Source organism: Cheilinus undulatus, linkage group 17 (assembly GCF_018320785.1).
Source record: "Cheilinus undulatus linkage group 17, ASM1832078v1, whole genome shotgun sequence".
Classification (NCBI taxonomy): Eukaryota; Metazoa; Chordata; class Actinopteri; order Labriformes; family Labridae; genus Cheilinus; species Cheilinus undulatus.
Genome location: NC_054881.1, coordinates 3,753,750 through 3,859,718, shown reverse-complemented (window position 1 = coordinate 3,859,718; position 105,969 = coordinate 3,753,750). Strand labels below are relative to the sequence as shown.

Genomic DNA, 105,969 nt, shown 5'->3' with positions numbered 1-105,969 from the left:
CTGCCCATTGCCTGAAGGATACAGAACATTAGTAGTCGGAAGATGTGGTGATAGACGGGGAGAAAGGAGCAGAAAGAGAGAGGTGAGGAGAAATGCTACTTAAACGAGAGCATCCATGCCCACTACTTGCAACTGCAGCCTGTATGATCACTGTGCACCGGCCCTCCAGGTCCAAAATCTGCCCCAGCCCACTGGGAATTCTCTCAGTTCTCAGATCAGCCACTCCAGGCCTGATTCATGCTAATCTCTTTACCAACTCTTACAGGCTTACCATCACTTTGACTAAACCACACCTGTAGTTCCTGCCTCTTTCTCCTCTAATGAAGCTTAGGCTGGTCATTCTTTGGCCAGGAACAAACATTTCAGTGTAAAAATGTTCAAGAAGAAGCATTCAGCTTGGTTTCCTCTTCACTAGATGTTCTACATGGATGCCTGCAGTATGGTGTTGCTGCACTGATCCACCTGTCAGTCTCTGTTTTTCCCTCACTCACAAACAAGACCCCAAGACACTTGAACTCCTTCACTGTAGGCTGAGACTCACCACAGCTGGAGAGAGAAATCCACCATTTTCCAGGAGAGAACCACAACCTCTGACTCAAAGGTGCTGACCTCTCATTCTGACTGCATCTCAGCCTGGAGAAACCAACAAACCCACATCTGCAAAAAGCAGAGACTGAATTCTAAGTTCTCTAAGCTGGACACCCTCTTCTACCCAGCAGCAGTTTTAGTGCATTTATTTAAAAAAAATTAAGTCAGGTGAAAAGTATTCTTGCATCTGAAACATTACATAGCTGACCTTTGACCGTTATTTCTATCTAGTAAATCACCAGAGAAGCATTGTTTCTGCTAGCTTAGTTGCAGAAAAAAAATCATTACTACAAGACAGAAACTCCTATAAATCAATAAATATCTTCCTTCATAATGCTCTGGTCTTAGCATTATTGATTGCTTCTGTAATCGTTGTTAAAGGCAGGAGAACCATTAGAGGCCACAATGACAGCTGCTGACCTGTGGTTATAGGTTTCATAAATGTAATATCAATGTATTTATAGATATGTCGAAGGCCAAGGATAGCCTCGCACGCTCAGCTTTGTGTCTGATAGTGATGCTTGCTGTTACAGGACTGTCTCTGACTGAAATCAGATCAAATTTGTAGTTAATATTTTCTGTTTGGTATGTTTTTGTGCAACCAGTTCCCTATAAATGAACCTGGCAGACAAGAGGACGGATCAATCTGGTCACGCTCTGGTCTTAATCCTTTTTCAATTTTATTTTTTTTATTTTCTTCCTTCTTCTATCCCGCTAATCCAAATCCTGCTCGCATGAGTGTGCACAAGTCGCATTTTTATTACAAAATTCTGACCAATTAGAGAGCATTTTTGGATGTATCACAAATTACAATCTGCTCATAAATCTCTCCTTGCGAACACCATGTGGACCAGAGTAAATTAACTAGGGATGTGTACAGTTAAATGTATATATCAAACTAGCCGGTATAAGATTTACAAGTCAGTTAGAGTAATTACCCACAATTTTTTATAAACATGGGCTTGTAATCCCAGTCCATAGTGCTCTTTTAAACTGCGATGAACCTCCCACCACCAGAGGCCGCTGTAGCTTCAGTGAATGGCTGCTGCCTTCCTGTCTAAGCATATGAGAAGCTTAGCAGTTAGCGTGTAGCAGGAACAGCGCGTTATGACAGTTTTTTAAAGTAGTAAATGGAAATAAAGTGGTATGTAGGCTGTCAAGGGTTGAACTCGTGTATAACTACTCAACTAAAGTGAAAAGGCAACAAATCAAAGCATGAAATTAATCTGCAGAGAGGAACGAGGGCTTGTGGAGCTAGCTGCTAATGCTAGCGGGTGTGATGTGAGCCTGATATACTCTACAGTTTAGCTAACACAGTGATTTCTACATATTTCCCTCTCTTTGACTAGTCAGTTAAACACAATTTAAATGAGCGTTTAGCCCGGTGTTACTCAACCCTGCTCAACCAAAGAGCCAAATTGTTGAAAAATACCTTTGCAAGAGCCACAATCTAAGAGGTGAAAAGTGGCAAAACGGCTTGAAGTAGCAATAAAAATAAGTTAAAGGTGGCAAAAATGGGTGAAAAAGGGTGAAAATGGGCAGGAAAAGGTGGAAAATGGTCAGAAAGTGAGAAAAAAATGAGTTACAGGTGGCAAAAACAGGTCCAAAAGTGTCAAAAATGTGGCAAAAAATGAGTGAAAAGTGACAAAATGGGCAAATAGCAGTCAAGATTGGCAAAAATGGGCAAAAAATAGGGAAAAAGTGTTATGTAGAAAGGTAGTTTAAATGGGCAAAATGTAGCAAAAAAGTGGTGAAAAAGGGCAAAAACAATATAAAAGTGGAAAGAATAGAGAAAAGGTGGAAAGTAGAAGCTGCAAAATTTCCCCCACAAATGGGTGTTTAATGGCAAAAGATAGCTTAAATGGGTTAAAAGTGACTAAAATCGTGAAAATGACAACAAAAGAGTTACAGGTGGCAAAAACAGGTCCAAAAGTGGCAAAAACATGGCAAAAAATGAGTAAAAAGTGACTAAAATGGGCAAATAGCAGTCAAGATTGGCAAAAGTGGGCAAAAAATAGGAAAAAAGTGGTATGTAATGGCAAAAGGTAGCTTAAATGGGCAAAAAATGGCAAAAAAAACTAATGATAAAGGGCAAAAGTGGGATAAAAGTGAAAAGACTAGGGAAAAGGTGGCAAAAAGAAGTTGCAAAATGGCCAGAAAATAGGAAAAAATGGGTGTTTAATGGCAAAAGATAGCTTAAATGGGTGAAAGGTGACTAAAATAGTGACAATGACAACAACAACCAAAAAAAGCATTACAGGTGGCAAAGACAGGTCCAAAAGTGGCAAAAAAAAAAATGAGTGAAAAGTGACTAAAATGGGCAAATAGCAGTCAAGATTGGCAAAAATGGGCAAAAAATAGGGGAAAAAATGGTACATAATGGCAAAAGGTAGCTTACGTGGGCAAGAAGTGGCAAAAAATGGTGAAAAAGGGCAAAAATGGGATAAAAGTGGAAAAAAATGGGGAAAAGGTGGCAAAACGAAGTTGCAAAATGGCCAAAAAACAGGAAAAAAATTAGTGTTTAATGGCAAAAGATAGCTTAAATGGTTTGAAAAGTGGCAAAAAATGTGAAAATGGCAAAAAGTTTCCCCCTTTTAAGGTTTTCTGGGGGAATAATATTTAAAATTAAGATATAAAAGAGCCAGAAATAATCACAAAAGAGCCACACGCTTAGTATCACTGCCAAACGGGGAAACAGATGCTTAGGAACGTCCCTAAAATTAACTAAAGAGGCTACAATGTTCTTACACTTAAAAAAATGCTGCAGATGAGCAATGTCAACAAGTTTATTTGGTGATACGTTACCAAAAAAGATGATCAAATCTACAAGAATGAGACTCAACCAATGAATATCCTCATTGTAACAGCACTACATCATCTGCATACAGTGTTATTCCAGTGTTTTTGTAGCACTCAGAGGAATGACTTGGCTACTCCAATCTCTTTCTCTATATCTAGATGCTTATACATCCAACCCTCATAATCAGGATGACAGTCATCAGGCAGAAATGTCTTCAAAATTATATCATTGGTTTGCAGTTTCGACAAATCTTAGCAGGTTTTAAGTTATATTTTATCATCACTATAAAAATGAGCAGCAGTTGTATGGAGCTCTCTGTTTTAATCAGTGGTGACAAAGTATTCAACTCCAGTAAATGAGTCAAAGTGTTGATACTTGTGGTCAAGTCTTACTCAAGTACAAGTAGAAGTTGTTCAGTGAAATTTTACTCAACGTACTATTTTATTTTAATTTTATGCCATTTTCAGGGATTTTTTACGTTATTTTCAGCTAGATTTTTTCTTTTTCAGCAATTTTCAGCAGTTCTTCCACAGTTCAGCTTTCAGCATCCCCACACAATTTCAGTTGAAATTGCATTTTTATCTAGCTGAGACACAGAATCTTCAAAACTTGAGAAAGTGTAGCAGGTTTGCTTTGTTGACAAATCTTAGGGTGTTCTTTTTACACTGGTTGCATAAAAGATCTTAAAACTATGAAAATGAGCACCAGATCTATGCTTATTTCCATTATAAAAGCACTAAATCACCTGCATACAGTGTTATCCCCTTGGTAATGTCGAGTTATGTTTTCTTAATCAGAAAAACTCTGAAAGGAATTCACTTGTGCTTATTTGAGTCACTTATTTCCATATCTAATCCTCGTTAATCTACCCATTATGCCAGGAAAATCAGTCATCATTTGTAGTGTTACCAAACCTAAGCGGTATATTTAGAGAATATTCAATTATAACAGTGGTACGTCATCTGCATACAGTGCTATTCTCCTGCTCTGGTGCTGTCATGTGTATTATGCAGAGACTCTGAACAGGATCATTGTCCACATGAATAAACTCTCTGATTGGTGCTCTTCTGTGCCCAAACAGTCGTCTCTGTGTTCGCCGTGGGGCCGTGTGCCAACAGGCAGAACACTGTCTCCTCCATCTCTGATAACCAAAGAATAAAATGATTAGACAACGGCTTCTGAAGGAGAGGAGATATCATTATTTCTGTAAGAGATCAGACCCCTCCCTCTCTCCCAGCTCGCTCACCCGCTCGCCGTGTCATCCGTCCTCATCCCCGCTCATTCCCCCTCTGTCTAATCCCTCCCCCATCTTCCATCTCACCCCCAATCTCATCTCTTTTATCTCTCTTCCTTTCCTCCCCTCTCTCCTGGTTCTCACGCTGCTGTTGTGTGTTTCCTTCACAGATACATGTGAGAGGAGGATAAGCCTCCGCAGTGAGCCGGGCTCAGCGACAGCCTGCTCCATGCTTCTGTCTTTAGCACCGACAGGCAGAGGAGCAGAGGTCACATTGAGCTGCAGGGAAAATAAGTGTGCCTTTTAAGAACACTAAAATATTACTGCAGTTATTTTGGTGAATAAAAGAGAAAATAACAACAGAGATGGAAACAAGCATGACCTTAAAAGAGGACAAAAAGGGTCATGGGACATTTCAGCTTTATAAACTAAAGGAACAGATGATGTAGGCCCTGAACAGATGACTGGACTCATCCAAACACTGACAACTGGACTCATCCAAACACAGACAATTAGACTCACCCAAACACAGACAACTGGACTCACCCAAAGACTGACAACTGGACTCACCCAAACACTGACAACTGGATTCACCCAAACACAGACAATTGGACTCACCCAAACACTGTCAACTGGACTCACCAAAACACAGACAACTGGACTCACCAAAACATAGACAACTGGACTCACCCAAACACAGACAACTGGACTCACCAAAACACTGACAACTGGACTCACCCAAACACTGACAACTGGACTCACCCAAACACAGACAATTGGACTCACCAAAACACAGACAACTGGACTCACCCAAACACTGACAACTGGACTCACCCAGACACTGACAACTGGACTCACCCAAACACAGACAACTGGACTCACCCAAACACAGACAATTGGACTCACCAAAACACAGACAACTAGACTCACCAAAACACAGACAACTGGACTCACTCAAACACAGACAACTGGACTCGTCCAAACACTGACAACTGGACTAACCCAAACACTGACAACTGGACTCACCCAGACACTGACAACTGGACTCACCCAAACACTGACAACTGGACTCATCCAAACACAGACAATTAGACTCACCCAAACACAGACAACTGGACTCACCCAAACACAGACAATTGGACTCACCAAAACACAGACAATTGGACTCACCCAAACACTGACAACTGGACTCACCCAAACACAGACAATTGGACTCACCCAAACACAGACAATTGGACTCACCAAAACACAGACAACTAGACTCACCAAAACACAAACAACTGGACTCACCCAAACACTGACAACTGGACTCACCCAGACACTGACAACTGGACTCACCCAAACACAGACAACTGGACTCACCCAAACACAGACAACTGGACTCACCAAAACACAGACAACTAGACTCACCAAAACACAGACAACTGGACTCACCCAAACACAGACAACTGGACTCACCCAAACACAGACAACTGGACTCACCCAAACACAGACAATTGGACTCACCAAAACACAGACAACTAGACTCACCAAAACACAGACAACTGGACTCGTCCAAACACTGACAACTGGACTCACCCAAACACTGACAACTGGACTCACCCAAACACAGACAACTGGACTCACCCAAACACAGACAACTGGACTCACCCAAACACAGACAACTGGACTCACCCAAACACAGACAACTGGACTCACTCAAACACAGACAACTGGACTCGTCCAAACACTGACAACTGGACTAACCCAAACACAGACAACTGGACTCACCCAAACACAGACAATTAGACTCACCCAAACACAGACAATTGGACTCACCAAAACACAGACAACTGGACTCACCCAAACACTGACAACTGGACTCACCCAAACACAGACAACTGGACTCACCCAAACACAGACAATTAGACTCACCCAAACACAGACAATTGGACTCACCCAAACACAGACAACTGGACTCACCCAAACACAGACAACTGGACTCACCCAAACACAGACAACTGGACTCACCCAAACACAGACAACTGGACTCACCCAAACACAGACAACTGGACTCACTCAAACACAGACAACTGGACTCGTCCAAACACTGACAACTGGACTAACCCAAACACAGACAACTGGACTCACCCAAACACAGACAATTAGACTCACCCAAACACAGACAATTGGACTCACCAAAACACAGACAACTGGACTCACCCAAACACTGACAACTGGACTCACCCAAACACAGACAACTGGACTCACCCAAACACAGACAATTAGACTCACCCAAACACAGACAATTAGACTCACCCAAACACAGACAACTGGACTCACCCAAACACAGACAATTAGACTCACCCAAACACAGACAATTAGACTCACCCAAACACAGACAACTGGACTCACCCAAACACAGACAATTAGACTCACCCAAACACAGACAATTGGACTCACCAAAACACAGACAACTGGACTCACCCAAACACTGACAACTGGACTCACCCAGACACTGACAACTGGACTCACCCAAACACAGACAACTGGACTCACCCAAACACAGACAACTGGACTCACCCAAACACAGACAATTGGACTCACCAAAACACAGACAACTAGACTCACCAAAACACAGACAACTGGACTCACTCAAACACAGACAACTGGACTCGTCCAAACACTGACAACTGGACTAACCCAAACACTGACAACTGGACTCACCCAGACACTGACAACTGGACTCACCCAGACACTGACAACTGGACTAACCCAAACACTGACAACTGGACTCACCCAAACACAGACAATTGGACTCGTCCAAACACTGACAACTGGACTCGTCCAAACACTGACAACTGGACTCACCCAAACACTGACAACTAGACTCACCAAAACACAGACAACTGGACTCACCCAAACACAGACAACTGGACTCACCCAAACACAGACAACTGGACTCACCCAAACACAGACAACTGGACTCACCCAAACACAGACAATTGGACTCACCAAAACACAGACAACTGGACTCACTCAAACACAGACAACTGGACTCGTCCAAACACTGACAACTGGACTCACCCAAACACTGACAACTGGACTCACCAAAACACAGACAACTGGACTCACCCAAACACAGACAACTGGACTCACCCAAACACAGACAACTGGACTCACCCAAACACAGACAACTGGACTCACCCAAACACAGACAATTGGACTCACCAAAACACAGACAACTGGACTCACTCAAACACAGACAACTGGACTCGTCCAAACACTGACAACTGGACTAACCCAAACACTGACAACTGGACTCACCCAGACACTGACAACTGGACTAACCCAAACACTGACAACTGGACTCACCCAAACACAGACAACTGGACTCACCCAGACACTGACAACTGGACTCACCCAAACACAGACAACTGGACTCACCCAAACACAGACAACTGGACTCACCCAAACACAGACAACTGGACTCACCCAAACATAGATGACTGGACTAATCCAAACACTGACGACCAGACTCACCCAGACACTGACAACTGGCCTTTTAAATACACGTGTTAATAATTGCTGTAGTATGCATTGTAAGAAAGGAAAATCATTTTAAGCAGGATAACCAGGGCAGATAATGATCTACCTTCTCTTATTGTAATGCATGTACTACCTGTCCTATCTCAGATGTCTGGAAGATATTTTCACCACGTTTCAGTAACATATCCCTTAACAGATGAGGTTCAGGCACGGCAAAGACTGCATATCTGGCAAAATGCATCAGTGCATTGTCAAACTCCTGCATATAGATATGTGATTATATCATTGTCACTTATCTGCCATGCTGACTCTGCAGGCCAGGCTGGAAGAGATTCAGGGATGACAGGAGTATTTATCAGGAGGTAAATATTCAGATGCAAATCCAAGAATCCAAAGTGACAAATGAGCTGTGTTTAGATGTGACAGACATGGGAGCGAAGATGCACTCCATGGATGCCCTGTGAATATAAAAAACATCGTATTAAAAGGGACCATTAGTAGATTTGATATCTTATGTATTTCATATTTGGTATAAGGGTTTGTATTTTTTATGGTTAAATCTGAAGCATTTATGGAAATCCTTCAAAACAGAATCTGGTTGGTAATCTTGCAGATTGATTAAGCTGCAGTCTTACCCTCTATAGTTTAAAGTGTTGATGTATTATTCCAGATTAAAGATAAAACATCATCTTACTCTTCTATAGAGGCAGCTCTTTGACATCACGGCTGTCATTGCACCATCATTGACATTCTCTACACTGCACTGTTATTTCATAGCAGCCTTTGAATATAATGGTTTGATGTCAGATGATTAATGTTGTGCTGAAGGAATGAAACTAATCAGGGAGCTGGCTTGGCAACGCTGCCTGGTCTGAGGTGAGGCGCCCTGGCACTGGTGACATTAGTGTGGGTGGACACATCTACTGGCTACTACTGGCTCTGCTGATGATTGCCACACTCTGGGGTCTGCACTAGCTATTGCAAGCTGAGTGGCTCCTTTGATATTAGAGGTAAAGCCTGTCAATGAGTGTTTACTGCACGAGAGAGCGAGCCGTCTGTTGGGCTACACCAGACTACACCAGACTCAGGTCATGGGGGGCTCAGCATTTATTTGATACAGATATGGGGGCTCCAAGGACCAGGTCTAACCATAGAATTGGTGGGGCATCTGAAAAACCCAGAGAACGGGCCAACCCTGGTAATGATTTATTGATGTTATCAGTGTATGTGTGCAGGAACAGTAGCTTTGTTAGCATCCTGGCTAACAGTTAGATCAGTTTGGGGCTGAAAAGTTTGTCAAGCTTTTATTGGGTTCTGATGTTGGAAAAATTTATTTGTGGTACTTTTTATTACTTCCACCGCTTTTTCATCCATTATTTTTTACATGTTTTTGCCACTTTTCACCTATTTCCGCCACTTTTTCTCTTTTTTTTTGGCTGTTTCTTTTCATGACATTTTTTGCCCATTTCTGCAACATATTTTTGGAACCTTTTGCTAACTTTTGCTTTTGTTTCGCCCATTAGACACATCTTATTTATTTTTGAAACTTTTTGCTGCTTTTCGCCCATTTTTGCCATTTTTTGCCCATTTTTTGCCACTTTCATTCTCTCTGCCATTTTTCGATCATTTCTGATCAGGTCGTTTTCCACCCTTCCCACTGTTTTGCCCATTTCTGAATTTGCAACATTTCGCCTATACTCTTTTTGCTTTTGCCCTTTATTGGCCACTTTTTGCCACTGTTATCAAATTTTTGCCCTTTTTCATTCATTCCTGTTACTTTATTTCTGTCACTTTTGCTCCTTTTTTGCTCATTTCTGCAACAATTTTTTGCAACTGCTCCACTTCTTTTGCCATTTTTTTGCCCAATTTTACCGTATGTTGTCTAATTTCACCACTTTTACCTCCTTGTGGCCAACTTGTGCCACTTTTATTGCATTTTTGCTCTTTTCCACTCATTTCTGTCCCTTTCTTTTGACCACTTTTTGCCCTTTTTTTGCAACATCTATTTGCATCACTATTTTGCCTACTTAGCCACATTTTGCCTTTTTTTCCCGTTTAACACTTTATGTCTAGTTTTGTCACTTTTTGCTGCTTTTTACCTATTTTTGCCATTTATACATATTTTTGTTACTCTTTTACATTTCCCCCTTTTAATGCCCATTTCTGCAACATCTTTTTTCCTACTCTAGATTTTTTCTGACACTTTTTGTCCATTTTTGCTGTATTTAACCCATTTATGCTACTTTCTACCCATCTCTTGCTATTTTGTCTTTTTTTGCCACTTTCAGCACATTTTTTAATGCTGCTTTTTGACCATTTTCGCATTTTTTTGCTCCTTTTTACCACTTCTTTTTGCCACCTTACCTCATTTTGCCAGTTTTCACCCATTTTCGGCACATCATGGTCTACATGAAGTCTGACATTATTTTCTTACAGGCCAGTGTGCCCTTCCACATCACTAATAAAAAGGTAATTCTGTTTGATTTAAAGAGGTTTAAATTATTTAAAAAGGCTGTATTATTCTACATAAATAAATAAATTCTTGTTTTGTTGCTTTGATGAGTGGTTGTTATTCAGGTTAAAAACAGAATATTGTTATCACAGCTTGATTAACCATGGTTTTCCTGACCTCCATGACCCCCCATTTTGACAGGGACCCAGAAAACTTGCCAAGGACAAAGCATTTCCTGTTTTCTAAAAATGTACCGTAAATAACTGTTCATTAGAGATATCGGCTCTCTGGATCAGGAGGTTATAACTCAGATGGAGGTTTACATTAGTAGCATGGACTAGGAGATAAAAGCATAACGCAGTGAAGCCAGCATGGCGGGAAAACAGTGCAAATGTTCCTGATGAATTATGGAAGGACGAGTGTGTTCATGGGTCTGAGCAGACTTTGACTGATTGTGTTCATAAGCAACCACTGCTCCTAGACATCGCATTTCTCTGCCTCTGATTTGCAGCTATTAAACTGTTTTGTTAGGGGTGTAATGCTTCATGGATTACACTTTTATCAACATAATGAGAACGAGAAGAAGCACAAAGTGTTTTGTTCCACTCGCTGACTTCAAGCTTTTGACATAATCAGCTGAAAATTGTCCCCAGCAGATGCACACTTTCCCCCTGTTTGTAATAAAAACTACAGTAAAGAGCTGTTTAGTAAATTATCAGGCCTTTTTAGAAATTAAACTCTGTATTTATGGGCTCTTTACAACAATTTATGTGTGCAGTATATGAACTAATGGGCTTGCATTTGAGAGCCACAGACGAGGAGTAACAAAGCACCAGAGACTGACTGGCACATTGTTGGCTCTTGGTCCTACAGCGTGTATTTCTAAAACTCTTTCACTCTGAATTATAAAGAATGCATGGCCATGGTCGGTGTTTGATTTTGCAGTACAATAATACCTTTAACAGACTGCAGCGGTGAGAAGGGAAGTGAAAATGGAATAAATTTGATCTCAAACTCAGAAGATTAGAGGTCACAGTCACCTTGACCTTGTTGCACCAAAATGAGTTCTCTTTATCCTTGAGTTACATGCAATTTCCCCCCTAATCAGAGGCTGCAGCGTTCCATCTGTGCTGTGGTTTTTCTGTGCCTTCGCCTACTATCTGTCTCTGTAGTGGAGTGTTGCCCTGAGCAGCTGGAAGTGCAAGATCACAACATCACAGAGAACAAGAAGTTCATGTGGAAAGTGTGAGTATGCATGAGAGCAATGAATAGTTTTGCCTTTTTGATGTTGATTTTCTGGGATTTTGCATCTTTCTTGCAGACATTGGGTTAATCAAAGGTTATTCTTCTTAGAAAGGATGCTTCAGTCTTATAAATCCTGTAGTTTTTCACCTCTGAGATTAACTTCTCTCCAAGCATGACATCGTTTTCCCTCTGTGCCCCTCTGACCGACTGATGACCTTGTGCCACCAGCTGTGATATGATGTTGATATAGAGATCAGATTTACAGTCAGGAGTCCGTGCATTGTGGTTCATTTTGAAATTGACTGGACGCTCGGTGCATTCCTGTTTCTCTCTGGGTTGATCTGCTTTACGTGGAATGACGGCTGCTGGAAGTGGGCTCAGCTGAAAATAGACTCTGTGTCTATCTGGAGTAGAGCCGGATGGAGTGGCTGGAGATCGATCATGACGTGTGCTGTGTAAGACCGACTAGAAAGGGATGATTCACTCTGGAGTCTACCGTGCAAATAACCTGGCATGCCTTTGTGACATATCCACAGCATTGGTGGTATTTCCATCCATCTTGGGCAACAGCCCATAAACGGTGTGTTGTGAAGGGCAGTGTCACTGAAAAAACCTCCAACAGTGACAGGATGAACATTACGCCTGCAACATTCATTACAAGCCAATCAGAGCAGCAAAACATGACATGTTAAGCCATCCAAACCTGACTGGCTCTATGTGACCAAGTCATTTCTCCCTTGTTATATCATGAATTAACTCTGATTAACCATATTTTTTGGGAAGCAGAGGTTAGCCACACCCAGGCCTGAAAAAAAAGTCACTGACATCTATCAGTCTGGAAAGACTTACAAAGCCATTAAGGGGCTTTGGGACTCTGAGAGCCATTATCCACAAAAAGGGAAAACTGTGAACAGTGGTGAACCTTCCCAGGAGTGGCAAGCCTACCAAAATGACTCCAAGAGCGCATGGATGACTCATCCAGGAGGTCCAAAAGAATCCAGAACAACATCTAAAGACTTGCAGACCTTACTGACTAAAAAAACTAAATGCAGTGTTGTGAAAAAACCTTTGCCCACTTCCTGATTTCTTTCTCTCTTTTTTTTAGTTTTTGCATTTTTAATAGAACTTGCCTGACAAAGTGAAGTAGGCCAAAAGATCTCAAAAAGCAACACATCATGGCACCATCTACAGAAATCAATGAAATGATGGAGGATTTCTGAAGTCTATCAGTCTGGAAAGGGTTACAGAGACATTTCTAAGGCTTTGGGACTCTGAGAACCATTATCCACAAATGTGGAAAACTGTGAACGGTGTTGAACCTTCCCAGGAGTGGTCAGGCTACCAAAATGACTCCAAGAGCACATCAATGTTATTTAAAATGGCTGTAAAGAGGAACACTAACAGCGATCATACAGCTGCTTTTAGCCCAGTTAACATCAAAGATTAGTGATGCAACAACGCTGTTTAATAACTTCACTGACAACAACTGCAGCTGTTTGAATTGAGCCGTCACAGCTTGAATCAAGACATCTGATGATGATGCCAGTGATTCATGTTGTCAAGTCGCAGACAGCTGGTTGTAGGAAGTTAAACAGAGCCTGTCTGACAAAGTGAAGTAGGCTAAAAGATCTCCAACACATCATGGCACCATCTAAAGGAATCCAAGAACAGATGAGAAACAAAGTCACTGACATCCATCAGTCAGGAGAAGGTAACAGAGACAATTCTAAGGCTTTGGGACTGCAGTTGAACCTAGTGGGATCCATTACCACAAATGAGGAAAACTGCGAAAGGTGGTGAACCTTCCCAGGGTGGCCGGCCTACCAAAATAACTCAAAGAGTGCATAGATGACTAATCCAGGAGGTCCCAAAAGAACCCAGATCATCTCAAGACCTGCAGGGATTACTGACTCAGTTGAGGTCAGAGTTCATGACTCAACAATGAGAAAGAGACTTGGCAAAAATAGGAAAGTTCTAAGCTGCTGACCAAAGAGAACACAAAGGTTTGTCTTTCCCGAGACTTTTGGGAAAATACTCTGAGAACTGCCCAGACAAAAGCTGAACTTTCTGGAGTCAAACTGACAGCCTTTTATTAAAAGAACGTCAGACCAACAGTCAGACATGGTGGTGGTAGTGTGATGGTCCAGGCTGCTGGATTGGATTACTTGGATTACTTGCTGCAATTTATGGCAGAGGTTCTCAACCTTTTCAGCCCGGGACCCCAAAAATATAGGTGCCAAAGACCGGGGACCCCCACTGTACCTGAAGGTGGTTAAATAGTCATGTGGAGACAAGGCCGCCCATAAGGGGGGATAAAGAGGAAGGTTTTTGGGATCCAGCCAAACTGGGGACCAGCAACATCATGGTCCATTGGGAATTTAAGCTTAAAATGAAATAACTTTTGTTAAAAACATATTTAAAATGGGTTAAAAAAAAAGTTGCTTGAGTTTGTGAATAATGGCAAAAAATGGTGGAAAAGGCGTTGAAATTGGATTTTTAAAGAACATAAATGGGTTAAAAGTGGCAAAAATTAGATACAAGTGGCCAAAAATGGATTAAATTGGCAAGAATGGGTACATAAGTGGTAAAAGTGGATTAGAAAGTGGCTGAAATGGCTTTAAAGTGCAAAAAATTGAGGGAAAGTAGGTGGACTGGGATGAAAAATTGATAAAAACTGGCAAAAATAGGTTAACTGTGGTTAAAATGGGCAAAAAGGGGTGTAAAAAGTGGTTTAAGTGGCAATAATGAGGCAACAATAGGCAGAAAGTGTCAAGAATTGGTTTAGAAGTGACAAAAACAGGCAGAAAAAAGTGGTGGAAAAGGTATAAAATTTACACAAATGGGTTTTAAGTGGCAAAAATGTGCTAAAGTTGACAACATTGATGTTTAATAGGGTTGAAAAAGGGTTAAAAATTGGTCAAATTGGTGTAAATAACAGTGTCATTTAAAACATATTGTTAGTTTTTTAAGGCATCTGGAGACCCCCTCTTAGTGTCTCGCGACCCCCTATGGGGTCCCGACCCCAAGGCTGAGAACCACTGATTTATGGAACCATGAATTCTGCTTTCTATCAGAAAATCCTGAAGGAAGATGTCTGTCCATCAGTTCATGACCTCAAGCTAAAGCACCCTTGGGTTATGGAGCAGGAGAATGATCCCAAACACACCAGCAAGTCCATCTCTGAATGGAAAACCCTAAAACAACTCTGCAAAGAAGAGTGGGTCAAATTTCCTCCACAGTGATGCTAGTTATTGCAAACATTTGTCTGCAGTTGTTGCCACCAAGGATGGAAAACCAGTGATCGGGTTTAGGGGGGAATGACTTTTTCACATAGGGTCAGGAAGGTCTGGATGGCGTTTCCCTTAATAAATGAAATAATCATTTAAAAACTGACTCTTTAAAACAGGGGTTCTCAACCTTTTCAGCCCATGACCCCCAAAGTAAAGGTGCCAGAAACCGGGGACCCCCACTGTACCTGCAGGTGGCTGAACACAGCCATGCACATCAAGAATCAGTGCAGACAAGACCGTTATGGTGGGGATGAAGAGGAGAGCTTTCTGGGGCCCAGCCATGAAGTCAGCAAAATTACGGTCTATTGATATCAAATATGTGATTACCACATTTAATTTGTTTACGTGAATAATAACCACTGTTATCAAAGCAAAAACTGTGTTTTTTATTCATTTGTGCCATAGTATATAGTCATCTTAAAAATGTGAATCCCTTTTTTTAAAATCAGAAATAAAATGGCAAAAAAAAAACAAAGAAAAATGGTGGCAAAGGTGGTGAAATGGGATTTCAAAAGTAGCAGAAATGGGTTAAAAGTTGCAAAAATTAAATAGAAATGTAGGTTGAAAGTGGCAAAAAAGGGTTAGAGTGTCAAAAACTGGCATAAAAAGTAGTAAAAACGATTACCGGTGTCAGTATTTGGGAAAACTGATTAAAAGGTTGCAAAAATGGGCATGAGAAATAGTGAAATACAGTTAAATTGGTAAATAGGCATAAAATTGGGTAAAAAGGGGTTAAAAGTGCCAATAATAGGTAAACAAAAGCAAAATTAGGTGGGAAAAGTGATGGAAAGGGTTAACAAGTGACGAAAATGTCTTAAGGTGGGAAAAATGTGCAGAAAAGGAGTTAAAATTTGATTAAGAAGTAGCAGAAACAGGACAATGTGGCAAAAATGTATTCAAAGGGGCAAAAATTGGCTAGAAAAAGTGATGAAAACAGGTTAAAATTGGGCAAATTTGGTGTAAAGCGGCAAAAAAGGAGTAAAAAGAAGCAAAAATGAGCTCAAGTTGTGCAAAATTATTCTTAGTTTCTCAAAGGCATCTGGCGACCCCTTCCCAGTGTCTCCACAACGTTGAGAACCACTGCTTTAAAACTTGTCGCAGCACTGTGAAGCTGCATTTACAATGCATTTTAAATTAGAGGCTGCATACAAACTAATTATGCATGCAATGATTTGAAAAAGGAACACAGGCTGCAGTCTTGCAGCTTTTATCATGGGATGCAGGAGTAAAGTTGCATGATATATACTAATGCAATCAAACATGCAGGTAATTCTGCCATCCTGCTGGTTTAGCTTTTGTTTCTGCACTAATCTGAACTTGTGCAGAAAGCAAAACCAAAAGCAGCCCGAGCTTTTTATGAGATTTAGCCACAATAAGACGAATATAGAATCTGACAGGCCTTCTCCTTTAACCAGAGCTTTCATTGCCTAACGACTCAGACAGCAGCAGGAGAGGAACAAAATGTTATTGTCAAAACAAACTAGTGGTATAAAAAATTGATTTCTCAGAGATGTGATGCTGTAGAAGTCGACTTTAACATCATTTCTGCTGACAAGCAGAAAAACAGAACAAAAATAGACAAGAGCAAGAGCAGACAGACACCAGCGTGCAGACACTCTCTCTGTTGACTTACACACTGCTCTTACTTCCACTACAGGGTCGTCTGCACAATCCTGCTACACAAAAAAAGCTGCTGGGACAATATTTTAGGTCAGTGAGCAGCACTATTTACGCACCGCGCTCTTCCTCCATCCTCGGCATGTCTGGGACAGAAAATTAACCAACAAGCCGTCCTTTATTATCTGCAGGACAAAGGCACAATGCAGCCCTCAGATACGCGAGCTGCTTCCTGCACATGCTGTTGGAGGAAGACGCCCTGAGGCGATGAAGATTTACTCAAGTGGAGATCCTCCACAGCTCCTCTATTGTTAAGATTCCCTAACAAGCGGCGTTTGGCTGCGGCGGCCTGCAGCAGTCAGATAACACACAATGGGAGAGCTACAGCCAACATTATTCCGCCTCACACAAACACAAGCTGCCTGATCTATGCTCTGTATTACTTAGGATACAGCACACAATCAATTATTGAATGCCTGGCTTTAATTTTATTTGCCTTCCCTCATCAATTTCATTAACAGGACTGTAGGAGCATGAAGAGGATTTATTTGAAGTCGTTAACGGCGGCCTGACAGCACGTTTGCTCGCTGGAGTCGATCTTTGAGGCATCAGGAAGTGGGAGAACAGCCGCTGTGTGACGCAGCAGCCATTACTGTAAATCATACAGCAATTACAAGTGAGGACAATCAGGCTCCATATCCATAATTCGTGCCGGGTGAGGATGCAGGAGTGAGATTGTGTGGCAGCAGAGATGTAATCACAGACGAAGGTCTCCTACCGAGGTGGCATACCTAATGTGCAGCTGTTGTGCTGCTCCTAATGAGAGCTGGCTGCTCATTGGCTTCATATCTGCACCAGCATCATGCAGAGAATACAGATTACACAGGCGTAGATGCTGTCAGCTTTAAGTGAAGACAACACATGACCTGTGTGTCAGTGCTCTCTGTAACATGATCATCCATCACTGTCACATTTAAGCTGCAGCCTCTACCTGGACACGACGACTAAACATGTAGATACCAGTCCACGTGCATTTTAACCGAGCACATCCTGTTTTTAAAGGGGCTCTATGTAAGATTTTTCCTTTAAAACTTCCCACTTTACTCCGCGAGTAAACGACTGGCTAGCTGAGCCCAAACACCCACACAAAGTCTGCAAAAACATAAAAAAAACTAAGATAGTTTTATCTGCTGAAGCCCGTCAAGCTTAAAGAGAGTGTGACCGATGCAGGGGGAAATCGAGGATAAATATCGGTGGAGCATTTGAGAAATGGAGGGAGCTTTCCTCGGGACTCAGGATAAATACCAAGATGACCGTCTTTCTGTTGAAAAGGTAAGGCATCACTCTGGACCATGAAAGACAATGTAGTGTTTAATGTTGTATAAACCATATGCTACATCAGTGGTTTTCAAAGTGTGAGGCGGGCATCCCCTGGGGGGCGCCACAGACCTTCAGGGGAGGCGCGGAACCATAAACCAGAAACAAGGTGATTTGCTTTGCGAACCTCTGCTGTGCATGGAGCAAAATGGATAAACTTATAGTTACTATAGGGACTATGCTATAGAGCAGTGTTACTCAACCAAAGAGCCAAACTGTTGAAAAATACCTTTGCAAAAGCCACAATCTGAGAGGTAAAATGAGGCAAAAACAGCTTGAAGTAGCAATAAAAATAGGTTAAAGGTGGCAAAAATGGTCAAAAAGCAGCAAAAAAAAAGGGTGAAAATGGGGAGAAAAATTGGAAAAATGGTCAAAAAGCAGCAAAAAAAAAGGGTGAAAATGGGAAGAAAAATTGGAAAAATGGTCAGAAAGTAGCAAAAACTTGTGAGAAGTTACAAAAAAAAAAGTGGAAAGTGACGTAAATGGGCAAAAAGCAGTCAAGAGTGGCAAAAATGGGCAAAAAAAGAAGAAACAAAAGGTATGTAATGGCAAAGGGTAGTTTAAATGGGCAAAATGTGGCAAAAAAAATTGTGAAAAAGGGCAAAAATGGCAAAAAGAAGAGGCAAAAATTGGGAAAAAGGAAACAAGTGGTATTTAGTGGCAAAAGGCAGCTTAAATGGACAAAAGATGGCATCAAAAAATGATGCCAGTAAATCACCTTGGTCTGTGTGTGTATCAGCTGATAAAGAGGAGGCTCGTTCACGAGCAAGGAGCGTGTCGTTGTGAACGAGGTGGTAGTTCACCTAATGGTGTTGCTACACTGATATTTTTCTAAATCTTGCATAGAGCCCCTTTAACTCTCCTTTTTCCTCTTGTTTCCTGGAGCTGCAGTCTTAAGTCCCTTGCACACTGGGTCCAATTATTTTGTCCAAATTTTTCACATGTTAAAAAATAAAATCGAGCTCATGTTGTTCTGATGACGTTTGCAAAGAGAAATTTTCGTCCGTCATATATATATTTTTTTTTTAAACTTATCTTCGCCATTACTTTTGGGATGATTTTCAAAAAGCATGGAATATCCTGGCATCTTTACACAGACAACACTCAGATGTACCTGCCAATAAAAAGAAATGATGTCGGCTCAACAGGTAATTTCTGTTGTTAAATCCAGTTTTCATCGTCTGATGCTTTTATCCAAGACTAAATCAGTTTTATCTTTTAACCACTTTGAGCGAGCTGCATGCTTTTGCAATAAAACTAAACAAACAGAGAGAACCCAAAGGAAACTGTGCATTGCAGCTCCATCCAGAGTAAATACTGGCCCGTCTGTTCCCTCTCTACCTCTCTGCAGCCTGTCCCTGCTCTGCTGGGGACGGGAGGTTGATCACGTCTGTTTGCAGGAGAATAAATCATTTGATTTCACAGTCTGAAGGTTAATCTACATCACCTGTTTCTCTGTTTTAATGCTGCAGAGAGGAGCTTACTGATGCAGATCCTCTTCCAGTATAAAGATCAGAGCTGGTTCATGAACTCTGACTGCCCCGGAGAGTTCACAGAGAAAACAACAAGAAAACGGAGAAAATAGAAACTCCCACAGCTTCTCTGGGGTCGACATGGTCATGAGCAGAAAAGTCTCGCTGCTCTCTTGGCTCTGAAAACTCGACTATAAAACCCTCCAAATATCTCTGATGAACACGGTGCATTTATTTGTTTGACTTGCTCGTAGTTTAAGCAGTAAAATGCAGAACTTCTTTGCTCTGAGCAGCTGTTCAGCAGCCAAGAGAGACTCCAGGAAGGTGCTGAGCCTGGCCAAGAATACGGCGTTTCTCAAAGTCGGGGATGCTTTCTTGGTCGGCGTCCAAGTAGGCGAGAGTTTTTCTCAGCAGAGAGTGGACACGATGGCACAGTCTAGTCTGTACGAAGAGTTTTAGAAACTCAGCTTAAATCTTTAAGAATGCAGTGACTGGTGATTGGTTAGCCTCACTCCCACAGTAAATCACTGTCAGGCCCTTCATCACCTCCAGTCACAAACATCCGTGTCTTTGGAGGCAGCTACTCTGTTCTGATGAACCTCAGTCTACCAGTGAAGTCTGACAGCTATCAGCAGGCCGGCCCACAGATAATCACTGACCACGGCCTCAGCTGTGATTTATTGATATCAGTGCATTGGATCAGTAGCATTGATGCTAGCATCCCAGCTAACAGTAATTTTAGAGCTGAAATGAATGTGAAGCTATTATTGGGTTCTGATTTTTGCCACTTCTCTTTGCCACTTTTAACCCTTTTTTGCTACTTTTCACCTATTTTCCTGCCTCTTTTTTGTAATTTTAACTGATTGTTGCTGCTTTTTTGGCTAGTTTTGCATTTTTTCACTAATTTTAAGCCATTTCAGCCCTTATTTGGCACCTTTTCTTTTTCAACAATTTTTCATGCTGTTCACTCATTTTCCCACTTCTTCTTGGCCACTTCTAACCCATTCTTGCTCCTTTTCACCCTTTTTTTCCACTTCGAATGCAACTTTTAGCCCATTATGCTCTTATTTGCTATTTTTTTTTCCACTTCACCCTGTTTTGCAACTATTAACACATTCTTGCTGCTTTTAACACATTTTCGCCCATGTCTTTATGCTTTTTTAAACTGATTCTTGCTGTCTTTTGGATATTTTGCCACTTCTTTGCCAATTTAACCCATTTTTGCCCTTGTTTGCCATTTCTTTTTCCACTTAACCCAGTTTTGCAACTTTTAACACATTTTTTTGCTGCTTTTTACCAGTTTGCCCTCATCTTTATGCCACTTTTAACAGATTCTTGCAGCTTTTTGGCATTTTTTTTGCCATTCCTTTTAGCAAGTTTTAACCTTATTTTTTTTTTTTTTTGCTTTTATTTGCCACCTTTGCAGATTGTTGCTGCTTTTAGGCCAATTATGCCAGTTTTATCCCATTTAAACCCATTTCTTCTGCTTTTCATCCAATTTTTTTCATCCATTTTTTTGATGCTTTTCATTCATTGAGCCACTTCTTCACCCATTTTAACCCATTTTTAACCTTGTTTGCCATTTCTTTTTTCCACTTAACCCAGTTTTGCTACTTTTAACACATTTTTTGCTGCTTTTTACCAGTTTGCCCACATCTTTATGCCACTTTTAACAGATTCCTGCAGCTTTTTGGCATTTTTTTGCCATTCCTTTTAGCAAGTTTTAACCTTTTTGGGTTTTTTTTTTGTTTTGTTTTATTTTTGCTTTTATTTTCCACCTTTGCAGATTGTTGCTGCTTTTAGGCCAATTATGCCAGTTTTATCCCATTTAAACCCATTTCTTCTGCTTTTCACCTGCTGTTTTACTGCCTTTCATTCATTCATTTACCCACTTCTTCACCAGTTTTAACCCATTATTACCTTTGTGTGCCATTAATTTTTCCACTTAACCCAGTTTTGCTGCTTTATACTAATTTGCCCATGTCTTAATTCCATTTTTAACCCATTTTTTACTGTTTTTTTTTTTTTTTTTGGCTATTTTTGCCACTTCTTCACCAATTTTAACCCATTTTTTACCCTTGTTTGCATTTCTTTTTCCACTTAACCCATTTTTGCTTCTTCAGACACACTTTTGCTGCTTTTTACCAATTCGCCCTCGTCTTTATGCCACTTGATAGAAAAAAACAGAGGAGTCTGACACACGTGAGAAGAAACCACAGAGTGTAATTATGTTTTCTACTTCAGCTGAGCTGAAGCAGGAGAGGCTGAGAGCATGGACAGAAATATCCGCCCCTGCTGGAGAGCTTCATTACATGGTCAGTGTTCTCTTAAAGACGAGTGAGTCATCGAGCCTCGTGTGGAGAAATGACAGTTGACTGTAACTTTATGTGAGCGTCATGTTTGCTTTGGATCAATAAAGCCCTCGGAGACGCCGCGGCCTGTAAAAGTCACGAAGCACTCACATGAAACCGTCGAGGGACGTGCAGTTTAGCAGAGCCACTTAGGATAATTAGGCCGAGACCGGAGCATCAAGCCAATCAGCAAACACTTCAGTCTGACATCCTCCATCTCCGAGAGGAGCTGAAGAGGGACGCAGGTTTGTGAGGATGCTTAAAAACAGCCAGAGGAGACGAGAGATCAAAATAAAGTGGGAATAATCCAAAACTCCTCGGGCCTTTGGAGAGGATTTCATTTTAATAGCTGTTTAAGAAGTCATTATCTGAGTCTAAAAACAGGTCTGATAAATTTCCCCACACTCTCCTGCTGATATGAAGCAAAGAAAAAAGAATCAGTAGAACCATCTATCAGATCAGATCCTCGATATCACCTCTTAAATTTCAGAGAGACAGCGTGCATCTGCTCCTCCGACCGCTGCAGACGCTCAAACTTAAGCTAAGTGAAGTAAATTTTACCTCTGATGAACTTTTCTGCGGCCCACACTGAGCAACAGATGGTGGCGAAGAGTCTAGAGAACATCACAGAACGCCTTCTCTACGGAGGTCAACCAGAGAAAACAAACCAAAGATTTCAATTTGAAATCAATTTGAAAACAAAGACTTCAAAAATCCAAAAGCTGTGCAGCAATAGACGTGCTGGGAATGGGAAAAGATGCTCTGCAGACAGAAAAATGAATGCATCAACAGCAAATTTCCAAGCAGGGACAGAAAAAGCAAGAGAACACTTAAAACATGCATACTGAGTCATTATGATGGAGTCCTCCAGGCCTCTAGGGGGAGCTCTTCATAGAACTGGACACATTTTTATGGATAAAATCATTTACAAAGCAGAGAAGACAGAGGCCTTTTCTATGAGGTGAGTAGAACATACTCAGAGGTACCAGGAGATTTCCTACGGTACATTTTTAACCAGCCAATGACGTGGAGCTGCTGATGGTGCAACACAATATTAGTCACACTGAAGCTGCACTCTTCTTATAAAATATTATCATACATTAACATTTTTTCTCCTTTCATGGAGATTTTTTCCCAACATATGAGTTAGTTATTTATAGCAAATATTCCTGATTTTTTTGAAGATTTTAAACCTTTTTATATCAGTTTATGTCATGATGCCACATGTTTTTCAGTTTAAAAAACATAAATATTACTTATTTTCAATATGCTACATGCAAAGCAAGTTTTTGTGTCACAAATTGCTTTTTACCTATAACTAACCTAACTATTGATATTAAATATTCATGAATTTTTAGATATTTTAACCCTTTAAATGCCATTTTTTAGTCTTGACTTCATCATGTTTTTTGGAGAAAAAGATTAAACAAAAAAAGAATTATTTTTAATATGCTAAATGCAAACTAAAAAGTTTGTATTGAATTATCACAGCCTGGAATATGTAAAAGATTAGCAGCAACATCCATTTTCAAGCATTATTATTTTTTTGTGAAGTGTCAGAAACTTTCTCTCAAACTGCTAAGCACTAAAAATGCGCTTTTCATACGTTAGCTACAAAAAAATACATTCATATTTTTATTCTACTTTCGCTGAGCTCATTTTTTTCACCTATAACTAACCTAACTATTGATATCAAATATTCATTCATTTTTGAAGATTTTAACCCTTTCAATGCCAGCTTTTTGTCATGATCCCACCATGTATTTCAGTGAGAAAAACAGAAATATGTATGTTTTATATATCAGCTATAAAAAAGTCATACATCAAAATTTTATTCAACTTTCATTAAGCTAATTTGTTGCTAATTATTTAGGCAATGATTACCAACAACATAGATTTTTATGCATTAATTTTTCCACAGAACAAATATGGTCAAAATGACCATATTTGATGGAGAGTAGTAAAACTGATCAATTCCACAGCTAAAGTCCAGATTGACTCTCAGATATAATAAAAAGCATGTATTCTGCTTTAATGGCAGTGAGATGAAAAATGTCAGTTTGAATGGGTTTCAATGGGGCATTTTCGGCTCTTAAAAGCTTGAGTGTAACTTTTGCTTGTAAACAGTGTATTTTAGACTGACTGTAGGAGCTGAGCTGGAAATAACAAGATCAGATAAAAATACACAATGTTGCCAAAATTCACGGCACATACATGAACACAGACAAAATTATCAAAAGACAAGAATTAAAAGCGTGTAAAATGTGCACAACCTCCTCTAAGGGTTAAAGGAAATTATGAAAAAAGTCAAACTACAAGTTGGAAAGTAAAGAAGAGGACAGTAAGAAGGGAGCTGTGCTCACGTGGTTGGGTCTGGACCTCCATGACAGCGTCCTCCCCCTGTAATCTAATGATCGCAGTCTTCTTGGTCTGGTCTGGTTTATAAGAGTGATAGCACTGATTTGTGCTCAACGTCTGCAGCTAAGACTACTTCACTGCAGCAGCGCCACCATCAGGATGTCAGAGCAAATCACCGTCCTTCCACCACACGTGTTGGTAGAGTCCCTACTGCAGCTGCTCCTGCTCTGGCCAGGTGTGTTTCCATTACCGATCAACAGGTCCTCACAAACAAATGAACAGGAAGTGACATCACTCCTGGAAGGCTGCAGTACTGGGAGTTGTAGTTTTCTCCCAGGCCTCACCTAGAGCAGTGTTACTCAACCAAAAGGCCAAACTGTTGAAAACTACATTTGCAAGAGCCACAATATAAGTGGTGAAAAGCGGCAATTACAATAAGTTAAATGTGGCAACAGTGGAAAAAAGCGGCAAAAACTGGGAAAGAAGTGGCAAAAATGGGTGGGAAATTACCAAATAATGAGTTATAAGTGGCAAAAACATTGCAAAAATCAGTGCAAAGTGACTAAAATGGGCAAAAATCAGAAAGAAAGGTGGAAAAAATGGGCAAAAAGTGACATTTAATTGCAAAAGGAAGCTTAAATGGGTGACAAGTGGCAAAAAAGAGGTAAAGAATTGCAAAAAGCAGGATAAAAGTCTCAAAAGGGGAGAAAAGTGACAAAACAGTAGCAAGAAAGGGCAAAAAGTAGCAAAAATGGCTCGAAAGTAGCAAAAACGTAGAGAAAAATGAGTGAAGAGTGACTAAAGGGCAAAAATCAGAAAAAAAGGTGGAAAAAATGGGCAAAAAGCATGAAAGAGGGGCAAAATGGGAAATTAGCGCCATTTAATTGCAAAAAGCAGCTTAAATGGGTGAAGAGTGGCAAAAAAAGAGGCAAAAAATTCCAAAAAGCTGGATAAAAGAGTGAAAAATGGGCAAAAAGCATGACAGAGGGGCAAAATGGGAAATTAGTGACATTTAATTGCAAAAGGCAGCTTAAATGGGCGAAGAGTGGCAAACAAACGGCGACAAAAGGGGCAAAAAGTTCCAAAAAGCTGGATAAAAGTGTCAAAAGTGGGCTAAAAGCAGTACAATGAAATTAAAGTTGCAAAAAAATGCAAATGAAAATATGCAGACAAAAAACAGAGGTTGAAAATTAAAGTGTACTCTGTCAGTGTGGGACACAAACTGATTCATGTGACTTGCAATGGATAATTTCTGAGGTAAAATGTTCTTTTTTCGGGTTTTCTGGGAGAATAACGTTTCAAATTAAGACATAAAGAGCCACAGATAATCACAAAAGAGCCACACCTTGATTATCACTGACCTAGAGTGGCCATGTTTTAGGAGGTTTTAGGCTGTTATTAGTCTGGATGAATGTGCTGCTCTGTGGTGCTGATCAAGGACTCGTTTGGATGATAATTTAAGGGGGGCAGTAGTCTGCCCTCACCACCAGTATCTGGACTCCACAGGGGGGTAGATCTTGCAGCTGCTTGGGGCAGATGCTCTACATGTTCCTGCAGAGTTTGAGCTCCAAAAACTAGCAGAAGTTTGATAACACGTTTCTGCAAATAGCTTATTTTGCATTCATTCACTTGTCTTTGCTGACTGAATGAAATTCTTTGCTGATGAATAAAAAAGACGCCCTTGTTTTTTATTCCTATGCTTGTTTTCAGTCCAATTGTAAAACTGACCGAGCTGTCCAAAGTAATGTCATGAAATAAAGCACAAACTAAAAGTTCTTTCACATTTTTATTCATATACAAACAGTGTAGATCTGAAAATACAGCAGAGTGCCTGTGTTGTGAACCTTTGTATTTTCAGTAGCCTTTAATAAAGAAACATCTTTATTGACTCTGAAGTGTTTGGTGCAGCCTTGACTGCAGCTCCGGCTCTCCTCAGCGTGTGTGTGAAGCTCACTGCTGGGCGTGGATGCTCAGAGAAGCTGAAAAACAAAGAAGACAGGATGGTCAGAGCGGCGAGAACGGTGTGAAACAGACACATGTACGAGTCTGGACCTGTTTTTATCAAACACCTCAGAGAAACGGTAATGAAAGTGGGACTAAAAATAAACCCTTCCTTCAGAGATGTTCATGAATCACGCTACACCTGCTGTCTGCAGGGAGAAAACCTCCTCATGTGGGACAAACTCTTCGTTTTACAACCCTCGCAGCCACAGGAGGAATTTAATGAAAGGTTCTTGTAGGTTTTAGTGGAGCACTTTAAAAATACAGACACATCGCAGGCAATTTGGTACCCTGATAGTGATCGATTTTAGAAATTAGGTTTCCTAAAGCAGCAATTAAGAGCAAACATTTGTTAATTAGAATCAGGCTGAAGGGAAAACATTCACTTCTGAGGAAACTGATCACAAACTGAAGTATGCATCTGACTACTTCGTATAAACTTTCTAAAATCACCACACCGCCAAATGTTAGCCTGAGGAAAATCGAAGAAGCTGCAGGAAACAAATGTATTATAAGAGTGAACTGCATCCAAACTGCTTGGCATTAGCACTTAGCTTCCTGGATGCCATGCAGGCCTGAAAACAGCCTGCCATGAACACAGATTAGCACTGGACTGGTGAAGCAGGATCAGGCTAGTACCAGGATCAGATCTGTGCATCCCTGTGTCCTAAACTTGGGATAACATGGTGAAATTTTCTAGATGGGAACAGGCAGAAGATTTCACACCTACAGCTCATTTGCTTTGTTCCAGTTCAGATGAGAAAATGTTTAATTGTTGTAATTTCTCCATGGGCTATCCTTAGGCCTGTGGAAATAAAATGCAGCCCTCTACAGCCTGCTTTCCCACTGCATAGGTAAATAATGCCCTGCGTAGCTGAGAGTCACACTTTGCATCCAAGACGCCAGTTGGCATGATAGCCAACCTGCAAAATGATTGACTTGGAGCAGCAAGAAGGTCAAACGCCTCAATGACGTTCAGTTAGACCAGTGGTTCTCAAGATTGGGGTTGGGACCCCCTTTGGGGTCGCAAGACACTGAGAGGGGGTCACCAGATGCCTTAACAAAACTAAGAATATATTTAAATTACACTGTTGCCACTTTTAACCAATTTGAACAAATTTGAATCTTTTTTTATGACCTTGTGACACTAATTTAGTCAATTTTAGTACATTTTTGCAACTTAAAACCCATTTTTATCCATTTTAAACCCTTTCCACCACTTTTTTCTGCCTGTTTTTACCACTTCTAAACCAATTCTTGCCATTTTCTGCCTATTGTTGCCTCCATCATCCACTTTTACACTCATTTTTCACCCATTGTTGCCAGTTTATATACATTTTTCATCCCAGTCCACCTAATTTCCACTGATTTTTTGCACCTAAAAGCCATTTCAGCCACTTTTTAAGCCATTTTACCACTTTTTGTACCCATTTTTGCTACTTTTATCCAATTTTTGCCACTTCTAACACATTTATGTTCTATAAAAATCAAATTTCATCAACTTTTCCACCATTCTTTTGCCATTATTAACCAATTTTAGCCATTTTAACCCATTTTAACCCATTTTAATTCTGTTTTTAACATTTACTACACAGCGCAGACCTCCGCCATTAGCCCTACCTCCCAATAGTGAAGAACCCTTCAAAAAACCCTGGATCCATCCCCATGTGCCAAAAAAATAAATGCTGGGAATATTTCTTTAGTATTTTTGTAAAAGTTGCAATTTTTACTATTTTCCAACAGATGGCACTATTTTCCCTTTCCTGGTCTATGGGAAAAACATTGACCTTTGTTGAAACAGCATCTTTATTATGCTGTTAATCAATATTTGCAATTACAATTCTGGCAGCCTCAGAGCAGACAAAGCTTCACACCCCCCATAAGATCTTTGACGCTCTGTTGCTGACATGATTTCTGAAAAGCTTTCCCATATAAAACACTTATTTGTGATATTAAAAACATTACACATTTGAAAATGTTGACTATAAAAACATGGCCAAATGTTCAGGTAGGAAGCTTAGAGTTGCAGCTCTCTATATTTTCATATCTGAAGTAAGAAATGTGAAGTTTTGCAGCATTTTCCTGAGACATGATCAGAACAAGCAGGCCGGCAGTCAGAGCATCTCTCCATGGAAGCTTCCCTCTGCCTGAATCTGCTCTGAACTGATTCTCAGTTGTTTATGAAGTGATGCATCTTAAACCTTCCACCTGCTCACTTGGCCTCGCTCCTCACAGACACTGTGTTTAGCTGTCTGCAGGATGAAGAGCTGAAGATTGTAAATCACTCCTGTCTGACTGACTTTTCTCCCAGGCACTGAAAACAGTTATTGTGAAACCATTACTATAGAAGCAACCAAGATCCTTTATTGCTCAACAATTACGAGCAATTTTCAAACCCTTTCTTTACTCGTTTCTCTGATACTCAAACTCAAAGCGGTTTATTTCAGAAGTTTCAATTTGTCCCCGCTGCTACTGCAGCACTTAAAGGGGAAAGATTAGACTGAAAATCAGCTGAAAAGATGACAGGAAACTTTCATTAGAAGCACTAAAATGTCTAACTAATGCATGCTTTCATCACTCTGAGGCTTGATAAATTTGTAGGTTTCTCTTAGGTTTGCCTTACCTCGTCTCCTCAGCTGCTTCAGTCCACTTCCTTTTTCAAGTATCTCTTCATAACAGAAGCCACGTCTCCTCCCTCGCTCCCCTCCGCCTCCAGTCTCTCTCCCTGCGGCCTTTCGTATCTTCGTCTCACCCCGCCGCCCTGAGAGCTTCCTCCTGACCCTCCTGAGCTGGACGACTCGGTCTCAGAGCTCTTCCTGCCACGGGTCGATGGAGGCAGGTCTCCGAAGTGGACGCTCAGCGCCCTCCTGCCTCCTCTGACTGAGCTGGCCAGGCTGCTGGCGGACTGAGCTCTCCGGATGGCGGGCAGGATGTCAGAGGCGGCGTCGTTGTCCTCAGCTAGGCGGCGGTTCTGGAAGACTAGAGGTTCTGATCCCAGAGGCGCTTCACCTCCGTCCTCTGTGATGAGATTTCCCAGCATGCACCGCCTCAAAGGCTGAGGCGAGCGCTGGAGAGGAGACATGATGGAGCGATGGGTTTCCTCTGATTCTTCCTCTGGGATGGAGAGCGAGGGCGGGTGATGGCGGGAGGCGAGAGAGGACGCCAAAGAGGAGAGGCGAGGCAGCGAGGGGAGCGAGGACACAGAGTCACTGGAGCTGAAGCGAGTCAGTTTGGCTCCAGATGTGGACGTGGACACCGATGGTGGAGTGTCACTGATGGAGCGAGCGCTGTTGGCGCGGGGGAGGAGCGGGGACGATGGTTTGAGGATGCTGGGGCCAGGTTTGGGTTCCTGGAGGTCCTCATGTCCCAGAGAGAGGGTGGATGCTCTCCGTCTGAGGCTGGAGGCTGCGGTTGTTTGATAAATGGGTAAGGAGACGGCGCTTCCAGCTCCATCACCTGCGTCTCCACCTGCTCTGCGTTTACGGAGGCCTTCCAGCAGCTCGGACAGAGCGGACGAAGATGGGGCCCGACTGAGACTCCTGGACCCTCCGACCTCAGAGCCCTCATCATCGGGGTCTACACAGGAACTGTAGGCAGAGAAAACAGAAGAGACCATAGGCGGACTTTGGATGTTTGAGGGGCAGCCGCAAAAATGATAAAAAGGGCATCTACTAGAGCGCACTCTTTCAAATTCTGTCCAATCAAAGGACACCCTAGTGGGGACTAATTAAATATTGTCTACTTAAAGGGCACTCTAGGAGCCAGGTTGTCAAATATGTCCACTTTAAAGGCACCCTAGAAGGCACTTTGTCAGCTTCAGCCAACTCAAGGGGCATCCAAGAGGGAACTTTGTTAGATTGATCCCACTTGAACAGAATTCTAGAGGTCAGATTTTTTTGTCCATCCAAAGTGGACCCCAGTGGGTACATTGTCAAAATAAAGTCACTTGGAGAGAAATCTAGAGGACACTGTTAGGTATCGTCCACTTAAAGGGAACTCTAGAGACTCTGTTAGGTATTGTCCACATAAAGGGGACCCTTGAGGACACTTTGTTAGGTATCATCCACATAAAGGGAACCCTAAGGGACACTTTGTTTGGTATTGTCCACTTAAAGGGGACTCTAGAGGACACTGTTAGGTATAATCCACTTAAAGGGAACCCTAGAGGACACTGTTAGGTATCGTTCACTTAAAGGGGACCCTAGAGGACTCTGTTAGGTATTGTCCACTTAAAGGGAACCCTAGAGGACACTGTTAGGTATTGTCCACTTAAAGGGGACCCTAGAGGACTCTGTTAGGTATTGTCCACTTAAAGGGGACCCTAGAGGACACTTTGTTAGGTATCGTCCATGTAAAGTGGACCCTAGAGGACACTTTGTTAGGTATAGTCCACTTAAAGGGGACCTTCGAGGACACTTTGTTAGGTATCGTCCACTTAAAGGGGACCCTAGAGGACACTGTTAGGTATCATCAACATAAAGGGGACCCTTGGGGGCACTTTGTCAAATTAAGTCAACTTAAAGGGGACCCTAGAGGTCACTGTTAGGTATCGTCCACTTAAAGGGGACCCTAGAGGTCACTGTTAGGTATCGTCCACTTAAAGGGGACCCTAGGAGACTCTGTTAGGTATCATCCACTTACGTAAAGGGGACCCTAGAGGACACTGTTAGGTATCATCCACTTACGTAAAGGGGACCCTAGAGGACACTGTTAGGTATCGTCCACTTCAAGGGGGCCATTCAGGTGATAAATGGCGTCCATATAATTCTTTTACTCTGTCTCACTATGAAAACATTTTAATTCTGGTCGCTATTTCATGATCTTGACTTAATTATCTCCTTTCTCAGGATAACAATGTTGGTTTTAAGTTAAAATCCCAAGATCCCTTAAAAACAACCAAGATAACCCTCCAATTTGATAACCTGTCAAGCTCAGTCCAACACTAAGCTTCTTGAGCAGTGAAATACTCATACTGAGGATTATTTTGACAAATAATAAGTTGCCCAAAATCAGACCTAAATCAGCGTAGTGTGTCGTAAGCCTTTGCAGCTTTCAGTTCCTCGACGCTAATAAGCTCCATGGTCATCAGACTAAACTTGAAGGGTTCCCAGCATTTTAACAATTTATTAGAACTGTTTTTCATCATTTCCTGCAGAAAACTGAAGTCTGATCAAACTGGATTGCAAAGGTAACATCAGATACCTGAAGCCTATGTCGCTGCATACAAATGTAAATACGAGTTTAGATGTTTGTAGAGACTCAAGTGGAGGCTGTTTTGCCTTGGCCTTTTGGTACATAATGGTCACAATAAACACAGAAGAGCGAAGATAAGAGGCATTGAAAAGTTCAAGAGACATACAAGAGCCCCAATGACTTAAACACTGTGTAAATATGTTTGAAAAGAGCTGTGCACTATTTACAGTAAATAAGATAAAGAATGTGCAAATGCTCTCACAGTTCAGCCAACCTTAAAGCCTTCAAGTTTGGTCCAAAAGCTCTAAACCTTTCGAAATCTCGTTTATAGTCAGTGCAAAAGTTCAGATAATAAAGAAAAACTTTGAAAAGACAAGTTTTGGCTTTGTTTCTATAAAAAGATGCACTGAACGTTAAGTAAACTTTGTTTACCGGAAGCTGTAATTGCTCATGGTGTCGGTGACAGACTGGCGCCCCCCTTGGCTGCTGATGGTACTGCTGCCATAAGGAGAGCCTCCACCTCTGGACCCTCCTCTGGGAACTCCCAACCAATGACGGATCCCCTCCCCGACATCCTCCGTCCCAATAGAGCCGACGCTGGACACGGAGTCACTGGGGAACGAAATCACACTTTAACACATTTACACACAGCAGGTGTTCCTCTCTGTTACTCAGATCAGAATCACTGAGGAGAAAACTACTTCAAAAACATGCAGGCACAATATGATAGAGAGCTGCAGGCAGGAGTCCTAAACCTGGAAGTTTGGCAGCATTTTAGCATCGACTCAGAGTCTGTGGGATTTTTGAAAGAGCGTTTGGTTAAATGTCTGAATAACTGGGGTGAACACAAGCTTTAGATATTTTAATGTTTATTTCTCCAGTATAAAATACATCTGAAGTTGCTTTATAGTCTAACATTAGCTTTATACTTTCACTGATATCGGTTCCACTTAAAAACTTATGAAAGTAGTGCTCAGAGGATTATTTGAATGAGCAGAATGTGCAAGTGTCATAAACCTTTTTGGCCATAGAGCTTTTATTCCAAAATAATCCAAAACCCCATGGAAAAAAACAGACATCAGTGGAACCCTGACTTCCAGGTTGGCCTCAAAAATACAGTACAACATCGCTGCAGCACTCTATATAATTGCAGCTCAGCAAACAGCTGATGGTTTCACTGCAAGACAGGGAGGAGATTCAACAACACCTGCAGCCTGATGACATGATCCACTTCATTAAATCATCTGTGAATCAGTCAAAGCTGAAGTGTCATATGCATGAAAACAAACAAACCCCTGAAACTTTTACAAAGATTGGTAAGACTTCATGACTACACACTTTTAGCATTAATAAAACTTTCATGGTTTTGCAAACTTCACCTATCATTTATGAAGCTTTCTAAACTGAACTAACAAAATGTCATTTATACACTAAGCTAATGCTTTATTGATGCACTGTTGAAGCTGAAGTCTACAAAGCATTGTTGATAACAGGTTTGCAGACGGTGTTATGCCACTGCAAAGGATTTCAGACGGGGGGCAGGAAGTGATTTCAGCATCGAGAAGTGCAATAAAAAATGCTAAAGTTCTGTCTATAGCTGCGCTGGCTGGTCAGATTAGACACAAATCTTCAGCTATTTTCTAGTTGCAAATAAAGTGAAACACGAGAAAAAATTTTAAGAATCATATCTAAATATGAAGTACTTTTCAGTAATTCCTGCTTGCATTAATGCCGATGCACCACACTGCTGCTGCTGCTAAAGCTCCACCTCCTCCACCCCAGCCTCCTCCTTTATAGCTTAAAGCTCCACCTCCTCCACCTCAGCCTCCTCCTTTACAGCTTAAAGCTCCACCTCCTCCACCCCAGCCTGCTTTTTTACAGCTTAAAGCTCCACCTCCTCCACCCCAGCCTCCTCCTTTATAGCTTAAAGCAGGGCTAGTCAATTATGTTTGCACAAGGGCCAGAGTTAATCTTGGCAGAGACTCTGGTTGCCCAGCTTAAAAAAAAATCAATTGTACCAGTATTAATATTTTCTTTCACAATCCAGAGAATGGGTCCTCTTCAGTTGTGATTTAGCACCTTTATTAACTCATTTTGACTCTTTTTAACCGCTTTTTACTACGTCATTTGGACACTTCCGCAACATTTTTTGACACTCTTAGCCCAATTTTGACCATTTTTGCCACCTTAAAATACATTTTTACCACTTTTTACCTATTTTGCCACTTTCCTCCCAATTATTAACCTGTTTTTGAAACTTGTTGCCCCTTTTTTTCACTTTTGCAAATTTTTGCCACTTTCTTACAAATAATTGCCCCTGTGTGCCACACTTTAACATCCTTTTACTAATTTGCCATTTTTAAACCCCTTTTTACCACTTTTCCTGCATGTTTTATCCCCTTTGTGCCACTCTTTTATCCATTTTGATATTTTTTAACCCGTTTTTGAAACTTTTGGCCCCTTTTTTCCTCGTTTGCCAATTTTTTGATATTTTAACTTCTTTTCACCACTTTTTATCCCAATTGTTGTCTCTTTGTGCCACTCCACAACCCATCACCCATTTTTGCCACTCTAACCCCTTTTCACTACTTTATTTAGCCATTCATGCAACTTTTCCACCAGTCTAACCCCATTTTTTTTAAATATAGATGTTTAAATATTTACTGATATTGGCTGACAAGGGATATTTTGTAAAAACAGATCAAATGTTAAGTCATTCTAAAACTATTTCAGTATTATTGTTTTTGTTGTGGATTTAACAGCTGCAGACATTTAAAGCTAAAAGATACCTCTAAAATCACAACATCTTTTCCTTCTTTTCTGAGTGTAATGACCTTCTGGGGGCCGGACAGGAAGCTTTGGGAGGCCTTTTATGGCCATCAGGCTGCCAGTTGATGATCAGTGGCATAAAGCTTGTTGCATCCTCATTTTCAGATTCATGCTACTATGGATGAATTGCTTTTGAAGTAATTTTATTGTATTCAATAGGCACTGTCATTTATGATCTCATCCCTATGGGGGTTTCCATCCCTGGAAAGTCAAAGCATGCTGCTTGACTAACACAGGGAGCATTTTTAGAGCAGAGCCTTCTCCGCCAAGTATAGCTGTTTTTCAATTTGTCAATGAAATGGTAAAATGTACAAGGAGGGTGTTCCTGACTGAATTATCTAAGCTGATGACGCTTTATTGATGCATTTATGAAGCCTACCCCTCACAGTATCTTTACTGATGCATGGATAAAGCATTGTTAGACCAAACATCTAAGCTAGGCTACATTTGAGTGTATGCACAGCTGATGCAACTCAGCATTTTGGTTCAGCCTTTAAAGCCTGATGCAAAGTTCAGGTCACACCCACACAGTACCAACTTGCACACAGACATTCCTCTTACAGGTCTTTCTTTCGAGTCAAGGACTCCACAGCAGTTTGAACGCTGGAGTGAAGGGCAGAGTGGTGAAAAGGTTGAATTTTAGCAAACAGACATGATTTGTGAACAGGAGTTTGGCCATCGTTCGGTGAACTCTGTTACCTTTCTGTGTCGCTCTCGTCGCTCGACTCCACCTCCTCCAGCGCGGCCTGCAGGTCCACGATGCGGCGGATGGACGTCTCCAGGTCGGCCTGCAGCGCCTGTCTGACGGCGCTTAGCTCCTCCACTTGCATCTCCTGTCCAAACAGACATCTCAGGATTAGTGGGAGTTTGTTTGAATAACACGTTCACCTTCAACGCCACCTCCTCCTCTCTGCAACCTGTAACCCCCCTGAGTCCCGATACGCCACAGCAATTACCTTCACTCTGGCCTATATTACCTCATCAGTCATACAATGAACATCCGATGGCGTGTCCTCTCTCACACATGGTCATGTAACCTCCAAGCCACCACCACCGCTCATATTAGTGCTGCTTATTTAGAGGAAGAATTGTTCCATATGCATGCTGACATTGAGAGAATACACTGATTTATTAATTCATCACGTCTGTTTCCATGATTTTTTTTGTCTTTGTCGAGTATCCTGTCACACAGACGCTGAAAAGCTTCAAGGCTTTCAAAGTTATTGGCTTTGTTAGATTTGAGGAGACGGGTGTGGGTGCAGCGGTTGTCATGGAGACGCATAACCATGTATGAATGTGTGTATTTCTGTGTGTACATGAGTGTGTGTCTATAACCTTGAAGAGACAATGAGGATTAATCACAGTCAGAGAGAGCGCAGGATGAGGGAGAGATGACGGGAAGAAGGTTGGTGGAGGAGGAGTGTGTGTCTTTGTGCGTAGTAAGGGTGTGTGTCTTTGTGCGTAGTGGGTTGGTAGGTTGTTAAAGGGCATCCTTGTGTGTGTGTTGCCTGCTTTGTGCTAATAAGTGAATAATTATTGAAGCGCTGTGTTTCTTTCTCTCGGCTCAGAGGTCACAAAGAAAATCTGCTGCGAGCGAGAGCGAGAACACGTCTGAGACTGCCAGTCTGAAGGAGAGCACACGTCTTCTTTAACCACAGAAATACACAACAAAATGTTCAATTAAAGAATATCCGATCAAATATTCAGCATTTACTCAAAGTTCAAAGCAACTCAGGCAATGTTGGATTTTTATCACGTAACAGAGACAGAGTTGGAATTTAACAGAAGATGGATTTTACTATTAAGCATTTGGAAGGGGGTATATTCAGATAAACCCAGAGCAGAGTATTTACATCCCAACAGAACGGGAAAGAGCTACACATCTACATATAGCTACATATCCAGGTCTGCCCACAGGATAGACTGGGCCCCTGATAAACCCAGAGAATGGACCCTGATAAACCCAGAGAATGGACCCCTGATAAACCCAGAGAATGGACCCCTGATAAACCCAGAGAATGGACCCCTGATAAACCCAGAGAATGGACCCCTGATAAACCCAGAGAATGGACCCCTGATAAACCCAGAGAATGGACCCTGATAAACCCAGAGAATGGACCCCTGATAAACCCAGAGAATGGACCCTGATAAACCCAGAGAATGGCCCCTGATAAACCCAGAGAATGGACCCCTGATAAACCCAGAGAATGGACCCTGATAAACCCAGAGAATGGACCCTGAAAAACCCAGAGAATGGACCCTGATACACCCAGAGAATGGACCCTGATAAACCCAGAGAATGGACCCTGATAAACCCAGAGAATGGACCCTGATAAACCCAGAGAATGGACCCCTGATAAACCCAGAGAATGGACCCCTGATAAACCCAGAGAATGGACCCTGATAAACCCAGAGAATGGACCCTGATAAACCCAGAGAATGGACCCTGATAAACCCAGAGAATGGACCCTGATAAACCCAGAGAATTGACCCTGATAAACCCAGAGAATGGACCCTGATAAACCCAGAGAATGGACCCTGATAAACCCAGAGAATGGACCCTGATAAACCCAGAGAATGGACCCTGATAAACCCAGAGAATGGACCCCTGATAAACCCAGAGAATGGACCCTGATAAACCCAGAGAATGGACCCCTGATAAACCCAGAGAATGGACCCTGATAAACCCAGAGAATGGACCCCTGATAAACCCAGAGAATGGACCCCTGATAAACCCAAAGAATGGACCCCTGATAAACCCAGAGAATGGACCCTGATAAACCCAGAGAATGGACCCTGATGAACCCAGAGAATGGACCCTGATGAACCCAGAGAATGGACCCTGATAAACCATGAGAATGGCCCCTGATAAACCCAGAGAATTGACCCTGATAAACCCAGAGAATGGACCCTGATAAACCCAGAGAATGGACCCTGATAAACCCAGAGAATGGACCCTGATAAACCCAGAGAATGGCCCCTGATAAACCCAGAGAATGGACCCCTGATAAACCCAGAGAATGGACCCTGATGAACCCAGAGAATGGACCCTGATGAACCCAGAGAATGGACCCTGATAAACCATGAGAATGGCCCCTGATAAACCCAGAGAATTGACCCTGATAAACCCAGAGAATGGACCCTGATAAACCCAGAGAATGGACCCTGATAAACCCAGAGAATGGCCCCTGATAAACCCAGAGAATGGACCCCTGATAAACCCAGAGAATGGACCCCTGATAAACCAAGAGAATGGACCCTGATAAACCATGAGAATGGCCCCTGATAAACCCAGAGAATTGACCCTGATAAACCCAGAGAATGGCCCCCTGATAAACCCAGAGAATGGACCCCTGATAAACCAGAGAATGGACCTTGATAGACCTAGAGAATGGACCCTGATAAACCCAGAGAATGGCCCCTGATAAACCCAGAGAATGGACCTTGATAGACCTAGAGATTGGACCCTGATAAACCCAGAGAATGGCCCCTGATAAACCCAGAGAATGGACCTTGATAGACCTAGAGAATGGACCCTGATAAACCCAGAGAATGGCCCCTGATAAACCCAGAGAATGGACCCTGATAAACCCAGAGAATGGACCCTGATAGACCCAGAGAATGGACCCCTGATAAACCCAGAGAATGGACCCTGATAAACCCAGAGATTTTCAGAGAATGGCCCAGAGGTCCCCAAAACATGACTGTGAAGTTTGTTGCTGAAAAAAACACTCCAGTATTGGATTTCTGCATGTCTAATACCCCCTCTGTTTCAGCCCTTCTCAGAACAAGCTGTTTCTGTGTCTGTGTCTTTAAATGTTAATGAGCTGTCTGACTCCGCCCCTGACTTTTCTTCTGAGTGGGGAGGGCCAACCAAACCTCGGGGCAGGGCTAACTCCCTACATGACATCATGAGGGGAAAACAGCTTGGGGGTATGGGGCATAATATGTGACCTTTAACAACTCTGGCTGCTTTTCACCCATTTCTGCCAATCTTGTCCACGTTTGTCACTTCATTTTTGTCTGTTAAAACCCATTCTTGCTGATTTAAGCCCATTTTAACCTCTTTTTTGTCTTTTTTAGCCCATTTTTGCCAGTCGAGCCCATGTTGGTCACTTTTAAACTATTTTTCAGGCTTTTCACCCATTTTTTGCCACTTTGCACCCATTTTTGCAGCCTCCCCTGTTAGTACTTTGTTTTGAACAGTTTTGTAACTTTCTGCCCATCTTGTCCATTTTTGCCACTTTTAACCAGTCGTTGCTGCTTCCTGTCCATTTTTGCTGCTTTTTTTTAGCCACTTTTCACCCATGTGTCCCACTTTTTCGCCAGTTTTAGTACATGTTATCTGCTTCTTTGTTATTTATTTTTGCCTCTTGGCAAAATTCTTTGATTCTCTTCCATTTAAGCTGTCTCAGTTTCTTCTATTTTATTTTCCAGCATCCTGCCATTGTGCACATTTGCCTTACTTTGAAGTCCGATATTACTTTCCTGATGGTCTAGTTGAGTGTGCCCAGCCACATTTGTTAACAGCACCAATAAAAGATAATTCTATTTAAGACAAGGGCTTTAATTTTGAAAACAGCTTGATTGTATTACAGCATAAATAAATCAAATTCCTGCTCTGTTGTTTTGATAAGAGTGGTTATTATTCAGGTGAAAGTTTTACATGGTTATCACAGCTTAACTTTACAGCAAATGGACCATGATTTTGCAGACCCCCATGAACCCTCCATCTGGCTGGTCCCTAGAAAGCTCTCTCCTTCCAAGCTGACCATGTCAGCGATGTTAGCAGCCGGCCTGCATGCAAACAGGTATCTGACATTAGCTTCTTCTTCCAGTCAGAGCCACAGTTCTGTTGCAGTTCTCTTTCCCCCGTGGAAAGTCAACCTGCTCAGCGATCATCCCCGAGCTGAGCGATCTCCTTTGGCTCAAATCTGATTAGAAAAATCAGCTCTGAAAAGACATCGCTCACAGAACGCAGTAATGATGACAGATGAGTGTTTAGGTGTGTGTGGAGACCCTCCCTCCTGCTGTCAGCGCTGCTATGATCAAACCTGTGCCGGAATGTTCCAGATAAATCACCAGCTGTTGCTTCTGTTAATGAGAACCAAGGAGAGTGCGGCTGGGTTTGGGAGATGAGGGGTGTACTTTCAATCGTAGCCTGGAGGAAGTTGTTTCCTGCAGGTCTTTTTTCCAAGAACCAGCCTGGCTTAAAATGTTGTCTCCCTGCTCGGATATGAGTAATACTTATTGGGGGTTTATATTTAGAAACCTGAGCCAGGCGAGGAAGAGCGATGGCGATCTGTGTTCAGGAAGAAACGGAGCTGCAGCGATCTCCATTTATAGGCTGGGGGGCTGTTATGTGTTTTCCTCTGCTATGGCTGTTTGTACGTCAGCGTGGTTGTGCAAGACAGCAGGAATAAAACTAGAGGTTATATAACAATAGGAAGTGAGAGCATAGATGGACAAAAACAACAACAAAAACACATGCATGGAATTTTAGACTGAATGCAATGTGGTCTTGTGTGGACTTTAACAGGATTTTGGGTCGACTTTTGATTAACTGGACAGATTTTGTTGGCCAACTCTGCAGAAAGTTTTGTAAATGTGTTCTTCTTCTGATGCAACTACTAATGCTCGTGTGCTGTTTCATGTTTTTGATGCACTTTCAAAGCAGTTTAAGATTTGATGACATTTCTATCACACTCAAAAGAGCAAAATGGTGCAAACTAAAGCCCGACTGATATGGAATTTTTGGGCCCGATGCCGATGCGGATACTGGGGGCTAAAAAAAGCCGATATTAGATATATTGGTAACCTGACACACATCCATCTGGGAAAGCTTCAATAGGAAACATTTGAGAAAAGGCAGAGGCTTTGAAAAACTCTCGGAGCATGATTGGGTAAATGTTCTCGTCTGTCACATCTCTACGGGCCAACCAGAGCAACAAAACACATCACGTAGCCACTATCAAGCTGCTTGTGCAGCTACTGAGGAATAACGCGAAACATGGCGACTACACACATGTCAGTATCCGACTTTTGTCGTTTTTGAAAAGAAAACAACTCACTGCTGTTCTTTTGTTCTTCCTTTAATAAAGAAATGTTGTCAAGTTCTGATAAAACTGGCGCTTTAGCAGCATCCACGCTAATCTCTTCCTCCATAACTGCACCAGCTCTTGCTGCTGTTTGTTAACGTCACAACTCTGCTGCAACTGAAAGTACTGCCCCTCGTCACTGATTGGTCCTGTCACTTTCTAACTGGGCCCAAACGGTTCAGATGGGAGCTTTGCAAGATGGATTCGCCAGTGAAAAACAAGGAAACGGACGTATCTATCTGCTTTGCAAGGTTAATATACTGGCCGATAACCGATGTATCAGCAAATATATGAAATAAGAACATTGATATAAACAGGACATATACTGTACATGAACACAAATGTGGACATGGAATTAACAGTTGCATTTATCTTTGTTTATTTCACAAAGATGCAACTAAGACAACGTTAAAATGCTGTGATACGCTCTCTAAAACTTGCGTGAAAAAACTAGCATGCTCTCCTTGACGTGCCCTAACAGCGTGTTTCTGCGAGGACGTTATTGTCATGGGGCACTAAAGTGTAGCGTTATATTGTTTTATAAAGTCACAGCTTACCATGGAGTAAATAAAATGCAGTTTCTCTCACTGTTTCTCTGGTCTTACTCCTCTGCTGCAGCCGAGTGAGTCCGACTGCAGCAGGGACTACTGCGCGAAGACTGGGCTGCCTGTGAGTGCTCAGGGACGTGGAGGGGCCCACGGCAGCACCCGCTGCTCACTGAGAAGATGAGCACATTAACTTCTGTTTTTATTTACATCTAACTCAGCGCCCCAGCTTTTTTGGAATTAGGATTGTAGATAATGAATGGACGGATATAGGAATAATAGTTTAAATACAAACAGTGCTTCATGAAAGACTGTAACCTTAAAGATGAATTCCTCAGTGAAAGAACCTTCTGGAGAAAAGCCTTGATGCCAAACTTTCAGACAAGTACGAGCTAATCCCGGCACAGGAGGGCGGGATTAGTCTGAACTCTGCTGGGGAAAAATGATGCCTCACAGACGGGATTAGCGCTCTCCAAGGTGCTGATGCTGCTGCTGGGTTTTCTCTCATCAACAGTAGTGTTAAGACTTAAAGCCAGTGAGCCTCATTGTCTAAATCTCCACTATTCACCTGATTCACTTCTTTAAATCAAGTATTTTTATCCTCTCTGTCAGGGCCTTGTGGCTGCTGAGTCTTCACAGTTTCTTATTGACGGGTGCGAAGTTAAGAATAGTTTCACAGGCCTGTTCTCTGCTGTGTTTTTGTTTCTCCAGGACAATACTCTCTAAAATTAAACGTTCTGCCTCTCGCTGCAGTCTCTTCAACACACTTTGTTTTTCCTCAGTGAGCTTTTTCATTTGTTTCTTTATCCTTTCTTTATTGGTTTGAGAAGACAGTGCAAAAACCAAATCCCGATCCCCACATTCCCCAGATTCAACCACAAAGACCACACACCTCCTCAAAAAAGTTTGAAATTTTAACATGAGGAAGGTAAAGGAAAGAAAGTTGACAATAGATTAGAATTTTACCGATGAATGATGACCAGAAAATCTTAGTTTGGGTGTTTTGAACTCTTACAGGAAACTACAAGATGATTCTACAGCATGGAGCGGTTCTCTGCTGCCTTTACATTCAAAATGAGCTAATATTTCTAATGAAATGGTACAGTGTCTCAGTTCCAACCTTACATATGTTGTTTATGTTTTAATGTGAATTAAATGTGGGTTTATGAGGTTCGAAAATCATTGCATTATGTTTAATTTACATGTTACACGGTGTCCCAACTTTTTTAGAATTGGGGTTGTACAGGCAGATTTAGGGGCGCTGGTTTAGCTCAGCTAGAACAGGCGCTTACACCCTGTTCTCTCTTCTCATATTTCCTGTCTCTCTCCAGCTATCCGATCTGAATAAGGGAGAAAAAGCCCAAAGGTGACTGGGTGTTAAAGGATCATTTTAGAGAGGCAGAGTCTCTCAGAAGTAGAGATGGGCAGAGGTTTACCAATCTGTCTAAAACTTGTGGAACAATTTCAGAAAATTTTTCCTCAATTTTGAATTGCAAAGACATTGAATATCCCACCATCTACAGTCGATGATGTCATCAAAAGATTCAGAGAAACTGGAGGAATCTCTGTGAGCAAGGGACAAGGCTGAAGGTCAATATTGGATGCTGGTGATTTGGGGGCCCTCAGGGGCCACTGCATTAAAAACAGGCATGATTCTGTACTGAAATCACTGCACTGGCTCAGGAACATTCCAGAAATGACTGTCTGTAAACACAGTTGGCCATGCCATCCACAAATGACAGTTGAAGCTGGATCATGGAGAGAAGAAGCCATATGTGAACAGGATCCAGAAACACAGCCGTCTTCTCTGGACCAATGCTCATTTAACATGGACTGAGGAAACATGGAAAACTGTTCTGTGGTCAGAGGAATCCAAATTGGAAATTCACATTGGACACCACAAGAGGGAGCATCCGGCTTGTTCTCCTGGCTTGGTTCTAAAGCCTGCATCTCTAATGGTATGGGGTAGAGCCCTGCACGGGGCTGTTTTCTTCATCCCGCTCCTGCCGAATTTCTGACCATTACCGCCCGCACCCGCAACGTGTGTGTTACACTCCTGCCTGCACCCGCAATGTGTATGTCCACACCCGCCCGCACCCGCAAAACCCTGGGAATTCATGCCCACACAACAATAGAGATGCATTGATTTTGTGTCTTCTCACATCCCGCAGGAGAAAACACGTCATTTTATAGGCCATTAATAGAGATTCAGACCGGGTGTTGTTCCGGTGGTAAAGGGAAGTGTTCAAGTCCAAGTCAAGTCCGAGTCACCAAAGAAAAATCCCAGTCGAGTCCCAGTCGAGTCCTCTTTACCTGAGTCCGAGTCCGAGTCGAGTCCCCATTACCCGTGTTCGAGTCCTAGACAGTCCTTGACCTAAAACGTCAAGCCAAATTAAACTAAATGATTAATTATTTTGAAGCCATACCAGCTTTCCAGGAGGGCTTTATTGATGTGTTTCATTAATGTATGAATTTCTTCAACTTTTTATTCTAAAGGGCTAGAGGAGCTGGTACACTCTTCATCTATAATATTAGCTATATTAACAGGATTATTTGTGTGTTTAGGGTGGAAAAATAATAAAACATGTTTTTAACTGCACTCATGCTTTGCCTCTATTTTATAGTAAATATTCCTCCTTTAAAATGACTGGATTTATTCAGATTTCTCACTAATAACTGAAATTCCAGTTTTCTCCATGGGACATTTGAACACGTCATTAAAAGGTCTTAACTTTGTCCTCCCTTCGATACTCCAAAGTCTGAGTTGTCATTAAACACATCATAATTTTACTGTATGGTCCTTGTTTAGCTCACTAATCAGTGTTTTCTCGCTGGTGTTAACGCAGATTTCATCGATGGACTGACAGTTTTCTTAACCAGTGAGATTCACTACAAAGTGTAAGAGTTTTTATCACTCTGTCCAAGACTGAGGAAGATTACTGTTCAGCAGCAACAGCAGCTAATATGACCAGTCTGAGCAGCTGATGGAAATTTTTCGCGATTCAGGCTGGCTGCATTTTAGTTTAATTTCTTGCAGATTACCACGGGAATATGGAGAAAAGCCACAGGTTTAAGATACCTATCAACCTATCAGCTCCGCTCTCTGTCACCCAGGCTTGCCCGCTCCTCCTCTCTCTCTCCTCTGGTAGTTTCACAGACAGCAGGTTAGACTCACGTGAACACGCATGCATGTGAACACGCATGCATGTGAACACGCATGCACGTGAACGCACACCGTACGCTGCGTGAACACTGATCAGTGGGGGGGGGTTTCTCACACTAACAGCAAATACTACAGCATAAATAATCTTCTGCCAAAAAGGCCTGAATCCTCCTCTTCATCCTCGAGTCATGGCGTGGTTAAAGCTCGAGTCTGAGTCAAAGTCTGAGTCCTCCAAATCAGGACTCGAGACAGACTCGAGTCCTACCCCAAACGGGATAAGCAGTATAGAAAATGGATGGCTTCATTTTAGTTTTGTTTTTATTAGTTTTAGTGTTAATTTTAGTTTTTTTGTGTAAATGTCAGGGCTGAGTAAATATTATACATTTTTAAAAACATATCCAAACAGGCTACTCTTCACTTATCATATTGTTTATTTAATGATGATGTTTGAACACAACTCCAGACATAAAACTACCACTATGAGAAGTCTTAACCACTCAATTCAGGCAAGTTTACACTCCCCATACATGGGTGTAGGTGCCAGTCAGGCCCAGTTGTTTTGAACCGCACCGCAGCACGATTCCTCCCCCCCCCCTTCCCCCCATCGTGCTTTCACACAAGCAACATCGATGCGTGCCAGGGCCCACATGCACATGTACTCAGTCTGAGACAGCAGGTGGCGGTATGCACGTAGCTGGTTTACAACCCCACCAAGGAGGAGAAAGAAGATGAAGCTACCATGGCAACCACTGGGGTCATGACCTGAGCAAAGATTGTTTTTGTTTTGACCTGGCAAAAAGTCCATCCTGCAGCCATGGATGATTAAAATAACTTTTTAAGATGCAAGCAACTTCGCTTTTCGTATCTGCACATCTACTACAGCTCAGAGCGTTAAATGGGCTCGTGCTGCGCAGATACATTGTTTTTTTTTTTAAGGTAACGGGAGACTTTTATTGCCTTTGCACTTCCTCTCCAATTTGTGTTCATCTGTAAGGTGAGTCACAACAGACTGTTTATTGACTGGATTCTGATGATTTCTGTCCTTTATTGAAGAAAAATGTGAACATACTGCCACGCCTTTGAAAAAAGTTTCATTTTTACAATGATGTCATAAAGCTGATACGTCGCTCTGTCCCGTATCCAACCGCAGTTGCATTCACATCTCATCCAAACCGAGCCAGAGTCCACTTGAATCGCATCCGAGACCACCTCTCCAAGCTGGCCCGGGCCCGGTGCTCAGGCACAGTTCATTTGCATTCACACTACCAAAACAAACAGGACTTTGGGCTCAAGTGCACTCAGATCTGGGACCGGTCCCCTCGTGTGAAAGCACCCTAAAACTAAGGATATTTTGTCTCTATTTTTATTTTATTTTAATTTGGTTTTGTAAGCATATTATACAGTTTTAGTTAGTTTCAGTTAACTATATTAACCCACGGCATGGGCAGCTTACACATCTGGAAAAGAACTATCAATGCTGAAAAGCAGAGAGAGGTTTTAGAACAACATATGCTCCCATCCAGACAATGCTAAACCACATACCACATCCATCACAACAGCATGGCTTCACAGGAGAAGAGTCCAGGACCTTTCACAAAAACATTTGGAGCATCAGAAAAGGAAAAATCCAGCAAAGAAGACCCAGGATGAGAATGGGACAACATTCCTCTCAAAAAACCCCATCAACTGGTCTCCTCACTCCGCAGACGCCAAGACTGTTGTGAAGAGAAGAGGGGATGATACACGATCATAAACAAGGCCCTGTCCCTACTTTTTTGAGATGTGTTGCTGCCATCAAATTAAACATGAGCTAATATTTTCATGAAAAGGTAAAATGTCTTATTTTCAACATCTGATCTGTTGTTTTCCATTGCGAGTTCATGAGATTTGACAATCAATGCACTCTGTTTTAATTCATTTTTTGCACAGCGCCCCAACTTTTTTGGAATCAGGGGTTGCATTATGAGCTAATACTCTGCAGAGGCTTTAATGTCAGTGTTAGGTAGGGCTCTGACTGCTGGATCCACGATGAAGAAGCTCAAAGAAGCAAAAACGTCTACATCTATGTCGCATAACATGTTTGAATATGTATATTCAAAGCGGCGATTCACATGTACGTATGTTTTGCAGTCTGAAGACAAGCATGATGGCTCGAAACATCGCTTATTGATGAGAAAATCCTCAAACAGGAGATTCCTAGAGTGCAGACCTTCTAATGTTTTGTGTTTTGCAATGTGAGGGACAAACATCTGAGTAATTTCTTTGCTATGTTTGATGTTGTCTATTCAATTCAGTTTTTCCCTGTAAAGCTGTCTGAATTACCTTGTTTCTGATGTTGCTCTGTAAATGAATAAGCTCTTTCTGCAAACTAGAATGGATGATGCGTAAGGAAAGTCTTCTTCTTTTAAATATGCATGCAAAAAGTATCATGCATTTAGATAAAAATGTGCTCTTTCGGGGGATTTCTGGGTATCAGTATGAAATGTTTCCTGTGCATGTGTTGGAGAATGCCCTTGACAACATTAAGGAATGTGGTTACCAGGCAGAAATAGCAGCATCAACATGTGCTGCTATTTCCGGTCTTATCTGCCTGCAGTGAACATGAGTGGAGCTGCAGCGGCAGCGGTGTGTGATTAAGTTACCAGCTCCATGCGTCTGCGGCCGCTGTCCTGCTCCCTCTGGATCAGATCCTCCATCTCCATCCTCATGTCCTGCACTCGCTGCTGATAGTAACGAGCGTTCTCTCTCTCCCGAGCTTCAGCCTGGGCGCTCTGTTCCAGCTCCTCCCCCAGACGCACCACGCTGTCCCTTAAACGCAGCACCAGCACCTGCACATCATAAATAGAGTTAAAATAAATCAGTGCAGAGGGTGAAATGTGTTTAAAGTAAGGATTCTTCATGTCTTCTCACCTCAAACCTCTTGACTTGGCCTCTCTGAAACTCCAGTTTGTTCTCCAGGTCACACACACGTGCCTCCTGTTTACTGACGATGCTGCGCCCCACAGTGGACGACTCCAGGAACTGCAGCCTGGACACGCTCTGCTGGAGCTGCATGAAGAGGAGGAGGAGGAAAACATTTACAGAGCCAAATGAATGCACCGGCACGCCTCTGAATGTGAGTTTATTAGACTGAGATGTGTAACAAGGAGGTGGAATGATCCAGAAATCCATTAAATCTCATTTCAGACTGTTTCTACAGAACATTCTCTTCATAAAAACCTCAGTGCTGCCTTACCTCCTCCTGCAGAGAGTGTCTCTGTTTCTTCATCTCCTCCAGTTCAGCTTGAAGCTCTCTGATCTGAGTGATATCACTCGACGACTAAACCAGGAGAAGAGTGGGATAAAGATTTGAGCTCTCCACGAACGAGTGACTAACAAAGCTCAAATAATGACCAAATCCTCAGCTGTACCTGAGCGATGAGTGCTTTGTGCTTCTTCATCAGTTCATTGAGGTCTTCCTGGTCTTCCTCCAGTCTCTTCAGAAGGTCGACCTTCTCGTGCTGCAGCATCGCTAACTGCTCGTCCACCTGAGGACACAGAGGAGAGGATAAATGGAGACATAAGAACTCATTAAAAGATACGAAGCTGAATGTAAATGCTGCAAAGACTCACATTTAAGCAGCTGTATTTGTGCTGTATCCTGTCAAAATCACCTCATTTAAACTTGTTTAACAACCTCACTGAGATTAATAATCTCATTTACAAGAAAGTCCTAGCCAAGACATCCAAACATCTACAACCTCATGCATTCTCCTCCAACAACCAATAAGCCAAAATCACCTGAAAAGTCAAGATAAATGTGCATTTCTCGATATAAACACTGATATACTATATTGCCAAAAGTATTCACTCACCCATCCAAATAATGTAAATCAGGTGTTCCAATCACTTCCATGTCCAGAGCTGTATCAAATCAAACACCTAGGCATGCAGACTGTTTCTACAAACATTAGTGAAAGAATGGCTCGCTCTCAGGAGCTCAGTGAATTCCAGCGTGGTACTGTGATAGGATGGCACCTGTGCAACAAGTCCAGTGGTCAAATTTCCTGGCTCCTAAATATTCCACAGTCAACTGTCAGTGGTATTATAACAAAGTGGAAGCCATTGGGAACGACAGCAACTCAGCCACCAAGTGGTAGGCCATGTAAAATGATGGAGCGGGGTCAGCGGATGTTGAGGCACATAGCGCACAGAGGTCACCAACTTTCTGCAGTCATTCGCTACAAATCTCCAAACTTCATGTGGCCTTCAGATTATCACAAGAACAGTGGTAGAGAGCTTCATGAATGGGTTTCCATGGCTGAGCAGCTGCATCCAAGCCGTTCATCACCAAGTGCAATACAAAGCGTGGGATGCAGTGGCATAAAGCACACCGCCACTGGACTCTACAGCAGTGGAGACACGTTCTCTGGAGTGACCAATCACGCTTCTCCGTCTGGCAATCTGATGGATGAGTCTGGGTTTGGTGGCTGCCAGGAGAATGGTACTTGTCTGACTGCATTGTGCCAAGTGTAAAGTTTGGTGGAGGGGGGATTATGGTGTGGGCTTGTTTTTCAGGAGCTGGGCTTGACCCCTTAGTTCCAGTCAAAGGAACTCTGAATACTTCAGCATACCAAGAGATTTTGGACAATTCCATGCTCCCAACTTTGTGGGAACAGTTTGGGGATGGCCCCTTCCTGTTCCAACATGACTGTGCACCAGTGCACAAAGCAAGGTCCATAAAGACATGGATGAGAGAGTTTGGTGTGGATCAACTTGACTGGCCTGCACGGAGTCCTGACCTCAGCCCCATAGAACACCTTTGGGATGAATTAGAGCGGAGACTGAGAGCCAGGCCTCCTTGTCCTCACAAATGAGCTTCTGGAAGAATGGTCAAAAATTCCCATAAACACACTCCTAAACCTTGTGGAAAGCCTTCCCAGTAAAGTTGAAGCTGTTATAGCTGCAAAGGGTGGACCTACGTCATATTAAACCCTAACCCTATAAAGGAAGAAAACTGTACTTAAGATTAATAAACAAGTGAAATCTGTGATCATATATCTGGAGTTGTATACTGCATTATTAGATGAATTGAACCGTGATCTCAAAACTGAAGTATTATTTATTAATATAAACATATAAATAGTAGCTTAGTTTCTCAAAGAACATGATCAAACACACATTCCTTGCTTACAATTATACATCACACCCACACCTCTGTGGTCCTAAACTCTGAACTGAAAATAAAATCTCTTATTTGTCACTAATAAAGTTGGCATCCTTTTGCAACATCTTGTTTTTTGTATGGAAATTATCAAAAAAGCTGAAAAGCAAGAAACACAAGCTCTACTGTTGTATGACTGTAAAACAGGAGCATATTTGGTTGTATTTCCTCCAAAAGCAACAACATACCTGCTTCACAAAAAGTGTAAATACATTTAAGATGTTAACTCTCACTTGGCTTCCTTTAGAAATCATCCCACGGCTAAGCGACCTTCAAAATCTAAAGCCTCGGCTTGTTCTTTCAGTAAAGAAACAAAAAGACAAAGTCCTGCAATGACTTTTAAAACTTTCTAAAAGTTCCCCTAGTCCTCTATCACCTCCTGACTGTTGGAAGTTTCATCATCTTTTATTTCCCTTCATCCTTTTATTCACATTTTGTCCTTTAACCCTTCACTGGTCTGCTCACACAAACTCACCACACTCTTCTGTTTGCAGATATTCTCCAGTTCGATCTGAGTGTTCTCCAGCTCCTGAGAGAGCGTCGTCTGAACTCTCTCCGCCTCCACACACCTCATTTGGCTCTCCTCGAGCTGACGGAGAAAGAGAGAGAAAGCATGAATGCATCTCACACTATAAAGAAGGTCGCGGCTCGTATATATCCGAGTCAGACTGATGCACAGGTGGTGGTGATGCTACCTGGCAGTGCAGACGCTCGATCTGCTCCCTGCTGCCGTTGGGGGCGTTCTGTCCCGGGCTGTCGACGGTGGAGAGGAGCAGCTGGGCGTCGGCCAGCAGGGCGTGAGTCCTCTTCAGGTCTCTCCTCAGCTTCTTCTCCACATCGAAGTCTCTGTGACCAACCTAGAAAATAGGGAATACCTCTGTTTAAGAAAGTAGACTATGTACAACTTGGTCCCATTTTTAACATATTTTTGGGGTTTAAATGACAGTGGTTATGGGTACAAAATGTCAAAATAGGTGCAAGATAAGAAGGTCGTCAAAGTTTAAAACTATTTCAGTGTCATTTGCCTCAGATTAAATTACATCTACAATTTTGCAGGTCCATAGAATCAAAAAGGACCAACGTTATGAGTGAAAAAGACACACAGACATAGTCAAAATTTCATTCCAAATCTACATAGAGGGAACCAGTGACAAACAAAGCAGTGATACAGAGAAATAAGGCGCTGTTTTCTGATTATCTAAAGCAGGGGTGTCAAACTCAATCACAGCAGGGGCCGGATTTGGAGTTCTAGTCTAACCTGAGGGCCTAACAGGGTCAACAGTAAAAAAAAACTAAGCATTGATGATATGATGATTTTGAGATTAAAAAAATCTAAGTTTATAAGTTTAAAGGCTCAAAATTTGAGATTAAAAAGTCAAACTTATAAGATCAAAAGGTCAGAACATGACATTAAAATATGAGGAAAAATTCAAAATTATGAGTTTTATGGGTCAAAATATGAGATAAAATAAAAAAAATAGATTTTAGCGTTCAAAATATCAGATAAAATGTCAAAATCTTGAGTTTTAAAGTCAAATATACAAGATAAAATTCAAAATGATAAGTTTTAAATTCAAATATACAAGATAAAATTGGGAATAATAAGTTTAATTGGTAAAAATATGATTAAAAAATTCTAAATCATGAGTTTTAAAGGTCAAATTATAAGATTAAAATGTAAATCCTGACTTCTACCAGTCAAAATATTAGATACAATTAAAAAATAATACATTTTAGAATTCAAAATATCAGATAAAATGTCAAAATCAGGGTTTTTAAATTCAAATATACAAGGTAAAATTCAAAATGATAAGTTTAAAGGTCAAAATACAAGATAAAACTGGAAATCATACGTTTTATCAGTCAAAATTAATTAAGAAATTTAAAATAATACGTTGAATGGTCACAACATGAGATAAAATTGGAGTTTTATACATCAAAATGAGATAAAATTCAAGATTTAACTTTTTAAAATTCAAAATATGAGATAATGTCAAAGTCATTATGACTTAAAATTTAAAACTGTGAATCTAAAATGTCTAAATATTACATAAAAAAGTGATATTCATAGTAATATATGTAGTATATATAAAATATAGTAATAATTCTTTCTACTCTATACTTCTCATATTTTTATGACTTAACGATATTTTAAATCTTTGAGGATAAGTTTACATTTTTATACTGAAGAAATCTGCAGACCTCATACTTATGGGCCAGTTATGTTAAAAATATTAATGGTCTTGCAGGCCGGGTATAACTGTACCACAGGCCAGATTTGACACCCCTGCTATAAAGAGACACCTCCTCACAAACATGCAGGAAGAATGACTAGTCTTTAGTTGAGCAAAAGAACAAAAAAAAAAAGGAAAGTAGTCCTAGTTTAGTTCAGTTTTTATTTAAGATAGGATCATGGCGGCTACAGATATGGCAGTATCTCTGGAACTGAGGGCCTAAAATGATTAAAAATATCCTGAGATATGTGAACTGACTAGAAATTCTGATCCTGACTAGCAAAGGATCGGGTGTTTAATAGCTCATTAGACGTCCCAACTTTTTTGACTTCTTAATATGTGCAAAATGAAAGGCTAGAATAAAAATACTGTCTCTCTTTTTCTAATACAGCCTTGAACTGGAGCTGTATGCCAGTTTGGCCTCAGACCAGGACCCGGTCGCTCCTCAGGAGTCTGATTACAACCTCACAGTGACAGAGACAGAGTGGTAAATTAGCTGCAGCCACCGCGCTGCATATGCTTGTGATGTAGGAATGACAAATTCATCAGCCGGGGAGCATTAACCTGCAATAAGAAAGATCTATGACTGGAGGAAGTTGGCAGGATGGGCGCTCGGTCTGCTCCTGGAGGGACAAATGTACGACACCGGAGTATGCATTTGTTATGTACCTGGTCACACAGAGTGGCTATGAGTCCTTCCAAGTCGTGCTTCTCGTGAATCACCATCTGTTTCTCCTCGTACTCCTGCTCCAGCTGCATCTCCAACTGCCTCAGCTGCACACAGAGACAAAGACACACAGGAAGACAAAGGGAATGATAAACGGCCGGTGTAGATGAGCTTTAAACGTCGCTGACGGGAGATTTCCCCTGCAGCAAGATGCATGAAAACATCACCGTCTGAGGTGGAACAGCGAAAACAAACTAACAGAAGTCTCCAAATGGTGTTCTCATCAATTAATCAACATTTGTCAGCTTAAAGCTTCTGCCAGAGGGGAAAAACTTTAATTTATTAACAACAAGACTTAAAGTGTACTCCAGAGAGAACATTTAGAGATTAATTTACTAAAGTATTGGACTTAGGTACAACTTTAAAGGCACTTAACCTTAATATTTCAATTGTTTGCCCTCTTTTTGTTCTACTGCACTCAGTCCCAGAGGAAATACTCCTACTTTAGTTGCAATTAAATCTGAAATTAACTACAAAAAAATAAGAATATATGAATCAAGTACAAAATATAACTTCCACCTCACCTCAGAGGGTGATTGGATGATTGGTCTGTCCGTCACATTCATTACCAGCCAATCAGAAAACAATTAAACGTGATATAAGCTCAACAGGCAGCCGTAACATTCCTCACTTCAGTGGAGACAGATGGTGAATTAAACTCTGCACACTGAATAAAGTTGTCCTCCAGAATGTTCCTGTACTTTTGCTGCATTCATTTACCCTCTACCTTTACAAGCCTTCCAGGTCCGGCTGCCTAGAAGCACCCCTACAGCATGATGCTGCCACCACCATGCTTCACAGTGGGGATGGTGTCTTTGCGGTGATGTTTGTGTTTGGTGTCACCATTTTGGGCCAAAGAACTTTCTTCCTCTTGACCATGGAGTCTCCCTCATTCCTTTTGGTGAACTCTAGTCCAGATTGAATCTGAGTTTTCTTCAACAGTGTCTTTCTCTTTGCCACTCTCCCATAAAGCTCTGACTGGTGAAGAACCCGGCCAACAGTTGTTGTCTGCAGAGTCTCTCTATCTCAGCTGCTGAAGCTTGGAGCTCCTTCAGAGTAGTCATAGGGGTCTTGGTGTCCTCTCTCACTAGTCTCCTTCTTGCACGCTCACTCAGCTTGTGAGGACGGCCTGATCTAGGCAGATTTACACATGTGACATATTCCTTCATTTCTTCATGACGGATTAAACTGAACTCTGGGGGATGTTCAGAGCCTTGGACATGTTTTTGTCTCAGTCCTCTGACTCATACTTTTCAATATCCTTATATCTGAGTGTTCTTTTGTCTTCATGGTGTAATGGTAGCCAGGAATACTGATTGACCAGTGACTGGACCATCCTTTTTGTAATTTCTTTGATTAAAAAAGTCTACTTATATTGATTAAAATTGATTCATAAAATCAGTAAAAAAGGTAAAACAGCCAAGGTGGTGAATATTTTTTATAGGAGATGAATGTTTTATTAAGTCTCTTCAGTGTCAGTTAACAATACAAGTTAATGTTAGTGTCTGTTACAGACAGACAGAGAGCAGAGGTGAGAGTCAGCGATGTCTCCTGGTCCCTGAAAGTCTTCTTTTCCATCCAGACCTGCAGACTGATGACAGCCTCACAGCCCTTCACAAATACTGACACCCACAAAAAGACCTAAATATGAAAACAAGGCATGACAGATAGCAGAATCCCTGGAAATGCCTTTTTTTCTGGTTTATTAATGATCCACCAGAACATGTTTTTTAAGGAAACTTTGATTAATTTAGCCTTTTATTGCTATAAACAGTGTCAAATGTTGGTATGTGTATAGTGAACCTTCCTTATGTGCAGGTTGGAAATGCCTTTGTACCTTAGCCCCCTCCTCAAGCCCCCCAATGGCCCACTTGATAAAATAAACACTTTTAGCTGTTTTCATTGACAAAATCCCAATATAATAAGGCCTACTGACAAATGTTCTTGGCTAAAGATCTATGTATAAACCATCCAATATTACAACAGTGTTTAAGGGCCACTCAAGAAAAGAAAATAATAACGAGGATCTGTTAATTTTCAAGAGAAAACTCAAAATTCTCAAGTTAAAAAAGTCATTAATTAACAAGATGAATAAAATTGAATTATTGGACTTTAAAAGTTGTGAATGCATGATCCAAAGAAAGACTTGTATAGACTATAAAGTCAAAGATAGAACCACTGTTTTCAGTTTGGTTTTTTCGTGTATTTTTAAATTTACACTGCTGTAAATTTATGATTTTAAAAACTTAAAATTTTTGAATTTCTAGGGTCAAAATTTAAGACATGTTAAACTTGGAATTTTTTTTTTTTTCTTTTAAGCTCAGACTTTTAAACTGAAATTCTGAGTTTGATTTATCATAAATATATGACTTTCTAATCTAAAAAATGTGGAAGATTTTTTTTTCTCATCAACGTTAACAGGTTCTCATATTTTTCATCTTTTAGGTTGGCCCTTACACGTTATGTTTCTAAAAGTTTGGGGTTTTTCATTAGTCTTCATTTTTATTTCGTTTTCTCTTTCCGTGTTCAATTTCAGTTTAGTTGTAACTGGTATTTACTGCTGGTTTGCTAGTTTAGTTTAGTTTTTATTTAGCAAAAATGCTTCATTTTAGTTTGGTTTTTAAATTTTGAGATTTTGAATACAACTGCAGATATAAAACTACCACTGTGTGAGGTCTTATCCAATCAAATCAGGCGATTTTACACTTCCCAGCGTTGTCTGTAGGTTCCAGTCAGTATGGTGGTGTCAAAGACTAAAACTAAGGATATTTTGTCTCCATTTTTACTTTATTTTAGTTAGTTTTGTAAGCACACTATACAGCTTTAGTTAGTTTTAGTATTTTTGGTAAAGCTTAGTTTTGTTTAGTTTCAGTTCACTGAAACTAAAATTTTAGTTTTAGTTATTTAGTTAGTTTTAGTTAACTATAATAACCTTGGTTTCTACTTATGGTTCAAAAAACATATGTATGCATTTAGTTTTCACATCCTCAGAGCAGACATGGTCCTGCACCCTCAAGAGATCTTTGGTGCCACCCGAGGGGTGCCTGGACCCCAGCCTGGGAACCACTGCTCCAGGAGATCATTTTTGTTGCTGCGTCTTCTGAACATTTAGCAATATCATTTGAATTTAACTTGTATCTTATTGAAAATCTACATTCAGGAACTGGACAACTCTAATTCTGATAAAACCGGCGTTACAGGAGCATCCATGCTAATCTCTTCAATGGCCACCATTGGTTACAGGCTTGGTGTTGTTTTAACTAAAACACCGCCTCTTTCTCGATAAATGATGCTGATTGGTCCAGACATTCTCAAGCTAAGAACAGGCATAGATATTTTGCATGCGTATTCCGTTATCATTGCCTGTTTTAATCATTTGCTTTTGTAAGGGACACCTGTTACCATTCATGCCCATAAATCATCCTAATCTAACCAAAAATCTGCCACTGCCACTGTGACTTTCTAAATGAGATGTCTTGGACTTTTTCATAATCGATCTTCACTGTTTTCATGTCATTAGGATATGTTACAGCTTTGGTAAGCTCTAGTTTCCTTCTGGGGTAATAATGACTGCACAAAGACACATAAATCCAAAATTCTGCCTCCACATGGTTCTCTGTTTCCATGAAAACCAGCTGCATGGTACAGCAGCCTGTTAACAGATCCAACTGTTTAATTATCTGTTTGAATAGAAGACCTGCAGAAAAGTTCCTGCTCAGTTGTTGGTGTAGCTGCAGAGATGTGATGTAACTGCACAATGGTTGCATAACATTATGAATGAAGTAGGAGAAAAATGAGGAGGATTCAGAGAAAAGAATGAAGAAGGACATTTTCAGAAAGAGCCATCTGTACCCAAACAACACAGCGCTGCTCGCTTACACAACAGAGGCTATCAGGTTCAGTGCTGGCATGGAGGGGAGCTTTACTCGACACGAAGTCTCCTGTTTAGAGAGTTAATATTACAGAAATGCTGAGACAGTCGGTGCTTTAGAGAAATGTTGGAGCTGTTTAATGAGATTCGTGCAGGATGGCATGTTTTAGAAAAAACAATGCTCAAAGATTGTCAAAGATTGTCAAATCGAGAGTTTTAACTGATATGCTGTCCTTCCTCACATCCCCGAACCCAATGACAAAGACTTTATCCAACTACATGGAAAATGCTTCCCACACAAAAACATGTTCCTGATGTTTTCATGGTCTCAGTCTCTAGTTTGAAGTCTTCTTCGCTATCGAACGATGTTATTTCTCATGCAGTGGATCCGGGGATTTGTTGGACAATAAGGGATGGACTCATTTTTGGCTGGTGGATTAAGAAACCAGTGTTTTCTAGTCTGTTAGGGGTGGTGGCCTGCTTATTGAATTTTCAGCTAAGGTTAAGTTCTTCATATCTTTGATTTTGAGCATCTTGATTATTGTAATGGTGCTAGCCGTGCCTCTCTTAATCGTTTACAGCTTGTTCAAAATTCCACTAATCCTGCAAAGCACATGGACTTGCCAGCCTCTACGTCTGTCATCAGCCAAACCAATCTCACAAAGCCGTAATCTACAACATCCGAAAACAGTTCTGACCAATCAGCATCATTTGAGGGGAAAGAGGCGCAAGCAATGAGTGGAGTTTAGTTGTACTGGAAGCTGATAACAGTGGCTGCTCCCAGTTCAGCCATTAGCTCAGATATAGCTGTAGAATAGCAGCAGTTTTATGAGAACTGGACTATCTTTCTGTAAGAAATAAGATAAAAAAGCAACTCTGAAAGCTGTCCATTATGGAAAATATGTTTTAGCTCCTCTGCAGGCCTGTTTTGGCATGACTTTGTGATAGTTTTGTCAGAATGGGACAACATCTTGTTGCATTATAATAAGACCGAAAAGCGTTTCCAATCATTCTGGGTGGGGTATTCTGGTGTATGCAATGGCTGCTGCCATGGAAGCTGTTAGCTCAGATGTAGCTGTGATTATCAGCAGTTTAATCAGATTTTAACTTATCACCTTATCAAAACAAGAGAGAAAAGCCACACCCAATGTTTCTCTTGACAGAAAGGATGTTTTTTACACGTCCTCATCAGCTTTGGGATGAATTTATTCACCGAGGCTGTTTCCGTACTATGGCAGCGTTACGTTGTGTTCACACCAAACACAACACAACGTGAGCGGATTGCTGCTTTGTATCTGCTGTGACAAAAACATATATGTATATATATGAACAGGCACGTTGTGTCGTAAAGCTCAGGGTAGCCACAGACAGACACCACACATTTCTCCTGCATTTTCCAATGACCTCCTGCCCCCTGGTTCTTTGGAGATCCTCCAGTGATGTGTAAGAAATACGTCAACAGAGGATCCTCATGCTGATTTGCCAAGTGATTCACTTGAGTTTCTATTTTTCAGCCCTCACGAGTAAGTGAAAATAGTGTGTTAAATGCGGCGCAACTTTGCCTCGTTTGAAGCGCTGGTACCGCCTGAGGTGAACTCGTGTCTACTCCCATCTTTACATTGACTTTACATGTACCCAGCTCACGCAAAGGATTTTACTCGCTTCTGTTGTGAACACAACTTTAGCTGGTTAAACTCAGGATAGTTCTGGAGCCTTGCATGTCTTCTACCTCTTTTTTGTCACCCTGATTGGCCTGTAATAATAGCCAATGTTTGCTGCTCCATCACCTTCTGAGAATTGTTTTTTTACAAAACCCCTGCCCTTTCCAAACGCTTTGTTTAGGATGTTTCCTAGCTGTTTGCAAAAATAAGCACTTTTACCCCATTTCAGCCTGACTTCACTGGCCCTCTTTGCATTTTAGGATTGATTTAAAAGCCTTAGTATCGACTGATAAATCTTTAAACAGCCTTGTCATTGATTGGTGATCAGTCCAGGATGTACCCCACCTCTGGCTCTATGGCAGCTGGGATTGGCTACAGCCCCCCCAACCCTAAAGGGGATAAGTGCTATAGATAATGGATGGATCTTTGAACAGGCTGGCTCCTTCTTATCTCTGTGACCTTTTAAAACCTCATATTTTACCATGGACAGGTCCACTGATAAGGAGGTTTTGACTGCCTAGAGGTCAAAGTTGAAGCTCAGGGCCTTTTTAGCTGCACCAAAAATTATGAGCACTCTGCTTCCCTGTGTTTGCCTGTCTTTAAATCAAGCTTAAAAACCAACTTTTATCTCCTGGCTCTTGGCTCTATATCCTCTCTGTTTGTGGTCTTCTTATGTTCTCTTGTTTTTAAATCGGCCTTGTTTTATTGGGTTATTATAGTTTTTAATTTTATTGTCTTGCACTTATTTTTAAATGTTCTTAATGTGAGGAAATATGCATGAGTGTCTACATGTTAATCCAGTGTGGATGAGGAAAACCTGGACCATTTTTGCATGCAGTCTGAGCTGTTTTATATCACATCCTCTTAAGTTTTTAGGCGTGTCTACACCTGGCATTAAGGTAATGAATTATCCCTGCTGTGCTAACATACCCGTCTCTGAGAGGACTTGTGGACATCCTCTAACTCCTCCTCTTTATCCTCCAACTCCTTCTGATGGATCTGCTTCATCCGCTCCATCTCGATCTCAAAGCGCATGTGGACCTGTGATAGAGGAGACACCAGGTGAGACTGACAGCGGAGACACACCAGGTGAGACAGTCGCTGTCTCTTAACGTGAGCGTGGTGATCACCTGTTCCTGCTGCTGTATTTTGGCGGTGAGCGTGCTGATTTCCGTCGCTCTCTCTCCGGCCTGGCTCTCCAGGAGACGGAGCTGTTTCTTGAGGTCGGGCAGCGACTCGGAGGCGAGATCGACGGGCAGGCTGAGGTCACGGATCTGAGCGCACAACTCCTCCTTCTGCTTCTGCAGACGGCTCACCTCCGCCTGGCTCTCCTGCACAGACACCCACACGGATCAGTCTGGGAACACTCAGTTCATCCTCCAGCTCAGACAGACTGTTTGTTTTCTAGTTACTGTGGTGTCTCTGGAGCTGGGGCGGGTTAAACGGACTCATCTCACTCAAGGATACTTTGGCAGGTTTGGCCTCGTGGGAGATGAGTGTTAAGTAAGAGCACAGCCAGAAAGCAAAGAAATAATCCGTCAAAGTTTCTAAGCAATAAGAAAGAAAAAGTAGGTCCTGTCTCACACCAACGCTCATCTTTATGGCACACTAAGCTTCTTAAGCTTGCGTTAATCATCTTTTACATACAGATATGGTGCGTATTAAAAGACATTTATAGAAACAGTAAGTTCACCATCTTCTCATTGACAGTAATGTTATAGATGACTCTTTAAGGTCTTTGTAAAGCTGGAAAAGTTAGATATTACTGCTTTAAACAGTGAAGCATGCACTGCCAGACTGAACAGTGTGAAGTAGCTCTTGGTACCAAATAACCGCCCCAGCTGTTTTCAGGCCAGTTTTCAGAATAAAGATAAAGACGAACCTGCAGGTTGCGGCGCAGCGTGTATATCTCGGTACCCAGAGCGGTGTTTTCCTGACAGGCTTTGTCCTTCTGCTCCCTCTCATTGTCAGCTTCCTCCAGAGCCTGAGTCAACTCGCTGTCAAACCTAAACGCCAAAATGCACCCGGAGAAACAGCAGAGAGGTGTTTGAGATAAAAAATAATGCATAAATATGGAGAACAAGAAGGATTCATCTGACCAGGGTAAACAGAAACAGAGAGAGGAGTGAAAGCAGCCAAATGCATGTTTAAAAACTCCAGTGAACCTTTTGGCAGAAAAACTCGGACCACGATTGGACAAATGCTCTGTCTGCCATAGATGTGACCAAGCTAGGAGCTGCAAACATACATGGTTGGCACAGGAGTGAGCCACATAAAGAGAGCTTGACAGCCCGACTCTTCACTATCAGTGGAGCCAGTGGTAAATTCAACTCTATCTGGAGCCGGTCAGAAAAAGGAAACTCTGCAGAGGTGTATAGTTGCCACATACAATATCTTAAAGTTGATCATTAGGGGGGATCATTAGTTGATCAAAGGGGTTAATCCAGAAGTAACTCATCAAAAGCAGTAAAACCTATGAAATAAACCTTAAAGAACCATTATCTAAAAGTTTCACAGCCGAATATCTCGCATTTATCTCACTGAGTCAATTGCACACAGCATCTTGAAGACAACCTTCACAATAAACCTCCTCGCTTTTATTTTCTCTAAAAGTCAAAGCAATTACAGCAGCAGTCTTTATATAAACTCATTAATCCTGTTTCTATCACAGGCAGTAATGATGTTAGCCCAATCTGATGGAAAACATTAAAAATCTTCCTGCTGACCTCAGAGGACTTTATGAGTTTTTGTGAGGAGAAAATGAGCTGGAGTGGGCATTTTTAATCAAAGCATTAAAGTTTTATAAGAACTTTAATTTCATATCAGTTTGTTCCTGCAGACATTAGTGAGAGGAAACAAGTTTAAAACTGCTGAGTTTTAATGAGAGCCGGTGATGGAGCGGATTTTCTGTTTCAAGACGTCGATAACTCGCTGTTTCTCTGTGCAGATATTAAATTTGAATCATTATTGCAATGGTTTGGAAACACAGTTCTAGTAATTTGAAAAAATATTTAGCAAACCATGTAGTTTTCGTATCTTTAAGTCACTTAAAACTCAAAACAAGCAGTCCTTGACCTTTAGTATCATGCAGTGATACTCAACGTGTGGCTCTTTTATGAAGATTTGTAGCTCTTTATGTCTTAATTAGAAACATTGTTCCCATCCTTGCTACTTCTTTTCGCCACTTTTATCCCGCTTTTTGCAACTTTTTGCCCCATTTGTTGCCTTTTTGCCACTTGTTGCCCATTTAAGCTGCCTTTTGCGATTAAATGCCACCTATTTCCCAATTTTCCACTCTTTGATGCTTTTTGCCCATTTTCCCACCTCCCACCAATGAATTTTTGTCCATTTTAGTCACTTTTCACTCAGTTGTTGCCATGGTTGTGCCACTTTTGGACCATTTTCGCCACCTATAATTCATTTTTTTACCACTTCCCACACACTTTGCCACTTTCTGCCCTTTTTTGTCACTTTTTCTCCCCATTTTGCCACTTTCTGCCCTTTTTTGTCACTTTTTCTCCCCATTTTGCCACTTTCTGCCCTTTTTTGCCACTTTTTTCCCAGTGTTTGCCAATTTAAGCCCACTTTTGTCAGTTCTCTTTGTCACTTTTTACCCATTTTTGACACTTTTATCCTGCTCTTTGCCATTTTCCCCCCTTTTGGCCTATTTTTTGCCACTTCTCACCCATTTAAGCTGCCTTTTGCAGTTAAATTCCACTTAATTCCCATTTTTCCACCTTTTTTCTGATTTTTGTCAATTTTAGTCTCTTTTCACTCATTTTTTTGCCTCATTTTTTTGCCACTTCTCACTCATTTTTGCCGCTTCTCTTTCTGCACTTTATTGCCCCTTTTTCTCCCCAGTGTTTGCCCCTTTTTGCCACTTCTCATCAATTCAAACTGGCTTTGAACTTATATGCCACTTTTTGCCCTTTTTTCTACCTTTTTTCAAATTTTTGCCACTTTTTGACAATTTTTTGCAAACTTTGACTTGTTTTTTGGTCATTTCCCACCCAATTTGCCACTTTCTGCCCTTTTTTGCCCCTTTTCTCCCAGTGTTTGTTGATTTTAGAATTTGTCAATTCTCTTTGTCACTTTTTACCCATTTTTTTTAACGTTTTTCCTGCTTTTTGCCATTTTTCCCCCTTTAGGCCCATTTTTGCCACTTCTCACCTATTTAAGCGCCTTTTGCAGTTTAATTCCACTTACTCTCATTTTTCCACCTTTTTCTGATTTTTGGGCATTTGGTTTCTTTTCACTCTTTTTTTTGCCACGTTTCTGTCACTTTTGACCATTTTTGCCACATTCTGCCCTTTGTTTCCACTTTCTCCCCAGTGTCCACTTCTTTTTGCCTATTTTTGCCACTTCTTGCCCATTTAAGCTGCCTTTTGCAATTATATGCTACTTTTTGCCCTTTTCCCCACTTTCTTCTGATTTTTGCCCCTTTTAGACAATTTTTTGCCATCTTTAACTTACTTTTTGGTCATTTTTGGTCCCATTTTTTCCACATTCTGCTCTTTCCTGCCACTTTTCTCCCAGTGTTTGCCACTTTTTGATTATTTTTGCCCCCTTTAACTTATTTTTATTGCCACTTTTTACCACTTAGATTGTGACTCTTGCAAATGTATTTTTCAACAGTTTGGCTCTGTGGTTGAGTAATACTGGTGTAAAGTATCTAAAATGACTCTTCAAGTGTAAAACAACATGATGGAACAGGTGGAAACAAACCGTCTCTGCTTGCGGTCCAGCTCATGCATGCGACTCTGCAGACTATCAGTGAGCACTCGGGCGTCCTGGAGGTCAGAAGTCACGCGGCGACAGTGACGTTTCAGCTCTGTGGCGCTCCGCCGGGACTGCTCCAGCTGGGCCTGCAGAGACGCCACCTACACACAAACACACGGTGTTATCACCCTCAGAGATGTAATCTCCCAGCAGCGCGCCCATGCACGTCACGGCGTCCCGTCTCACCTTGGTATCGAGCTGTTGTCGCGTCTGTCTCTCCGTCTCCAGTTTTTCCTCCGTCTGCTTGAGTCGTCTGCGGACAAATTCCACCTCCGTCTGGCAGCACTCCAGCTGCATGGCCAGCTCGCTGTCTGTGTGTGCGGGGAGAGAAAGCGGGGTGACTTTGTCTGAGGTGACAGGAAGGGTCACTTAAAACCTTGGTTGTGGTCAAAGAGTGGCACAAGTTCCTCCTAAGTCCTTTACTAAACATTTCTTTGACCTCAGGAGTTTAAGCTGAGATATGAAGGAGAATTCAGAGAGAGAAGACCAGTCTTTACTGAAGAATCCTGAAAAATCAACCAGTTCAAATCATGCCTGCATCCTGTAAATGGTCTTACTGCTCAGAAGTTTATTCTACTGCAGGACAGTTCCATTGATTTGTGAGAAAGACATCACAGGCATTGTCCTGACACCATTATGTCACAACCTGCAACTCCTAATGTGCAAGGATAACCCCAAATCCAAAAAAGTTGGGGCGCTGTGCAAAATGTAAATAAAAGCAGAATGCAATGATTGTCAAATCTCATAAACTCACACTTTATCCACAACAAAATATAAACAACATATCAGATGTTAAAACTGAGACATTTTAACATTTCAGGAAAATTATTAGCTCATTTTGAACTTGATGGCTGCAACAAATCTCAAAAAAAGTAGGGACAGGGCCATGTTCACAATGTTTATCATTCTTCTTTTCTTGGTATGAAGTACTAGTGTTTTCTATTGGTGAAAGGTCTGGACCGCAGGCAGGCCAGTTCAGGACCTGGATTCTTCTCCCGTGAAGCCATGCTGTTGTGATAGATGTGGTATGTGGTTTAGCACTGTCTTACTGAAATACTAAAGGCCTTCCCTGAAAGAGACGTCTGGATTGGAGCATTGATAGTTCCTTTCCAGATGTTAGAGCTGCCCACGCCATAGGCACTAATGCAACCCCATACCATCAGAGATGCAGACTTTAGAACTGAGCCAGGAGAACAAGTTGGATGACCCCTCTCCTCTTTAGGCCACAGGACACGACGTCTGTGGTTCCCTCTGACCACAGAACAGTTTTCCATGTTTTCTCAGTCCATGTTAAATGAGCTTTAGTCCAGAGAAGACGGCGGTGCTTCTGGATCCTGTTCACATATGGCTTCTTCTCTCCATGATCCAGCTTTAACTGTCATTTGTGGATGGAACGGCCAACTATGTTGAAAGACGATGATTTCTGAGCCCATGCAGTGATTTCAGGACAGAATCATGCCCATTTTTAATGCAGTGAGAGCCCAAAGATCACCAGCATCCATTATTGACCTTCAGCCTTATCCCTTGCTCACATAGATTTCTCCAGATTCTCTGAATCTTTTGCTGATATTATGGACTGATTTTAGACACAGTTTGTTGCAGATCGGTGAACCTCTGCCCATCTTTACTTCTGAGAAACCCTGCATTTCTCAAACGCTCCTTTTATACCCAGTCATGTTGCTGACCTGTTGCCAGGTAACCTCTACCTATGGCATTTCCAGCCTTTGTTGCCCCGTCCCTACTTTTTTGAGCTATGTTGCTGCCATCAAATTCAAAATGAGCTCAGATTTTTCATGAAATGGCAAAATGCATCCGTTTCAAAATCTAATATGTTGTTTATGTGCTGTTGTGAATAAAACATGCATGGCAGTGCAGGGGTTAGCGCTGTTGCCTCACAGCAGGTTTGCATGTTCTCCCAGTGCACGCCTGGATTCTCTCCAGGTACTCTGGCTTCCTCCAACCTCCAAACATGCTCATTAGATTAACTGGTAACTCTAAATTGGCCGTAGGTGTGAGTGTGAGCGTGCCTGGTTGTATATCTCTATATGTATGCCCTTATTGACTGGCGACCAGTCCAGGGTGTACCCCGCCTCTCACCCAGTGACAGCTGGGATAGGCTCCAGCCCTCCCCCGCAACCCAAACGGGATAAGCGGTATAGAAAATGGATGGATGGATCTGATTTAAATATGGGTTTATGAGATTTGACAAACATTGGCTTCTGTTTTTATTTACATTTTGCACAGCACTCCAACTTTTTTGGAGTTGGGGTTGTGGTATTTACTTGCAAACTGCAAGCTATAGGTCATTTATCAAGAACATTAATGTAATGTAAAGTATGCATTTGAAATGTTCTGCAGTCTTAAAGCTGAGATTGTAAATAAACACTATAATTCTGGCTGGAGACAGCTGTCTGCTCATTATGTATCATGGTAAATGTAGAAACAGCTGGTACAGCTCAGCACGAAGAAAACTCAGATTTCTCTGTCACAATATTATGCTGAGAATGTATGCTTTCATTAATTATAAAGCATAAGTATGACATTTCCATAAAACATGGAAAAGCTCCTCTTAAAGCTGGGTTTTTTTGCCAGATATAATGATACTGGAACAGGTGAGGAGCTGAAATGTGTTTATAAAGAACTTTAGTGTGAACTTCACCCTCTCATTAGTAATATTTGTGTGAATTACACCATGCCCAAAAGCATGAGAGAAAGACTAACAGAAGAAAATTGCAGCACCCTAGAGTCAGGTGCATCATGCTGATGAGCTGAAAACTAGAAAGTCTGAGCAGACATCAGAGTAGCACCCCAGTTTAAAAGACTTATATTCACAGGTACTATGGCTATATTGTGCATAAGATCAATTGCAATGTCCAAATTTTCCTTTAAGGAACAAATAAAGTGTTTCAAATTCAGAATTATTAGGTTATAAAAACATGAGGCTGCTTTTTAGTTAGTCTAACATCTGATCTGTTAATCTCTGTGGACTGCAAAATTAAAACAGCCTGGAGGAAAATGAAAGAATGATTTACACTGAAGCAAACGGTACCTGTCCACGCTCCTCTCTGACTTTCAGCCATCTGGACTTTCTGCTTCTCCTCCTCCAGCTGCTTCTCCACGGTTTCCATGCTGACTTTGCACTGGTCTAGACGAGCCTGAGGTCAAAGGAGACATATGACAGCTAGGAATGCATGATACCAGATGTTTACAGCTGTCCAATAGGCTGATATTTTCAAACTCATTTTAGCTGTTTAGACACCCCTATATACTCATAGTTCAGACCTATAACTTCAGTTCTTACGAGACTTGAAGTTTAAGGAATGAGGATGAACAAAGACAAAGACTTCAGCTGACATGGGTCTGTTGGTCCAGCCTAAAACTCCACTAACTTATATGAAAGCAGTTTTGTGGCTGCATCATACCCTAATCCCAGTAGTTTTAGTTTAATCTGGATAAGAATGATCCACATTGTCTCGTCAAGCTGATGTCTGCAGTGAAGAGTGGGGGCTCCACCTTTGACTTCTTCCCAGTAGATAAAAAGGTAAAGGAGTGATGACACAAGGTGCATTTGACTTCTGCCTTCTCCTCTGAGCTGTCTGTGAGTTTCTAAAGTGAAACCAAACATCAAGGAGCAGAGGTGGATTTATATGACATGATGTGGCTGCAGGGAGATGCTGCATTGGTTTAACCAAAGTGTAATTGAAAGGGAGGATAAAACATGAGAGTAACTGCAAAAAGTACGCACTGAAAAGGTACTTTTGGGTTCGCGCTCTAGCATCGCTTCCAGTGCAAACATGGAAGTGCCCTCAATCCCCCCTCCACCAATCCTTACACTTGGCACAATGCAGTCAGACAAGTAGCGTTCTCTTGGCAACAATCTGGTTCAGTTTTACTTTAATAACAGGGAAAACAGTGGATCGACAATCCCAGGATTTCTTAATCCAGATTAAACCTTTTAAAGAAGCAGGCCGAGGAGGTGAAAAGAGAAGTTACATCAGTAGGAGAGTAATAGATTACTTTATAACAACCAGAAAACCCTGACTCGCTCTACCTGCAGGTCTTTGTTCTCCCTGCTGAGTCGGAGTCTCTCGGCCCTCTCCACATCCAGAGCCTGACCCACAGCGTCGCCACGGAAACGCTCATCACTCAGCTCTGAAGTCACGGCTGTAATCTGCACACAGAGACGACAGCATGAGCATATTGTGTTTTATTTTAAAGTGAGAGTTTGTGCGTGCCGCATGCCAAACCTTGGTCTCCAAGCTGTCTGCCGTCTGCCTCAGCTCGTTCCTCTCCTTCTCTGATTTCTCCAGGCGTCGTCTCAGAGCCGATATCTCATCCTGACAGGAGGAGGAAGAGCAGCGACTGAAGCGTCTGTTTTTATGAACTGTTTGTCGGCATCGTTTATAACCATCAGTCCACCTGTAGCTCAGAGGCTGCCGAGGATCCTCGCTGTCTAAACTCTCTCCCTGTGTCATGTTCGTGTTTGTCTCATCGCTTACAGCAGATATGGGCACTTTTTTTTTACTCTCAAGACTGTTAAACCCACTTTATACTTCTGCATCAGATCTGTTTGAATATCACTCTATTCTCTGAACAGGATGTGAGTGTTTAGAGGATGATATTTGTTTGTTTACCTCTTTAGCCCGCAGCCTCTCGTTGTCTAAGTTGACGTCGAGCTGAGGACGAATTTTGCAGAAAAGTTTCCACCAGCTCCACTTTGCAGCAACCCTCAGAGCCCGAAGGTTCCTCTGCAGACACCTGACCGCCATCTGCTGCACCTGGGAGCACACAAATAAAATAATGTCTTAGAAATCTCAATAATTCAACTTTTCTCCTGTAGGCCTAAGATGTACGTCCGTGTGTCCAAAAACTAGCACCTTATCTAAATCAGAGAACTCCAGAAGAGTTCTGAACTCCCACTGGCATTAAAGTAAACACTAAAACTGCAGCAGGAGCTTCATGAATTGGTTTCCAAGGCCGAGCAGCTGCATGCAAGCCTCACTTCACCAAGTCTAAAGCCAAGCATCAGACAGAGTGGTGTAAAGTACGCCGGCACTGAGGAGCAGCGGAAACATGTTCTGTGGAGAGACCAATCAGGCTTCTCTGTACTTAAAAGAACAGAGGGATATTGAAAGGGACAAATGGGTGGAAAGTGGCAAAAAAAATGGGTTAAAGGAAACAAAAATGGGTTAAAAGTGGTCAAATGAAGCAGCAAAAAAGGGCCACAATTGGCAGTGGAATGGCAAAAGTTTGTTAAATGTGGCAAAATAGTGGCAAAAATGGCTAAAAAGCAGCAAACATAGGGGGAAAAAAGCAAGAAGAGTTAACATTTGAGAAAGAGGGTAAAAAATAAGACAAATAGGTTAAAAGAGGCAAAAAGAGAAGCTATAAAGGGTCACAACTGGCAGAAAAGTGGCAAATAATGGCAAACATTTGATAGCATGTAACCAAAATGTTCCAAAAGTGGAAAAATTGGCTTAAAGTAGAAAGAAGTGGCCAAAACAGCACTAAAGCAAACAACACGAGTTAAAAGCATTAAGATTTGGTTAAAAGTCCCCAAAAAGAAGTGGTAAAAGTTGGTTAAATGTGGCCAAAGGTTCCAAAAAATGGTAACTAAGTAGAGAAAAGAAGCAGCTAAAATGGTCAAAAGGGGGTAAAAAGTGGAAAACAAGGGCAAAAAAGGTTGTGGCAAGTAGCAAATAGGGTAACATGACCAAAGAAAATGGCAGAATTGGCTAAAAGTACCTAAAAAGTGACCAAAGACAGCAGTAAAGCAACAGACAAGGTTAAAATAGGTAAGAATTGGTTAAAATTCCCCAAAAAGAAGAGGCAAAAGTTGCTTAAATATGGTCAAATTGTTCCAAAAAAGTGGCTAAAAGAAGCAGCTAAAATATGCTAAAAGCAGCAAAAATGGGTTGAAAGTTGGCAAAAATGAGTTACAAAATGGGGAAAAACAGCAAAATGGATTCAAAGTGGCAAAAAGATGTAGCTAAAATGGGCCACATTTGGCAATGAAGTGGCAAAAATGGGCAAAAGTGGATAAAAGTGGGAAACGAGGCAAAATTTAGCAAAAAATGTATTGAAAGTTGTAAAATTGGGGGAAAACGGCAAGATGGGTAAAAGTGGAAAAAAAGGGTAAAAAAAACAAGGAAAATGGGTTAAAAGTGGCAAAAATTGATAGCATGTCACCAAAATGTTCCAAAAAGGGGGAAAATTGGCTAAAAGTAGCAAAAGTAGCAAGACTGAGCCAAATCTTGAGTTTTATGACCTCAAAAACGTTCTTCTCCTGTGACTTTATGGGTCCTTTTACTTCGTCTTCTGTCAGCAGAATGGCCTTCATGCTTCTAAAAAGACCTTTTTTTGCATACATTTGTAATTTTAGCTACTCTACTTTCATAGGAACTGGGTTTATCATCATAGATATGGGGCATTCAATCTGACTGGCTGCTGTGGACTAAACCAGCTGTAAATTTTCTAGATTCTTCATCACAGATCTGCAGCAGACACGGGTACAGATACTGGTGTCCTACGTAAAGATTAAGCACTCAGTGAAGAGATCCATAAACCCAGCTCCACCCTAAATCAGTGATACCTAGCATGTGGCTCTTCTGTGATTATTTATGGCTCTTTCAAATATGATAAAAACATAAAAAAGGGAACCTTTGACCTCAGAATTATCCAACGCAATTTGTTCCCCAAACTTAAACATCAGGCTTTAATTCTCCAACTTAATTGTCAATCTTTTCTGTCTGTCTGTATATTTCCATTGCCCTTATTTGCAATCTTTTGCCCTTTTGTTGCCCCTTTTTTTTGCCTCTTTTATCCTGGTTTTCACTTTGTTGCCAAATTTAGTTATTTTAGGGCGCCTCTTGGCATTATATGTCACTTTTTCCCATTTTCCCCGACCGTTTTGCTGCTTTCTGCCAATTTTAGTCACTTTTCATTCATTTCCCCCACTTTTTTGCTGCTTTTACAAATTTTAGTTATCATTCACTCATTTTCCTCCACTTTTTTGCTGCTTTTTACAAATTTTAGTTATCATTCACTCATTTTCCTCCACCTTTTTGCTGCATTTTACTAATTTTAGTTATCTTTCACTCATTTTCCCCCACCTTTTTGTTGTTTTTTTACTAATTTTAGTTATCTTCCACTCATTTTCCCCCACTTTTTTGCTGCTTTTTACAAATTTTAGTTATCTTTCACTCATTTTCCCCCACTTTTTTGCTGCTTTTTACAAATTTTAGTTATCTTTCACTCATTTTCCTCCACTTTTTTTGCTGCTTTTTACAAATTTTAGTTATCTTTCACTCATTTTCCCCCACTTTTTTGCTGCTTTTTACCTTTTTTAGTTATCTTTCACTCATTTTCCCCCACCTTTTTGCTGCTTTTGGCCAATTTCAATCACTTTTAACTCTTTTTTTTTGTCATTTTCTGCCAATTTTACCCCTGTCCACCCATTTTTGGCCACTTTGGCAACTTTTTCATCTATTTCGGCAGCTTTAACTTATTTTTATTGCTGCTTTTACCCACTTTCACCACCTAGATTGTGGCTCTTGCAAAGTATTTTTTAACAGTTTGGCTCTTTGGTTGAGCAGAGTTGAGTAACACTGCCCTAAATATATGCAGTCTTTAAGAACAGCAGAACAGCTATCATCCTGATTAACAAAGTTTAATTTTAAGCTAAAATGCATGTGGTTTGAAAGGTAGTACAAACATGTTCATGAGGAAAACAGCTGCTACTTGCTGATTTACTCGTGATAATAGATTTTGTTCCGGCTAGTAGGAAGTTTATAATCCCTCTTTTCCTCCGCTGGTTCTTCTCCTGCAGATGCATCACATATTCAGGATTTAGATGAGCAGCAGAGTGTATCAGAGCAGCAGATGAGCCACTAACCTTGAGTTTTCTGTACTTCTGCCGGGCCAGATGTCCCAGACAGGAGGCCTGAAGGTGGACCAACCAGCCGGTGACCTGCTGATCTCTCTGCTGCTCCAGGTACCGCAGCACGCCTCGCTTCATGAACACCTGAAACACAGCAGGAAGGAAAAACAGCCGTGACACATCTCCAGCAGCTGGAGTCATGTTTTTCTGTTTGATCAGAGGATTTCAAACACGCTCTCACCCTGCTGGCACCGACCACGACGCTCTTCTTATCAAGGTCCAACTCCACCAGGAGCTCCTCCACCGCCTGAGACACACAGAGGAGAACAGATTGTTTATTCTGAGCTCAGATTCTCTGTAATGATGCTAGGGTGATGGAGCAAGCTGCAGACCTTTCTCTCATCGTGGCTGACAAACATGGAGGCGTAACGTTTCATGATTGGAGGAGACAGAGCCTGGAAATGACACCTGAAGTCACTCAGAGTCATGTGCTCCGGATAACCTGAGAACAGGAGACACCAGAATCTTTTTCACAGGAGTTCAACAGTGACTGAAGTTTCAGATGAAGTCAAATCTTGCAGAACTTGAAGGTAAAGGCTCTCAGCTAAAGTCCAGCAGATAAACAGGTGTAAACGTGCACACCTGTGCGGTGCAGCTGCAGAGCCGATAGAATCTGAGTGGAGTGAAGCTGCACTCGAAGCGCCGGGACATCAAAACTCCCACCGTCTGTCTTTGCGCTCACACACTGCAGGAACACGGGCCGGGCTCGACGAATCAGGTTCACCAGAGCATCCTGCAGGGTGGGACATAGGCATAATCTGTACTTGTGTTTAAAAGGTGATCTGGGTGATAATCTACTTGTAGACTTACTGCCTGTAGCTTGACGGCGATGCACTGAGAGTGTCTGCGTATGGCCGCCATCCCGCCACTGAAGGTTTTCCTGATGGTGCCGTTTCTCTGCAGGGAGCGCTGGCTGCTCCCCTCCAGACCTCCCAGACCTCGACAGAGAGGGGGCAGAGAGATCCTGGGGGTGAACATGGCCTTCACCTCCACTCTGAGGAAGACAATAACACAAGCTGTTCAATTCATGTGACAGGATGACGCAGTTTGTCAGTGTGACCTTTTTCAGCAGCTCTGGATCTGGGGGTAAATTTCCACTCAAATCCTACTAACGTCCTGATAAGAACACTTATAATCCGGGAATAAAAAGCTACCTGCATACTCATGACAATAAACATAAAGCAGGGGTCATCAAGTACCTTTGCACAAGGGCCAGATTTCATCTCCACAGAAACTCTGAGGGCCGGACATTCAAATAAACAAAAATTACATAAATATTTTGGTCTGATTGAAATATCATTGTAGTATTATTTTTATTTTCTTTCAAAATGCAGGACATTTTTAGTCATTAACAGTGAGATCTATCCCTGTTATCTATAATGCAGCAGGCCACACGGAGCCGGACAACAGAGTTAGCTGGACCCCTAACATCCCAGAGAATAGGCCCTCCATAATTGGGATTTAGTACTAGTATTAACCCATTTTTGACACTTTCAACCCCTTCTTGCCTCTTTAACCCAATTTTTGCAATATTTTACCCCTTTTGAACCCCTTTTCCTGCATGCTTTATCCTCTTTGTGCCACTCTTTAATCCATTTTTGCCACATTTCTTCTATTTTTTGTCACTCTTTAACCCTTTTTCAATTACTTTTTTTGCACTATTTTTTGTCATTTGTAACCAATTTTTGATACTTTTTGCCCCTTTTTTTTCCTCTTTTACCAATTTTTTGCCAAATTCAAAACTTTTTTCTGCCAATTGGTGTCTCTTTGTGCCACGCCATAACCCATTTTGCCACTTATCACCCATTTTTGCTACGCTCTAACCCCTTTTCACCACCTTGCCAGATCATTGTTGCAGCACTTCTACCAACCTTAATGACACTGGTCACCAACTGGTGGCCCAGGGGCCATATCAGGTCCCCCAAAACTTCCTGTCCGGCCCCTTAAAGATCATTAAATTCAGAAAAGGAGGACAAGAAGATGTTGTGGTTTTAAGAGCATCTTTTGGCTTTAAATGTCTGCAGCTGTAAAATCTGATTAATATTGAAATAGTTTTAGAGTGCCTTAACATTTGATCATTTTTTGCAAAAATTTACTGTCATAATTAGTAGATATTTAAAAAAGGGTTAAAGGCAACTAAAACCATGATTAAAGATGTCAGCTTTATTCTGAAATTCAAGTGAAAATGGTGGACTTCCTGTTTGTTTATGGTTATGGGTCCAAGAGGCTTTTTTGTAGGTCTAGATGTGACGCATTTTGCTGCCAGTTTTCAACATCCTATGTGGAACATGCTGCTGAGACTGGTGTACTGAAATAATAATATTCTGCCTTAGATTTTCCCACTGGTTCATGTGTATGTGGTTTTGTGCTTTGGTCCTGATAAACACAGATCTTTCATTAAACTCCTGACCTCATCATGAACTGTAGTCTAATTTCTTTGGTTGAACTCTTCGTCTTCAGCCCAGTCAGGCTATTATTAGATGTTTACTTAGACCCAACATCTCCATGTAGCGGCCTCCAGGCTGTTAGCACACTCACATGCTGGAGTTCTGCAGCACACAGATGGCGTTCAGAGCAGACGGGTTGTTCTGGATCAGACCAAACCATCCCGTCAGGTCGTAACGGATGGGGTCGCAGCCCATGAGGTGGTTCAGCTCGCACTGCAGCGGCTGCTCGCACTGACGCACTGTGGGGACATTCACAGTAACATACAGAGAGTTTAAACACATCTGATTCCTCCCATGTCTGCGTGTGTGTAGTTTTTTTCGTACCAGTGTTGCTGTAATACTGGCAGACTCTCTCCAGGGCGCCGTTCTCACTGGAGGCTGGTGTCACCATCTCCTCATCCAGAACCCATAACAGACCTCTGGGGTCTCCATCTGCTGCCCGGACCTTCAGCACACACACATTCAAGCACAGAATATATAATTAACATAAAAAGAGAAAAATAAGCTTAAATGGAGCCAGAGCTTGCAGACTGTCTGGCTCTGCCAGAAATTTATCTTCTGCAGAATAGACACAAACACACATTTTATTCATATTTCACTCTAAAAACTGGTAATTCTTGAGTTTAATGGGCATATTAGCATTTTTACTGACTCCTCTCTTCTCTTATCTGGACGTTTGCAGCTGGACAGTTAGTTATGCTCTTTTTGGAGACGCATGTTTGTGAAAATAATCCTAAAAAGCAAAGAGAACAAGATCACTGTAAAAACTATTTACTACACTGCAAAAACTTAAATCTTTGTAAGCATTTTTGTCTAATTCAGCTATTCTCACACATAGAAGATACTCAGGTAAGCTGTCCAGGTGTGTAAACAGCCATCAGAGTATGGGACACAGTTTAGGACAGTGGTGTCAAACTCAAGGCCTGGGGGCCAAATCCGGCCCGTGGTGCAGTTCTACCCAGCCCACCAGTTCATATCATATTTTTATTATAACTGGCCCACCAGTATGAGGTCTGCAGATTTCCTCCAGTGCAAAAATGTGAACTTAACCTTCATGATTTACAATATCCCTAATGCGTCATAAAAATTATAAATAGTAAAGAGTGAAACAGTTGGATATAAAGTCAGAAACATGGAAAAGAAATTTGTTTTCATTTCATATTTTCAATGTTGTATCTCACAGTTATTACTCAAAGTTATGGTTTTAACTTTTTGTCTTACATTTTGACCTCTTAGAATCACAGTTTTAAATTTGAGTAAAATTTTGACCTTTTAAACTTGTAGTTTTTCATTTTAAGTCATTAAAGTGCCTTGATTTTAATAAATAGCACTGATCAAGGACTGTTAATTAACCGCTGACATTGAACAGCTTATTAACCACAGATAGAGAACCAGATCACTGTTGGAAAATGACCCGTCACAGAGGAAATGGTCTTTAGACTGATTGCTAATCCTGAAACTTCTTCATCACCAGATTCTTCTTCATTAATGCACTGAGATCACCTTTTGACATTTATCAAATGTCTTTTATCCCCTGTTGTATCCATGTTGAAGGTTGATCTATCAACATCTGATAAGGCATTGCTGCAATAGAGAGAAGATATTTCCATTTGGCCATCTATTTATTGCTGGTGTGAAATAAAAAAGTGGGAAAATCAAGGCTTTCTTATGGGGTGAATTTGACCCACATGGTGTTTCTAGATATAAACGTCCATTAACTAAATTTAGGCGTAGGCAAAGATGTTTTTATGGCATCAGGTGTTCCAAAACAAACTTTTAGGACAAGTCAAAGCCTGACAGTCTTTAAAACTGTATACACATCAAGTAAGATACAATCAGAGAACAGCCTTGGGCAAATTCTACCCATTGGCAGTTCTAGTGTTAAGGTTGTACAGTTGTAAAAATTATATTATTATATATACTAACATCACCTTGAGTTGGTGTTAATTTCGCCGACTAAAACTATAACTAAAAATGTTCCTCGACAGCCTTTATTTCCACGACTAAAATGTCAAGATGACTAAAACTAGATTAAAATGTAATGTACTTTTCATCTGACATTGAAAATCTGTGATATTCCTCCACTGTGGGTAAATCTGTCTTGAAAAAATGCATCCGTATATATTCTGCCTCTCAGCTGTAGAAAGCAGGGACCCCAGGTTTAGCAGAGTGCAGAGAACACACTATCATGATTTGGTACCAGATTTAGGCAAGAGAATAAATGCTTGGACTAAAAGTTAAAACTAAAACGTGAGGACTTTTAATGGGTTAAAACTAGACTAAAATGCTGTGAGTTTTCATCTACTAAAACTAGACTAAGACTAAAAGGACAGAAATGACTAAAATGTGACTAAAACTAAAATGCATTTCATTTAAAGACTAGGACTAAAATTTCAAATAGCTGCCATAATTAACACTGCCTCGTGTGCCCCATGTGTTTCTCTGTTGTTTACCTGTGGAGGTGGCTGGTCGATGGCGGACACCACCTCAGTCGGGCTGTTCTCTGGACACTCAAACTGGACTGGAATCTTCTCCTGAAACACACAAGAGCAAAAGTGAAACCTTAAAAAATCTTAATGCAACAAAATTAAATAATCCAACCATCTGTATGGCAGACACTTTAAGAGCTGGACTTTCATGCTCTTTTCTTGGTCCTAACTAGCTGAGGCAGATGGCTGTTACACATAAACACTATGTGGACAAAAGTATTTGGACGCCTCACCATTCCACCAACAGGGACTGTACTGACGTAATCAAATCAATGCACTTTAATATGAAGTTGGTCTTCTGCAGCTGTAACAGCCTCCACTCTTCTTGGAAGATTTTGGAGTCTAACATTGTGCCCGTTCATCCTGTAGAGCATTTATGAGGTCAGGCACTGTTACTGGACCAGAAGGCCTGGGTCACAATCTCCGTTCCGGTTCATCCCAAAGGTGCTGGATGGGGCTGAGGTCAAGTCCTTCCATACTGGACTCAGCAGACCATGTCTTATAGTCCTTCTTTCAGCACTGGGGCACAGTCATGTTGGAGGGCTGAGGTTTCTACCCATTAAAATCAAGATTTTTTCTTTGTTGCTAACTCTTAAACCATTCTTGCATTAAAGCAGGATCTCTGTAAGAGCACAGTCTGCTCCTGCTCTTTTTGTAAAGTGTGTGGAGATAAATCTTGGTTTTATTTTGCTCATAACAAATTTAAAAAGAGAGAAATGTGCCTAGTTATTCTCCAGCAGTGACCAAATGTAAACCAGACAGTTTTCTGATAATACTCTGGATAAAAACTACTTTACAAAAGCAGCTCTCTCCCTCCACTTTGATTATATCCTGATCTGCTTCAGGCCTGAAGGACAGAGATTTTATAATACAGCAGCAGAAAACTGAACTGTGCTTTTACTGGAACAATGCAGCTCCTGTCTGTTCTGTCTGGTTTCTGATGAGCAGCACAAACTTGTAAAGGAAGCGTCCTTGGCCGTGTCTTTTTATGAGGAAAGTAATCCTCTCTGAGGAGAAAAGCTTTTGTGCTCACTGAGAACAAACTGACACAAATGATGTTTCAGAGCCCAGGAGCAGAGAAGTTCTTCATCTATAGGACTGATTTTACACTTCATAATAACGCTATTATCAGTGATTTACCTTAGACCACTGTAGACCATGAGAAGAGTCACTGAAGTTTCATTTAGGCCATTTAAACTTCTTATAAAGAGAGAACAGTGGGCAAATCTGTGCTGAATAACATGGCACTGAAATGCCAACACTGATTAAAAAGGACTAAACCTGTTATAGAATTTTTAGTTAATAATCAAAGTTTCATAGCCAGAAGAAAAATCTAAGTTTTGTAGCTGCATCAGCAGCTCTAGAGCCACATGTGGCTCTTTTGTGATGATTTGTGGCTCTCTTATGTCTTAATTTGAAATATTATTCCCCCAGAAAACCTTCATAAGGGGAAACTATGACCTAGGAAATTATCCATTGAAAGTCACTTTAATCAGTTTGAATCCCCACATTAATACAGTATGCTTTCATTTCAAGCCTTTATTTTTTGTCTGCACATTTCCATTGCCCTTAGTTGCAATTTTTGCCTTTCTTTCCAATTTTTTTGCAACTTTAAATCAATTTACACGGCTTTAATCCCACTTTTGCCATCTCTTTTTGCCCATTTTTACTACTTCCATCCCATTTTGCCACCAGTTTTTTTGTCTCTTTTATCCTGCTTTTGGTATTTGCAATTTCTTTCCCTTTGTTGCCATTTTTTGCCACATTTTCGCCCATTTAAGCCGTGATATTTCCCATATTTTTGCACATTTTAGTCCCTTTTACACTCGTTTTTTGCCATGTTTTTGCTGCTTTTTGTCCATTTTTCCAATATTTTTGCACATTTCAGTCACTTTTACACTACTTTTTTTGCCATGTTTTTGCTGCTTTTTGACCATTTTTTCCTCACATTTTTCCCCATTTCAGTCACTTTGAGCCTTCAAACCCACTTTGCCATCTCTTTCTGCCCATTTTTACTACTTCTATCCCATTATGCCACCAGTTTTTTTGCTTCTTTTATCCTGCTTTTGGTATTTGCAATTTTTTTCCCTTTGTTGCCACTTTTCATCCATTTAAGCCGTGTTTTGCAATTAAATGCCACTGTTTTCAGCATCCTTGCCACTCTTTCCTGATTTTAGCCCGTTTTAGTCACTTTTAAACTTATTTTTTGCCATGTTTTTGCTGTTTTTGCTGTTTTTTGCCACCTGTAACTCATTTTTTGGTAACTTTTTACCCTATTCTACAACTTTTTCTCCCTGTTTTTCCATTTTTCACCCACTTTTTGCCATTTTATGTCTACTTGCCCCATTTTGCCCCTTGTTGCCACTTTTTTACTGCTGTTTGATCATTATTTGCCACCTTGTATTTATTTCTATTGCCACTTTAATCAGCTTTTGCCACTTTTCACCACTTAGACTGGGACTCTTGCAAAGGCATTTTTCAACAATTTGGCGTTTTGGTGGAGCAGGGTTGCGTAATCTGCTCTAAATGTTTGACATCTCCATGACTGAAGACTGCTACATGGGAAAGCATGAACTGCTCCAGGAAGCTGCTGTTATGTTGCTGTACCTCATTCATATTTTATGCTGCTAGCTCATGATGGACCATGATTACTCTCTGCCATCGGTGGCATGTTCTGTTGCAACTCACCCTGTTGGTCTTGACTATGTTTGATTCAGAGATTGTTTTCATTGGAGGAAATGCCTCCACTGATTCCCTACTACCCTTGATGTCATCTTTAGTCTGTGTTTTTATCAAGAGCCTCGTGGCGATGGAACTGAAAGTAGATACTGAGCAAAACCAACATTTTGCTTTCTTAAATTTTTTTCATTGCGAGAGAGAAATGCTCTTAAAAGGTCACTACCAGTTTCGTACTTGGAGCAGTCTCAGGATGTACATTCTCAGACCGCTTCCAGGGTGAATGGGGGGTTTTCTCCCTCACTATGAAGAAATTTATGAATGAAATCATATTGGATTTCTGTCTAGTAAATACGACATATGAGGTGCTATTATTATGGAACAGACTCCTTAATTCAGTGGTGGAATTTTATATAATATGCATTTAAACAAAACATGAAAATAGAGCTTTATGTTTAAATTTCTAGTACTGTTCAAGTAGAAAAGGGCTGTCTTATTCAGGATGCAAACAAGCTGGAAAAATTTTAATTCTTGCACAGTATGTACATTAAATTCTCTCACCAGGAGACTCTCAATCAAAACTGTAACTACTGATGGCATCAAGGGTAGGGAAATATGTGAGTAATTCCCTAAACTTCACCTGCTCTCCCTCAAATGAAAACAATCTCTGAATTGACCATAATCAAAACAAACAGAAAGAGTTTGGGCAGTAGAACATGCAGCCAAAGCCAGAGAATAATCATGGTCCATCATGAGTACGATGCTCAAAACATGAACGAGGTACAGCAACAGAGCGGCAGCTTCCTGTAGCAGTTCATGCTTATATTTGGGATTACCCTGTTCATGCTGGAAGCAGTTTGTGAGTGCATACGCACAGTAAGACCACATCCAGCGTGGACATATAAATGTACTTTTAAATGCATTTCCCCCTCATTATGAGAATAATAATAACAATAATAATAATAATAATAATAATACATTTTATTTGTGGGCGCCTTTCTGACACTCAAGGTCACCTTACAGACAACAATAGTGCAAAACAGTAAGATAATAGTAAAAATTGCATAAGTCTAAAAACAAACAACTAGACATGATATAAAGAAGACACATTAAGATTAAGGACACATTAAAAGACGTGGATCAGGTGGGGGAGCAAGGCGAAAGAGGTGAGTTTTGAGCCGGGTTTTGAATATGGGGAGGGACTCAATGGAGCGGAGGTCAGGAGGGAGGGAGTTCCAGAGGTTGTGGGCAGAGCGACTGAAAGCTCTAGCCCCCATGGAGGACAGGCGGGCGGGGGGAGTTGACAGGAAAATTTATGAATGAAAACAAAACTGTTTTCTGTTTAGTAAATATGCCGTATGAGGTGCCATTTTTATGCAGTTCAAAACAAGAGTTTGGTGGAGCTGGGCAGCCCCGGTCTGTACTGTCACAATGTTTTGGTTGAGAGCCCCCTGGTGGTGGAATTTTACATAATATACATTTAAACAAAAGCATTTAAAGTAGAGCTTAACAGAAACTTTTCTAGTGCTGTTCAAGTAGAAAAGGATGTTCTTATTCAGAATGAAAACATGCTGGAAAAATTAGGCAGTGCTCGTGTGCATGTGCACACTAAGACCACTCCCAGCATGAACACGGAAGTGCACTTTTAGATGCATTTCTCCCTCATTATAAGAAATGGATGAATGAAAACAAAACATCTGTTTTCTGTTTAGGAAATACCTCTTATGAGGTGCATTTTCATTGAGGGTATGTATTTTCTGACTCTATTTAGACAGACATTGGATAGAGTCAGAGACAGAGATGAATGATAGGGGATAAGACATGCAGGAAAGGAGCCACAGGCCCGGCTTGAACCCAGGCTACCTGCATCCAGATATGCAACCTGACTACAAGACCATCTGTGTCCACTTTTAGCTATTTTTAAGCATGGCATGACAGACAACCATGAAACTGAAGGTGAGAAAAAAACATATTCCAGCCATTAAAGTGTTTGATACAGCGTCATGTTACCTGTGCGTATCTGTCCAGCGTGTGAGTGAAGGTGTGTGAGTGGTAATGCTCCAGCAGCCTCTCCTGAAGGTAGTTATGACAGAGCTCAGACCAGCCGGCCGCTCGCTCCTCTGCAGCGTGTCTCGGGTTCCTCAGACCGGGAGTGTCCACGACCATGACGGATGCCAGCGTCAGCTGCTGACTGCTCAGAGCTCTACACAGAAAAACCCATAAAACCAGACCAAATTATGAGCCACGTACCTGTAGGTGTTCAGACAGGAGTTAGCTTTAGGGTAGTGCATTGTTGGTTTAAGTGGGGGGGGGGGGTAATTGGGCAGCCAAGCTTGTAACCTTGATTTCAATAAAGGGAGATTCAATGATTCACCTGTTTATAAGTGAGACAATGGTGGTGAAGAGTTCTTCATAAAGTCCTGCAGCCATCCCTTCTACACACTGAGCGGCCGTCAGCCTCGGACCTGCAGAAAACACAACCACATGACTCATTCAGGACATGGTTTGAGGTGTTTACTTCCTGCTCATGCCCCATAGATGTCTGATAAATTCACTAGATTAGTGTTGGGTATTTAATGATTTCAGTACCAGCACCCTTTATCTTAGTCCACACTCATTTTTCATGCCTTTAAACATTCTCCCAGCATCTTTGTGTCTGTGCTTCGTCACTGTCTCTCACCCTCCTCTGCCTCAGCAGCATTGTTCCTCTCTCTGCTGCCCCCGGTGGCTCTCTGCAGCAGCTGTCGGAGGTGATGTTTGAAGACAGCGGTGTGCAGGTCCTCTCCCTCGCAGCCCAGCACGCCGCTCGCCACCTGAGCGCTGTCGAAGCTCACAAACTGTCTCCTGCCCACTGAGAGCACAGAGGGAGGACATGGGTTATGACAGAGGCAGTGATGGAGAGAGGGTTGGTTTCATTATTTCACACTCAGACAAGACAGAAAGAAGGCACGTCCACATTAGCAGCTGGAAAAAGGCCCAGAAATATAAACTAAGACAAAATATGTACAATAAAAACAGAGAGAGTAAATGAAAGAAGCTGTGTCTAAAGAACATGTTCTTCTCTTATCTGTCAACATCTCAGCTGATTAAAAACAGTCTTTTTTATTCGTGGAAGTCAGTGACTTAAAGTTTAAAGTTTGGGAGCACTTGCAAATTTTTTTTGTTTTAAAAAGAAAACATTTTCATGCAGTTCACAAACAGTTTTCAGCAACTGTCAGTCCTCTGCATCAATCTCCTGATAATTCAAGTTAATCATGCTGCACAGCAGAGGTGTGCATGGGGGGGCAGAGGGGGGAAGCCCCCCCCCCCCGTGGCCCAACTGTTGAAAAACGCGTGCCAAAGTGCCCTCTTGGGAGCCAAAATGCGTGTTAAAGTGCCCTCCTCATTGGCAAAACACACTAAACTGCCCTCTCGGGTGATAAAAGAAACACTTAATTGCCCTCTTGGCTGGTTTAAACATGATAAACTGCCCTCTTGGGTGGTAAAAACGCGTGCTTAAGTGCCATCCCGGTTGGCAAAACACCACTGCTCTCTTGGGTGGAGAAAACACACTAAACTCCAGAAGACCATTAGGACCAAGAAATACTATGAACACTACTGTTGCAATGACTTTTATGTTGGGCCCTTTTTTGATCTCTATTGAGCCAGAACTATATCTCACAGAACCAGTTTGGATTATCTGGTGCTAATAAGGTGTTAAAATGCACTAGAATACAGGAAATGGCATCTACTTCATTGAAAATGTTCTGGGGGAAGACCCAAGATTGTTCCGGAAAAAAAAAAAAAAAAATACTAACAGACAAAAGTGTAGGCGTCAGTGTGCAAACATAATTAGTGCAACATGATCTTTTTCTGCTTTTCATCATGCAAAAATGTGTGTGCAAAGACCTGAACTCATGCAGAATGTGTGTTTGTACTGTCCCACTGAAATCAACAGAGATGTCCCTGAAAAAGACGCCTGGATGGAACCATATGTTGCTCCAAAACCAGTATGAATCTCTCAGTATTAATGTTGCATTCACAGATGTGCAAGTGAGCCATGCCATTGGCACTAATACACCCAAAACCACCACATATGCTGGCTTTAGAACTTTTCCTTGATAACAATCTGGATGGTTGTTTTCCTCTGTAGCCCAGAGGACTTGATGGCCATCATTCCTGAAATGTGGACTCATCAGACCTCAGCACACTTTTCTATTTTAGGTGAGTCCATCTCAGATGATCTCAGGCTCAGAGAAGTGGGCGGGGCTTCTGGATGCTGTTGATAAATGTCTTTGTCTTTACAAGGTAGAGTCTGAACTTACATTTGTAGTGTTCCTGAGCTCATGTTCTAGTATCCATCACAGAGAGATGTTGGTTTTTAATGCAGCACTGCCTGGGAGGTCAAAGGTCACAGGCATTCATCATTGGTTTTCAGCCTTGCTTCTTACATTTAGAGATTTCTCCAGATTCTCTGAATCTTTGAAAGACATTATGAACAGTAGATGGACAAATCCTAATTCCTTGCAGTTGCATCTTGAGGAATGTTGTTCCTACACTCTTGGACCATCCTAAAGTCTTTTACAAAGTTGTTTGTGACTGACTGAGCCTCTCAGGAGTGCTCCTGTTATACCTGTTACCAAATAACCTGCTTGCCTGTGGAATGTGCCAGGTGTTTCTGGAGCATTCCACAACTTTTCCAGTCATTTCTTGCTCCTGTCCCAACTTTTTTGGAATATGTTGTAGGCATTTAACTTATAATATGTGCATATTTTAATACCGCTAAAGCATATCAGCGTGAGCATTAAATATCTTGTCTTTGTGCTGTACTTTGTTGAATAAAGTGTTGAAAAGCATTTACATTTTTGGATTTAGAGTTTGCACAAAGTCAAATGAGCAGATGTGCTGCAGAGTATTAGTATTAATCACTCAGTTGCTCTTTGTAAATCGGAGATTTGTTGTGCTTTATCTTGTGCATCATCTTAATTTGTCCAGTTTGCAGCTTTTTCATTAAAATTAATGACACTTTTATTTTTTTGCACTGCTCCTTTATTGTGCTGCAGCTGCTGCTTTAGAAAATCCTGTCGGATAAATAAACTTGTTTTCTATTTTTTCAGGGTGCTTTACATGACAGAAATTTATCCATGTGTGTGTTGAGGGTTAGCAGAGCATTAGTGATGAAGATGAAGATGAGTCAGTGTTACCTTTGCAGGCCCCAGCTGCTCCCAGATGGTAAATACCAGCCAGAACATGCCAGATCGCCTTCTGCTCGCCAGACGAGAAGCCCAGCGTTTCCATGGCAGTCAGCAGCTTGGTGAAGGCCACAGACGCTCGCTGCTTCTCCTCAACCTGACGACACATGCAGACGCACAGAGACAGGGAGGAAGAGGAGGGACGAAATGAGACTCTTAATAAGGAGGAAGAAGAGCTGAGTCACATCTCGTCTCCCCTCATGCTCCGACTTTCCTCACAGCAGGATTCCTCCTCTTCAAAACCTTTTTTTTGGCTCATTTTTCTATTTTCACTCCCTCTGTGATATTACCCAGACATGAGCACTGTGGTCAAACAAACTGAAAATGTGTCTTTGAATTTGTTTGATGCAAATTCACTCTGCAAATTCATTCTGCATTGCAAAGCAGTTTTAAATAAAGAGCATTTATCTTATCTCATGCACTTGCAAAAATTTGAGTTTTTGCATTTTTTGTTCCAAAGCAAATCAAAGACAAAATTCCGTCTCTGCATGCTAAAGCATCCTCGCTTCGTGGGAGACTTTGTCAGCATCATTTTTCATCCAAGTTAAGAAGCTAAACCTCTAAAGGCTGGAGGACCTGCAGGAAGAGAGCAACAGCTCATATTCCCTTCGATATCTGGAATATTGAATGACTGTTTTGATTGTTTCTGAGGTCAACATGTTCATAACTGTGAAGCTTTTAGTTCATATATTTATGCTAAACTTTAAACTTAAAACTCAAGAGTTCGGATCTGGGATCCGGCCCAGGGTGCTCACTGACCTTGGTTGGATGAACGATGCCAAAAGAGTTGGACTCAGGGAGCTGATGCAGCTGCAGCTCTGTCCTGATGAGAGAAAAACATGAACGGTTTCAGACATTTGGAAACTGCAGAGTCCTGCTTAGGCTGTGCATCTTAAACAGAGCAGAATGTAGAGGGACGTGCACTAAATTCCTCTGCAGCATGCACTCTAGACAGCACACATTATGATGTCAAAATAAGGCCCAAAATCTACAAGATCTGAGTTAATCTGCTCACATGAATGCCAGGTGAAATATGATGCTTAGACTGACGCTTTAATGTCATAGAGGTGTGACGTCTCATAGAAATGCAGGAGAAAATGTTACATGCTGGATTTAATCAGCGTTACCTCATCTCTGTGCTGAGTCCTGCCAGCATCTGAGAGAAGACCAGGAAGTTACTCTCTCCTGGAGTTTTCTGACACACCTTCCATTTATCCAACATCATCGTCTGAAGGAGAGAGAGGACAGAAGAGGAGATGAGTAACTTCACTTGCAGCAGTCTAAAAATCTAAATATGTAGGAGTTTCATGCCTGTAGGTGTCCGGCTGCCGCCTGTCCTGCGTGGTTAAAGTCCAGAGAGAAGACCATGGCAAAGCGAGAGGAGGCGTCGCTGTGCTGCGAGCTCACGCAGCCAAAAGAGCGGAGGATGGTGAACATGGCCTGCACGCGCTCAGCTGAGGACAGAAACAAACATAGATCAAAATGTCTAAAAATGATTAAGTGTTAACATAGTGGCTCCGCTCACCGCTGATCTTCTCCCCAGTCGTTCCCGCCTGTTTCAGCAGATTGAGCGTGAAGGCCTGACACGCCGTCGTCTTCCCCGTCCCGCTGCGTCCCACTGCGCACACGCTGTGGTCTCTCCTGGTCCCGACCATGGACACGTACACACGTTTAACCAGAGCCGACAGAGCCGGGGGGGCGTCCCACACCGACTCTCCACGACGGGACTTTGGAGTCTGACAGAGAAGAAGAAAAAATAAAAACAATGGCTTCAAAGTCAACAAAGACCTTAATATAAGGCACAAACATGAATATAGATTTGGGTTTGGTGCCATAATATACATATTTAAACACAATTTAATGGAGAAAACTACTGAAAACTAAAAATGATGCTGGAAAAACAGGATTTTTGTTATTTGGGAGATTTTTCTTTCATTATGAGACATGTTTATTTTAAAGACTCTACAAATACTTGGGGAAAAAAAACAGATAAAACAACAAATTAATCGGGACTTTTGCATTGACAGTTAAGGTTGAATGCAGGGGTATAAAGGGCAGAACAGGAGGCCCTGATCCTTAAATAATTTAATATATCAACAGTAAAAATGACCAGCATTATCATTTATTTTTAAAAGTCTAATTTGAACACAGTTCACTAAACATGAAAGAAGTTACTGTCAGCCCATTATTGGTCATACTAGAAATTTGAATGCAGACTTATTTTAAGTAAATCCTGCAAAGTGCACATAGATTTTGCATGTTTTTTTTTTACTTTTTATATGAGTTAATCTACAGATAAAACCTTAAATATTAAAATAATGTGCTCAATATTAGGAAAAACTAGAACAAAGGTCAAGCTAAAGTCAACCAAAGTCAAACTACCGCTGAAGTCTAGCCTAGTAATATCTAAACAAGTGGAGTATAAAACAAAAGTTTTTTAAAAGCATGATTATAAAATAAAAAAGGTGCTTTTTAAGTGTAAGTGATGTTGGCTCACCTTGCTGTGCGTCTGTAACGGAGGCCAGAAGTTCAACAGGTTTGGTCCAGCTTGTGTTAGCGGCATGCTAGCTTTAGCCCGGCTGGTGAGCGTGTGCAGGACTCCACATTCGTTAACGCTCTGCAGGTCGCTCAGGTCCTCGCACAGGTCCAAGTCTGACGGGTTACACTGAGGAGGAAGAAGAGAGAAGAATTACAGCCTTTCTCTCCTGGTAATAAAGAAGAATCCAGTGCCGGATCATGGTTAGGTCCCTAACTTTTACAAAAACATTCAGCATTACCCACAGAAGGAGCTAATCCGTACCTTTTCGATCTCATACTCAGTAACATCGTGTAGCGATCTATCAGTCTGCAGGCGGACTCTCACTCGGCCTTCTGGGAGTTCAGGTGTGCCTTCATCTGGCTTCAACTGGGTGGCTGAAACATTGCAACAGAGAAGACCATCATAACACAGTTCTCTCCACGTTAGGCCACAAAACCTGCAACTAAAACTGTAAATATAAAAGAAGGGTTAAAATAAATCTATACAATAAATCAAAATCATGAGGCTTAATATCATTGTCTTGAGTTTTATCTCAGTTTTGCTAACATTAAAACTCTAACTTTCACTTTTATCTCATATTTTAATTGTTAAATATCATTTTGATTTTTACTCAGTTTTGCTAAAATTTCAACTCCTAACTTTCACTTTTATCTCATATTTTAATTGTTAAATATCATCATTTTGAATTTCGATCTCATATTTTGACCTTTATAACTCATGATTTTTACTTTTATCTCATTTTTTGACAGTTAAAAATCATGGTTTCAGTATTCTTTTGCCTTTTAAAACCATTATTTTGACTCTATATGTCATGTTTTTACCTTTGTAATTCATAAGTTTGACTGCTCCAATATATCCCAGAATGCATGGTGAGAAGTGCTGCATAAATGATGATCACTTGCAAACAAATATCTCCCATCATGCATCACAGTTGAGAGCTTTAAAGAGCAGAAAGTGACGTCTTACTCCTCTTAGAGGGCGGAGAGCACAGAGACACTGAACAGGTCGTATTTGGAGACATTTTTACTGAAAATAATAAATGATGTAGCTTTACTGCATTAATAAGGTGCTAAAGATTAAGACAGAGTAATATATTTATCCAATGACGATAACAGTGTGCAGGGAAGTAAAAGATATTTCTCTTAAATGTGGAGGATTCAGAGGAAACTATCATATAATAGAAACACTTTATCATAAGTTTGTATGTTTGCATTCATCTCTAATCTTCTCCTGTTTGATTCTCTGATGTAAACGCTGGTGGTCAGAGGTCTGGGTGAGGGTCTGATGGGATTACAGCGGGGTAATGAGTAGCTAGATGTAGTAACAGATTGGCGCTAGGTGCTGATTGGATGAAAGGAGCAGACGGACATCTGCAGCATCAGGAGAGACATGATGTAACTGATGTGTAACACGATAAATGAAGGTAGAATAACACTCTGAAGGATTAGCAGAGATTATATGTGGATTATCAAAGGACTTCACTAATCCAGGCACAGTATGGCCTCCATACAAAGGAGATTATATATATATATATGTTTTTACAGCTAACGTATAGATGTACCTGATCTGTTTTAACCACAGAGACGGTGCTTTTAACGCCTGAAGTCTGATGTTTTTGAAAATGCTTTATGATAAAAATCAGAAAGAAAACGCAGATCATTTCTTATAGCACATGTTCTCTGAGGTTCTAGTTTGATTTTGCTTTGAATTATGCAGAATATTGTTTTGGATCATAGTGTGGAGCCACATGCAGCTCCCTCCTCATGAAATGCAGCACATGAGCCTCTGAAATACACTATATTGCCAAAAGTATTCACTCACCCATCCAAATAATGTAAATCAGGTGTTCCAATCACTTCCATGTCCACAGGTGTATAAAATCAAGCACCTAGGCATGCAGACTGTTTCTACAAACATTAGTGAAAGAATGGCTCGCTCTCAGGAGCTCAGTGAATTCCAGCGTGGTAATGTGATAGGATGCCACCTGTGCAACAAGTCCAGTGGTCAAATTTCCTGGCTCCTAAATATTCCACAGTCAACTGTCAGTGGTATTATAACAAAGTGGAAGCCATTGGGAATGACAGCAACTCAGCCACCAAGTGGTAGGCCACGTAAAATGATGGAGAAGTTGAGGCACATAGCGCACAGAGGTCACCAACTTTCTGCAGTCAATCGCTACAAATCTCCAAACTTCATGTGGCCTTCAGATTAGCTCAAGAACAGTGGTAGAGAGCTTCATGAATGGGTTTCCATGGCCGAGCAGCTGCATCCAAGCCGTTCATCACTAAGTGCAATGCAAAGCGTGGGATGCAGTGGCATAAAGCACACCGCCATTGGACTCTAAAGCAGTGGAGACACGTTCTCTGGAGTGACGAATCACGCTTCTCTGTCTGGCCATCTGATGGATGAGTCTGGGTTTGGTGGCTGCCAGGAGAACGGTACTTGTCTGACTGCATTGTGCCAAGTGCAAAGTTTGGTGGAGGGGGGGATTATGGTGTGGGCTTGTTTTTCAGGAGCTGGGCTTGGCCCCTTAGTTCCAGTCAAAGGAACTCTGAATGCTTCAGCATACCAAGAGATTTTGGACAATTCCATGCTCCCAACTTTGTGAGAACAGTTTGGGGATGGCCCCTTCCTGTTCCAACATGACTGTGCACCAGTGCACAAAGCAAGGTCCATAAAGACATGGATGAGAGAGTTTGGTGTGGATCAACTTGACTGGCCTGCACAGAGTCCTGACCTCAACCCCATAGAACAGCTTTGGGATGAATTAGAGCGGTGACTGAGAGCCAGGCCTTCTGGTCCAACATCAGTGTGTGACCTCACAAATGCGCTTCTGGAAGAATGGTCAAAAAATCCCATAAACACACTCCTAAACCTTGTGGAAAGCCTTCCCAGAAGAGTTGAAGCTGTTATAGCTGCAAAGGGTGGACTGATGTCATATTAAACCCTATGGATTAAGAATGGGATGTCACTTAAGTTCATATGTGAGTCAAGGCAGGTGAGCAAATACTTTTGGCAATATAGTGTATCATTAAATCAGAAACAGGAAAAAAAAAAACATGACAAAACCTGCAATGAAGGATTCTTACTTCAGTTGCAAATGCACAAGAACAAAATACTCTACAACATAAAATAAAAATCTTCTCTCCAGTCTAAGTGTTCGTGTCTGACTCACCCAGAGTGAACCCATCCTTGTGGACGTACCACACATTTCCAGCTTCATACCAAACGTCCCTCGTCTGAAGGAGAGAAAACAAACTCATATGAGCTGTGATTCTTTGATAAGGTTCTAACACCTGCATTTTAAACCGCAGGTAGTCTAGTTGCTGTCTGTAATCCATATGTCCTAAAAAACCTATGGATTCAACGGTGCAAAAAGCCTGCTGAGCAAACTCTGATACCTTGGTGGTAAAATGCCTCACTATTTCTGGATAGTGAAAGAACAGCGATGAGTCAAGAAGAAGGGCTTCGGTAGGTTCCTGTAGTAGTGCATTCAGATAAACATAAGGCCCAACAGCCTTGACCTTTGACCTCCAAAATCTACTCAGTTCATCCTTGAGGCAGAGTGAAAATTTGTGCAAAATTTATAAAAGACTCTTCAAAGAGTTCCCGAGCACAGGGGTTCTCAACGTTGGGGTTGGGACCCCATTGGGGGTTGCGAGACACTAAAAGGGGGTCTCCAGATGCCTCAAGAAACTAAGAGTATTTTTAAATGACACTGTTGCCACTTCACACCAACTTCCAGCGAGCGAGGTTGCTTGCCGTTGGTCGGAGCAAACCCATGGCTGCGAACCGAAGCGCCACGGGTATATGAAATCGGAGGGAGGAGGGCTACTTACAACACAAATGGATTAACATGATATTTGTTTCTTTGATAAGAGTGCTTGTTGTTCAGGTTAAATATAAAATGACACAGCTTAACTTTACAATGGACCAGGATTTTGCTGGCCACGGAGTCTGGCTGGGCCACAGAAAGCTCTCCCATTTCCCCCCTCATGGGCGGCCTTGTCTGCACATGATTATTCTAGAAAGTTCATGGCTGTGTTCAACCACCTTCAGGTACAGTGGGGGTCCCCGGTCTCTAGCACTTTTATTTTGGGGGTCTCAGGCTGAAAATGTTGAGAATCACTGCCCTAGTGGTGAATGATTATGAGGCCCCTTGGCATTGACCTTTGACCCCAAATATCTAATCAGACCATATTTGCCTCTGTGTGGACATTTGTGCCAAGTTAAGGCCTTTGTACATCAGAGACAATGAAAGTAAATGGCACCTAAATGCAAATAATTCAGAGACGCGCCTTTCTACGCACATCTGGATCAACGCAATGTTCTACATATAGCATGGACATTCTTAAAAACATTCATGCTGCAAAAATCTGCAGCATGCATTGCACACTGGTAAGCTGAGATACATGACTGCACTGTTCCTACTGTGAAGTTTGGTGGAGGAGGGATGATGGTATGGGCTGTTCTTCAGGGTCTGGGCTAGACCCCTTACCTCCAGTGAAGGTCATACTAAGACATTCTGGACAATGCTATGCTTCCAACTGTGGCAACAGTTTGTGGAAGGCCATTTTCTATTCCAGCATGACTGTGACCCAGAGCACAAAGAAGGACTAGAAAGACAGAGCCCTGACCTCAACCCCATCCAGCCCCTTTGAGAAGAACTGGAATGGAGATTAAGAGGCAGGCCTTCTGGTCCAATATCAGTGCCTGACCTCATAAATGCTCTGCAGAATGAATGGACATAAATTCCCACAGAAACACTCCAAAATCTTAAAAGACATCTCAAATTCTGCCCTGTAATCCTCATCCTCACCTCCCTCCTGACTTGCTCCGTCACCGTCGTGTCTGCCTGCCTCCCCTCCGGCTCCTGCCTCTCCTCCATCCCCTCCTCTCTCCTCTCCTCCTGTTTGGCCTTCTTCACCTCCTCTATCCGCCCCTCCTGCTTCTTCTTCTGGATTTTCTCCAGTTTTATGTCAGACTGTATCTTCTTTGGCGGCTCTGGCGTGACCCGTCTCTGCTCCTTCTCGGGTGTGACCACGAGTCTCTGAGACGTGGACTTGTTGTCCGGCTTGGTGTTGGTGATCAGCTGCTCGGCCCGGAGGGCCATCTCGGCCTCGAGGATCGGAGGAGTCTGGTCTGGGAGGAGGAACTGTTGGACCAGGTTGTCGCTTAGTTTGCTTGGCTGAAGAGGGAAAAAAGAGAAATGAACTTCAAGGAGTCACTTTTGGGGAATGTCACAAATGTGTGGGTTAGCTTAGCTTAGCATAATGACTGGAAACAGAGGGAAACAGCTAGCCTAGCTCAGTCCTGCTCTGCTTAACATGGTAATCCAACCATTTTTAAACCCTTAGACAGCGTTACTCAACCCTGCTCAACCAAAGAGCCGAACTGTTGAAAATAAATTTCACAAGAGCCACAATCTAAGCAATTAAAATAAGTAAAACGTGGCAAAAATGGTCAAAAAGCAGCAAACACTGGCAAAAAGTGGCAAAAATGGGTGAAGAGTGGCAAAAAAATGAGTTATGGGTAGCAAAAATGGTCCAAAAGTGGCAAAAACGAGGAGAAAAATGAGTGAAAAGTGACAAAAATGGGCAAAATCAGAAAAAAGGAGGCAAAAATAGGCAAAAAGCATGAAAGATGGCAAAATGTGAAATTTTTGGCATTTAATTGCAAAAGGCAGCTGAAATGGTCGATGGTAAGTGTCAAAGAAGGCGAAAAAAGGGGCAAAAAATTGCAAAAAGCTGAATAAAAGTGTCAAAAAGGGGCTAAAAGCAGTAATGGGCAAAAAGAAAAAGAAAATGAGTTATAGGTGTCAAAAATGGTCCAAAAGTGGCAAAAGCACAGAGAAAATGAGTGAAAAGTGACCAAAATGGGCAAAAATCAGAAAAAGATTGGAAAAATAGGCAAAAAGCATGAAAGATGGCAAAATGGGAAATTAGTGGCATTTAAGGCAGCTTAAATGGTCAACGGTAAAGTGTCAAAAAAGGCAAAAAAAGGGGCAAAAAATTGCAAAAAGCTGGATAAAAGTGTCAAAAATAGGCTTAAGGCAGTAAAAATGGAATTAAAGTAGCAAAAAGTGGCAAATAAGGGTAATGGAAATATGCAGACAAAAATAGAGGCTAAAAATGAAGTTTGATGGTTAAAGCACTGTGTAAGTGTGGGAAACAAACTGATTAATGTTACTTTCAATGGATCTGAGGTAAAGTTTTTCTTTTTAAGGTTTCTGGGGGGGATAATATTTCACTGTCTGCCAGCCTGTTTCAGGACTTTCTCACTAAACTCCTCCTGGACTGAAAGGACAGAGTAATTCCTCACTGCTCTCTCGTCTTTGGCCTCTGGTTCTTTATGTTTGGTCTCCTTCTCTGAGTCTCTGACCAGCTGTTTGAGGAAACCGCCCGGCAGAGCGGACAGAGGAGGTGGAGGGACGGCTGTGGCTACCGGCGTTTTCTCCTCCTTTATCTGTGGGGCGATCGATAGGGGAGACAGCAGGTCATTATTCAATCTGGACGGTAGAAATAAGAGAAAAACACCAAGAATGTTCATGCAAGCTCGATATTTTCATGCACACATCTATGTCAGGGTCATTCAAACAACACTGAGTAAAAATATTTCTTCTGTTTTCTCCATTCAGGCTGTTTGTATGCAGAAACACGGACAAAAATGGATTAAGATCTGCTGTTTCTTAAACAAACACAGACGTCGTCGATTCAACCATGCACAGCAGGATTCCATCCATGCAGGTTTGATCAAAACTATTCATGTTGTTCTGATCAGGGATCCTTAGGAGCATCCACCGGTGGCAGCCATTGCTGTTGGCTTCCAGTACAACTAAACCCCGCCCATAGCTACCACGTCATTTATTCAGACGAAGCTGATTGAGCTTTGCATGATGCATCTGCTTTGCAAGGTTAGATATTACTGCGATAATGGAGCAGCTCTAGATCTGCATAAATGGCCTTGTGTTATGGCCGTGGGTCACTGGATGAGCTGCCTGATCTGAGTGATGTTTGCTCTGCGTTCAGCCGTGCAGACGTGATGTAAAGCTGCAGCGGCCCCTTTCAGCAATAAAAACAAAAAAATTTAAAATGTTTGATGAACAGAAGTGACCTGCAGGAAACCAAACCGCCATCGTGACTTAGTTCAAATGTAGATTTAGACATCAGAGGTGATTTTTATCTGCAGGTGAAAGAGTCGCACCACTCACCCCCAGACTCAAAAGTTTTAAACCCAGCTGAAATCTCCTGAACTTTCCACGGCTCAGAATATATTTTTAAAGTTTCCACTGTGTCTTTAGCCCTTATAGAACTGAGTCAGCAGCTGTGGAGAACATCCTGAGGGAACGAGATGTGCCAAACCCAGAAGTTTCTAGAGGTCTGACATTTAACTAACAAGAATCACCTGCTGACACAATCGGGACTATCCTAAAGGTCGATGTGGAACAGCTGCTTTTATTTCTCTGACCGGACCACGTCACCAGAGACCCTCTGAGTAATGATTCATCAGAACACGCCTGGTTGTATGACAGGGATGGTCCTGGTTTAGTTTAGACATGAGAGGGACGGAAACCAGACCCTTACGTTTCTATGGAGTCATCTATGATATATCAGGGCTGTACTGCTTTAGAAATGTCTTAGATTAATGTTGAATCTCTCTGCTTGAGCTGTGGTATAAAAAGAAGCTTTATTCTAGCTGATTTTATCTGAGAGAACAGAGAGAACACAGATCGACTGAATAAGACCAAGGTAGAGAGGGAAAGCTGTCTTTTAATCAAATACACTGTTGGAGAATTAAAACGCCATCTCTGGAGTCTTATGTTCTGTTATTTCAGAAACAACCATTTGAAAATAAAAACCAGAATATTTTCCCTTTTCAGATACAACCCCAATGCCAAAAAATTTGGGACACATGTAAAATATTGATAAGAGAAAAAGTCAATGATTGTTGAATCTCAAACCCACATACATATCACATATCAGATGTTGAAACTGAGACGTTTTACTGTTTCATGTATAAAATATTAGCTCAGTTTGAATTTGATGGTGGCAACACATCTCACAAAAATATGGACAGGCCAACAAAGGCTGGAAATGCCAGTGGTAGAGGTTACCTGGCGACAGGTCAGTAACATGACTGGGTGTAAAAGGAGCATTTTAGAGAGACAGAGTCTCTCAGAAGTCTGTTAATTTGGTTAACTAAAGCTCTGACTAAAACTATTAATCGACAGACTTTTTTCCACAACAAAAACTAGATTAAAACTAACAAAAATAGATCTTTGATGACTGGAACTGACAAAAACTAATTTTATTTTGTGTCAAGATGACTAAAACTAGACTAAAATCTAATGTAGTTTTCGTCGGACATTCAAAATCCGTGATATTTCTCCACTCTGGGTAAATCTGTCAAAAAACAATGCATCTGTATCTATTCTGCCTCTCAGCTGTAGAAAGCAGGGACTAACTCAGCAGAGGATCATCACAGTTACAAAAACCTTCAATCATCGTACATATTATGGTATGATTTCAATCTATTTTTGTAAAATCTCGCAAACTGTTTAAAAAAAATTTCTCCCTTTTTTTCCATTTTTTTATGTCCCTTAAAAAATAAAATTTCTCCCTTAATTTTTTTTTGTCTCCCTTAATTTTTTTTTCTCCTGTGTCCCTCAAGGGGCTCCGTAAATTTTGAAGGAAGTTATCATCAGTGCTAAGTTTTGTTCATTTTTTATTACTGGTGAAGGTTGAGAGTTTATGGTTAAATGTTGACCCTGTTAGGTCCTCAGGTTAGACCTGAATCCAAAATCTGGCCCCTGCTGTGACTGAGTTTGACACCCTTGTTTTAGAGCAACATATGCTCCCATCCAGACGTCTCTGTCAGCAAGACAATGCTAAACCACATACCACATCCGTTACAACAGCATGGCTTCACGGGAGAAGAGTCCAGGTCTTGAACTGGCCTACCTGCAGTCCAGGACCTTTCAGCAGTAGAAAACATTTGGAGCAAAGGAGACGCAGGACTGTTGAGCAACTAGATTCAGACAAGAATGGGACAACATTCCTCCCCCCAAAACTCCAGCAGACTGTTGTTAAGAGAAGAGGGGATGCTACACATTGGTAATCGTGGCTCTGTCCCAACTTTTTTGAGATGTGTTGCTGCCATCAAAATGAGCGAATGATTTCCATGAAATGTTAAATGTCTCAGTCATAACGTCTGATATGGGTTTGTTTTTTTTTTTTGTTCTATTGTGAATAAAATATGGGTCTAGTCCTCACACAGGGGGATATTTCTGAAATCTGAGGTTTAAATTTGTGTATTTTCAGTTGTTTGAAATATGAAGGAGCCTGGTGATGATAGAGTCTGTCTGATTTAGCCACATGCAGAGTTTGCACTTTCTCTGACGTGTTTTAAAGTTCTGAAAATCACCACAAACATGAGCTCTGACTGGTTCCTAACCACAGATATATCAGCGACAGTTTGGGTCTTCAAAAAGCTCGCCCTAAACATGCAGGATGACTAACAGAGTCATGACAGCAGGAGACGGCCTCTCAGTGATGATTCAGGGTCAGAGCTGAGTCCACTCCCCGTCTTATCCATGCAAACACACACACACACACACACACACACACACATGCATTTAGGATGATAGATGCAGCATGCAGCGTCTCTGCACCTTCTGCTCCCACAGCTTTAAGCGTGACGACAGCGCCATGGCTGCACAGAGGGGGGGATGGTTCGGGGGTTCAGGGATGTGTGTGTGGTGGTGGGGTGGGGGTGGATGGGGTCACGGAGATGCCAGCCAGCTGTGATGTCAGAGTGGCGGTGCGCGTGCGTGCAGAGTCCTGAGAGAGAGAGACACGAAGCTTCAGCCGTGGAAATGATGAGAGGTGTCAGATCGTTTTTCAACTTCAACTTGATAAGAGACAAAAAAGGGAGGATTTATTCCCTCTGATCACGTCAGTCAGAGAGGAGTTATCTCAGAAACGCTCTCAGACGTCACGCTGATACACTTTTCCATTACTGAGATGTTTCAAACATACTTTATGTCCACTGAGGCGGGTTTAAGAAAGTCTCTACTCCTCGTCCTGCTGCTGAAAAGATCAGCAAGTCTGCAGAAACATCACTCCTCACATCTCATCAGTCATTCTAAGTTTATAACCCAGAAACATGTTAACCATCACCCTAATTTACATGCCAAATTAGTCACAAGTAAAGGGAATGCTTGTATTTTAACACAGAGTAAATCAATGGAGTCAGTGCTTTCACAGATCTAATCTGGCTTTAACCTCGATGATTTTAAGGCTCAGTTTTTCCTCCACATCCTGCAGTCACAGGGAGACATGTTAGGATTCAAAGCTTGTTGCTGCTGATTATCAGTCTGAATAACTCTCAGGTTTGTGGAGTCAAATGATCATTTTACTGCTCCTGATCCAGTCAGATCCTTGCTAGTCTGCTCAGGTTGCTGCTGACAGAATACCTGCAATAGCCAATGAGATTAGGCCGACCAGGAAGTGTCGTCAACCACATGTCAACCAAATTCGAACATCTCTTCCTGAAGATGCTGCTCTTATGTTTTTACATTCAATGATCCTCTCACATATTGACTACTGCATAACTAGCTGGTCACTTACAGGAGCATCACATCTGAAACCTGTTGAATCCCTGTATAAGAGCATTAAAAATACTGGACAGGAAACCGTTCTTGTGCCACCATTGTAATATCCTCCAAAAGTACAAGCTCTTGAGCTTTGAAATTTTTCAAAAATTTAAAATTGCCTGTCTAATATGTAAAGTCTTACATGGGCTAGCACCGCCTCCACTAAATGATTACATCAAACAGAAAACAGTCAATGAGTCTTCAGTTAAACTGACCAGAGCACCTGTTAGAGGGGACTGTGAGATACCTCTTAGGCGCTCCACCTTTGGGCAAAATGTCAAATCTTTCAAAGGGAGCACACTGTGGAACACTCTACCGCTGTCAGCCAGGGGATGCTCCAGCTTTGCAAGTTTCAAGGGTAATCTGAAAACGTGGCTCAGGACAAACCATAACTGTGACCATGTTTAACATTTCAGTATCTCCATGCACACATACTTACATACAGCTATGTATGCATATTTTGTGCAATATCACATACATAGATACACTTATGTGTTTTTCTTTTTTTTTTTTTTTTTGGGTGCAATAAAATACACATAAACACATCTGTTAATGCAAACTATGTGCAATAGGGCTATGTGCAATAATATTAGCACACTCATGATCATGTGCAATATATCAGCACATTTGCACTTTAGCACTAAAGCACTTTATTATCTGCCTTAAGCACTTTACCTGCAATGGTCACTTTATTTTTGGTCTGTCCTGAGCTAAGTATCATTATGTTTAGGTCTTTGTATTTTATCGTACTGTCCAAACTGTCTGGTTTTGGTGTTGTCTGATTTTTATGTAGATTTTTAATGTAATTTTTGTTGTGTATGCCATCAACCTGCCAGGGACTACAGATGAAAATTAGCCAATGGCTACAATCTGGCATATTTACATGTTTATGCTCATTAATGTGCATTGTCCCATTATAAATAAATAAAATGAAATAAAATAAGATAAAATAAAATGTTGCATACTTTTACAGCTAACAAACACAGCATCAAACATGTACACAAATATTCAGTATATCCAGCTGTGATTCCACCCAGATTCTCCTCCTTTATTTTGGTTTTTGCTGCAAAGAAAAACAAGTTTAGTTTCTGTGAGATCTCATAGTCTCACAGTCAGGCCAGACCAGTTACAGAGGATGAAGTCTTCTGTTTTAAAATCAGTCCAGATTTTATAAACGTCATTTTAAGCATTTTAGGGCAGATACCGGGGTTATGCCTGCACACTAATGCCCCCAAAATGCTCCAATGATTACGCAGTAGGATCCCCTACTGCAGGGGTGAGTGCTGTTGCCTCACAGCAAGGTCCCTGGTTCCAGGTCAGGGCCTTTCTGTGCAGAGTTTGCATGTTCTCGCCGTGCATGTGCGAGTTCTCTCCAGGTAGTCCAGCTTCCTCCCACCACCATGCATGGGCTGAATCTGAATCTCCTCCCTAAACCCTGAGCCCTTATGACTGAACTGACTGGACCTGGAAAGCGCTTGTGCATGAGGCCGCATTGGCTGACAGTCGACATCTTGTAGGGATATAAAAAGCATGCCTTGTCTATAAGTCCATCTTCTTGTTGGATGAAGACCATTTTATTTAATACACTTTTTCTTCCTTACTCCATGTTTTTTGTTCCCCAGTTTGCTCTTTTCACTTTGCTTTAATAGCGTTCACTAGCAGCGTTACCCAGGGAAATCCTGTCATAAGACACAATGAACTATGGGTAATTCCCTCACACTAAGTCTGCAGAGATGCCTACTCACAGAAAGGGTGCATGAAGGGCTCAAAACATCTGCGAGAAATCCCTCACAGACTTTACAATTTGACAGCGGGACGGCCCAAAGCCCTCATAGACTTAGCGGGTACGTGCCTCAAAGTCAGTGAGTGTGGACACTGAGGCTGGGTCGTGCTTTTTTATTGGGTTAACCGATCACTCTAAATCGCTCATAGGTGTGAGTGTAAGCGTGCCTGGTTGTCTGTCTCTATATGCCAGCTCTGTGATTGGCCAGTCCAGGGTGTACCCCGCCTCTCGCCCAGTGACAGCTGGGATAGCCTCCAGCACCCCACTGCCCCAAACAGGATAAGCAAAGTAGAAAATAGATGGATGGAAATACAGTAATCCACATTTTCTTGATAAGACAATAAAACCTCAAAACATCAAGGTAAAACCATAATCAGAGTTTTTCAATTCTTCCCAGCATGTGCACAAATATTCTGAGTAGAAAAAAGTGCTATTAGCAGACGCGTACAGCCCCTAGATGTCAACGTTTCAATGAAGAGTTAAATGAGATCATATTTTAACAATTATAAACACATTTTCATATGAATAAAATTCATTTTCAATGTTACAGACTCTAAAAACAAACTTTCATCATCACTTTCATCTTGACAGACGATGCAGGAGTCGGACTTTCAAATCTGGTGCTGTCCCGTTGTCTGTCACTCAGTTTGACACTAAAACGCCATGTCATGATTGGTTAAAAACGTGCAGCATACAGGTCTTTTGTTTTTGTTCCCAGGCAGTAAAAATGTATTTTGAGTTAAAAGCTGACAGAAACCTGCAGATCTGATCAGGTCTGGATTACTGGGTTTGTGTTTATCCCGCATAATTGTTCCTAATAATGGCTAACAAGTGGATTTTTATAAAACGGATCAAATGTTCAGTTATTCTTGCTAAAACTGTCAGGAATGGTGGTCTTTGTGGGGGTCGATTTATAGCTGTGGAGATGAAAAGTCAAAAGATACCCTGAAAACCAGAAAATCTTTTGGGGGCCAGATGGGGAGCTATGGGAGGCCTGATGTGGCCAGTTAACGATCACTGGTGTAGACCGTCTCTTTAAATCCAGTTTGTGTGTTCACACTGGTGATGGGCCCAGACTGTGAGGTCATGTGTGCAGGGATCAGGCTTTGGTCCCAGATGCGAAAGCACCCTTACATCACCACCATGAAAGCGACCGAACTGTTCTAAAGAAAAACCTTCACTCAATTCTGGGAATGTGTGCACAAAACTCCAGAAATCTTCCTGACAGGATGACAAACTTTCACTTTAGCTTTTCAGATTTTTTTCTGCAGTTCCCTTGTCCAAGATAGCCAGGGTGAGCTGATGTGGAAACAGCAGAAAATATGGAGAATTTCCCATAAGTGAGCAGAATGGGACACTGATTATATCCTGCTGCTGGCTCACAATCACAGACTGTATAGAAACAGGCTGTTGTTCTCTGAATACTGTTCAACAATTCTCCCCTTAAATAAATGCAAACACTTGTAATCATGTAAAGACATAACAAATCCTATCAGGGCATTTTGAGCTTTAATGCTTTAAAACCAGGGCTGGTGCACTCTTACAGCTCCGCAGATGATGATGATGTTGATGATGATGATGATGATGAGATAAAGAGAGAGCGACATGTGAAAGAGAAACATAAGAGTCAGACAGCTTTCAAGGTTTCACCACCTTTCTCTCATTGATCTCCTGCGTCTGTCTGATTTCACAGCTGTCTGAAAGCTGAGTCAGCATTCAGAGAGCAGAAAGAAAAACAGGAAGTAGAGCTGAACGTTCCTGTCTGATCTGACTGTCTTTACTCAGTCTTCAAATCAAAATCAAACTGTTTTAATGACATAAATCTAAACAGACAAGGTAAACCACTCTTTTTTCATTAACTCTTTTCACTATCGATAAAACAAATCTTCAGTCATCATCTTCATCATCAGAAAGAGGATTTTCTCACCTTTACATGTGCCAAATAATAATTTACTAAATGACTCATATAGTAGTAGCTGACATTCCTGTGAGCTCAGGTGAGTTTAGGTCTTAGCGTTTTATCTCTAGGTTGTGCTGACTCGGTGGTTAAAGCTGTCCTCCTGAGCGTCGTTCTCACGGGTTTAAGAGCATAAAGATCAGCGTGACTCAACCCTGCTCAACCGAAGAGCCAAATTGTTGAAAAATACTTTTGCGAAGCCACAATCTATGTGGTGAAAAGTGGCGAAAATGGGTTAAAGTGGCAATGAAAATAAGTTAAAGAGGGCAAAATGGTCAACAAGCAGCAAAAAAAGGTGAAATGGGGCAAAAAAAAATCTGCATAAAAAGCCAAATACTGGGTAAAAAGTGACAAAAATGGGGGAGAAAAAGAGGCAAACTAGAAAAGCACTCAGAGAGCGCAGGCCTCCGCCATTAGTCCTATCTCCCAATAGTGAAGAATCCTTCAAAAACATTCCTGGATCCAGACGGTGATCCGGATCACTCCCAAAATCTAATTCGTCGATTACTCCCTCCCCGGTGGGGTGGAGACACGGTGAGACAAAGCATTGGCTTCGTTACGTGTGGACTGTCATGGCGGAAGCACCCATGGTCTCACCAGATGACTGGAAGTCATGGCAGAGGGTGAATATTCCTCTATTCCTCCCAGCATTGTGAGTATTCTTGCTACAATTGGCTGTCTTTCTCTCTGTTACGCTCCGACTCGTCTCCTCGACCGGGCGTGCATCTTTCAAACTCTATAAACTCCAAAACTTTGAATAGAAACACACCCAAAAATGCTGCTGGGATTGAGGTTACTCATGTCCGCCATCTCCTGGTGTAAAGTGGTAACAGCGCAGACCTCTGCCATTAGCCCTATCTCCCAATAGTACAGAATCCTTTAAAACATTCCTGGATCCAGACGGGGATCCGGGTCACTCCCAAAATCTACTCAGTTCTTCCTTATGCCATTTCTGACATTTCCTGAAAATTTCATGAAAATCTGTCCACAACTTTTTGAGTTATGTTGCTGGGTGAGAAGTGACAAGAAATGAGCTACAGGGGGGTTAAAAACTGTCAAAAAGTGTTAAAAACATGACAAAAAAATGAGTGGAAAGTGAAAAAATGGGCAAAAGCCTGCAAAGAGTGGCAGAAATTTGGGATAAAATGTGGCATTTAATGTCAAAAGGCAGGTTTAATGGGTGAAAAGTGCTAAATATGGGGAAAAAATGCAAATAGTAAAAAGCAAAATAAAAGAGTCAAAAATGGGCAAAAACAAGTGACAAAAGTAGCTTAAAGCAGTAAAAATGGATAAAAAATGGCAGAAAAATTGCAAAAAATGGCAAAAGAAATATACAGACGAATGTAAAAGTTGACAATTACAGCCAACTGTATAAGTGTGGGAAGCAACTGACTAGTGTGACTTGCAACCGATCATTTCTGAGGTCAAAGTTTCCCTTTATTTAAGGTTTTCTGGGGAATAATATCTTAAATTAAGACATATAAGAGTCACATGTTGAGTTTCACTGGTAAAGATTTTCAGAGTTCATTGTTCTGGACATTTAAACCGACCTAGAGCGATCATAACCGAGCTTTTAAAATGATCACAAACAAGTTACTTTTTAACTGTTTTCTAAAGTTTGTGAATTATTTAGATGCTTAAACTTTTCCCAGCTTTTATGTGGGTTATCAAACAACTTTAACTAGAAACTCCCAACTTTGCTGAATAAATCTCACTTTTATGGCTACCAAGGCCTCCGTCCTTTTATTTAAAAAAACACCGATGGATGCTAACTACACAACTATCATAGCCTGATCTCCAGCATTGGGTTCCTCTTCTTCTTCAGGAAAGTATAGAATAATAATGCATCGATGCACCGCTGCTTTCAGACCTCCCTCTGATCAAATCAGTGCAGTCATTCTTCTTCTGTGGTTTCTGGCATGCAGCCTCTAACAGGAGCAAACATCAGCTCCACAATCAGCTGCAACCCAAATTTCTGACTTTCCCAACTGTTCACATTTATTTCATGAAAACTATTTCCGCTTGGATCTCACAGTTAACATCACTGATCATCAACTGGAGGCCCAGGGGCCAAATCAGGCCCCCCACAGCTTCCCATCTGGCCCTCAGAAGATCATTGAATTCAGAAAATGAGTGGAAAATGTGTAACTGTCTTTTCATTTTCATTTTCATTTTCAAAATTCCCTACAGCGATTGACAGAAATCCAAAATGAAGGCAGATTAAAACATTTTTTCTAGATTGGCTCGAAGCTCGAACAGTTTTACCAAAATCCCCCATCAGCCAGTGCAAAGATGCATGACAAACACGCACTCATCTGTCCATTCTGGATCAAGGTTTCAGTATCAACCTAGCAAATCCAGGTGCTTTAAGAAAGTATTTTTCTCTGCCCGGATATCAAAAACAACAGACCTGTTTCATGCACGTGTTTCAACCAATCAGGACCTCTCATCAATATTTTATTCTACTTTTTTTCATAAATCTCTTTAACAACTTCAGACCTGCTCAAAACTACCAAACATTCAATCATTTTCAAGATTTTAACCCTTTAAATGCCAGTTTATTTGAAATATTTCATTTTTTAACTGCAAAAAACACAAGAAGTGAATTATTTTCCATTTAATAAACAGCAGAAAGCTGGAGCTTTGGGGGTGATAAGAGTCTTGGATGGGTCAAAGAGTAGCAACAAAATTGAACATACAGTAATTTCATGCATCCCTTTTTTTAGGTTTTCCTATGATCACAAGTCAAATTCTGTATTTTTCTCAAGATTTCTACCTATTTATCTCCCTTTTGTTGGGAAATAAAGCTGTTTTACCCAAGATAACAAGGAAATTCTTAGAGAAATTACCAAACTTATATTTTATCTCTGGAAAAAATAAGATGTACACATGCAGATCCTTTAGTAATTACGTGCTTTTCTAATGTGTTTGTTTGTCCTGTCTCTTAGTTCAATAAGTTTTTCTAATTAGAATCCATACATCAACATTTTTTGGTGTGTTTTTATGTCGTCATGGTGTAATGGTAGCCAGGAATACTGACTAACCAGTGGTGACTGATTTACCAACATTCATGAAATTAATTGTTATTATTTTTTATTCAGGTCGTGATTTCTCTTGAGGAGGACTTGGTGGGTCTTGATGCCTGACCAGCTGAGAACCACTCTGATGTGTTTCATGTTTCTGTGAAGAGGCGAGTGAGTAAAAACATGGCCTCCTGCCTTTGCTGTACTCCAAACAACAACAAAAACAGTTGTTGGTGTTTATGCACCTGGCTGCTACTGATGTATGCTGATTTAATGGCAGTTGTTCTGTACATGTACAGTTTTGCCCTGAAAGTGTCCAGAGGGTAGTAAACTTGAGGATTAAAAGAGTGTCATGGACTCTTAGGTGCATTTTTTTTTTTCCAGAGAGGTAACCCTCTCAAACGGGCTCTGTGACCTACTTTTGAGTCCTGACCCACCAGCTGAGCACCACTGGTCTATAAGAAGGAAAGACTTTTGATACTAACAGGCCCAGAAACATAGCAGTCCTCTGTACCTGGAGTCACATATTCTCATTATAACATTGTTTGCATTCAAACACGCAGCTCATCCTGAAAACGATGACTTCCAGTAGTGTGCATGACTGTAGAGAGGACAAAGCTGCTTCATATTTCTGCTGCTGCTGTGAATAAATCTGACTACATGTAGCTCTGATTCAAAGGCAGAGCTGTAACTACCTTCTTCTATGACAGGGATGATCTCACAGATTTCTCAGAAATTTCCAAGAGTGCATGCATGAAGAAGGACAAGATACCGTCTTTAAATCTCGACTTAAGCCTGCTTTCTTTAGGTGAGACAGAAATGACAATATACAGTACATTAAATGCCTCATTTTTACATAAATCAATGTCTTTAGCATCATTTTTCCCATATCCCCCTTGAAAACACACCACCACCAACAGACCTCACATTTAACCCACGTTTCTGTCTCTGCATCTCATATTTCCCGCCATTATTTCTCAGCTTTCCCATCAGATCATGGGAATCAGACTCCTGGAGTCTGTGATTAAAGGATTCTGGCGGCATATGTGGGTGACGGTTCAGCCGCCGTGGTCCGGCCTGGATCGCCCAGACTGAAACCTCAGCCTCTGTCTGTGAAGGCCACATTAAGCGACCGGTTTGTTTCTGTCGCTGTAAACAAGTCGACGGCTAAATTCAACCACGCAGGCCTTCAGCCAATCAGAACGGACACAAAAACAGCCTTTAAAACGGTTTTCTATCACTCCTTTAAGAGTTATGACACAGATATCCTTCTGGTTTTGACACCTTTTGACCTAAATAGCTCCTGAATGACACAAAGATCTCATTTTAAATCTTAGACTCACATTTATGGGCATTTTATGACCTACAGGAAGCCACAAAGGACAAAAATAAGACTTAATACTAGAGAAATGGAGCCAAAACATTAAAAAGAGAGGATAAAATGAAGTACACGTGTCTGAATCCAATGTCACTGTGGAGTAGAGGCCCCATCAGGCCTTCAGCTCCAACCAGCTCCAAATAAAAGCCTACAAATGTTCATTTAAGAGCATCAAACAGAGAGAAAAACACGGCAGCGTACCTGCAGAGACAGCTACAGATCCAGACGGTTATTGTTAAAAATCCTGAGGGTCCGGCCGTCACACAAACACCCCCACAGACACTCACCCACTGACTGCAGCAGGGTCAGAAATAGAGAAACACGGCGATAAGAAACACGGCCGGCTGACAGACGAAGCCTCTATAAATATCTACAGGGGGAGAGACGGGGGAGGACGGGAGACAAGACCCTGTTTGGAGAAGAAGACCAAGACCAAGCAACAGGAAGAAGAGGAGGGAGAGGAGTCAGGCAGTGTAAATAATCAATAATCAGTGAAGATCAATAAATAAACGCGGATAAAATGATACTACTGTCTGGTTTTAAAGTTGTTTGTTTGGAGGGGGGCAGGGGAAGAGAGGGGAGGGGGTGTTAATGGACGCCGGCTGTCCTGACAGAGGACACATGTGCACATGTGCAGATCTGCACCGCATCAGCTGTCCACTTTGATTGACAGCTCCAGCTGGGGGAGAGGAGGGGGCGGAGCCTGCTGGTTTCTATGAGGAAGAAAGGAAGAAGAAAAATCTGCAACAAAAACTGAAAAAAAAAAAAAAAAGGTCATTAATAAAAGTTCGATTTTAAGCAGGATGGTGTTTTCTGTCTTTAAGTTTAATCTACAAAGATAGAACTACAGGACAGTGGTCGTTTCAGCCCTGAAAAACTAACACACCCCCACCTGAGGCAAAACAAAGCACAACCACACTGGACTTAACAGTGATACTCAACCTGTGGCTCTTCTATGTCTTCATTTGAATATTATCAACCCAGAAAAACCTTTAAAAAGGGAAACTTTTTTTGCCCTTTTTCACCATTTTTTGCCACTTTTCACCCATTTAATCTACCTTTTGCCATTGAATACCACTTGTTTCCCTACATTTTCCCCATTTATGCCACTTTTATCCCATTTGTGCCCTTTTTAACCATTTTTTTCTCACAATCGTTACCCATTTAAGTTACCTTTTGCCATTAAAAACCACTTGTTTCCTCTTTTGTTGCTTGTTTTTTGCCACTTCTTTTATCC

At 41.4% G+C, this 105,969-nt stretch overlaps 1 protein-coding gene across 2 annotated transcripts; it reads right to left on the bottom strand.

The window, feature by feature from the left end:
• Positions 1 to 26,093: 26,093 nt before the first annotated feature.
• On the bottom strand, positions 26,094 to 105,288 carry LOC121524650 (unconventional myosin-XVIIIb-like). 2 transcript variants are annotated; one of them, XM_041810080.1, is made up of 44 exons: positions 104,934 to 105,288; positions 95,608 to 95,776; positions 92,259 to 92,402; positions 90,757 to 91,125; positions 89,113 to 89,176; positions 86,199 to 86,311; positions 85,896 to 86,063; positions 84,924 to 85,134; positions 84,710 to 84,852; positions 84,526 to 84,626; positions 84,158 to 84,221; positions 83,351 to 83,495; positions 80,848 to 81,018; positions 80,542 to 80,632; positions 80,178 to 80,370; positions 75,456 to 75,536; positions 73,327 to 73,447; positions 73,094 to 73,241; positions 71,366 to 71,549; positions 71,138 to 71,288; positions 70,888 to 70,997; positions 70,737 to 70,802; positions 70,511 to 70,639; positions 67,251 to 67,394; positions 66,864 to 66,953; positions 66,668 to 66,787; positions 65,666 to 65,771; positions 62,803 to 62,927; positions 62,563 to 62,717; positions 59,720 to 59,843; positions 58,968 to 59,168; positions 58,768 to 58,878; positions 52,248 to 52,352; positions 50,040 to 50,201; positions 49,820 to 49,933; positions 47,552 to 47,668; positions 47,377 to 47,460; positions 47,052 to 47,189; positions 46,784 to 46,969; positions 35,035 to 35,168; positions 34,897 to 34,938; positions 31,939 to 32,118; positions 28,937 to 29,900; positions 26,094 to 26,291 (listed from the first exon to the last, which is right to left on the bottom strand). In XM_041810080.1, the coding sequence occupies exons 2-43, from the start codon at positions 95,644 to 95,646 to the stop codon at positions 28,955 to 28,957; spliced, it is 6,390 nt and encodes a 2,129-aa protein (XP_041666014.1). In that variant the 5' UTR covers positions 95,647 to 95,776; positions 104,934 to 105,288; the 3' UTR covers positions 26,094 to 26,291; positions 28,937 to 28,954. The 2 variants fall into 2 exon arrangements, with proteins under 2 accessions (XP_041666014.1, XP_041666015.1); XM_041810081.1 differs by lacking the exon at positions 34,897 to 34,938.
• Between the last annotated feature and the right edge of the window lie 681 nt (positions 105,289 to 105,969).

Coding starts and splice junctions, on each gene's coding strand:
- LOC121524650 (XM_041810080.1), bottom strand. CDS start 95,646: ATGGCGCTGTCGTCACGCTTAAAGCTGTGGGAGCAGAAG. Junction 86,064..86,198: donor CTGAGTATGAGATCGAAAAG/GTACGGATTAGC, acceptor CTTCCTCCTCAG/TGTAACCCGTCAGACTTGGA. Junction 47,461..47,551: donor ACAAAGCACTCATCGCTCAG/GTACAGCTGAGG, acceptor CTCCTGGTTTAG/TCGTCGAGTGATATCACTCA.